The 144179-nt window shown below is 43.0% G+C and overlaps 2 long non-coding RNA genes across 22 annotated transcripts; one reads left to right on the forward strand and one right to left on the reverse strand.

The window, feature by feature from the left end:
- Positions 1-266: 266 nt before the first annotated feature.
- Positions 267-114628, forward strand: LOC140643050 (uncharacterized). 21 transcript variants are annotated; one of them, XR_012039449.1, is made up of 12 exons: positions 2367-2524; positions 43962-44142; positions 44705-44936; positions 47353-47464; positions 49478-49779; positions 49960-50253; positions 52005-52830; positions 53921-54044; positions 84840-84953; positions 99744-99863; positions 107365-107539; positions 108621-114628. It is a non-coding gene; the product is annotated as an uncharacterized lncRNA (long non-coding RNA). The 21 variants fall into 21 exon arrangements; XR_012039455.1 differs by having other exon boundaries at positions 52005-52509; XR_012039444.1 differs by lacking the exons at positions 2367-2524; positions 84840-84953 and adding exons at positions 8511-8869; positions 42377-42489.
- A 24616-nt stretch (positions 114629-139244) lies between these two features.
- LOC140643054 (uncharacterized) lies at positions 139245-142895 on the reverse strand. The gene is made up of 2 exons (XR_012039463.1): positions 142231-142895; positions 139245-139726 (listed from the first exon to the last, which is right to left on the reverse strand). It is a non-coding gene; the product is annotated as an uncharacterized lncRNA (long non-coding RNA).
- Positions 142896-144179: the final 1284 nt, after the last annotated feature.

A 144179-nucleotide genomic window follows, 5' to 3' on the forward strand; every position in this document is an offset into this window, starting at 1 on the left:
GGAGAGGAAGGAGGGGAGAGGAGAGGAGAGGAGAGGGAGGGAGGGAGGGAGGAGGAGGGAGGAGGAGGGAGAGGGAGGGGGGGGGTTAGGACCAGGAGGAAAATGAAGAGAGGAGAGAGAGGGAAAAAAAAAAAAAAAGAAAAGAAAAGAAAGCATGAAAAATAGCCACCTACCCACTTCACCTAGTGCTGCGTCGCGTGGCCGCCCGCCCCGCCCCTCCCCCACCCGAGGTTTGTAGCGCGCGCGGCGCGGATGCACCCTTCACGCTGATACCTAGAGGCAGACGGATCCCCAGTGGTTTCAAAGTTTCCCCTTTCCTTCACCAGCCGGCCCCCGTCTCTGCCTCGGCGGGGGTGGAAAGGGAGAGCTCGCATCGCCCAGGGCTCGGGTCGCGGCCGCGCTCCCTGGAAATCCGCCACCGCAACTTTCCGCAGCCGCCGCGCGCCGGCGGCGGCCCCCTTTGTTTAAGTTCTCGGATGCCATCATCTGGGGAACCTGCAGCCCAGGACCAGCGCGGTGCCCGCGCGTGCGAGACGGACCGCTCGCCGCCGCGGCTCGCTCGCTCCCCACCCCCCTGCCTCCGCGCTCTCCCTCCCTCCTTCTCTCCCCCCTCCTCTGGGATTCGAGCGAGTAGCGAGCGTGTCCTTGTGTGTTTGGAGGGTGCCGGCCAGCGGAGCCCTGCGATGTATTTGAAAAGCAATCAGCTCGACCTTTCCCCATAGATCCATCGTAAGTGTATTCCGCCCCAACGGCTCCAGGAATTCCCATTGCAGCGGGAGCCGGCCTAGAGGACCAGGATCCACTAGCCTAGCCGCGCCCTCCATCGTTTATATTGTGCGTGTGTGTGCATATGTGTGTGTGTATGTATATATATATATATATATATTTTTTTTTTCTCCTCTGTGGTTATTAGTGGGGTTTTGCTTGCTCGCTATTCTTAGACACAGCGGTGCTTTTCCTTTCTTTTCTGTTTTCAGATGGCTTTGCGTAGTGGATGGGCTGGCGGCGACAAACGCATTCTCAGCCCCAGCCCGGCTGAAAGAGTTAAGGGGGACGGGAGGGGGCGCGCGCAGGGTAGGCGGGAGAAGCGGGGGTGGGGGGACGCGGCCAAGCGGAAACGCTGCACAGAGGAACCTCAGCGAACCAAGAAAAAAGAGAAAGTGGCAACGAAAACAAGGGCAAATTGAACCCTCCTCGGGGATTTCCAATGAACTAACCCAACTCGGACATTCAATAAACGCAAGGTTCCTAATGAGTGTGCGTGGGCGTGCAGCCCGCACCCCGGCCGCGGGTGCGCCCGCCCCGCGCCCGCCCCGCGCCCGCCCCAGCCCGCCGCCCCAGCCCGCTCCTGCAGCCGGCAGTCCTGAGCTCCAGCGGCCCCGGAGGTAGATGCGGAGCCGCCGGGGTGCTCCGGGTAGCCCGCGGACCCGGCCGCCCGCTCCCGATGAATAATGCCTCCGGCTGGACGCAGTTAGGTGAACTCCATTTAAGCCAGAGCCCAGCCGCAAGCTACGCCTTTGCGTGATCTCAAGATTAACGGTAGACGCGTAGGATTTATGTAGGATCTGGTCCAGCTCCTGCTTGCCGGCTGAGAGATACCGCCGTAGGTAGGTAGGTTTTTAGCAAAGCCATTATTGCTAAGGTGCAGCTCTCTGAGAGGCAGCGGTAACCAAACCCCAAACAGAACGGATTTTTTTCCCTCGACGTCCCCCTAAGGTTCCTTTTTATATTTATGTATGTGTATATGTATATAGAAAAGATGGAACACAGATTTCATTGAATAAATCTGAGATCTCCAGGTGCAGACGTTTGAATAGTCGGTGCCAGCACCCCGTGTTTTCCTTTCCTGCCGATTTTGCTTGGATCCGGCTCAAAAACCGAGAGAGTCTCGTGGTTTTGTTTACACTGAATGGGGAGGATAGGAACAGAGCCATGGGGCCGCCTTTCATTAATATACAGTGAGGATTTTGTCTAAATTACTGCTATGAATTTCACAGTACACGCTTTCAAAAGCAGTCTCAGGTGGCCTGATGAAACGTGATAGCGCCTCTGCAAACAGATCCACTTTCTTTCTTTTCAAGGAGGGTGTGTGCGCGCGTATGGGAAGCCCCCCAAAACGCTGTGCTCCTCGATAACAGAAATACAGTTCTGTTCCGAGGTCTGTCCTCCCCCCTCTCCGCGTACTTAGTTCTCGAGTAGCTCCCCAGCCTCCCCCCACCCAGCCCCACCCCATCCGCCCCCTCCCTTTGCCTAGTGTGATTGTTTTGTCTGGAAAAAAAAAATCCAAAGTATATAACAAGGGGAGAACAGTTAGTGCTGATTTTCATTTGCATACATTTTCATATATTTTGGTGAAAATAATAGACTGGTGGAGAGCTGGGTTTAGAGGAGTCAGTGTAAAGGGAAGACTAAGGATGCATCGGTTCTGGGGAGTTGAGAATATGCCTTCCCCCCCCCAGGCACCTTTAAAAAAATAATAAAACATCTTCTTTTATTTTAAAATCTAAGCCGGGAAGTTTGCTCGGTAAGTCCTTTTTCATTTTCTTTACCTGCTTTCTCCCTTTTCCCCCCTCCTTTCCGGTTTATTTATGCTCTTGTAGGTTTGGGAGCTTATTTTCATTGCTTGGGACAAGAGAGGGTTCACAGAGCAACTGTTTTGAAGGAAGGAAGGGAAAGTGTGCTGGGGGAGAGTAAAAAAACCCAACCCTGCTAAAATATTACATAAAAAGATGGACTCACTCCAAAGCTCCCCACAGTGAGGCATTTCACTTTTTTTGGGGTGGGGGAGGAGAGTGCTATTAATTTTAATTGTTGATTGTGAGGTGGGGGGAAGCCCTAGAAAAATGATTATAAAGCACGCAGTATTATACATATTTCTTTTTTTTTTTCCTAGAGAATCATAACTAGAGGGGAAGACACCCCCTTTCTGTAGCCAGAACTGATGTGGTGACCCGTGTGTGCTTGTCTGGGATTGCAGTGTGAGGGGGGGGGGGGATTCCTGCTGGGAGCAGGGGGGTGGGGTGGGCTTGGCAAAGGAAGGGCTGAGCGACTGCAGTGGAAGGAAGCAGGGGAGGAAGAGGAGGCAGGAAGTCAGTGCACCCCTGGTTAATGCGGAGTCTGGGGAGCAGCCTTAGTTCCTGCCTCCCAGCTCGGGAGTGAAAGTCCATCAGAAAAGAGGGTGATCAATCAAAACTAACCAGGACATCCTACACTTTATTCCCAAAGGACGTTGGAGCTTTATTATCGAAAACTAGATTTTTACTTTGTTGTCCATTTTGACAGCGGTTCTTGCCCCCCCCCACCCTACCCCCCACCGCCACTGTCCCTGGGTTTTGTAAAAATTGAGGGGGAAGTTACTTGCTAGGTGCAGTTAATTAGATAAATCTGGCTGGAGGAAATAGCTAGGCCAAGGCCAAGCCTGTGTGGGCACCTTACCTTCGTGAAATAGGCTGGAGAGGATTGTAAAAGCGTCTTGGTTTTGTTCTTTTTAAAGGAAGCCGCGTCTGGTGTGATGAGGGGTAGAATCGAATGAATGGCCAGAATTTTATTGCACTTTCGCATCCGGAACACCTTGCAATTTAAAATTTGTAATTTCTTTGGAAACAGTTGATGCCAAATCAGTGAAATGGTTTGTAAGGAGGGAGGAAGAGGTTTCAGTTGGGGAGGGGGGTAAGAATCGCCAGTTTTCCACTCCTTGTTTACGTGCTTGGCAGCCTTGCTTTTGACTGGGGTTAACTCTCTGTGCTCCATTGGACCAGATGCCATATAGAGCTGCTCCCTGAAGATCATTTGTTTCCTTGATGGGGAACATTTCTGAGCAGAGCATATTGGTTGCCATAGAGAAAGAAATAAAAGGAAGAACACTAGTCACATTAAGCTATATGTTTGTGCACTGGGCTTTAGATAAAAGGACCTTGGTTCAGCCAAAGAGAAGAAGCCAAACTAGAGATTTCTAGCGCCACTAAAACTAGCTTTATTTTGTTTTGGACTTTTACAGTTGAAACATATAAGCTAATTTTATTGGTTGTTGTTAATTTTATATGACACGGTTTACTGAACAAAATAAACTTTGGAAGTGCTCAGGAGTCCCACTATTGACTTGTCAGCAGGGGGCGCACTGACTCATCTTAGCAGGTACTGAGTAAAATGTAGCTGTTTCAAAAGCAAATCTGCTCCTCCAAACTTGCCAAAGGAACAAACACCCCTACCTTTCTATTCATATTCACAATGAGGAGCGAATTCATTACACAACGCGGGGTTTTAAATATGAGGACCGTGACCTCTCCGTCTCCCACCCATCCCGGTCTGTGAAATGGCCCTGAAGGAAATACAGTTAAAAAAAAAAAAAAAAAAAAAAAAAGAAAGAAAGAAAGAAAGAAAAGAAAAAAAGAAATTGTCCATTCCTCTCAGTGGTGTGTATGTAGGGCTGGAAAGCAGAAATTGGGCTGTGAAAGCAAAAACATTAAACAAATTATCAAGGGTACAGAATAAGTTGCTTAAGAAGCCACGTTTCGGGTTGTATTTTTGGGGGAAGCAGGCAAGAGAGCAAAAATGCGTTCTAAGGCATTATCTGTTAAATAATAAACGTTCTTCAACTTGATACATGCCTTGACTTCTAAGTAAAACCCAAGCTCTTGGAGATTTAGTCAAGGCTACCAGGATCTCTTTTAGTCCATTTGACACTTAATGGCTACTTCAATTCTTGGGACTTCCTACAGTTGTAGAAAGATTTTTGGATTTATCCTGGAAAGCCCTGTTAGGAAAAAGAAAATATAAAATAGCCAGAGGTGAGAGGTAACTGTGGGCTTGAAACTTTTTTTAGGACAATATTAACACAGTTGAAGAGAAGTTTTAACAGAGCACCAGCTTTCTGCCTCAGAGAGTTTTCGATACTGCCAATGAAGACTGGACTTTATTGTGGCAAAGGATGAAAAAGATGTGCGGAAAACTTCCTAAAATGGTGAAGGGCAAATCCTGACCGGTTCCGAGGAATTAGTTTGTCACTAACAATTTTCCCAAGGAGATTTAGAGACCATGACTAAGGAAGGGAAGCCATGAGTGACTGGAAGTGAGAAGCTGGCTTCCACGGTTCAGTGGTTCAGCACACCTGTGAATGTGTCACAGAGCCTGTTAGGAAGGGGACACGTCTCGTGAGAGCTCTAATGTCCCTCTGGAAGAGGGGAAAGGACACCGTATTCTTTCAGACTCAACTCCAAGTCAACCAGGTTTCAGCCCCGAGAAGTTTTTCTTTGAAACTAACTTGAAAGAGTCGAGGTTTGCATGTACAAATGGCATTTAATTCCAGGAGAGCTGAGAGATTATGGGAATCATATAAGCAAAGCATACTCTGAACAACATTTCTAGTTCCACGATTTTCGACCGAGAGCTCTCACATCTAGAGTCAGGAAATGTACTGTCAGGTTTGTGCTAATAAAACAAGGTGGAAATTTGAGGAAACTGTGTAATCTGAGTCCAAACATTGCTTTTTCTTCAGCTCTCTGGACTTTTCAGACAAAAGACTTCTGGGGGAGATTCACGTGAACTGGACGATTGCCTCAAAGCTCTAGTTTACTCTGTGTGCCCAGGGTCGCTAAATGCATTTAAAAATTATTAAGGAGAAAGGAAACTTTTTCTCTTTAGCCAGAGAGTTTGAGGGGGAAAAAAAAACACTAGTTAAGCAATAATTGTACATATTTAGAGCTTGATTTTTTTTTTTTTTTTTTTTTTTTTGGTGTCAGGAGATCTGTGATTGTAACTATCTTGGCTGCTACTTACTTTCCTTTCTTGCAAAGGTACTTAAAGACACACACACACACACACACACACACACACCCAATGAAAGAGAATGCTTGCTCCTCATGAAATCTATAGTCTTAGGTTACCTAAAGTAAAAGAAACAAAATAATAATTCTGGGTAAAGCAACAAGTTAAATTGAAAACTGACATATAGAATCGTGTTAGGATTCTATAATGATTTGGAGGTGGAAACGATCAAACTGAGTATGAATTAAGATCCCAAGTGCTGGGCAAAGCTACAGACTTTTAATTGTTGGGGATGGTGAAATTGCTTTTGCCAAAAGAGAATGAAGAACATTACCTGGGTCAAACGTACAAAACACAAAATGGGTATTTACTCATTTGCTTCCGTTTGAGAATGGTAAGGTGCTTTGATACCTTAGCGGTGTAGAATCACATTTGCCATTACTATTTACAAATTAAAATGTTAAACATACAGCCCACACTGTGTGCCATATACAAAGGAAAGGGCTCTTCAACAGCAGCTTTTGGGTGGAAATGAGCGTTTGTCGTCTTGGCAGTGGATGAGTTATTTCTTGGTCTTGCGAAGTTTTTTTGAAGCCTGCGGATACCCCCCTACCCAGCCCAGTTCTTTGTACCACTTTGATAACTGATTTATCTGATCTGTAGGAAAGGAGCAAACACTTAGCTTTTTTTTTTTTTTTTAAGATGGGTTTGGAGGAGCAATTATAAATTCAGACAATAAATTCTCACCCTAAATAGTAAGAAGCTTCACTTCTGATGCTCGTAGGACTGCTTTAAACTACAGGCCATTTCGGATCGTGGAATCTAAATGAAAAAGGCACGATAAGTTGGTTATCGAGAGTATGCTTTTAAAACAACCCATTTCCAAGTGTTTGCCCACTCTAGCTGCGTGTATGCACCTGACAAGTCTGGTAATGAAAACTACCAATCGCTAGGGAAGCCGTAGCTGACACAATGTGATGGACTATTCTTGCCTGCCCCCCTCACCTCCCCACCCCAGCCCCCAACACAATGGTCTTCTTCGAATTTAAATTCACAGGGCTAGGTAACATAGAACCCAGCTGATTGACCGGAGTGATGATGATGATTTATTAACCAAAACATGTGGGTATGTCCTAGCTAGAAAAAATATTCCAAGGTCAACTTGGTGTGTGTGTGTGTGTGTGTGTGTGTGTATGTGCGCGCGCGCACACATGCACGCGTGCGCGTATGTATTTGTGTCTGTGTTTTAAAAAACAAAACCCAGAAATATTAACTCAGCCCTGCCAGAGGGCTGGTTGGATTTTTGATGCTTGTGGTTCTAACAGAATTGAACTCCCTTCTCCTTTGGAGACACACTATCCAAACCGTTCCCCATACGTTATACAAGCGTCTCCTTTCTGGCTTGGAACTGGGTAGTTTTGTAATGGATAAGAGTCATTGTGGCACACCAGAAAACAATTCTTGCACTTTAGTGTCTCTGTTTTTTATTATTAGCTCTTTTCTTTTCTCTTTTCTTTTCTTTCTTTTTTTTTTTTCTTTTGGCATTTGAACTCCGCTATTGTCTGGGTGCAGGCTGCAGCTTACCAGGCTGAAGGCTGCTCTTTCGGACATGTCCTCCAAATGGTGCTTCTATGAGGTGTCTCTTCTGTGAATGCTAAGTTTCTCACTCCTTGTCTGGCTCCCTCCTTAGGCCCACCCTGGACCCGTCAGCCACGGAGAGTCTTCAAGAAAGTGTGGCTATTTCGCTCACCTTTAAAATACATTACCAATTTTTATTGATATTTGATACTTCAACCACTACATGGTTTGCAGCAATATAATTTCAGCCCTCTATCTGGCAAAGAGACTTTGATAGGAGAACTAAGTGACCCTGCTCACCATAGCTTCTTGTCCTGGGGTTAGTCCCAAGTTGAAAGTTACATATCCCCTATTGCTTTGAAGGCTCCCCTTCTCTCAAATTTTCTGTAGGGAGACTGCTTACTCAATAAAGCCCAAGGGGAGGATCCCAGGCTTACAGTGATGCTTGGCAGACCTCACATCCTAATTTAGTATTATATCAGGGTGCAAAAATCCCCATAAGTCCTGGCACATATTGTCCAAATGGCCTAGGCTGTTCTCTTTATTTTTCCGCTCACATTGCAAAACAAACAAGTGAAACTTCACTTGGACAAACACTGATGATTGAAGTATCATAAGTTCAAAAACACTGCGACTTCACTGCAGAGGGCTGATAGGCGATTCCTTGCCAGGGTTATAAAGTCCGACTGGAACTTTCCCTAGAAAGTGGGTTTGCCTTGGGGCACACCAAACGCTCAAGGGCTCAATTCCACAGCCATGAGGTCTCGCACCCCCTGACCCCCCCATTTGTGGCTGTCAGAAACGACTTCTCCCGAATAGGTGGCGACTTGTGGGGGTCCCAGGGCCAAGATCCGCTTTCTTAGGCTGCATTTTATTTTATTTAGATCACAGTTTGCGTAATAAAATTAAGAGGATCCCATTACTCCTTTTCTCCCTAAGCACTGCCCTGGAAGGTCTTTCAAACTGTCGTTTGAACGCCCACAGCGGCTTTCAGAAGTCAAATTAGCATTGCTTTTCTATGGAAAAGAGAAATGGAAAGAGGTTTTTTTTTTTAAAAAAAAAGGCAAAAGGGGAAGGAGAAAAGGTAAAAAGAGTCAGGTGGAGAGAAAGGCAGGGAGACTGGGGACGGAAGGGGACAAGAGGGAGAGAGGGGTGCGGGACAACGAAGAGGTGAACGCTGAGTCACCCTAGAAGGTCACTGGGTACACAAGAGCAAGTGGGAGCAGCCCAGGAAAGACAGGGTGCAAATCGCTCCCCACCTTCCAGGCCTCCTTCCCGCTCCGCCGCAGGAGCGAAGACTCGGAGCTCGGCGCGCCCGCCCGCCTTTGTCACCGGCTCGGTGCGCGGCCGCGGGCTCCCGCGGTGGGCTTTGTTCCGGCGGAGCAGGGCAGGACCCCTTCGCACCGCCGCATCCCCGCCCTCCCCGAGCTGGGGACGGTGGGGGTGGGGACGGGGCGTCAGGGAAGGGGACCGAAGGAGCAGCAGCGGGCGCCTCCGAGCCTGGGACTTCTTTCCTTCGCTTCTTTCCGTAATTGAGCTGTTGTTCTCCCTTCGGGAGGGGGCCAGGGCTGCGCGGGAGGAGGGAGAGCGGGAAAGGGGGCGCCTGTTCTCAACCCGAAGCCGGGGCGAGGTGCAGCTCTCCGTGCCTGCGTCCGCAGATTTGTCTGGTATGCATGGATGCATGGATGCATGGAAGCATGCATGTGTGCATGAGGAGAACCACTGAATTTGGTCCCACCTTCTAGGTTTCTAGCCGAGGTTTTGGCAGCTGCAGGGCACCTCAGGTCGGCGCCTGCTTATCTCCTAAGATCTGCTCTCGAGGTGCTTTGGGGCCGCGGGTGGGCGCTGTGGACGCGCCCTGGGTCCGGGGACTGCCCACGCAGAGCGCGCAGATCCCTGTGGCGGAGGCCTGTGGCGGGGGACAAAGAGGCAGACACTGGGAGCGAGGAGAGGGCAGGCGCGCACATGCACCCACGCGCGCACCCCACCGGGAGGCCCTCCCCATGAGCCCCCGCGCCTCGATGCCCAGGGCTTTGCGTCTGGAAAGTTCGCTCCTTGCAGAGCCCGCTCCCTTCTCTCACCATTGCATTTAGCAAACGGCATTTGAACGTGTGTCACCCTCTCCCCAGCCACCCCCAAAGGTGTGGGCAGATTGCAAGAGTTACTGCTCTGTTATTGTTTGTCAAACAGGCCCTTTCTCTTGGGAGAGGGGCGAGGGGCATGTGGCGGATCCCGGGCCAGGATTACATTAATCAAAGCATTATTTCCCTAGAGAAGTGGAGCACAAATGAGAGTAAATCCTAATAAAATTGGATCGCGAAGAAATGGTACGCTTTAAGTAATCTGTACTGCCTGATAAAAAAAAAAAATCTCACATTTATAAGATGTGGGTCTTTAAAATAAAAAAATTCGCACACCTCTGGCCCTGGCTTGCCTGCTGGGTCCCCATCAGGACGGGGGACAGTCACTACCCAAAGCTCAGATGAAGTTCTGGAATGAGAAAGGGACGTAGATACCCTCAGAGTTCGAGGTTTCACCAAGTCAAGTTTACTCCAAAGGTACTTTTGATCCTGGGCGCCCCCGTGAGGTGTGTGTGGAGGCCCTGGGACGGATCAAACCCCCGTCGGTGGCCTGTGAGGACTCGAACTCTATACCTGGGGAGCGTGGCCCCTACTCTCCTCCCGCGATGCTGCAAGGTGGGCATGTCCCCGGGGGGCGGGGGCGCAGAGCCCCGCCGGGCGGGAAAGAGGGCATGGCCCGCGAGCTGGGGCGGGGGCAGGGGCAGGGGCAGGGGCAGGGGCAGGGGCAGGGGCAGGGGTGGGCGCGGCGCCGGCGGCAGGTTCCCGGGTCTCCGGGTCCCCCAGCGCTGGACCCGCCGCATCCGCGCTCGGCCAGGGGAAGGGGCGTGCATTTGAGGGTGGCTGCTGGGGAAGCCCAGGGCGCAGCTCGCCGGCCAGACTTCTGGCACTTTCGGGGCGGCCCAGCCAGGAAGCGAGGCTCGAACTTGATCCGCCTCCGTGCCCCGAGTAGCAGGAAACTTTGCGCCGCTTGGCGCGGCTGTGCGAGGAGAGAAAAGAAAGGCGCCCCCTCCCTACCCCAGAGCAAGGACTAAGTCGCGCCAAGCAAAGGGCCAGGTGGCGAGCTCCCCCTGCCAGCTCGTGGCCTCCCGCGGCCGCGGCGAGCGGAGGGCGGACAGAAGCCCCGCGGCCTCTCGCTGGTGATCGGCGCGCAAACCCCGGCCCCGGCCGGCGGCAGGTGAGCCCCGGCCCCGGGACTCCGCCCGACCGTTCCCGCCAGGCGCGGGGGAAGCCCGCTTCCGTCGGGGTGCTCCGGCCGGCCCCTCCTCTGCGCCGGGAGGCTCGCAGCGCCCCTCCGCCCCCAGCCCCGGGTGCCGAAGGCGCGGCGCCCCCTGCAGGCCAGCGCCGGGGCAGCCGGCGCGTCGCTCGCGGGGGCGCCCGGGCCGCGTGGGTTCTCCGCGCTGCCCACGGCCACGCCCACCCGCGCGCGCACCCGCGGCGCCAGCGCCTCCCCGGAGCGCCCGCTCCCTGCGGCGGAGGAGCGGCGCGGCGCGGCGCGGCGGGGCGGGAGGGGGGCGAGGGCGCGCAGGAGGCGCGGGGAGGAGGCGGCCGGCGTCACCCCTCCGCGGCCTGCTCCCGCCCGCTCTCCGGTCCGCGCCCGGCCGCGCCTCGTAGGGGCCCCGTGGGCGCGGGAGCCCCGAGAACCGCGCGGTGCGCCGGCGGCGGCAGTGCCCGGCTGGGCCGCCTCACCCCCGGCGAGCGCGCCTGGAGGGGCGCCACCTGGGCGGCCCGGCGAGCGCAGCGGCTCGGAGCCGTGTGCGTGTGCGAGGGGGTGCGTGTGCGAGGGCGTGCGTGTGAGTGCGGGGTGCGCGCCGGGCAGGGCAGGGCAGGGCAGGGGCGGTGCGGGAGGCTCCGGTGCAAGCGTGACCTCTTGAGCCTTGAGATCTACATCAGCAAGCCTGGAATTCACCCGCAACTCCCCCGCCCCGACACACACCCCGCCTTTACACGTGCGTCTCCTCCTCTTGCCTTGGTCCCGTCTGACTCCCCGAGAGACCCCTCCTGGGGTCCGGGGATACTCGAGGACGCCCGGACTCACGTGAGCGCGGGTCCGGAAAGGGACAGCGTTGGCTGAGCAGGGCCGCCAGAGCCCTTGCATCCATCCTCCAGCCTGCTCCCAACCCTGGAGTTCACTCACCGGGAAGCCACGTTTCACAGGGTTCTGTGTATCTGCTTCCTCTCTGTCTCGGCCTTAAAAACTGCTTGGAGGTGGTTTTTATTTTTGGACGTTTAGGAAGGAGGTAGCAATCAATTGAAAAGCGCGTTCTGGCTGTCTCCTTGGCGGACTTGTTGTGCTCCTGTTATGTGCCACTGTCCTCAGCCCCTTTGCAGTTTACTGGCTCCTTTCCAGTGATGGGCAATTTTTGGGGGGGAAGTTGAAGACACCCACACCTTTTCAGTTCTGAAATAATGGCTCTCCTTTCCTGCAGCCTGTGATTTCCATAATTTCATACAAAACAGGGCTGTCAGTTATCTCTCATTAGAGAAGAGAAGAGCAGACTAGCAGAAGAAAACTTGGGCCAGATGCACTCCCTCCTTCTGAAAACAACCAGTCCCATCCAGATTGTTCAGCTCTCAAAGGGAAGACAGGGCAGAGAGGATCCAGAAAAAGGCTAAATATTCTCTCCATTACTGAGAATATGAACCCAGTCGCCATACTGTATTTTAATAGCGTGAGATTCAGAGGACCCTAAAGAGAAACTTTGTAAATACTTTTGATTGTCCTCTTTTTGCCCTCATGTTTGCATCTGAGGATTTTCAGGATTTTGGAGATACCAGTTATATATATAATATATATATGTAATATATATGTAAAATAATTTCTTGTAATTATTAATATTAGATGTTTTTACTATTAACCACGGTTCTAATTATAAGACCTTCTGTCCTGGAGAAGGGCTGTAAGTAAAATTTACAGATGCTCAACTCAATAGACCTAACCGGCTAGTGTCTTGATAGAATTTCCATCGCTCCTTATCACAGGATAATTTATAGACAGCTAAATTTTAATCAAGAACGTTCATGGTGAGATGTTAATGTTTAATGAGATGAGTTTTTGTTTTTGGAAAAATCAGAATTTAGCTCTTCTTTGAATTTTTTATCGAGCTGTTTGCCCATAGGCTTTTCTAAGAGAAGGGGAAGGTGCAGGGGAGGGTATCACTAATTTATTTAAAGCTCATGTTGACATACGATTATCCAACTAGCCTTTTGGAAAACAGTAAATATCTAAACCATGTCTATAAACACCCACCTTTGGGACTGTGAAAAAAAGGAAAACCTAATTACTTCCATAGAAAACAGCACTCAGTTAACAGTTAACTAAAATATTGTTTGGCAATCCTTAGAAGCTCCTCCTCCTCCTTCAGTATAGTACCCTTTGGTAATATACACATATTTATACATGATGTAAATATACATATGCACATGGGTAGATGTTTATGTACATAACATAACAACATATATACATACCCCAACTGAATACATTTGCATATAACATGTCCATGTGTAATATAGCAAACTTCTACGATTAACAATACATTCTACAACAGATAGTCTTAAAATAGCTGGGAGAGTGGGTAAACCGTATTCCCATTGAAAAAAAAGTTCAGAATTTATTTTGAAATCTGAATTGTGCTAACTGTAGATGACACCACGGAAATCAGTAAATAATACATGCATGGTATTAATATTTTAAGCACACTCCATTTAAAAGTACTGTGAACTTAAATAACTTGTTTTATGTAAAATAAAGAGGCATCGTACTTTAGAATGCATATTTCAAATATAAATATTCTATCTAAATTCAGGTATTTTTTTCCCTGCAAATTAAATACTGTTGTTTTAGAACAAAAATTACATTCTGGATGCAATGAAAAAGAGCATTCGTTTATTTTTCCATCCTACTGTAAGGAAAACATTTTTTAAGTATTTTAATTTTATGGGCCTTTTTATTATCAAAAGCCTTTCAGTAGTCTAGTGATAACTCAGAGTGTAAACAGGAAATTTGAAGCATATATTTATACTTGAAATGATTTGTATAACATGGGATGACATGTTACCTATTTGCTTCTTGCTTGATAATATTCTGAACCTTGGCATTTTCAAAAGTTTTTTTGGAGGTGTGTGTGTTTTTCTGCTTAAAATAAGAATTACAGTTAAAATGACTACATTGGCAAGAATCCAAATACACTTTTGTGCGGAGCAAATGTAAAGAAATGTGATGCCCGAATGTTATGCTTTAAAAGCTATTTGTCCTAGTTAATAAAGGAATCAAAATGGTAAAGTTTTGAAACTTTCTTGCAGACCACGATAGGAGGAGCTTTCTCACATAATGAGAGTTGCTTTTACTGATATTATAAAATATTATTTTGGTTTTTCTATGTTTATTTAAATGTGTATTTCTTTACTGAAAAACATTGATGGTGGTGTTCCCATGTGTAATTTGTTATTACGTATTTATTTCAGAGAGAGTATTTCAAAGACTGGTAACTCATCAGTGGTATCTAAATATTAGTGGTGAGCTTGTGAAAACAAAAAATCAGTTTAGCAAGCTGCTTTGCCAGGTTTGTTTCTTAATCTCTTTATTAAAAAGTTTCCAGTTAAAATGATGGAAATACCACAAGTGAAAATTTTTAAAAAGGAATATTGGTTGGGAAGAGGCAAAAACATTTTACTCTAGATGGGGTTTTGAATCAACTGCAAAAATAAGTTAGTCTTTTATTTTAGAAAGTTTTCTGTGTGATGGTGTGGCGTGATATAAGTAGACACAGGCTACGTAGTGATTTTAAAATGCGCAACATTCATTCAAAAATTTGGACCAAGAGTCATTCACTACCAAAATGTAAAAGAATCTTTTCTGTCGACTTAATTAATGAAGTGGGTAAAGGACTATTTTAGTAGGCTCAAGTTACACATATAGAAAGATTTGTAAGAATAAATACTTTGGCATTCTGTGGCCTAACAGCAGACAGAACTATAATATAGCAAATAAAACTCCCCAGAATGTAGGCATCCAAGATTCAATTTTATTAAAAAATTTGGCAGTTAAAGAAAAGAAGGAAAAATGCTTATTACATCGGGGCAACTATAAAATGTTGACAGATCTCAAGTTTCATATCCAACGAGGCTCTTAGGAAACAGCCAGGATGTTGGTGGACTACAAGTTGTTCAGTCGAACCATTTTCCCCAGCAAATCACCTTTTCAGTGCCCTCAAATTTAAACTCTACTTCACAGACTAATCATTTTCTCTCTCTCCGTCCCCCTTTCCCTCTCTCTTTCCCCTTCTCAAGCCTGCAAGCCTTTGGGTGAAGCTAATTCAGTAAAGGTTCAGAGAGACACCCGAGAGGAATTTCAGGTAGTCAGCCTCAGTGTTTAGACGTTACCAGTGACACACAGCGAGGGGAGATGTATATTCCTGCTCCCTCAAAACATTTATTTATTTTTTTCCTCCTCCAACTACCAGCGTCTTTTCAAGAGAGAACCAGGCGAGGTCTACCGAAGGCAAAATAAATCAGAGAGTTGAATTAATTATCTAGAGAATTCAGGCTACCCTCCCTTCTGCCTAGCTAGTAAGAAAAAAAAGAGAAGACATAGCGAAATTTCAGCAATCTAGATTGGCTATCTGTAGTGATTAAATTTGTGAGATCGCAGCTAATGCTGTGAGATACTGCTTGCTGCTTCATCCTACCAATGTAACGAGAGATGCAGTGCACACCTGAACGGATCTCTGGTTGAGATACTTACCGGATTTAAATAAAAATTGTTGGGGGGGCGGACTTGCCAGGTTTGGCTGAGTACATTGATTGGATAATTGTTCACCTTTCTACTTAGCCCCATGAGAGGAACCACACACACATATTATAAGATACTTTAAATTAATGTTAAATAGTCCAACTGGGATCGCTAAAGTTATTTACATCTAGCAATGGATTAAAATGTTAGCATTATACATGTAATGAACTAGAATCTTAGTCTCCTCGTCTGCTCTGACTTGGAAACATTTGCTGAACGCATTTGCAAAGGTCTTGAAGGGAGGGCAATTTTCTCGGTGTCATTTGAAAGGTGGTCCCCTTTTACTTTCTTACTTTTTCGAGGGGAGATGGGGGACAAAAATCGAAAAAATACGACAGGGCAATGTTATGTATTGGTAATGTAGGTGGTAATTAGGTCCACAGACTATTTTAAAGTAGTCTTTGGTCGAGTAGGTTAAGATGGAGATGGATTTGGGTTTAATCTAAAGAACATTAATAAACATTAATTACTGGTAATTTAAGAAAAGATATCTGGTTGCAAATATGATTTTAAAAATAGCACCTAAGAATCTCTATTAATTAGCTTTGCTGTCTCAAAAATTTCTGGAAAATTATGTCACTACATTTTGCATTCATGTAATTAAACACACTGAAGTATTGTTCTAACACATGAGGCATGAATACTCCAAGAACAAATAAAAAATGTAGGCTAGAAAATAATAAAATGTTGCTGATTTCATATTTGGTATATGAAAGGGAGTGGGAGGGAGGGAGTGGCCAGGTAAATATTATGGGCTAATAATGCTTTATATTTATTCTTAAAGTTTTATTACCCTGACTGAAATGATACTCTTTGTTTTACTCTTAGAAAAGTGAGATCATCTTTTGAAATTTTTTAATGATTCCTATTTCTAATTCACATAAAAAGAGGGAAACAATAGCTTTCATGTTTGCTTGCACGGAAATTAAGCATATAGAAAGATTTAGCAAGTAAATGAATGATGTTTAATAGCTGGGCAGTTAGACCTAAGATTGTACTTTTGTTGTTTACAGCTATTAATCATCCTACCCTATTTTGTTCCCTTGAGCCTCCAAGAACTTACATAATGTGAAATTATTACAGAATCACTAATTATTCCTCACCTCAGACCCTTTTCAATAAAATGATGCTATCCGCTAAAGACTTATGGCAAAACAGGATGATGAACTTATTATTAGGGAGCTCTCCTGTCATAAGAATTTACAAGATTTTTTTAGAAATAATACCTGTAGGGACATGTATTTTGCTTCTTTCCTTTCTCATTTAAGAGTTAGGGCCCAATGCTCCATGTTGGCCGTTGATCACGGTGGAGGCTGTTGCGAGGTAGGCATGTAATTTCTTTATCTTTCACCTGCAAATTACACACATTATTTTGCAGCTCAAAATAAGCATTCCCAATGAGTTGCATTCAGTAAATGTCTTTCACGGCATTAGTACAGAACTGAGGTACAAAAGAATATTAATCTAATACATTCCAAAATTCAAATACTTGTGATTAATAAGCATTATTATCTATAAATAAGGCCCTAATGATACTTTGGCAGTGTTGTAAACACAAGAATCAGAGGCAATTATTGTCATTATTGTTCAGCAAGTACTTCCCATGAATACCAAATGGGTTTTGCTGTCCAGCTACTTGGCAAGAAAGGTTCCTATAAAGAAACAGATGTTGGCCAATCAGGACTGGCTACTATTAACGGCCCTTAGACCAAAATGCAGAGTCCTTAAAGAAAGGAGAAAAAAACCCCCAAAACCTCATGACATCAAAACTGTTTTGTCATGGTTTTATAAAAAATACACTTCTATAATAAATATAAAAGCATCTTGAAAAATAATGCTGTTTTCCAAAACTGACTTTGGTGAATTGGATACATTAGCAGCCATTGTGCTAGCCGGAAGTAGAGGTCTCATTTGGGAGGCCCTAGACCCAGGGTGATGAGGCGCCCTTGAAGTAAAATCAGTGGACAACAAAAAATAAATTGCAACAACATGAATAACCCTTCAAAGAGCACAGGCAAGGCCATGTTTCTCTTATTCCCCTTCCTCAGGTTACACTGAGCCCATTCTCTCACTCTTCTGTTAAACAGGACCAGCTCAGCAGGCCTAGCTCCAACAGCTTGTGTGTGTGTGTGTGTGTGTGTGTGTGTGTGTGTGTGTGTGTGTTGGGTGGGGTGGGGAGGCTGCCTTGGTACGGCACATTTCTCATGCTCACAGAGAAGTCCACACAAGCCCCTTGCCATCCATTCTCTCTGCACTCTGGGTCTTATAAGCCAACACAGGACAGCCTTGGCTCTGCCAAGGAGTTGATTTTAGCTTGCAGTCAATGGCACCCGGTAACAGCTAGATTCGTTTTTGTGGAGATGAAAAGAGGATTCTATGTACGTTTTCCCAAGGTACCTTAAACATTAGGCAATATTGATTTATTGTCTATTTTAAAGTTTTCCTGTGCCAAGCCTTACGTGGTAGAGATGTGATAGGTCTGTGTGGCGGGCGTTGAGAAAGCATTGACTTGGCTCCCCTGCGACGCTGGAGAAACTTTGAGAAGGGTGGGATGGCGAAGGGGTAGGTGATTTTGCAACGTGTTTGTCAACCATCCTCTTCAGCTCTTAGTTTGAGTGTGAGCTTATTGTTTGTGGAGAATACGTGATGGGATGGGATGCTAACCCACTGGAGGGGAGAGAGAGTGTTTTGTACGGACCCTCTTCTTCCCCAAGCCCCCAACAGATGCCTCTTTATCATCACTTCTAGTTTGATGGGATCTTCCCTTTTTTGCCCTCAGGAAACTGAAACAAGGGATTCCACTGTCCTCACAATGAACTGGATGGGGAACCAGGGAAGGTGTCAACCTGAGATTTTCCTCTGGCTCCTACAGAGAATGTTCTTGCCACCCTAAGTCCCCTTAGCCTGGACCTTTGTCGTGAGAACAAGGTCGCCATGTCCAGGGATGCAAGTGGCTGGACTCCAGAGCCGTTGCTGACAGGAGGCCCTGGGCACTGAGTCCTCTCTTCTATTTTCAACTCCTCTAAATGGGCTGGAGGGAGAATGATCCACCAGAATTCAGCAGCCTGTGCTCACTCTTTGAATGAGCAGCAATAATAATAATGACCCAATTTTACTAAGGACTTAACACAAGCCCAATGTGTGTTGTCCTACTTACGCGTCTAAGTGCCTGTTTGTATTCAGGTTTGACAGAGGAGCTGAGGGGGGCATGGAGGGGGGCTAGATCACCTGCCCAAGGTCACGTGCTGATAGTACCCGGTTTGGGTCCTCTTAGAGACAGAGTGTTTTTAACAGCAGTGCTTTACTGCTTTCCAAATTCTGGGGGACCTTGCTGCTTTGTCCCCTTTTTGGAGCTCCCCAGATGTCCCTGCTGGCAGAGCGTTCCTGTGACATTTTTGAGTGCAACTTACCACCCCCACTCCTGCCCCGCAGGCTCATATCAAAACAAGGCTGGTGAAGGCTCTTAAGGTTTCCTAACACAGCATGGGACACTCAACCACATCTCCCAGTCCTGTGTCGTATGGGAACAGAGTAAGGCTCAGCCTGTTAACCTGGGATGATGATCCCAATGTGGTTTGGATTGTCCATTTACACCGAAGTATAGCTAGTTATGATGAGGGTCTCAGAAAGTGCGTGTGTGTCTGCTATAAATTCCTGCGCTGGATATACATGGAGTGGTGTATCAGCTTCTCTGTGTATGAACACCCTAGGGAAGAAAACCTGCTGATGGGAGGCCTGTACCCAAACACGATGCTGCCTATGACTCTGGAGACTGTCTCTGCTTCCAGGCTGATGGAAGAGCCCATTGGGCTGTTTTGGCTTGTCTGTTCCTCACTGTGCACAGCTTACCAACACCTTCGTGGGGACAGGGTGGATGCCTCGCTGCCCCAGGCAGAGCCCCTGCCTTAAGCCTCCTCACTGGTCTTGGCATCGTTTGGGAGACAGTGGAACTGTTGCAGATGAGCCCAGGATAAATTGGGGCTGGGCGGGGGAGCGGTGCTGGACTGTGTGCCCCTCAAGGCAGTGCTGTGAATCTGGGCATTGATCCTCATAACACTGACCAGGGAGCAGGGTGTGCAGATGCTGGTTCCTGGCAGGAGGGAAATGCATGCTTTGGTACGGGGTCGAAGAGGAAGACCCGTCAGCTGTGGAACTTTGAGAAGCACCCGTGCTCTCCTCACAGCAACAGTGACATAAAAGGTTGAAAAAAAAAAACCCTCTATAATGATTTCGTCCTAAATGAAATCCTCATTGCTGCCACTGGCCCCCAAAGGGCAAAATGCTATCTCTAAAGGTCAGAGTGAAAAGGTTACTTGGCTGTTGGAAAATGACTTTCACCAATTAATTAATTATCTATTAGTTAGTTAATATTCTGCCTCATTCTCAGAAAGAGTTTGACGCAATTTGTAAAAATACAGGGCAGGTGGAAACTAAGGTCAGAAAAGTGAGCTGGGACAAAGTCCGCACAAACTAACGTATACCCTCTAATTCTGTGCTCCGCTTAGAGATGCTTGAAAGTCACATAAAATGACACGAGCTAGAGGTAGGGCTTGCTTTCTCCATAGCAAAAAAAGAAAAAATAAATAAAGAAAAAAAGAAAAAGCGCATTTTACAATAAGCTATCAATCTATGTTAACTTTTATTTGAAAAGATACTGCTTTCAAGATCAACTATCAATTACATATGACTAGAATATATTTCCTAAACATCTTTGCTGTGTTTAACCTCAAAGACAGTGTTTTGGGAGGAATTTACGACGATCGCTTTTGTGTTCAAAAACAAAAAAGCGAATCTTGAGTCCATTCGAAATTTATATTGGAGAAATAGCATTATGATACTCCTCTGGCAACTTCTGATGTTAGCAATTGGCATCTTCTTTCCTGTATTTACTTCCCATAAGATAATGTGACAGTTTGCAAAATACAGATCATGTCTGCTTCTTCCCAGTGAATTCCAGGGAATCAATGAATGAGATATGTTTTACTGTTTCTTCTGGTTTTTTGTTTTGTTTTAGTTTGTTTTATTTATTTATTTATTTTTGTTTAGGTGGTCAAGAGGCAGATAGTAAAAAGAGCTCAGCGAAGTTCCTTAGATTTTGGAGTATCTAAATTCATGTACTAAGCCACAACTAGTTTAGCGATTTGGTTGCCTCACGTAACTCCTTTGCTCTCTGATTTCTCATCTGTTAAACCAGGGTAAGGGATTTAGTTGGTCTTTACTCGCCTTCTCTAGTCATAAAATTCTGTTGTTTTGAATTTTCTGTCATCTAGAGAATCTATTAATGTAAGCGTGATTTTTAAATATCTAGTTATATTTCAATTGCTATAGAACTTGCATGTAAAGAAGAATACAGGGCATTCTATTATGTGGTGTAAATCAATAAAATGAAAATGTATCCATTGACAACGTTTGTATTTTCACCTATTACAGAGCTGTGCCATCTCTTTGAATACAATACACTTTTATGCCCCATTAAAGCATGCTTGACATAGCTTTCAACTACTTGCAAATGCTGAGAAGTTGAAAAACATAACATTTACAAAAGATACATCTGGTGCATATTTATATGACTTGGAATAAGGAATCATTTAAATACTGCTGAGCCATCTCCATATTAGGAGAAAAGATATTCCATGTCCATATGTGAAATCGGTAGTAAAATACATGTAGGTTTAAATTTCTCTTACGCTTTTTTTTTTTTTTTTTTTTTACTTGACACGTGTTAAAAATAGGGCTTAATTCATCTATTTGAGTTGCTGGAATTGCTTTTCCCTTGAATTTACAGATCACATCATTGAATCTAGTTTATATTCCAGAGAAGATGAGTTTTGAAAGGGGTTAAAAGTAGCACTTTCTACTTAGAAAAGTTGCTTCTTCAGGGGCAGAAATTCTTAATTTGGGAACCATGGACAAGTTCAACATCCAGAGATAAGCTTCAGGGCTCTCTCAACCTCCTGAATTTATTTGCAAATATTTGTGTGTGTGTGTAGATGCATATGATTTTTTTTTTTCCTGGTAAAAGTCTAATTCAAAATAGTATCTTAAAGAAGTCTATGATCCTGGTGTAGGGGAAAGACTTGAACTCATAAGGAATACTTGAGGTTACCTCTTACTAGTTGTTTAACCTACCGTCTGTAGCCACCTGTCTTCTGTAGGTCTTATCTGTAAAATAAAAGAGTTGCACTAGATAATCTCGGATGCCCTTTTTGGCACTCAGCACCCACATTCTGTAGTTCTAAGTGGGAGAGTTACCTCCATCCACCTAAATACTTAAGCTCTAATGCCATCAGCATTTCTTCTACCCTGTGCACTTATTTTTAGATTGTTACTGTGGAGTTTCTGGGTGGAGTAAAGGTGAGTTATGCTGAATAGTATGCAGGGCCGCATACATATCAAGTTGGGAAAAAAGAACACCTAGATTGTACAGCTTTTCTGGAATGCCATGTGGTACAGCATATGAAATATAACTTGTACCCTCCAGCTCACACACACTTTAATTAATGTTATGGGCTGTGCTTTAAACGGAGAGAAGAGCGAAAATCAAGGTTAAGGACGCTCTGTTCTTTACTATGTAGAAGGAAAAAAGAGACAGCTATGTAAATTAAGGATTGCATATCTCCTTGTCAATTTCTTATCTGTTGTCAGTTTGAATGATTTCTAAATCAGAAGAATGCTGAAGATCTATTTTCCCATCAATTTTGAGCCTAAGGAATTTGGAGCTGGAGTTCTGAGCCAGGAAACAGTCCTGTTTTGAATTCAGAGGCTCTACTGCTAAGCACAGATGCCAGGCTGATGATAAATTCCAAAAGGTTCAGCTTGATATTTCAACCCCAGAGGTCAGAGAGGATTCTTGGAGTGGGCAAAGGGAGAATAGCAAATGTGGAAGGGAATCTGTAGTTGTAGCCCTTGGGAGAATATCACCTCAGCCAGCTTTGGGGATGTGGCTGGTGAGGAGAGACCCACCTTTCCTAAGTGCAAGGCTGTAGTGGGCCACTGCTGGCCTCAGGCTAGAAGGCATCTCTACATTTTTATATATTTGACTTGGTGCATCTCCAACATCTAGAAAGCTTTCAAAATTTTTCACTTTACAGTTAGTTATTATGGTGTTACATAGACCAAACCTCCAAAGCTGATGTGGTCTATTGTGCAAAATTTCTTAATTTGAGAGGTATTGATTGGACAAATCCTCTCACATTATTATTTTGTTGAGCCCTTAAGATCAGGCGTGTCAGCGTGGCAGCTGTGTGTGTAGACTAACTCCACAGGCACACCATGAACCGGATTCTAATCTCAGAGGCAAGCACTCACTCCAGCCTTTTTTTCCTCGTCTCTTTCCTCAGATATTTTTCTCTATCGCCGATCTATTAAAACTCTTTCAGTATAACAAGGAGCAATATAACTTTTCCTGAGTTCAAAGCCTTACGGGAACTGTTTTTTCTGGGAGGAAGGCCTGAAAGGGCCTGGGAGAACCGAGATGTCTGCTGTCATGAACTTCATATGAAGTATGATTTAGGTCATATACATTATGATGTATCCTGATGACACTAGGAAACCGGACATTTAGTTATTATTAATTTGTAGTTCTCCTGGTTGACAGAACTTTTCACGACCAGTTGAAATGACAAAAAAAAAGATGTGATGAAGGATTGAAATATCACAGACCAAATTTTGTCGGGGAAGGAAACAAAAATATGTTGTTTTTCTAACGGACCATAACTCTAATGCTCCAAGCATTGTCAAAACCAGAAATACATCCTGCACTGAATGTTTCCTTAAGCAATTAAGTTATTGATCTGCCTCTTATGGTTATTTACCTTGGTGGAAAGATGCATTGACTCAACCTGAGTACCAGGCAACCCTGCAAGGTGGGAGGGAGGTCAGAGTAAATTTGGCTAATGATGTTGTGTTTTCATCTTTGGAAGGAAGGGAAATAAAAGAGTGATGCTTACTACTGATGCCAGTTTGTCTCCACTGGAAGAGATCTGAATGACTGAAGCTGTCTTGACCAAAAGCTCTGTATTCTCTCCTCTCTGCTTGTCCCCAGCCCTGTCCCCAGCCTGGTACAGCAACTCTGTGTTTTGGTAAATGACACTTGAGCTCTCAACCTAGGACTCTTATCCCGGGAGCCTCTTTGAGCATATCGGTAAAGCAACCACAATAAAATCGAATGACATGCTTTTGATAATATTAGCTGGTTTAGGTTTAACTATAACTCATTCAATCAGTATAATACCTGTTTATTCGTGTGCATAGACACAGGGTAAATAGTATTTTACTTCAGTGTCATAAGGACCTTGGGAGATGAAGTGTGTCCACAGCACCTTACGAAAAGCTGCTTTACAGGTCAAAAGTATCCTTACCTTCACAGTGACTCGGTGTCACTGTGCAGTGGGAGGTCATAAGACATCCCATGAAATGGAAAGTGACAGAGAAGCAAACAGAAAGAAAGATCTCTGGCACTCTTTTGCCACAAACTTTTTCAAGTCCGTTCCCTGTATGTGTGTATGTAATTAACATACATTATTTTGATTTGGAAACACCATTGGTTTATCACGATTTTTTTTATTGGATAGTATTATTCAGGGGGATGTAATTCCATCTTGGAGAGGTTATGATTTGCAAAGGTGAGACTTGAAATCCTTCGACTCGGATTTCATAGATTGGTGTCCACCTAGGGAATATTTTCTTATGTCTCTTGAACTTTATATTCATTTAATTAATTGATGACATGGCTCACAGGGCAGTTTTTTTCCTCATCTCCCCCTCCAGTTTTATTGGGAAGTAATTGACACGCATCTGTGTCTAAGTTTAAGGCATACAGCATGACGCTTTGATTTACGTACATGGTAAAATGACTATCACAATCGCTTCAGCTAACATCCATTTTCTCATATAGATACAATAAAAAGGAAAAAAGAAGGAAAAAGGGAAAACGTGTTTTTTCTCTTCGTGCTGAGAACTCTTAGGATCTACTCTCTTACCTTTCTTACACATCATACAGCAGTGTTAGCTGTAGTCACCTTGTTGTGCATTCCATCCTTAGTACTTATTTGTCTTATAACTGGAAGTCTGCCTTTGACCACCTCATCTGATCCCTGCGCCCCCCCACCAGCCTCCAGTAACCACCAGTAGGATCTTTTTTTCTATGAGTGCTTTTCTTCCCCCTTTTAGATTCCACAGGTAAGGGAGATTGTAGAGTATTTGTCATTCTCTGCCTGACGTCCTTCACTTAGCATAATGCCCTCAGGATCCATTCACGTTGTCACAAGTGGTAGGATTTCCTCAATTTTTTTTAAGTCTGAATAATATTTCATTGTGTCTATATCCCAGAATTTCTTTATGCATTGTTGTTTCCATGTCTGAACTATTGTACATAATGCTGCTATGAGCATGGTGTGTGTGGGGGTGCAGATATCTTTTTGAGTTAGCATTCTTGTTTCCTTTGGGTGTATTCTCAGAAGTAGAATTGCTGGATCATATGGTAGTTCTGTTTTTAATTTTCTGAGGATGCTCCATACTGTTTCCCAGAGTGGCTGCACCAATTTACAATCATACCAGCAGTGTACAGAGGTTCCCTTTGTTCCACATCAATGCTAGCATTTGTTATCTTTTGTCTTTTAGATGATGGCCATTCTAATAAGCATGAGGTGATATCTCCTTGTGGTTTTAATTTGCATTTCCCTAATGACAATTAGGGAAATGCTCAAAATATTGAGCATTTTTTGTGCACTTGTTGGCCTTTTATATTTCTTTGGAGAAATGTCTATTCAGATCCTCTGCCCATTAAAAAAATTTTTTTTTGTTTGCTTGGTTTTGTTGAGTTGTATGAGTTCTTTATATATTGTGGATATTAACCCTTTATCAGATATATGGTTTATCAATGTTTTTTCCCCCACTCCATAGGTTGTCGTTTCACTTTGTTATGGCCTCTTTTGCTGTGCAGAAGCTTTTTAATTTGATGTAGTCCCGCTTGTTTATTTTTGATTTTGTTGCTTGTGCTTTTGGTGTCATATGCCAAAAACCCTTGCCAAGACCCATGTCAAGGAGCTTTGTTCCTATGTTTTCTGTTAGGAACCTCATGGTTTCAGATCTTACATTTTATGTTTTTAACTTATTTTGAATAAATTTTTGTGGGTGACATAAAATATGGGTCCAGTTTCAGGACATGTGAATATCCACTCTCTGGCACCATTTATTGAAGAGACTGCCTTTTTCCAATGGACTATTCTTGGCCCTTTTGTCAAATTTTAGTTGACTGTATATGTTTGGGTTTATTTCTGGGCTCTCTAATCTATTCTACTGGTCTACTTCGTTTTTGTGATAGTACCCTACTGTTTTGATGACTATAGTTCTAAAGTATAGCTTGAAATTAGGTAGTATTATCCCCCCTACTTTGTTCTTCTTTCTCAGAATTTTGTTGTTGTTGCTACCTGGGATCTTTCATGGTTCCATACAAATTTAATTTAATTTAATTTAATTTAATTAATTTTTTAAAGATTTTATTTATTTATTCATGATAGACATAGAAAGAGAGAGAGAGAGGGGTAGAGACACAGGCAGAGGGAGAAGCAGGCTCCATGCAGGGAGCCCAATATGGGACTCGATCCCGGGTCTCCAGGATCATGCCCTGGGCCAAAGGCAGGCACTGAACCACTGAGCTACCCAGGGATCCCCCTCCATACAAATTTTAGGAGTGTTTTTTTCTACTTATGTAAAAGATGCCTTTGTAATCTTGATAGAGATCACATTGGATCTATAGATAGCTTTTGGTAGTATTGACGTTGTAACAATATTAATTCTTCCAATCTGTGAATACAGGATACCTTTTTATTTATTCGTGTCTTTGATTTCTTTCATCAATGTCTGACAGTTTTCAGAGTAGAGATATTTTACCTCCCCAGTGAAACTTACTGTGGAATATATTATTGTTTTCAATGTTATTGTTAATGGAATTGATTTCCTTATTTCTCTCCCGGAAAATTCATTGCCAGTGTATAGAAATGCTACAGATTTTTGTATGTTAATTTTATATCCTGTAACTTTACTGAATTCACTGACTAGATCTAACAGTTTTTTGGTTGACTCAAGATTTTCTATATATAAAATTATGTCATCTGTAAATACAGACACTTTTGCTCCTTTGATACCTTTTATTTCTTTTTCTTGCCAAAGTGCTCTAGGCACTTGAACACGAGTAGAGGGAGTGGGTACTCTTGTATTGTTTCACATCTTAGAGGAAAAGCTCTCAACATTTTACTGTTGTGTATGATGTTAGCTGTGGGCTTGTCATATGTGGCCTTTAGTATAATGAGAGATATTTCTATTATACCTAATTAAGAGTTTTTATCATGAATGGATGTTGAATTTTGTCAAATGCTTTTTTTTTTGCATCTATTCAGATGATCATATGATTCTTTTCTTTCATTTTATAAATGTGATGAGTTGCATTAATTGATTTGTGTATGTTGAACCATCCTGCATCCTAGAGGTAAATCCTACTTGACCATGGTGAAGGTGCTGCTAAATTCGGTTTCCTAGTATTTTACTGAGAATTTTGCATTTATATTCACCAGGGATATTGGCCTGTCATTTTCTTTTGTAGTTGTATCCTTTTCTGGTTTTGGAATTATGATCATACTGGCCTCATAAAATGAGTTTGGGAGTGTTCTCTCCTTTTTGAAATTTTTGGAAAAGGCTGACAAATATTGATGTTAATTCTTCTTTAAATGCTTGGTATAAATCACCAGTGAAGCCATCTAGTCCTGGACTTTTTGTTGAGAGATTTTTTATTACTGATTCACTCTCATTACTAGTAATTGATCCGTTCAGATTTCCTATTTCTTCTGATTCAGTCTTGGTAAGTTGTATGTTCCTAAGAGTTTTTCTATTTCTTTTAGGTTGTTTGGTTTGCTGGCATATAGTTGTTCATAGCAGCCTCTTATGATCCTTTGAATTTCTGAGCTATCATTTATAATGCCTCCTTTTTCATTTATGATTTTGTTGATTTGGGTCTTTTCTCTCTTCTTCTTGGTTAGTCTAGCTAAGGACTTGCCAATTTTGTTTATCTTTTCAAAGAACAGAGTCTTAGTTCATTAATCTTTTGTACTGTTTTTCGGTTCTCTATTTTATTTATTCCTGCTATAATCGTTATTATTTCCTGTCTTTTGCTAACTTTGGGCTGAGTTTGTTTTTCTTTTTCTAGTTTCTTAAGACAGAGAGTTAGGTTAATTTGGGATCTTTTTATTTTTATTTTTAAAGATTTTATGTGTTTATTAATGAGAGACACACACAGAGAGAGAAAGGCAGAGACACAGGCAGAGGGAGAAGCAGGCTCCATGCAGGGAGCCCGATGAAGGACTCAAATCTGGGAATCTGGGATCACACCTGAGCCAAAGGCAGGCGCTCAACCACTGAGCCACTCAGGCGTCCCTATTTGGGATCTTTCTTGTTTCTTAGTGTAGGTGTTTATTGCTATGAACTTCCCTCTTAGAACTGCTTTTGCTATATCCCACAAGTTCTGACATGTGCTTCCATTTTCATTTGCCTCAAGAAACTTTTTTTATTTCCCCTTTAATTCTTTTTTGGCCCATTGGTTGATCAGGAGAGTGTTGTTTAGTGTTCATGTGCTCATGAATTTTTTAGTTCTCTTCTTGTTCTTGGTTTCTAGTTTTATGCCATTGTGGTCAGAGGAGATGCTTCATATGATTTCAGTCTTCTTGCTTTTGCTAAGATTTGTTTTTTGGCCTAACGCATGGTCTGTCATAGAAAATGTTCCATATAAGGTTGAGAAGAATGTGTATTGTGCTATTGTTGAATAAAATGTTCTATATATGTCCATTCGGTCCATTTGTTTTGTATTATTATTCAAATCCTCTGTTTTATTATTGATTCTCGGTCTCGATGATCTATTATTCAGAGTGGGCTATTAAAGTTTCTAAATGTTACTGTATTACTATTTATTTCTACTTTTAATTCTGTTACTTTTTGCCTTATATATTTAGATGCTTCTAAATATATGTTGGGTGCATATATATTTATACTTTTTATATCCTCTTTGATATTGACTCCCTTATTATGTAATAACCTTCTTTATCTCTTTTTGCCATTTGTAGTTTAAAGTATATTTTGTTTTCTATAAGTATAGCTGCCCTGCTTTTATTTTGGGGGGGGTGTCATTATTTGAAATGACTTTTTCTATCCCTTCACTCTCAATCTCACTCTAGCTTAAGGCTAAAGTGAGTCTCTTGTAGGCAGCATATTGTTGGATCTTGTTTCTCTTTATGCTCTAAGCCATTCTATGCATTTTATTTCATATATTTATATTTAGAGTAATTACAGCTTGAACAATGTAGGGGTTGGGGCACTGGCCCTCTGAGCAGTTGAAGGTTAGTGAATAATTTTAGAATCCCCTAAACTTTACTAACAGCCCACTATTACCTAGAAATCTTGCTGATAATGTAAGCATTTGATGAACACATACTTCATATGTTATATGTATTACATAGTGTATTCTTACTATACAGTAAGCTAGAGAAAAGAATATGCTGTTAAGAAAATCATAAGGAAGAGAAAATACACTTACAGTATTGTATTTATTGAAAAAAAATTATGTATAAGTGGATCCTTGAAGTTCAACCTGTGTTGGTCAAGGACCAATTGTATTGATAAATAAAGACTTACTATTGCCATTTTGTTAAATATTTTCTGGATGTTTTTTAGATCTGTTGTTCTTTGTATTTATCCTGCTGTCTTTTTTTTTTTTAATATTTTATTTATTTATTCATGAGAGACATAGGGAGAGGGAGAGAGAGAGAGAGAGAGAGAGAGAGGCAGAGACACAGGTAGAGGGAGAAACAGGCTCCCTGCAGGGAGACCGACGTGGGACTCAATCCCCGGTCTCCAGGATCACACCCTGGATGGAAGGTGGCGCTAAACCGCTGAGCCACCAGGGCTGCCTCTATCCTGCTGTCTTTTATTTTTTAATTTAATTTATTTTATTTTATTTTATTTTATTTTATTTTAGCAAGAGTCCCTGCTGTCTTTTAAAAAAATATTTACTTTATTAGACAGAATGAGTGAAGAGAGAGTACAGCAGGGAGAGAGGGAGAGGGAGAAGCAGACTCCCTGCTGAGTAGGAAGCCTGACACAAGGCTCAATCCCAGGACTCCAGGATCATGTCCTGAGCTGAAGGCAGGCCCTGAATGAACTGAGCCACCCAGGTGCCCCTATCCTGCAGTCTTATTTGTGTTTTGATGTCTTTTAGATCATGCTTTGACTTTTTTACTGTGTTCCTTTGTGTAGTTATGTCAGGATTTTTCCTAGTGGTTACGTGATGCTTACATGTAATATATTACACTTATATAACACCTTATTTTAAACTTATAACAGCTTAGGGGTGCCTGGGTGGCTGAGCTGGTTAAATGTTCCATTCTTGGTTTCAGCTCAGGTCATGATCTCAGGGTCATGAGATTGAGCTCCATGTTGAGCTCTGTGCTCAGTGCAGAGTCTGCTTGAGATTCTCTCTCTCCCTTTCCCTCTGACCCTCCCCCTGCTCATGCTCTCTCTCTCTCTCTCAAATAAGTAAGTAAATATATAAAAAATAAACTCATAACAACTTAACTTTAATGGAATTGATAAACTTCATAGTTTTATTTTCCTCTCCCTTACATATTGCTGTCCTAATTTATGTGTTTTTTTTTCATATTGTATAACTAATAACATACTGTAGTTATGGTCACTTTTACTATATTCTTTTTTAAAAAACTTTTAACCTACATTTTTTGTGGGGAGGGTTAGGGAGAGAAGGAGTAGAAGATCTTAAGCACGCTAGGCATGGAACACTATTGTAGGGCTTGATCTCACAACCCTGAGATCATGACCTGAGCCAAAATGAAGAGTTGGATACTTAACCAACTGAACCACCCAGGTGTCCCTAACCTACAGTTGTAAGTAAATAATGCACCACTATTACCATATTGCAGAATCTAACTATGACTATATGTTTACAATTACCAGTGATATTTACAATACCTTTTTATGTTTTTATGTTGTTAGTGTTCTTTCACTTCCACTCAAAGAACTCCCTTTAGTATTTATTGTAAGGCAGGTTTGGTGGTGATGAATTCCTTCAGCTTTTTTGTTTTTTTCTGTTTCTTTATTTTTTATTTTTATTTATTGGAGTTCAATTTGCCAACATATAGCATAACACCCAGTGCTCATCCTGCCAAATGCCCCCCTCAGTGCCCATCACCCAATCACCCCAACCCCCTCCCACTTCCCCTTCCACTACCCCTTGTTCATTTCCCAGAGTTAGATGTCTCTCATTGTTTTGTCACCCTCACTGATATTTTCACTCATTTTCTCTCCTTTCCCTTTATTCCCTTTCACTAATTTTTATATTCTCCAAATGAATGAGACCATATAATGTTTGTCCTTTTCCAATTGACTTATTTCACTCAGCACAATACCCTCCAGGTCCCTCCACATCAAAGAAAATGGTGGGTATTTGTCGTTTTTAATGGCTGAGTAATATTCCATTGTATACATATACCACATCTTCTTTATCCATTCATCTTTCAATGGACACCGAGGCTCCTTCCACAGTTTGGCTATTGTGGACATTGCTGCTATAAACATTGGAAAGCATTTGACTGCAGCTTTTGTTTGTTTAGAAAAGTCTTTATCTCTCTTTTGTTTCTGAAGAACAGCTTTATTTGGCATAGAATTCTTGGTTGACAGTTATTTTTTTTCAGTATTTTGAATGTCATTCTGTTCTGTCCTGGTGTGAAAAGTTTCTGTTGAGAAATCTACTGATAGTCTAATGGGGGTTTCCTTGTATGTAACCTCTCTCTCTTCTTTATTGCTCTTAAAATTCTTTTTTTTTGTGTGTGTGTGTTTGAATTTTAACACTTTACTTATAACATGTCTTGGGGTAGCCCTATTTAGGTTCAACCTACTTGGGATCCTTTGGGCCTTATGGATCTGGATGTCCTTTTCTCCACCCAGGTTTGGGAAGTTTTTAGACATCATTGCTTTAATTACACTTTCTGTCCCTTTCTCCTTCACTAATCCTTCAGAATTCCCATAATGGGAATGGTTTCTTTTCATTGTGTTCCATAATTCATGTAGACATTCCTCATTCTTTTTTATTCTTTTATCTTTTTCTCCTCTGATGGGTAATAGCCAGTGTCTTATCCTCCAGGTCACTGATTCTTCTGCAAGGTCAAGTCTGCTTTTGAAACTCTCTATTAAATTCTTTAGTTGTTATTGTTTTTTCAACTCTAGAGTCTCCCTCTCTCTTTTGATAGTTGCAATTTCCTATTGGACTACTTTTTTTCTTCATGCTTTGTGTTCCTAATTTTGTTTAGTTGTCTGCCTGTAATTTCTTGTAGTTCACTAAACTTCCTTAAGAGGGTTATTCTGAATTCTTTGTGAGACAGTTCATAGATTTCTATTTCTTTAGGGTCAGTTATTGGAACTTGATCTAGGTTTTTTTTTTTTTTTTTTTTTTGGTGAGATTATTTACTCAATTCTTCATGATCCTTGGTTCCTTAGGTTGGGATCATCACATTAAGTGATTGTGCTATTATTCCAGACTTTTGAGTAATTCTGCTCTTGTTTCAGATTTTACAGGTTTGCTTTGGTAGACATAGTTCTCCACTAGTTAGCTCAGTTTGGGTTTCTGGATGTGTTTACTGGTAATGTCCTTGGAAGTGTGGGGCATGCTATTATGATCTATTTTTGGGTGACACAACTGTGCAAGCTCTTAGGAAATGGATGAGGTTGTATGCCCCTGGCTAAGAACAGTTGTCTAGGTCTGTTATCTCCATTTCCTACTCAAGTGAGGCTGTAGGATGGGCTTCATGGTTGTTAGGATTCTCAGGTCAGGTTTACTAGATGGTCAAGACTGTATTCAGTAACAGATGAGACTATGAATTAGCTTCCCTGCACTGGCAGGGAAGCAGAACTGAACCTAGAGCCTGTATCATTCATTATTTGGGTGCCCAAAGCAGGTTAGAATGTACGGTGAACTCCGTGAGAATGTGGGGCCACCAGTTTTGCTCTGCTGAGAGGGGAAGCCAAGACTCTGCCTTCTGTACAAGTGCCACCCTAGGTTGGGCTGCTGAATGGACCCTGCTGCTTCCTGTTTGCTTTGGTTAGGTTCCTCAGTCGAAAAGATTGAAGGCTGTTTTCAGCGATGAGTGGGGCTATGAGTGGGGCTATGAGCTAGATTCCCTACCCCGGTGCAGCAGGAGCAGCAGCTCTAAAGCTGGTAAAGCTCTTTGTTTGTTGTCTCAACTCAAGCCATTCGGCACCCCAAGTTCCCTGACCGAACAAGGTCACTGGCTTTTTTCTGCAAGAGATTGGCTCTGTCAGGGCAGTTCTGCTAAGTAAATATGAAACAGGCATCTGGATGAAAACAAAACAAAACACTGATAGATGTTCAGTCACCTGCAGTGAAAGCACTGAAACCAGAAATCTAAATGATTCTTCTATAGACATTATGTAGAAAACATGACCATGACATTGCAAAAATGACCCAGGACAGTTTTGTAAGCTGTAAAGTGTTACCATTTAAAATATTGAAACTTTTTTTTTTTTTTTTACTATTTGTTCTAAGAATACTATACACTGTCAGAAATTTCCTCTTTTCCTCATATTATCAACCAGGAAGATTTTTTTTTTTCATGGAGAGGATTACAAAGAGATCAGGAAATGTGCTTTTTCAAGGTATAATTCTCCATAAGAAAAAGCATAGACTACTAAATTATCCAAATAAAGTGGCATGGGCTATTAAATTAGCCCTTCAGTGTTGGGAATTTAGGGGTGAACATTCACTATACAATACTGAATGTTCATACTGAAGATCCAGAATTTTTTAAAAAACCATTTTGCCACTAATATGCTGTGAGGAAGCAGTGCAAATTCATTAAAATTGAGGAAAGTATGTAATGTATTTATATCCTTAAATGGCTGGCCTGTTTGGACTGAAATGAGTGGTAATTTAGATACAAATTCCAGTTAAGTTGGTGAACCAGTTAACACAGTAAGTAAATTAAGTGGGCTAAATTTTAAAAAATAGATTGAATGATTAAAGTAGATAGATCAAAATCAAGGAATACTATAAAGGAATATGCACATATCCTCCAAAATGCGATATTTCTTGTGTTGCCACTTCTAAAGAAGGAAGAGACGACAAACGTATTCTGTGATTATTTGAGATGAATGTGTAGCTTTTTGAGTATGTAAAGTAGGGAAATAGAGAAAAACACTTGAATAAAAATCTAGAGGTTTACAACAAAAAATATATTTTAAAAACCTGCGTATATTTTGAATATTAAAAGGTTTCCTTTCTCTTATTTTGGTTTTGCCTTTTTAAATAACTAATGGATTTATTAGTATTCTTCACCTGAGTCAGATGACTTGGCTCCTTGGTGATTTTTCTAGTGCCTCTGATACCTATTTCCACTTGTTTTCTAAGGAGACAGTGTGTATTTAGATTTTGCAGAAATAATTTGGAGCTTTTCAAACTCCTGGGGTTAGTATTTTACATTTTGTTCCTGGGATTTTCTTCCCCTTTGCCTTTTATCCTCCCTCTTAAAGTTTAAAATTAATCTCCCATTCCCACTTTTTTTTCTTCTTGTTTTCCTCTGTGGTTCACTTCTTTCTGAGTGATATTGCTGGAATTTCTCTGCTCCACTATCGAGTTTCTTTTTCAATTATCTTTTTATACATCTATTGACTATCTTTTATCACATAGAATCCTTATCTGTCCCTGTTCTTTTTACTTTTATGGACATAACATGTTATCATCTTTCTATGGGGATCCCTCCAGCTACTGGAAATTTTGAACCAATATAAGCTGACGGACAACTGATTTTTCATACAGTATTGAATTTCTAATTGGTCTTCCTCTGTAACTTCTTGTCCACAGTTGCACCGGCTTGTTCTATCTCTTCCTAATGGATGCCAGCCCTGCCTTCTTCACTTGCGTGTTGGAATCCTCCTTTGTCTGGCAGGCTTTGGTCATATCTGAGAACCTTTAGGTGGAAAGTTCTGCTTAGCCAACTTAACATGGGCATTTTACTTTATTGTTATTTTTGTAGATCATTCTTTTAAAAAAAAAAAAAAGTTTGGGCAGCCTGGTGGCTCAGTGGTTTAGTGCCGCCTTCAACCTAGGGCCTGATCCTAGAGACCCGGGATGGGGTCCCACGTCAGGCTCCCTGCATGGAGCCTGCTTCTCCCTCTGTCTGTGTCTCTGCCTCTCTCTCTCTCTCTCTGCCTCTCATGAATAAATACATAAAAATCTTAAAAAATAAAAATAAAGAAGTTTATATTTTAATTCCTGTTAGTTAACATATGTTATATTAGTTTCAGATGTACAGTAAACAGGCATTTTAGTACCTTTTTCTCATCAGCTAAATACATGCTACATCCACACCCAACCTTTTTTTGGAACAGACCTGGCTGGTAGCAAGAGGAGCCCTTGGATGAAAGGTGGCACAGCATTCATGTGAGTCAATGGCCAGACAGACAGGGTTCTGACCGGGGCCCTCCCCTTACACTGTGTGTATGTCACCCTGGGTAAGCCACTGGATTCCCTGCACCCCTCTGCATTCTTGGAGATAAGGGTTTTTGTGTGAATTTCGTGCTTGGCACATTTCCAGTAAGTTTTAATTCTCTCTGTACTCACCTGTGGTTGAGACCTCAGAAAACTCCAGGCAATACAAGTTACACACAGTAGGCACGTTAGATGTTCCAGAAGCTAGGCGTGGTGGAAATAATACCATTACCATAGCACTCTCAGTGTGTCAACGCGGTATTATTGTCCATTTCCTTTTATCTTTACAATGACCCTGAAGTCTGGTGAAGCTCCCTGGCCCCTCAGCAGGGAACTGGGCATCTCTTTGGGCCACAGCTGCCGTGTGATTAATTTGCGAGGGAAGAAAGGCCCACTAAAAAGCCACGTGGAAATTATGAAGGTAATGGCTAGTAAGAGATCATCCTGAGTGTGGAAAATTGGAGCCATTCAGCCTGTAGAAAAGAGGAGTTTTATGTTTCATTCCCAAGTTCAGAGAAAAGAAAACCTTTCCTTTTCTTTTCCTCCTTGTTGTTGTTGGCAAGACTCTGTAAGACTGCAACTCACATATAAGACACACTGGGCCAACTTTTCAAAGAGCCTCTATACTTTGCATGTGTTAGATTTTTCATGCATAGCTACAGCTCTGGGTGGTGGTAGAGCTTGTGGGGTGGAGGGGAGGGTGGGCACAGATGGGTTTTTCACATTTGCCACCTCACTTTGAATGTGTAAATGTACTAATTTTGTGAGATTTGGTTTTCTTAAAAGTAGAGTTCCTTAAGCAGGCTTGTATCTAGAGCAGTGTAGTCTTTAAATGAACAGTTCTGAAAATGATAGGGGATCTGTGCCTGTCTGCCTGGACAGTGGTAAGAAGGTGGTGGTGTATTGTTTGAAATTGAACCAAGACAAATGAGAGACACAATTTGTGTGGGCTGGACTAGTGACTTGCAGTTGCGTACAGGGCATGCCATGCCTTTTTAAAACCTAGGCACTTTTTGTCTCAAGTGGACCTTCACTAGGGAATGATTAAATGGCTCAGAGTTAGTGATTTGATAACAGAAAGCCTGGAAAGTTCGGTTTATTCTCAGAAAGATTGCTTAGATTCCTTCTTTCTGATGTGACACCCCCTCCCCCCAACCCGGTAACTTTAAACTCCCTCCTTTTGTCTGTTTGCTGTTGACGACTGTTAGGATAGAGAAGGTTATGTTATGGTAGAAAATACCCATCAAAACCTCAGTGGCTTAAAACTACAGAAGTTTGTTTCTTTTTCTGTTTTTGTTGGTTCTGTGTCTTTGGTATATTATTTATTTATTTTACCTTTAATTCCAGCGTAATTTCTAAAATTTTAATTGCACTGTAGTTAACGTGCAGTGTTACATTAGTTTCAGGTGTACGATACAGTGATTCGACACTTCTCTCCGTCGCCCCATGCTCGTGACGACAAGTGCACTCCTTAATCCTTGTCATCTATCCCCCCACCCCCAGAAGTTTAGTTCTTGATCCCATTGCATGTCCATCGTGGGACAGAAGGGGAGCCTGCCAGCTGCAGACAATTAGGGACTCCGAATGATGGAAGCTCCTCTCTGCACCTGTTTCCACACACACTGTAGCAGGAGGAAGGGGACACGGTGAGGTTTGTCCTAGCTAAGGCTTCTGCTCAGAGGTGACACCTGCCACTTCTCACATTTCATTGGTCAAAAAGTTGTACACGATCATGTTTAACTTCAAAGCAGTGGAAGGGACATTCAATCCTACGCTGAGCCTAGGAGGAGAAGAGAAATTAATAACCTGCCTATGACTACCTCATCAGCCATTAGACATCATCACACAGGGAAGGGATTTGTCTTGAGTTTATGGTAATTAGCACTGCCAATGCTAATTTCTCTGCCCCGGACATTTCTGAGCGTTGGTTAAAAAAGTGTTGTCACATATTTCCACAGTAGTCCCATGAAATGAATGTTCTGCATCCTTGGAACCTTATAATACAGCAGCTTCAAGGACTATTGATACTTTGAAATGCTTTCGGTGACAATGATTATGATGAAAATAATAGTGAAGAGTAAAAACTTGCCCACAGAGAGAAATCTACCCCTTAAATAGTGCTTTAACTCAGTTCTTTCTTTTGAAAGTACCTTTCAAGTCTTAATCAAAGGACAACATCTTCATAACCAAACTAATCAACATTTGATGGATAAGGAAGTTAAGGATCAGAGAAGATAGAGTAGACTTCTCAGGTCTCTAAGATAGAAGTTTGAAGTGTTGAATTCATGTTGGGGGATTTTACTGTAATCACCAAAACCACCTACAATGCCACGCTCACTACAGACCACCCCCCCCACGCCGACACCACCACCGTCCCCACCACCACCATCACCACCACCTCACCACTACCGCTACTATCACCATTTAATGTTAGAACACAAACCGTATGATCCAAATCATGTTTCTTTTCAGGCCCATCAGGGGAACCATAAAATTAGGTAAGATTTTTAGCAATTATGTTTTTTTCCCTATACATTTCATAATCCAGGAATTAAAAAGGTCATGGAAGAGGATTAGCAACTCAGAACTACCTTGGGGGCTGGGTTTGGACTAAACTTATCTTTCTCCCTCTTGAATTTGTCCTTTTCTTTTTTCTTTATAATTTTCTTCCTGGAGTACTTTTTCTCCCTCCTTTAAACCTGGAAGAGAACCAGCGCTAAAAAAAATGCCACACTTGGGTCCCAGAAAGGGGTGGTGTATTACGGTAGCACTTACTTTAGCTCCTTTATCACATACACCACTTAAATATAGCCCTTTGAGGAGCACAGATGTGGCCAGGATCATCAAAGTTGGGGCTATTTTTTTTTTTCCTGCCAAACTCTGCTTAGAAACCAGCATGAGGAAACTGGAAGGAGCTGTCCCAAGTGACATGGCACGACTGCCCAGTGCATCGGAGGGGTTTGGCAGAGTCATTGCAATCAGCAGGTCTCACTTCATGAATTCACCTGTTTGCACTGATTTGAATGTGATGCTTCAGGCCTCTGCAATAGAGTTCAGAGTGGGCTTTCTTTGGAGGTGGTTTTCATTGGCCACTGAACTATGGAGATAAAGGTTCTGTCTTAGCCTGTTGGCTAGTGTGGGGAAGGATGGCATCTTGGACTCTTGCCCATAGTGTGTGTAGTGTTACCAACCTTCTGCAAGGCCTAAGGCATTTGTGTCTTTAAATACCCTTGCCAGCAGAGGTAATGATGGAGGGTAGAGAGGTTCTGGCCCAAAGATAACACCCTAGAGCTTTACTAAACCCTTACCCCCACCCCCAAATATTAACAAAACAAGGACGTTATCACATTACCAATCTGGGCCGCAGTTGACTATTTGCCAAGAATTCCACGTTTCCACCTCACATAATACATTTTATTTTTCTTTTGGGGATTTGTTTTCTGAGTCAGTTTACTTCTTCGTGGTCCAATAATCACCAAATGGAATTCTCTCCATCTTTCATCCTTCATCATTAGGGGAAAAATACAGTATCATTTTCTGGCAAGAAATAAATATCTCAAAATGAAAGACAATATTTAGTGACCAAAAAAAAAAAAAATCCCTCAAGAGCACTACTTTTCTGATGAATCAGAGCTGGAAGTGATTAAGGGCTCAGTGCATTAAAACAATGAGTACTCACGTCCATTCCTTCATTTTCATAAGAAAATCAAACATCCTCTTTTAAGGAAGTGGGGGGTTGTTTAACAAATCTTTCAAGTGAGCCCTAGATAAGTGCATTGGCATGGTTTGAGGAAACGCATAGAGGAAATTAAAAATATTTATTTTATTGAACTAATATTCCCAGCTGGAGATTAAAGTAGCAAATGGAGCCCACAACTGTAAGGTGGATGCTATCCGCCCATTTAGTTTCTATTTGTTTTGTTCCTAACTGTCAACCTGAACTTGAGTAGAAGTTTTAAATTGTAATTTACTAAGTGCTTATAAGAGTGTTCCTTGTATATAAAATGGGGTAGTCTGAGATTGTATTTTTGGATAAAAATATGTGTAGTTTGATTGCACTTGAATTGGTGAATTTTTTTTTTATATGTTCAGAATGTGAAATTCCTGGTTTTCTTTAGGTTGACTACAATTTTGCTGTGTTGTAGAGAATTATGATTTCATGATTGTGCAAGTTTGGAATGTTTCTCATGCCATTTTATTATGGATTTCAAAAAACATTTTTAAAAGCTATATTTAGGGGGCCTGTCAGTGGCATGGTTGGTTAGGTGTAAGATTGGTGGCTTAAGCTCAGGTCATGACCTCAGGGTCCTGGGGTCAAGCCCTGTGTCAATTCCACAATCAGCTTGGAGTCTGCTTGAGATTCTCTCTCCTTCCTCTGCTCCTCCCTCTTGTGCGTGCTCTGTCTCTCTAAAATAAATAAAATAAATCTTTATATATATATATATATATATATATATATATATATATAAGTAGTAGTTACTCTCTCTATATATATGGCATTATTTAGGAATCAGGGCTAGCTATTTTCATTTCAGAGTGTTAACTCTTAGCTATTGGATCTGAACATCCTATTTAAGCCTGGCTGTGGTCAGGTCTTCTTCTTGGATGGACAACTGTAAGGACTTTTTATTTTAGATTTATAAGGGAAGAGATATGTGGAAAGTAGGCATGTCACATGCATGTTTGCTTGAGTGGCACATAGTAGCTACAATAGTTAAGCTTCCATCAGTAGTTACTATGTTCCAGGCAATAGACCAAAGAATTTATGTCCCTTATTTCTTGTGGAGACAGTTACTGTTTTGCAGTAACTATAATTATCATTATTTTCCAGGTGAGGAAATTGACCTCTCAGAGAGGATACCTCACTTTCTCAGGAGCTCCTAGCGGGCAAGTGCCAGAGGTAGGGTGCTCCTGGTACGTGCCCTGTTGACTCCCCACCAGGTGTTGTGGGGCTTCTCTTACAATGGCAGAGACCCAGGTGTTTAAAGATGGTCTTTTTCAAGCTCTTGGGGCAAAAACTGATAAATGCAAAAGCAGGGCTGCATTCCCATCCCTTTCCAGTTCGTAGACATTCTCTTGCAGAACAAGCATGCATTTGCAGGCCAGCTTTTCCATGGAAAAGCTAGAGTGGGCACACGTTCAATTCAATTCCCACTGTGCTTTCTCACAGAGGTTCTTCCACAAGATTACAAAGACTGGGAACCTAGCCTATTATTATTAATAATTTTTAAAAGTTATTCTGGTTTCTTTTAGGGCCATATCAGTTTCAAAGATCGCTGTCAGGGTGGGAGCAACTGAAGTTGAAATGGCCTGAATGCTAAATGTAGCCTGAGAGCGGAAACTTTGTTCTTCAGAGTTGAAAAGTCGGTGGAATATTCATAGAAATGTAATACGAGCACAGGATACCGAGTCAGTGTCAAAACTTTGTTCCAAACCATATTTGCTGTTTGTAAAACTGGCTCCTCAGAGCCCGGCTGGGGGATGAGAGGGCAAATGGATTACAGCATGCCCTGAGACAGGGCTGCGGGTCCGGGGCTCCCTTTCCCACAGAGGGTAGGTCTTTTCTCCACAGGAATCAGGGTTCTGGGCAGGGGCAGGGAGTGGAGGCAAAGGGACTGGGGTCCCTTCCAAGAGGACCATCTCTGCCTCAGTTATGGAAACCTTTCCTTCTTATTCCTACCCAAGGTTTGTTCCTGAAGTTTGAAATAGAAACTCTGGAGGGATCTATGTAGTGTTCTGCACATGCAGAAGTGACACCATTTGCTTTTTCCTTGAAGTTCTCCTGATCATGGTATTGATAAAAAAATGATAGTGGCATAGATCCCAATGAATATCATCTTCAGATGCTGGAATTGGATCTTAAAACTAACCAGAGGAATCATCTACTGATGACCCAAATTTCCTTTCAAGAATTAACAAATTCTCTCTCATTTTTCCCCCCATGGAACTCTACTCATCTGTAGTTAATCTAAGAATTAACATTTAGCAAATTACTGCCTTAAATGAGGTATGTGCCTGGTGGCTCAGTTGATTAGAACCCTGTGCTAATGAGATCACGAGTTCAGTCCTCAGGAGGGCTGGTTCCCTTCACCGTGGTCCCTCTCTGAACCTCAGCCAGGCCTCCAAATGAACACTGCTCACAAGTGGCCTTTTGGGGGAAGAATCAACACAAATTCTTCATCATTTGTGGGGGGAAAAAAAAACCAACCCAAAGCAGATGCCCTGCGTTAACTTAGAGTATGACAGTGATCCCGTGGGGGTAACGAAATGGTACCCACGAGGCTGCAAAGACTTCTTGCAGACTGTGGAAGTGCCACACTTCCTGGGGATGGCTTCCGGGCTGGGAAAACAGATATGATGTGTGTACAAGGCTCCAGTCTTGCACAGTGAAAGGGGGAGTGTCATCTAGGAACAGTAGGAGGCTGGATGTTTCTCTGTAGGGCAGACTCAAAGGGAGTCTCGTGCAGGGAGTTTTGTTCAACTTTCACTAATCACTTATTTAAAAGACAGATCATTCTGGGCCTTCTCTTTATAAATGTCAGCAGTCATGCAACCCATGGGACCATTTCTTCCCCAGCCAGGCCACTCCAGCCATTTTTCTCAGGCTGGCAGGAGACACAGTAGCTGAGAGCTTGAAGAGCAGGAGAGGTTCTCACTCTCTTGCTTTCTCTCCATTTTCCACTCTCAGAAACCACTTTTTTTTCAGAGCCAGGTCCAGTTCTGAGGCTCAGTCTCACCCAAGCATGACCGGATGCATTAATATCCTCTGAGGCCATTTCTTGGGTTTCGGGAAGAATAATGCCTAATGAGCTCCAGCTGTGCCCGGTGGCATTCCCTGTTGCAACCAGCAACCCCCACTGGCTTTCTTCCATTTTCCAAGAATACCTTCTTCAGGGCAGCAGCCACCTCTCTCTCTCTCTCTCTCTCTCTTTAAAAAAACTTTAACCACTGCATCCTTATCACCTAGCAGATTGCTTTGTGTATAGAAGTTCAATAAATATTTGCTGAATATTCAATTGTGGAACTGGTTCCGTTTAGACAAAGGCAATTTTTTAAATGTTATCACCTTATTTTTCTCTTTACAGAATTATATGTGCTTACTGGAAAAAAATTAGAAAATAGAGAATAAATATCACCCATAATGTCATCACTTGGAGATAGCCTTTCTTGACATTTTGGGGTGCATGATATTTACATCTGTATGCATATCTATCATTTGTACGGGACTCCGACAATTCATATTATTATGCAATCATTTTTTATTTACATAAAAATCTTCGCATGGTATTATATATTGATATTATATATTCTTCTACCTTAGTATCTTTAATTTTTTTTCAGAGCATTTTATTGCATGACTGGGCTTCAGCTTAATCAGTCACATATTAAAACCGCCTCGTAGCTTAAACTTTCTGCATAGTTTTGTTTATTTCCTTGGGACAAATTCCGGCAGGAAGAATTGCATGGTCCCACGGTTTTCTAATTCACTATGTGTTGGCAAGTTATGGGTCAGAGAGGTGCCACCGATCTGAACTCCTGCCTGCAACCATGTCCTCCCTTGCTGGACGGTATTAATCATTCTTTTGTATATTTGCTAACTCCTAGGCCAGACGATATCAGCGTGCATTTCCTGTAACAGTAGTGAAGCTGAATATTTTGTGTGTGGCTATATTGATACTTGCTTTGCAAGGTGCCTGCTAACTTCTTTGAAGACCCAGGTATTCTGAGGACCAGTAGATTCATTCCTCTCTGTTTCATAGGGTTATTGTAAGAATTAGTTGATGCAACCTATTTGAATAAGTTTGCAAGCTACAAAGCAATACACCAATGTGTTGATCGAATTTGTGATCTGGTAGGGCGAGGGTCAGGAGGAATCGTCACCTGAGGGCAAATGGGCTGAGTAAATGGGTTCCAAGCAAAGACCTGGGTGAGCTTTCCTGGAGGAGGTATGCGGAGGGACACCTGTGAAGAAAGGGAAAGAGGACGTGCCCTGAAGATCTGTTACTTTGAGAAGGTCACTGGAAAAGAGACAAGGTCAGAGATAGCACAGGGGCTGGCAGCTCCAGACAGGAGCTGAGTAGGCACAGAGGGGAGCAAGATGGGCCAAGGAGTGATAGGAAACAAATGGGATCGTGCTGAGGGTGGTCTGTGATCTCCCTGGGGGGTGAGGTGAAGGCGTCTTCTCACATGTCTCTAAACCAGCCACGGAAAAGAGAAAACACCAGCAGAGCCCGCTTCTCTGAAGACTGGTCTGAAGCCCAGTGTGACCAAGGCAGGTGTGTTTAAGAGCAGACAGGGAGATTGGTGCCACTGCACACAAGTGTGGTCACCTGGCTGGAGCACACCTGTGCTTTCCTGTCAATCCTGGGAATAACCACACCCGGGAGGGGAAAAGAAATGCATAAAGCAGTGGTAATTAAATAAAATCCCACACTAAAATTGTCCCAGCAAGTATGGGATCCCAGGTATATAGAAGTATAAATAAATATATGTACTATGTAATAAACGTGATGCGTATTTACTATATATAGCGTGTGTCTCTCTCCATTACTATATACATAAAATACATGGATATAGGCATATGCATGCTTGCCCGTGGTCATCTCCAGGGAGAGGGAATTACCTTTGCTTGTCCTCACTTGTTTCAGTGTCATTTCACTTATTACAAGAAATATGTATTCTCTAATTTGTAAATGATTGGGTAAAGAAAAAAATGGTTAAGGCTAGGAAGAGGTGTGCTGTGAGGGTGGCCTGCCACTGTCCCTGTGACAGCGTGGGCGGGGATTGGTTAGGGCAGCAGAAGCTGAGGTCCCAGGGCTGTCACCAGAGCCCCTGCTAACTCGGACAGAGGAACCCCTGGAAGCACCTGAGAGTCACACCTGGGCCCCTCAGGGCACTGGGCTCATTGGCATGTCACACTGAGATGACAGGAGAAGCCGTGCCTTCTTGGCAGGCAGGACTCTAGCCAACAGGTAAGACGTTTCCAGGCTGGGAGTCAACATAGGCCGCCTGTTTCCAGATTGGGCAAGCATTGCCACCTGGCAGGGAGGAGGCCTGGGTTCATTGCAGGGAAGAGAACTTGAGCTTGGTGCAGGAGGAAACGTGAGAGCTTTTCTCCTTCAGTTCAAGGGCTGTCACCCCAGCCATGAAACAGAGTATCTGACTGGGACTTTTTGTGATTTTACATCAGGTGCAGCTGCTTTAAGGCAACACAGTTTCTCATGTCCTTTATGTCTGGCTGTCCCATGGTCTGGAGACAGAGTCGGGGGAACAAGCCTGAGCTGGTCTCTGACTTCCTGGAGTTACACTCGATTTGGGGAGATGGATGGATGGATGGCACACAAGGGACCGACCAGAGAGCGTCACACATGGTAAGATTGCTCTGAAGGAAACCAAAAGAAGTGGGAAGATCAGGGCTGGGCTACTTTGGATCCAAAGGCAATGGAAGGTCTTTTGGAGGAGAGGATGTTTAAACTGAGTCAGGAACAAAGAGAAGGGGGCAGCAGGTGAGTAGCCAGCCGGTAGAAGGGGGACCCAGGAGGCAGGACTCCAGCTCAGCCTGTTGGCCCTGTGTCTGGAGAGCAGCGAGTGCAGGATGCTGCTCAGGAGGAGGCTTGAGAGGCCAGCAGGCATCAGATCACATCACACCTGGCCCTGTAGGTGGGTCCTATCTGGATGTTTGATTTTACCCTCAGTGCAAAGGCAAGGTAAAATCTGACGTGATGATGCAACATCTAAGCTTCAACTCAGCGTATGTAAAGATTGTTGAATGAGTATAAACTAAATCAACGGATTGATATTCCGGGGTCAGAAAATGTCCCGTGTGTCTTTTATTTTATTTTCTATCATTATTTATGTTATATATTTTATTGTATTTTATTTTTAAGCTATGGTTTTGACTTCTACATTACATGAAAAATCACTCCCATTTAGATTTATTTTCACAAAAAGACCAAGCTACAGTGATGCGAATAAAGTTTGATGCTGCAGAGTGTGCCTGAAATCGAAGGCAAGGTGAATGAGACACTGTGTCCAGAGTGTGGGGTGTACGAAGCTCTTCCACACTCGGATGCCCTCCGTCTTTGTCATCCTCCAGCATGCTGGGCTGCGCAGGTGCTCCTGCTGTCTCCGTGGTATCTCCAGATGAGGAGACCAGCTCAGAGAGGTGAGAAAAGACCGGGCAGGGCTGTATCCCTCTAAAACCAGCAGGCACCTGGAGTTAGTGTGAGGTAGAGACCAGACATGGACTTTGAGGTTGGGTAGATCTGGTTTCCCTCTCTGCACTCAACCGTTGTGGGACTTTGGAATAGACACCCTACTGTCCGATCTCCGTGTGGCTCATTTTCCATTTTTAAAATGGGGATAATACAATTTACCTCCTAATATATTGGTGTGGATTAAAAGAGAAGAATTAGAACATCTGGCACACAAGAGACGCTCAAGGAATATTAGTTTCTTTGTTCCTTTACCTGCAAAAAATCCACGAATCCGTCCAAAAAAATAGACCATCCTTTAGAATAGAACCTTACCCATTTCTTTTTTGTTTTTGTTATTGACGGGACGTCCGAAAGGATGTTAGTTTTCTTGTTGTTGTAGTTGGGTTTGTGGTAAGCTGACTTTGCACTTTAAAAGGGAAAAGAAGGAAATCTGTAGTACCTCAAACAATGAGCCTTTTTAAAACCTGCATTGGACTCCAATTTCAAAGAATATTCTTATTAACATACTTTCTTATAAATGGGACGCTACTCATCAAATATTTATAAGTAGTAGCCCGAGAAGCCAGCGCAGTGCTTGGCAAGCCTGGGGACATTTCCCACGTGCGCTGTGGGATGGCGTAGGCAGGGGAGACCCTTTAATTTTGTGACATGGTTTGGGGGCTCCAGTGTGAGCTAGTCTTGGCATGGTTTCTCCCTGCTCTGGGCCTGTTCTGGAGTCTTTCAGGACTCCCACGTAGACTGTCCTTGCAGGCAACTCCCTTTGAAGTCCCCGGGAGCTCTTTGAATGGAAAACATACACAACGGGGTGTTGATGCAAATAAGCATCAGACCTGATGTACGTGGGGGAATAAAGGTGCTTCTCACACCAAATATTAGCTCTTTAGCCCAGAAACTATGGTTTGATCATTAAATAGAAAAATCAGCTCCCCCCCCCAAAAAAAACCCAGAATCTATCACCAAAGCTCCACCATATCCATTCTCTCAGGAAATGATAAACCTGCTAATTACCCGAGAGTTTTAATTAAGTAACAGATATAGACAGTGCCGGGCTCTGTTTTTACTTTAAACATATCAATAAAATAAAATTCTCAATTTCAGGGCAACTTGCTAAATGAAAAAAAAATTACTATCTTTTGAAATATCACTCATCGAGTGCGATAATTTAGAAAAATATCTCTATTAGAGATAGTTAGAGATATTTTTTGGTTGGAAATGCAGTCACCGATGTAGCACAAAGCTGCAATTTGTAGACAGGTTAAGTAAATTAAATCACTCACTGTCTTTTTTTTCAATGGCTTTAAAAGTTAAAGGTAATTTGCAAAGAAAACGCTCAGTTTGAATTGGTTTGTAATATCTGTTAATGATCTTTAAAAAAATCCACTTATTCACAATCCTGTCCCTGAGGGAATTCCAGCATGCTATCAGAAAAATTTCTTAAGTCTGAAATGTCATTAGCTAGTGATTCCTTTGAAGTAAAAAGCCCTGAAAAAATAAATTATATAAGGTATACAAGTGCGCAGGACAATCACTTTGATGAATAATATCTGTGTTTTTCGTACCTAAAAACGCAACAATTGCAATCCAAGCTGTTAAATTATAGAGCTGTCTTCGGAATTACCTTGGTGTAGGTACGCGTGCTCTGTTTATTTCACACGTATATTGAGTTCTTCCATATATTTATAGATTGTTGATGTAAAAACAGTAGTGTTGAAACAATTTTGATTATATTCATTGTGTTTACCTTTTGGAAACACAAGGTGTTGCCTAAATACAGCTCTACAGGTGTTGCCATCCAGAACTAAAACAATAGCCTGTTTCAGGGCCACATCCTGGATCCCTGAGCCGGGCGCCCTGAACAGGGGTGCGAATACTGCGCAGCCCCTCGAATTGTCCAATATTAGATAACAAGAGCTGTGCAATACTACACCAAAGGGGCAATTTTCTTCCTGACCCTGGCTGGCTATCAGTTTTTGCCTGGAAGCAGGGGAGTCTTTGTAATACGATATTAGTCAGTGAAACTACAGATGCTGGTTTGGCTGCTATAAATAGCTAATCTATCTTTCTTTCTTTCTTTCTTTCTTTCTTTCTTTCTTTCTTTCTTTCTTTTTTTTTTAGTTGGATTTTAGTAAACCATTGGCTACAGGTTAATTACACATTTCGTAAGAAAGCATTTCCTTGTAGCCAGCCTAAATTTGTTACCCTTTAATCCCGCTGTATAGAAGGCTAGCAGTGTATGAGCCTCCAGGAGGACCTTCAGTGTGTCTTTATTTTACATACTGGGGCTTTAACTTTTTGTTCTCCTCACACACTACTTACCTTTTAGCGAAACTGCCAAGGACCTGGTTTTATTCATTTTTCCTCCAGGGGAAGGCATTCTGTTCTTCTTGATCCAGCTGATTTGTGACTGTAGGTGTGGTTCATTGGTTCGTCCTGTTTTCTGCTCTGTAGCTGACATCCGGAGAGCACACTGACATAGGTGAGAATAAGCCACTGATGGATTTTGATCAAAATATTCTACAATATTTAGTGCTTTCATTTACTGCATCTGAAAATGGAAATCAACACTTGAAATTTTGGGCGGGAAGCTTTATTGGAGTTCCATCTATCGAAGATTACAAAGAGCAGAGCATGGGACTCAGTGTGTTATCCTGGAGTGTGTTCTCCTGGAGAGAACACATCCTGTAACCACCTCCTGGGACAAGAAAGAGAATATAGCCAACATTCCTGCCTGCCCCTAGGCTGAGACTCTCCTTTTCTCCTCAAAAATAACCACTCTGCTGACTGTTTTTTATTTTTTTGTTTTTGTTTTTGTCTCCGCTTCATATGAATGGACTCCTTTGGTAAGTGTTCTTTTGCATCTGGTTTCATCCTTTCAACATAGTGTCTGTGAGCTGTGTCTGTGTTGCTGCGGTGCAATTATATTCTCCTTGTTTTATCTCATTCCACTGTATCAATAATATACCACAGTTAACCATTTTGCCCCTGATGCACATCGGGGTTGTTGTTGATTTTTGGCTATTTCGGAGAACTGCCAAATGCTTGCTCATGCACATCTTGGTGGGTGTGCATGCATATCTGTTGCGTATGTAGACTAAGAGGGAAGTTACTGAGGTGTAGGGCATGACCATGCTGGGCTTTAATGACGTCACTTTTCCAAAGAGGTTGTATTAGTTTCTAGTCCCACCAGCGGTGGGTGAGAGAGAACGCTTGTTAACATTTGGTATTCTTCATCTTTTTAATTTTGGTCATTCTGGTGATATGGTGAATCTCATTATGGTTTTGATTCCCCAGATTATTAAGAAGTTGAGCATCTTTTCATGTACATTGGCCATTTGGATATTTTGTGAATGGACTTTTCAAGGGTCTTGCTAATGTTTCCAATGCACTGATCTTCTTTTCTTATTGTCTTGTAGGAAATATTTATATATTTTGGATATGATCCTTTTTTTTAAGAGAGAAAGAGCGAGAATGTGTATGTAGGGGCAAGGGGGTAAGGATAAGAGGGAGAGAGAGAATCCAAAGCAGGCTCCATGCCCAGAGCGGAGCCCAATGCAGGGCTCTATTTCACGATCCTGAGATCATGACCTGAGCCAAAACCAAGAGCTGGATGCTTACCTGACTGAGCAACCCAGATGCCCGAAGGATAGGATCCTTTTTTGATTTATATATTGAAAATATCATATACCACTCTGAATTTGACTTTTTACTCCCTTTATGGTATCTTTGGATGGATAGAACATTTTTATTTTTATGTAGCCTAATTTTGCAATATTTTCCTTTGTAGCTAGTGCTTTCTGTGTCTTATTTAAGAGAGCTTTGCTTATCCCAAGGCCATGAAAAATATCCTTTCATATTGTTTTCTGGAAGCTTTATTGTTTTACCTTTCATATTCAGAGTTATAATCCATATGTCATTGATTTTTTGCATATGGTGTGAAGTTGGGATCAAATTTGTTTTTTTTCTCCACAATATCTACTTACCCTATACCATGAATGAAAAAGATTTCTTTCTCCAGGCCTCTGAAAGGATAGATTTGTCATAAACTAGGTACTTATTTATAGAATGATCCTGTAGACACCCCCCCACACACACTTTATTCTGCTAGTACGGTGAGTTATTTAATAGGTTTTTTAATGTTAAACCAATCTTCCATTTCTGGACTAAACCCAACCTGGTTATGATATATTATTTATTTGAAGTATTGCAGCGTGTTTTGATAGTTTTTACAACAAGGCACAAGCATGAGACTCACCTGTAGCTTTCTTTTAGTGTAATATCCTTGTCAGGTGAGTTATCAAGGCTTAGCTGGCTCATAAAATGAGTTGGAGAAGTGTCCTCTGTATCTTATTTAATACATTAAAACATAAATAAGTCTAATGTAATATAGTTATTTAAAATATATGTAGGTTGCCTTAAGTATATTATTAGTCAAGGTTCTCCAGAGAAGCAGAACCAAGTGTAAGCATGTGTGTGTATTTATTCATTATAGGAACTGACTAGCACAATTATGGAGGCCAAGAAGTTCCACAGTCTGCTCTCTGCAAGCTGGAGACCCAGGAAAGCTGGTCACATAACTCACTTCAAGTCTGAAGACCTCAGAATCACAGAGCGTTTGTGGGGAGCAATTGTGTAAATTCTAGGTGGATTCTGAAGGCCCAAGAACCAGAAGCTCTGAAGCCTGAGGGCAGGAGAAGATAGATGTCTCAGCTGAGGCATAGAGAAAACTCACCCTTCGTCTGACTTTATGTTCTATTCAGGCCCTCAATGGATTGGATGATGCCCACTGCTTTGGTGAGGGTGGTCTTCCTTAGTCATCTACTGGTTCAAAATCTAATCCCTTCCTGAAACACTTTCACAGACACTTCCAGAAATGATGTTTTACCAGTGATCTGGGTGTCCCTTGGCCCAATCAAGCTGACACATAAAAGTAACCAGCACTGTAAGTATTCATTACAATTTCTTTCATTCCAGGCTTCTGGAATGAATTTTAATGGAGACTTGTGGCAGGAGACTGGTTTCTGTGTTTGCCTGGGGAAGAGAAGGGAAGTTACACTACCTTCCGGGACTCACAATCTGCTTGTGTGCCCAAGGCTGACATTTGTTACTGCATCTCAATCCTGGAACCATGATCAGGGCTCATCCTGGATTTAAAGGAGGACCTGTAAGATGAGAAGCTTTCTGGACATACATGACAAGCACTCAGATAAAACACCTGCTCCCCACTAAGAAACTTCAAAGCCAACTTCATCCACTTTGACCCTTCAGGTACTGTTCCATAGAGTGTTTTTTTTTTTTTTTTTTTTTTTTAACTCAAATCCCCTTCAGTACTATCTCCATCTCTCCATAGTACAAGGCCTTACCACCTCTTGCTTGGGCTATGGCATTTGTGGGACACTTAGTGTCCATTTCATCCCCTTCCCAGCCATCCAAGTGCTCACTCTAGAATGGGCAGCTGGCCATGATAGTCTCTGTTGAAAACTGCTTGGTGGCTCTCCATTGTTCTATGAGAGGCAGTCCAGGCTCTTAAACATAGAACACGAATTCTCCCACCACCTGGCTCTCGCTTACCTTTCCGGCAGCTCTCTTGCTCCTCTTGGGTCTTTGCTGCACACTCTAGCAACTCTATCTGCTTGCAGTCCCCAGTGTTTACTCTGGGGTTCTTTATGTCTCAGCTTTTTGTATGCTGATCTTTCCCCTGGGAAGGGACTCTCCATGTCTTTCTCCTGGGCAATCCATTCTTTAACAATCAACTGAGGTCAGAGACCCTCCATCCCACCCAGCTGGGGTGGCATGGTCTCCTTTGCATCCATGCCTCTGTGTCTGATGATTAGATTCTGGACTTCTTGAAGGCTGGTTCAGATCTTGGTCATACCTACATCTATAACTTGCTGCATACTCAAAGGTAACAGGTGTTCAATAAAACATGTACAGACTTAAACGGAAGGAGCAACACTTAAGAATTGACTAGTTTGGGTTTCATTTCATCTTTTTTTTGGAAGCCTGAGAGGGAGTGACACAGCCCTAATGCTGTGACCAGAAGGGAGGAAGGAAGGCAAAGACTACGGAAAATCTGCAGATAGCAATCTCTTCCTGAATGACAGTTCGGTTCAAATGATTAAAACCCTTACGGTGGGATTCACTTTCTGTAGAATGGATTAGTAACAAGGATTTTCTATAAAGATAGATTTTTTTTTCCAGAGAAACAAATTTGGACACCTTGCTCCAAGAATTTAAATGAGAAAAATAATCCTCCTTAAAAGGCAAATTGACCAATATCCTTCCCCTTTTCTCTTATTAATAAAAGAGTTTACACAGAAACCCTATAAGAAGTTGTGTAAGAGATTCACAAGGATCATTAAAGTCTCTACTAGACATTCACTTTCACTTTGTAAAATTGGCTGTACCCTCAAAATGGTATCACATAAAAATAGACTTTCTGGGGCTCTTATATATGAATGGGTTTTAGTTGCACAGTGGTGCCATTCATTTTATTTGGCCCATTTATTGCAAGTACATTCTAAATTTGGCCTTAATTATTTTTCCTTTCACAAAAATATTTTGTGGGATCTTTTTGAACCCCGACTACTTCCTTCTTGCCCCCTTAAGACAGAATCCAGGAGTGTTACTTTTGTTCTCTTCTAATTAAAATAATTGCTTGGTTCCTTTTAACTAGATTCATGCAGTTATTAGCCTAATACATGGATGGGTGCCATGGGGTGCTTGAGAAACAAAATGAAAAGTGATCATGTAGCTTCACATGAAAAAGATTCTGTGGTGCCAAGGAGCATTATTCCTTTCAGCCGGCATTTTATAAGGGCCTTTAGTAAACCTGGCCTCCCCTCCCACCCCTACCCCCATACCCTTACTAAAAGACTATTAAGTGAAAGAATGGTTCTATTTTCTCCATTAGGTAGACAGTGAACTCAGTACAATTTGAAGAGGGGCACTTGATATGCTGGGTATGGCACAAAGACCGGGGGGCTGGTTTTAATCTCTGCCCTTGCTTTGTCTTCCAGAATAACTGCAGTCGAAGGATAAATGCTCCATGTCCTCTCTGCCAGTCGGTGTTTATCAGAGGACATTGGAAGAAGAGGGACAAAGGTGCCTGGATGTATGTGTTCATCAAGAGTCATCAGGACCCTGGTTCTGAAAGGAAGTTTTAAAATAATGTTTTTGACATCAAGATGTTTCTGGAAGTTGATGCGGTTCAAGAGTTTGGCAAACACAGGCCTGCAGGCTAAGTCCGATCTATTGCCTGTTTTTGTAAATAAAGATTTATTGGAACACAGCCACACCCATTTGTGGATGGGTTGTCTGCTGCTGCTTTTGCGTTGCAGTGTGGAGCAGTAGCGACAGAGACCATATGCCTACAAAATCTGAAAGATTTACCAACTAGTTTTTTAACAGAGAAAGTGTGCTGACTCTTGATAGAGCCTATCCCATTCACGGAGTATCTATGTATCTATACATTTCCCTGCTGAGAAATGTATTTATGGGAATTTCGATGACAGTCCACATTTGGTGAGATGCTGAGGGCTTTTGGTAATGTACTTACGTAATGGGTGTTCAGGACTGGTGTATAGACAGCAGGAGGTGAGGCAGATCAGGTGCAGGAGATCATGGTGTGAGAAAGAGGCTCTGCCATTACTGTCTCAGTGGAAGTCACTGGTTGTGGCTCGGGTCTTCTTTTGTCAACTGTACAGAGGAGAAGGTGCCAAGACTTCTGACTTGGAGCGCACCTCGATTTACTACCTTAAGACCTTATGGTCAACATTGTGGACGTCTGCTTCCATGCCAAAAGATGGGCATCCTTTGTCACCAGTTGGTAGTTGGATGGATCAAGTAAGAAGAGAACATGAGTCCCAAGTGTTTTCTAAACCATCAGATGCTATATTTGTGACATATGAAAACATCAGGATAAGTGTTCTCTTTGGCACGTGAAGAAATGAGACAGCTTACCCAAGATCAAGTAGTCAGCCAGCAGAAGAGCTGGAGGCTAGCTCTCCTGCTTTAAGCCACCATTCTTTTCCAGTATACCATATGCTTCTTTACATCACGCTTCTTCCACGGTTTCAGAAATGCTCAGTTCTTTAGTTCATTTTTTGTTCACTCATTCATTACTGAACGTTATTTAAGAGCCTGCTATGAATGTAAAAGGAGCAGAATGTCTCAGGGAGAGTGAGGGCTGTGTGAAGAAGAGTTGGAAAATAGAGTAATTTTGTTTTTGGACCCCTGTGGCTGGAATCCTCCAGAACAACATAGATTCTGGATCTATATCAACGATATTGATTTCCCCCATCCTGCCCAAGGAGTTAGCCCTTATTTGTGATATGGAGAACAAGAGAATAGATGGGATGGGAAAGAGAGAGCAATCCTGTCACCCAACAGTGTTGCCTGCCATGTTGTTTTATGTAGTGTGTGTGTGTGTGTGTGTGTGTGTGTACTGTTTATGTGTGTGTACATACCATGAGAGCAAAGAGAAAGAGGGATGCTGAAGTGTTGATGGCAGATTGTACCAGCAGCTAAAGGATGGAGACAATCTAGGTCTGGATTGCAAGGATTTGCAAGTTAGGATTTTGTATATAAATAAAGTCCAAGGGAATCCATATCAGAGGAATTTTCAAATATGGATTGTCCAATTAAATGGCATAAATTAAACATACCAGATGTGGACTTATTTTATTTACCACACTGTTAAATACAGCCTTCATTCAGATTGTATTCGTTCAATGATGTGTCCTGTAAGTTTTGAAATGATGATTATCAAATGTGCCTGGAGGAAGCAGCTTCCACCAAAATATTAAATTTGCCTTGTCATGGTAGGAGAAGTGAAAAACTTGAAAGTTTTTGTGTTTGACACTTGTTATTTTAACAGGGAAGTTTGCCAATATTTTCTTCATATTCAGTGTTGTTGGCTACTTTTTTTTTCCAGGTTTATCTGTGAGTGCAAGTCTATGATTCTCTGAAGCAAAGGTGCCAGTGAAGTTGCCTCATAAACAAGCAGACCTTCCAGAATCTTCCATCGGAGAATTATCACCTGCAAAGACCTCTGAGAGGTACAGTAGAAAATTCTGCCTTAAGCTCCTCTGCCTCCCTTACAACAAGTCAGTCAGGTGAATTTGGAGGTGCTGCTGTCTGATTGTGCAATTCATTAATAAAGCCATGTTACTTCTCGGATATTCCCAGGACCCAGGACGCTGCTGTTTTAAGAAACATAATTTGGTTTAGCACCGAGAAAGCCTATTCACAGCAGGTCTTAGCGGTGATACAGATAACACTTTTCATCTGTAAGAAATTTGTAAGCATTAACTAATTTATTTAACTTCCCTGTAATTGAGCGAATCTTCTTCTGTTTGCTGTGGGAAAACCCTTCCTTTTCTAATTCTAATCTTTTAGCAGGTATTCTCCTGAAGCCTTGTCACCGTGCTGGAAATGTTTTGTAGAGGGGAAATAAATCTTTCAACACAGTGTAAAATTTCACCGAAATAGATGACCTCCATTTCCTCAGTGGAGAGCCTATTTTTAAGTGATTAGACAATGCTCTGGGAAAAAAAAAAAGTGAAATCTCCTTGAAAACTCTGGGAACTTATTGCATTATTCCAGCCACTGTTACTGCCACTACTGTGGGCAGTGTTCTCGATGGCTTACAGGTATTACTTTGGGTTTCCTAGAAAGGAGAACTGTAGGAAAAGCTCAGGCGCTGTCTCTTTTGCGGAGTTCAGTCCCAGAGTAGGGAGTTGGGGAGAATGATGGTCAGGCTGAGGCCAAAGGAGCAAATAACAATGGTGCGTTATCGATGTGGCCCCAACTTGGCGTGAGTCGTAAGCGACTGCTCTGTCCTTGGGATGGTGGTAGGCTAGACACCAGCCCTCCAAAAAATCGTCTGCATCTTAATTCCTAGAACCTGAGTATGCAAGCTTCTGTGCCAAAGTCTTTGCAGATGTGATTAAGGATCTTGGGATGGAGAGATGGCCTGGGATTATCTGGGTAGGTTCGAAATCCAGTTGCAGATGTCTTTAGAAGATGGAGGCATGGATGGAGGTGGAGTGACACAAGAGAGGGCAGGGGGACAATGGAGGTAGGATTTGGAGTCATGTGGTCACAAGCTAAGGAATGTGGGCTGTCACTGGAAGCTGGAAGAGGTGAGGATGGGAGCCTTCCCTGGCACCTCCACCATGCTGCCTGCAGACTTCTGCAGTAATACATCTCTGTTGTTTTCAGTCACCAAGTTTGTGGTGATTTGTGATAGCAGCCATGGGAAACGAATACAGAGACTGTCCTCCCAGAGCAGAATTGGTTAGATTTCAGGATAGATTAATAGAGAAAGGATGGCAATAAGCAAATATAGAATTTGTTTGCCACTTCTGATTGGTGAATAGTTTTTCTCATGATATTAACGTCGCTCTACTTTCCCCTCTTACCTCTGGGTTGATCACAGTTGGGTATGGAGTTTCACTGGAGTGTCTCATGTTTCAGGGGTAATGGGGAAGCTCCAGGAAGGGAGGGCAGGGCCAGCTTCCTTCCAGCTAAGTGGGCATGAGAGGGGCTCCATTGGGTTGTGCATAATAAAGTCTATAGCCTGGAAGCTTGGGGGAAGCAAGCTGCTGACAGGCCAGAGCCTGTCACCACCTGAGTCACCACCTGAGAGGTGGCATATAGGGGGGTTGGAAATAATGATCTTGATTCTCACCATAGCCCCCACGAGGCAGGTCTGGTGTGATCTCCTCAGCAAGCACTCATCCTCCAGTCTTAAAGACCGTTAGCTTCTGAAGCTCACTGTCCACTCAGGGTTGCCCGTCTCATCTTCAAATGCAGTGACTGAAATCCTTTCCTTCAGTTGAGTCAAAGCACGCCTTCATGGACTACTCCACGAGGGGCTCTCGTTTTACTTCTTGAGGCACATACAATAAAGCTCATTCTTGCCCATGAAAGCTCTCTCCAAATATCTGAAGACAGTTTTTACCTTTTCCCCTCTGCCAAGCAGAGCACGTCCTGTTTCCTCGACTCTGGCTTTCTCTCTGTGGCTGGTGGCCACACCCAGCCCTCCTCTGGTTATGGGTCTTTCCTCCTTGGTTCTTATGTTACTTAACATAGCCAGAGATTGATTTTATTTTATTTTATTTTATTTTATTTTATTTTATTTTATTTTATTTTATATTTTATTATTTTATTTTATTTTATTTTTTGCCAAGCATATCATTTTTAGTTGTACCAAACAGCGTTGATTATAGCACTTCTTACACTTGTGTATGGATGACTGGGTGGAAGCACGTGTTAGTCCTAAGGGGGCCCAAGAGCTCCAAAGAATTAATCAGTTTGCAAGTGGTGTTACTGTGTTAGAGATCACATGGCACCTGAGTATCCACAGTTTTATGCAGAATTGAGGTCAGGTGAGAATTCCTACAGGTCCATACCACTTGGCCATGCGAGAATGGAGGGTGTTGTTAGCCAACCTGCCTCACACCATCCTTCTTCCTCAACAGCCAACCCACCAAACCCAATTCTGGAGCACCTCCTGGCCTGGAGGAGATCTGCCCCGGGTGGGCAGGTAGAGTTCTGCTCCTGGTGCAATCCAAGACTCCAGCATCTTCTGCAAGAAGAGCTATTACCATGGGTTAAGAAGGCCAGCGGACAGGGGCTTTACATCCATTACCTGCCATCTTCACAGTAACCCTACAGTCTTTGTTTTACTGATAGACGGTGAAGATTTGGTTCAAAAGAACTTTCCTGAAGTTGTAGTGTAGCAGACCTAAGGTTGAGACTCAGGAGGGTCAGCTGTTCTGTGTAGTGGTTAAAATGATTTTGAAGCTGTACTCGAGAGGGAGGGGGGTCCTTCGGCCTCTACAGGTGCACTGAGCCCTGAACTGACCCTTCCAGACCACCGGAAGGAGCTGGGTAGCAGCTGGCGTTAAATAGCTCAGCCTCTGTGGTTCTCCCTCAGCGACTGGGTCTTGTATCCTACGTCTTAGGAATCACCCCTGCCACATTCTGACCCAGCCTTCCCAGTTCACAGACTTGAGCCTTTCTTTACCCAATATCCATTCACCAAGTGCCTTCTGTGTCTCTTGCACCAGGCCAGGGTGGGGTTGGAGGCACAGTGGCTGTGGCTGACATCATGCAGCCTGGGAGTGCAGGGGTTTGAATGAAGGTCTCAGATGTCTAGGTCACCAAATCGGTCCTGCAGGGGAGCCGGTAGCATTGAACTTCCTCTGGGCATCTACCCAGACCCAAGTACTCTTTAACCAATGAGGTGGGAAATAGCTTCTAAAGCATTAGCAACCTTTGGCCACTAGTATTTTTCTTTTCACTTTTACATCATCCAAGCAATGAGGCCAGTGCCTACTTGTTTCGGCAGGAGGGAAGCGACAGTGAAAAAACGAGTCTTCCCTGGTCGTGGTGGATTCTTTGGGCTGACACCCTCAAGCTCCTCCTAACTGGCTTCTCCTGTAATGGAGGACACCAAAAGCTCACCTTCCCACCATGCTGCAGATTGGAATGGGCAGATGCCTCCCTTGCTCAGTGTGAAACACGGGCCACAGTCTATTGTAGCCACTTCTTTCCTGGAGGACTTTGTCCTGCTCACCCGGCGTGTGATGCCCAGGGGACAGCTGCCATTGTGAAACAAGGGCCCAGCTGGAGGCTAGCAAGAGCCTGCCCCCATTCCTTGACTGCACCTTTGAGCCCAATTGTTTTGTTGTGTCTGACAATAAATTTCTATTTGGCCATGCCTCTGTTGTTGGGTTTCTGTGAAGTCCTTCTAGATGTAAGGCTTACCCTGCATATTGTTTTGTTTTGCTACAGCCTTGGGGGAGCAGAAACCTATAAGGCCCAGCTAAAGAGTGGAGAGAACAAGTCTTGGGGGACATTTAGCACCCATGATGGTGGGGGAAGGGGCATGGAGGAGAAGATCTGTCCTTGGTCTCTTGGACACCTGAAAGGCGCTGGGAGGGTGGAACACAAGGGTGTCCAGAACAGCTTGGGCCAAAGATGTGTGAGGATGAGGAAGGGGGACTGACTGACATATCAGAGAATCAGAGGCTGCCTGCATAGACGCCTGCCATCAGACACTGCCAGCCTCTCCCCTACCACATCTTAGAACTGAGAATCCCCAGAATGTGGCCATGGTTTAGGTGAAGGGGACATCCCATCACTCAGTTTCTGCCACTTTGGAAGAATGAGGCCTCCAAATAGACATGATATTAAGTTATTAAAAACTTATCTTTTTAATGCCTGAGTTGTGGATGGAGATTAGCACCAGCCCTGTGATAAGGTGTAGCAACCCTCTGCAAGGTTGAAATGGATGAGTCACACTGGGTGAGCCCTGGGGTCAGCCTGCCTCCGCTCCTCCAGGGGGGCCCAGGATAGGGTGACACAAGGCTGAGTGGTGGGGTTCAGAGTTCCCGGCATCTCGAGCTGACGTCTGTGATGGGCCCCTGGTTATCTCGCACAGTCTCTGAAGTGCTTCTTAGTGCTGGGTCCGGTTCCACCTGGCAGGTGGATTCAGCCTGGAGGTTCAGGCAGGGGCTACAGAGAGACTGTGTTGTCGTCTCTCTGTCCTCATGGAAGTGTTGCCGAGCACGGCTTGTGAGGTGGAGGGGGAGAATTCAGCAAATCGGTTTTGATTTTGGAGATGATTATAATTAAGCCAAATCGTTTCCTGCCTCCTTTCAAGGCTGCCACTTTTCCAACTTTCCATTCAATTAAATGCAGCTCATTTGAGCAGCAGCAGCACTGCAGTTACTCGGTTCGCTCAGAGCTGGCTGGCTGGTTGAGCGCTTCTCCAGCACCTAGTAACCATGTGACCTTGGGCAAGTCACTTCAGGTATCCCTGCATCATCTGTAAAACTCAGTGGGTGACAGGACCTGCTCACAGGGTTGGGTGAGGGGTGAAGCCCTGGGAACCGGGCTGGTGCATAGCACACAGTCAGTGAGTCCCTGAGCATCAGCTTGCTGGGCTGCCATCTGCCCTGCCCTGGGCTCGGGCTTCCTCACCTGAAGCCCCCTCGTTCCCTCAGCATCCCTAGGGAAGAGCCACATCATCAGATGTAAATCTAATGCTTTCCTTCCGACAAGAGCAGAGAGCAGCAAGTTCACGTTTATAGCTCTGCCTACGTGGCTACTGAATAGAATGCTCTGCCTTCTGTTTGAGAGGAGGACGTTTGCTTCAGTTCACTCCCTTGTACTTCCTGGAACGGTGATTCTCTTTTCTTCTTCTTTCTTCCTCCTCCTCCTCCTCCTCCTCCTCCTCCTCCTCCTCCTCCTCCTTCTTCTTCTTCTTTCTTCCTTCTTCCTCCTCCTCTTCTTCTTTTTCTTCTTCATGCATGCAGCAGGAGCAGAGGGGGAGAGAGAACCCCAAACAGATTCCCTGCTGAGCACAGAGCCCAACGTGGGGCTCAGTCTCCAGACCCTGAGATCATGACTTGCGCCAAAATCAGGAGTCAGATAGATGCTCAACTGCCTGAGGCTCCCGGGTGCCCCAAGAAAGGTAGCAGAGAACTTTCTGTTCTACTCCTGTAGGGGCTTCCAGAGATTGCCGAGTTCTATCGCAGGCTTGAACTCCCCATTGGAAAGTCAAGTAGAGTTGGAATAAACCTTTAAAAATGAAATTCCTAATTGCATCATTTATGGTTACACCGTATTTCCTTTGCTCAAGTCTAACAGTTTCCCTGCTTTGGCTGATGATGATGCCTTGCTCCTCATCCCAGCAAACCCCCCCTAGTGCCCCCCTGGGAATGATGTTCTCCATGATATTTGGTTTCACTCTGTTGCTCAGAAGGACTGTATTCCAATGAGCTCCTTCCCTTCATTCATTATGCCGAAATCATATTTCTAGAGGACAGAGATAAATGCTGTGTACTTATCTGATTAAACTGCCTGTTGTTTTAAATCTATTTTCACAGGCTTTTTTCCTCTGATAGACATTCAATGACACAACACATTAAAAATTATATCTGTATCAGTGGTTTACTCTATTGTATTTATGTAGCGCGTGCACATGTGTGTTCACAGGTGTGAGCAGTGTGAACCCAGTGGTCTCCTGTTATGATCGGTGTGTATTCCACAATTACCAAACAGTTGCAGCTTTGAAAAGAGCAAGGTTGGATCATCTGTTTTATTGATTGGTTAGAAAAATCGCACCGTTGTGGGAACATCAAACATAAATTACATGAAAATGGAAATGTGCAAGGAAAGGCTATTTGCTGAAGGCTTTTTACCAGAGTGTCAGAGTCTCCATTGTTATGGGCAACTCGGCAGGTCTCTCTTCTAGGCCATTTTCTGAATATTTTTGCTGGTCAGCCGGGCCTGGGGATCGGGACTTCGTGTGTTTTAGTCTGCTGGTGTCATCAGAGCCTCCATTCATCTCAGAGTTCTTTGCCCCTGCTTTACCAAAAGAATAATGCCTCCCCCAGAATTATGCAAAAATCAATGGCAAAGTTAATTGAAATCTGGATCTCTTAATGTTTTTCTCTTTCTTAAGTGATGTCTTGGTTTCTGAAAAGTGAGGTTTAACTCAAAGGGCGGCTTTAACTGAGGGTGAGTGAATTGGTAGGAGAGGGAACGTAGAGGTAGAACGTTTTCCAGGAGACGGAGAGATAGTGTTTGCATTTAGGATTTCATTTCCTTTCAAGTTTTACACTGGGGCTTAAGGAATGTTACCAGATGAGAAGAATGACCAGGGCCACTGCTCTGTTGTCTCCTTAGAGGGCTGGAAATGCTTTGATGGAGGCCCGCCTCTTCCCTTTCCTCCCACGGGGCCAGAGAGAGCAAGAGGGGCGCGAGAGAGCGGTGGAGGCCTTCCTGCCACCAGAAGGCGGTCCGCTTCTTTATTTGAAAGATTCTCCACCTTACTGATGATTGAGATATTCACATTATAGAGATTCAGGCCCGTAATTTGGATTAATGCTAGCAATACTTGTTATGTTTAAAACAGCTTATAATCGGCAGAGTAAACTCTTTTGCTGGATTCTCATGGCAATTTGCAGAGGCAAAGGTGATTGCTATTTTAACCTCTGCTTTGTGGAGGAAGACACCAGGACTCCCACGGATTGGAATTTGTCCACCGTGACCCAACCGGTCATCCCCTTACCTTGATGGAGCTCCTGACAATGACGGGGTGGACAAGTCCCCCCTTCAGCCAGTGGGGACACACACGGCATCCCTGTAGTGTGCTCGCTTAGTACCAGTTGAGCCACTGGGGCTTTGTGATCCAGAATACTGGTTCCGACTCACATCAGTATCTTCCAAAATACTCAGACAAAGGCCTCCTCCAAGAGGCATCTGGTCAAGCTTTGCGAGGGGAGAAAACTTATCCTCTGATTCCCGAAGCCCTGAAGTCAGGGATTTGATTATGCTTATCATGATCTCAGCTTCCACCGCTCCAAATGTGATTAGTTTTGTAATTAGTTAATGTCATTACCTGTCATCAAATCCAGACAATGTTGGTCTCTAAAGCCTCCCGTGGCAAAGAAACCCACAACCTGACATCTTTTCACTGTTTAACACTGAGTTTCTTTAAGAATTCTGGCAACTGTCCCCTCTTTCCTAGACCACAGGTCTGAAAGTTAGGGGAAAGATGTATTTCTTGTGTTTCTTTAAGGCAATTTAAAATTCTTCGGTCCGCTTCCCAAAACTTTTCTTCACTCCAAGCAAAGCATAAATATAATCTTTTCAGCAAATCTTATACCCCACCATATTTTCCTTCTTATGTATGTTGGCTATATTTTGCTTTGGGCAGAATGGCCAAAATAAGAACCAGTTTACCGTAGGGAAACACCCCGTTAAGAACTATTTTTACCTTATATAAAATGCTGCTTGTCTTATTACTTACTTGCTGTTAAATACTGGGCAGATGGTTTTTCTTCTTTGCTTCTATTCAGCCATTCAACAAATACTCTCTGAGTGCCTGAGTTGTGTGCAGGTACTTGGGAGAGGACAGACCGGCTAAAATCCCTGCCCTCTGGGAGCTTACATTCTAGTGGGGGGAGGTCGAAGGTAGGAAATGAGTATTTAAAAATAAAGTAGCTAGTATGTGGGTTAGACTTTTCCCATCTGCCCTCTAGACCCCCTCTCTCCCCTTTCCCACCCTGCTCTGTGGAGAGTCCTGGGAAAGTAGGTCACTGAAGGTGGCATCAGTGGCTTCTTTGCCCCCACAGTCTGGCGGGTTCAGGAGCTGGAAACTGAGGCACAGGAGAGTGAGGTCAGGGTACTGATGGCCACTCAGGCCCCCTCCTGGCCCGAGAATGACACAATCATTTTTTCTGTCTGGTGGGAGTCACCCCTCCTCAGTGCTGCTTCAAGCCCAGGGGTGATATCTGCTCACCAAGGTTTGGTTTTCTTGACCCAAATGCCACCTCTGTAAACAGACCCTTCAGTAGCCTCTCCAGAGGCCCCCATTTGAATGAGCCCTCTGTTTCTCTCCGGGACCCTGACTGCCAGGGTAGGTTAGAAGACAATGCCGTGGAACAATGCCATTCATCAGCTATATTGCTTGCTGTCACCTGCACACTTTTGGACTAAATGTCCTCAGACTTCGGGTTGTGTTGCTCCCCTATGACTCAGCACCGCCTGTAGTGTGAGGGGGCCACAGGGACCCGCTCACTCTTAGACCAGTTCAGCAAGCCCCTGAGAACCTACAGGAAAGTATAGGTCCCTGCGATGGGGTCCTTGAATCCCCGACAGCCCTACCCTTTGCTCTGTGCCCTTGCCTACCACGTACTTTTATTCCTCTGTGATAAAGAGCTCCTTCGGGAGTCCTCTTAGAAGGCCTTGCTGGTTTCATCATTTTGAGGAAGGAAATACATATATAAATATATATAATACATATATATTTAAAGCTTGTAATTTAATGAAATTTCCTAATTAGGGAAAAAGCTCACGCTGACCCTAGAGAAGACAAAACCGAGAAGTTAGGAAAATTCACCTTAGTCTTATATGGAGGTATAACAAACATTTTGGATGCACTCAGGGACGCTTCAACTTTAGCTTTGAGGGGAACACATTTACACACTGCCAGGCCACCTCTGTTGACCAATGCCTTTTTGTTTTCTAAAGAACTTTTATAGATTTTTGGACTCTTTGGCCAGCCCAGTTCACACTGGTCTGAACTGTCCACTTCAGCCAAACCAAGTATTTTCCTTGTCTGCATTTAAGCTTATTGCTCAGGTTTGGGGAGTGAGTCTGGGCTCCGTGTTTCACAGTTCATGGCACCTCGTCTTCTTGAAAACAGGGTCCAGGGCTTCAGATGGCCTGGAGTGTGCCCCACATTTGTGGGTGGTTTATATACTTATCACGGTCCTGCTGGAAAACCCTGAAGGATGCTGTCCGGTCAGGGAGCTTTGCTCCTTCGTAACTTCTCCCCCTAGAGACTTCAGTGCGTGTTAAGGCCACATTAGGTTTCCTTGTACAAAAAGCCCTTGAAATAAGAAGTTCCCTGCTTCTCTTGATAAACGTGATGCAGAAAGAAAAGCATAACAGCTTTGTTACCTGATGGTACTTATTAGTTAGCTTCCCTCAGAAACAGTACTGAGAGATTTCATGTGGATTTAAGTTATACTCTGGGGGAATTCGTCAACAAAAGCCACTGATTGAATGCCATTCATATGTTCCCTTTTTTTAAAAGTCTAAAATAGATGAAATAAGGATAATATTCTTCATCTGATAATGTACTCAAGAATCATTCAATATAAGTTTTAGTTTAAAATTCCCAGTTTCTAGCAGCCTATTTAAAACATGCGTGTGCGCGCGCGTGCACACACACACACACACACACACACACACACCAGTCTGGCTAAAAAATATCCTCAGGAAACCAGCCTGGAAGAACAGAGGGTGAAACATGAATGAGCTATTTAGCTTTTCTTGGAAAATGGCATAATTCTCAGAGGAATGAAAGGCCAAGCATTCCCCAGATTTTTGTCAGGCACATGTGCCAGTCCACAAAATGCTGGAACCCCAAACAGAATCTGGATGGATTTCAATTTCAGTAATTCAGGTGTTTGTGGCAGAGAATAAACACCACCCAGAAGGCAGCATCCTGAGTTACCAGAAGTTTCAGGGTGCAATAAAATTTTCGGCAACACTTTCAGCTTCTTCCACACAAGGATACTAAGTTAGTCATTCAGTTCACAGAAGCAGAACGTTTTACTATTTGAAAAAGAAATCCCGAATCAACTAACATTTGGGACTAATATGCTGAATTAATTTATTTTTCTAAGGTCATGTAGATCTAGCGTCAATCTGCTGGTATCTTTATTTCGGCAACCCAGTGGAGCGTTTGTTGAGTGTTTGTGTGACTGGTGTTATGTGATCCCCTCATTGTGTTAGATGTCATGAGCTGCGGGAACTTACATTGGGATCTACCGCTTTCAGGGAGCTTGCAATCCAGCCAGCGAGACTGGACAAATACTGATGAAACAATCAGTGGATAGCACAAGGCATTAAATAAAAAATGTGAATAAGCGTGGGACAGGAATTGAGAGAGAACGAGAGACAAAGTGTACTGGACTGTTAAGGCTGTGGGCCCGAGGTATCCGTTGAGGAAGAGAGATAGTTTATCAGGCTGAGATTTAGCAAGAGAAAAGCCAATGAATGAAGGACAAATAAACACCCGGGTGCCAGATATTTCTTAAGAAGAACTAAAATCTTTACATTCATGAGCTAATTCTAACAATAACCACATGACAAGGTATTATAGCTCCCCTTTTGGACATGAGCAAAATGAGTCTTACGGATATTAAATGATTTACTCAAAATTACATTGAAGGAAGCTGCCACACTAGAATTGTCCCAGGGACACCAAAGAGGTCTGCCTATTTTATTTCCCTTGCTTCCTGTTAGAGCAGCAGGTACTCTGGTCAATTGCATTTTGCATCTTCTGGCACAGGGAGTGAGGAAATGGATGGGAAATTTTTGTTTTTGAAAACAAAAACCCATCTGGATGTTCGCTGAGTTTCGGAGTCAAAGAAGAAGGGAAGGATTGAGCATGTTGGCATCTCAGTGCTCAAGGTGGCTGCAACGCCTGCCACCCCCTCCACCAGCTCCCTCGTGGCAGTGGGGGTCCTGGGGGATGGGGCTGAGCTCTCCTTCCTCCAATCAAAGGCAGGCTACCCACAGGTTCTGCTACCCGGGGATAGGCCCCAGAAAGTTTTCTACTCAGAAAAGAGTCGAAGAACATGTGGCAGATGGCTCTTTTCCCTAAATCTGTTCTTTTCTCCCTGGACATGGAAGTCATTCAGCTAGAGTCTCTACTTCTCAACCTTCCTTTCTGGTCTTTTTTTTTTTTTTATCATTTTCTTTTTATTTTATTTATTTATGATAGTCACAGAGAGAGAGAGAGAGAGAGAGAGAGAGAGGCAGAGACACAGGCAGAGGGAGAAGCAGGCTCCATGCACCGGGAGCCCGATGTGGGATTCGATCCTGGGTCTCCAGGATCGCGCCCTAGGCCAAAGGCAGGCGCCAAACCGCTGCGCCACCCAGGGATCCCCCTTTCTGGTCTTAAGACTAACTTATTGCCTATGAAATGTGAGCAGAAGCGATGTGCACAACTTGTTTCACATCTTCATTGCAACTGGCTCTTCTTGGGCTTCCTCTCTCTCTCCCTTCCCATGGGCTGGAACCTGGATGTGCTGGCAACCCCGTTAAACCAAGCAGATGCTCAGGGCCCTGTGGGATTGGGACAAAAAAAGGGAAAAATCTGGATCTCTTCGTCACTGTGTGAAACAGAACATCCTGTCAGCCTGGACTGTCCAACTCCAGAACGTGAAAGAGAATACAGTTCGATCCTAGGAGCCATTGTATTCAGGGGTCTGTTTAACAGAAGAACTAAGGTTTTTCACCCTGAATAATATAGAACATTTTGGGGCTAGAGTGCAGGGAAATGATTTCAAGTCAATATCTTGTCTTTCCTCCTTTTTTCCTTCTTTCCTTCCTCTCACAAATATTACTGAGCACCAATTCTCTACCAGCAATGCTCAAGTAGCAAAAGAGTCGTGTTCCTGTCATGTGGGAGCCTCCATTCTAGCAGGGAAGAGAGACAAAGCACATAGACGGGTGTAAAATGAAAACACCTACAGATGGAATATTTGTTGTGAAGGACATACACTTGGGTTTGGAATACAGGTGAGTGGGCAAGAGAAAGCCACCCCAGACAGCATGGTCTGGGGAAGCCACCACGTGGAGGGAGTGTTTCGGTGGAGCCCAAAAGGAAGACAGGAAGCTGGGCATGCAGAAAGTGGGGGGCGCAGCCTTCTGAGTGGATGGGAGCATGTGCAAAGGCCCCAGATAAGGAAGAACTTTATAAGCACAAGGAACGGGAGACAAGAATGAGAGTGGACGACAGACAGACACAATTCCTATCGGCAGCATGGCTGGAGGCTGGGGTACCACTGCCTATTGAAAAGTTTTAATGAGAGGTGTCTGTGTGTGTGGGAGGAGGGGGAGTGCACCCGATTGCTGTTTAAGATCATCTTTTAGTGCTTTATAGACAAAAGACTGTGAAAAGGTAAGAATTCCTACAGCTGGCACAGCCTATAATGGTCCTAGCAGTGGGGATGGAGACTGGTTATAAAAGAAAAAATTGCATTCACATTGATGAAAAATGCAGCACAGAGGATATTTAAAAAAAAATCACAAAAGAATTTCTTTAATCATATAATATTTGAAATCAGGAAAAATAATAAGTACAGGGGCGCCTGCCTGGCTCAGCCAGTAGAGCATGTGACTCTTGATGTTGAGGTTGTGAGTTCGGGCTCCATGTTGATTGCAGAGACTCCTTAAAAAAAATAAGTACAAGCCAGTAGTTTTAAGCATTAAGTTGGAAGAGGATTTCGTAAGCAATATGCTGTCAATTCCAAACAGGCTGGGAAATGCTGGTTTTGAGTTTAGAGGCACTGTCATCCTCTCAATATTTGTAGTTTGGGGGTGTGGGTAAGGTTGTTGAAAAGGGAGTCTCCCCAGAGATACTGAACTTTGCCGTTTCTGGGGGGTGTAGGAGTTGTTATCATGGTGGGACTTTTGAGAGCTTCTGTATCCTGGCCTTTGGAATTTCTACTCCTGGTTTAGAGACAGTGAAGAAGGAAACCGGCACATTTTAATTTATAAAACTTTGTAGACCATTAAAGCTACCTGTTTTTTCTCAAGCCAGTGAAGGCTGGATTTAAGATCCATCATTTCCTTCAAATATTAATTTTTCTGAGTGAGATTTTGCCTCTTAAAGAGCAATATCCTGACTCCTTTTGAAATAACTATTCACAAGCAGGTTCTTTCAGGAAGGAAATGATATAGTTCCCAGACTTGCAGATGTCAATGCAGTTATTACTGGGTGTTCTTTCTCAGGTTTTATTTTTCCCCAGCCTCATGGAGATATAACTGGCTTATAACATTGTGTAAGTTCAGGTGTACAGTGTGTGGATTTGACACACTTACATACTGCACATTTCTGAGTTTAACAATTGTCTTCAGAAATAGGACATCATTGTTTATCCTGTTTTTGAAGGGGGAGGAGGACAGACAAGTGATATTGGAATCTGAAAGAGACCAAATTAAGCATATTGTGAGGCCCTCTTTTGTTGGGTGAGGTTTTTTTATTTTGTGTGTGCGTATCTAAGAAATCTAACAAGAAAAGAAGTGCAAGTTTCAGCTTCTGCACATCAGGAAATGGTTAGTGTGTCCCAGGCTCGCCTTACAGACCTGCTGGGGAGGAAAACCTTCCTTTCTCTTCCCTGCCCCCCATCCCTTCCCATCTCTTACCCCAAAGGATTCTCCGAGGGAACCGGGGTACGCTTGAATGCCCCTGGAGAATGGCTGCTGTCTGTACAGCTGCTCCCAGAATCGGCCTTGGAACCGGGCTCTCCTGGGGGGCAGGAGGAGGGAAGAGGGATGCAGGGTCAGACATGGCTGGATTTCCTATGGCAAGGCTTCCTTGCGGGTGCTTTCTTACTCTGCTCCAAAAAAAAAGGGGGGGGGCCTGGAAGAGGCCTGGGGAGTCAGATCAAATGTACTGGCTCAGAGCCAAAGCTTGACTTGTCCCAGCCTGAGTCTCAGACCAGGGACTCTACGTTCTCAAGTCTTCATTTCTGTCCTGTTGAAACTGATAGGGAAGGTTAATGAGATTAACGTGGCCAAACACTGCGGGCTTCTGAGAAAAGGAGCCAGATCCATGCGGCCACTGTGAAAATCGCGGTGGGGCTGTTCCCGTTGGGGACATTTTCTTGAGCTCTCCTCCAGTAAAACTTGATTGTTTTGCATCAATTGCAAACACAATCAATTGCACTGACAATTCAGTGGGGCTGGTCGCACCAGTGGCTGCCCAGTAAATGCCTGCTGGGTCCGTGAATGAGCGGACGTCTTATTTTATTTTATTTCGCTTCTGACCTTTCCACCAACTTGGCCCAACCCTTGCCACCTTTGCAAACGTACAGTGATTAATATTTTCCGGGATGGGTCCTTTTATTCCGAACAGCAGTTGGGTCTGTGATGAAATGTGGCCAAATGAAGACCTAGTTGAGAACGAAACCCCCGCGCCGTATGGGGCCCGGAAAGAGGAACTGTCCCTTTGGTTGGAGATTTTCTGAATAAAAGTGTCCCTGAGAAAGGTGGAGAGGATGGAAATGTTTGTGGTGTGTGTGTGCGTGTGTGTATGTGTGTGTGTTTATGAGTATTTTTAAAAGTGAAATAGAAGCAAAAGGAGGAGAAAGAGGAAGAAATTTTGGTAAATCTGTAAAGTCGCCACAATTTATGAGAGTTTAAAAGGCAATTTCTTTTTTAAGGGGCAAATTCCTAATTTCCCACATAAAAGTATGGGAATTGAATGGTAAATCCTTCTGTGCCGACAAGACCCCTGAAAAGAGGTATGAAAAAGAGTTACTGTTCCTCTTCCATTCATGTGTCTTGAAAGCCCGTGGATGTGAAACTGCCCTGGAACACACAGCCCTGGGTTTCAAAGCTGCCCGGATGACTTTTCAGAAATGATCTATTGTGGCGCTTTGTTTTGTCCGGGTCGCCCTCGTTTTGTTCTGCTCGGGCTGTATCACTCTTCTGCCGCTGCCATTAATCCACCCTGTCTACTCCTCCCCATTCAGAGGCACATCTTACCCCCGCCCCGCACGGGAGCCCCGGGACGCCGGCCTGAAAGGCTCAGCGTTGCCGCCGCTGCTGCTGCTGCTGCTGCGGAGCGACCCAGGCGGAAAGGCAAAGGGGGTGGGGGGTGGAAGGGGCAGGTGGGGAGCTGGGTGCACAGGCTCACCTGGGTGGTGAGGCTGTCGGGGAAGAAAAGAACAGGGAGCGGGAGAGAGAGGGGGGCATGTAACGTGAACGGGCTTTATCCATCTGCTGGGAGCCTGCACACACTGGAGAGACCTTTTGCTTTGCACTTGCTGAGCTGCTGGGTGAGGCACTGGGAGAAGGAGCCCCTGTGAACCAAACCGCCCTCCAGATTCAGTTTTGCTCTGGGTAACTTGCTGGCAGTTAAGTAAATAAGCTCCTTGCAGCTCGAGGGTGGTCAGATTGGGATAAAATGGCAAAGGACGCAATGCTTTGTAAAAGACAATCGAATCTGGAAATCTGTTTTCTGGGTAGTAACTCAAATTTGATGCCCATCCTTGTATCCTCCTGGAAATATCACTATATTTAATTACATTCTAAGCAGAGAAGACACCTTTTTTTTTTTTTTTGTCTGCTTCTCTGTCCTCCCCATGGCTCACTTTGAGTGCAAGGGGGCTGCTCCGCAGTCCCGAAGGGTCCTGTGATATGCTGGGTTATAAAGTAGTAACAAACATCCCCCAAGTATCAGCAGCTTGACACATTAGTTTGTTGCTCTCACTATACATCCAGTGGGGGTCAGCAGGGAGCTCTGCTCATCAGAGTTGTTCAGGGACGTGGGGCGGTGGAGACTCAGCATCTATACGTCCATCCGTGATCTCCATGGACAGAAGTAGGTACCTCTCAAGGCTCTCACACTGGCAATTAAATTTCTGGCTCAGACAGTGCTCCTCCTAATAACTAAGTCCAATGGCTGTACGCTACGGTTGGGGCCACGAGGCTCCCTCTCTGGTGTCCAGGAGAAGGAGGAGAACCAGTCATCCGCTAGGACAGATCCTGCCCACATTCTCAGGAATCAGTGGAGGGCTACATAAGAGAACAAAGAACAGGGCAGCAAGCCATTTGCAAAATTTCCCTGAATGATAAAAGTCAGAAATTAAATGTGTCGAACACAAGATGATCCACTCTAGCCTCCATTGTCATTTGAGCTGTGCAACCTTAGGCAACTTACCTAACTCTCATCATTGGTAGGGTGAATTGGTGGGCTCGATCAGTGGTTCTCAAACCCTAGCGGGCTTTAGACCACCAGGATCTTATTAAAGCATTTATGACAGGACCTCACCCCCACGGTCTCTGATCCAGCAGGCCTGGGGTTGGGCCCAAGACTTTGCATTACTGACAAGTTGTCAGATGCTGCTGCGGCTGGTCCAGAGGACACATTCTGAGATGGTCTCCACCTGAACTGTAGAGTCCAACACCATGAGGACATGTAATCTCTCCTATAGGGAGTGAAGTAGAATTAGCCTATGAGTTGACTAATAACTACAGTAAAGTTTTCACGGTGAAATTTGACTGGAAAATGATTCACCGGAGCCTCACCAACCCTTGACCTTTCGCGAGAGCACATTTGCATGTTGGGTTGACACATATAGTTTAAAGACACATCTCAATTACAAGATGTGGTCCAGACAGCTGCCCTTGTGGGGACAGAGGCGGCCACTCAACTCTGAGCAATTACTTAAAATTAGACTTGTCAAATTTGTTTAGGGTGACCAGGCAAGTACATACATTGACCTAATGTCACTCTTCCTGGAGGGACGTTGTAATGATTTTGTATATCAGTCAAACTATTCAAATACTAACGCTGCCTTCATGCCGTAATCAACATTCTGGTCAGATGTCATCTTTAGAAGCCCTTGGGGATTTGCATCCCTTAATTATTCTTCAATACCCAAACCAAGCATTCTTTAATTGGTGTAAATTGAACGGTGTTCCAGTGCAAACAAGGAGAGGGCACGCTGATCAATGATTCCGTGCATGTCTATTGGAAAGCCATTGCCATTAGATCAAGTCACAAATCCTCAACTCCATTTGCTTCAATGGAAACACCAGCTCGTGAAGCCAGCAAATACTATTTCTACTTAAGTCATCATGATTGGCAGGCATGCAGTTAAGTTGTGATTACAAAAATCTCGTCTTTCAGGGAGAGGGTTAAAAAAAATCCATCCTAAAATACTTTTCTGTTCTGATGTCAGAAACTGCATTCCAGAGCCTTTTATTGAGAATTCAACTAGAAAAGGAGTATTTCTATCCTCCTGCGATTTGGTGTCTGTCTCTCTGTTTCTAAATTGGAAACAATATAAAATTTTTGTTAACTTGTCAAGCCGTTCTCTCCCATGATATATACATTTTTTCTTCCTGATAGTGCATGAGCCACCTAATCATACTTCCGAACTGTGGTCGGGTAACATGAAGCAGGTGTTCCCTTCTACTTTTAATATGATTGAAAAAACTCCAGGCACTATACTTAAGAAGCCCAGGAAAAATCCTTCTGGTAAATGTGTCATGCCCACTTTTCACTCTTGTCTCTTTGTATCAGCTCTCTCAAATCGATTATTTATCACTGGGATGGGAAGAAAAAGAAGCAACAGGCCCATCACATGCCCCTGGCTCAGATCTGCCAGTCTTCCGCTCCCTCAGCTCAGAAAGCTGTGTTCTGATACTCGAGGGGTGGTGGCTATGTGTGTTCATTTTTCATCTATCTGGTTTTTGACAAAATGTTCTGGTTCTTGGGCAGGGGGGTGTCTTTCAAGTTGATTTAAGTTTGAGTTTTAGAGTGGCCCAGGGCCGGATGCTTCCAGTGAGTGGAGAGGAGGAGTAGAGAGCTGTCAGCTTCCTTGATGATCTTTGTTCAGCTGCTTAGATGTCACAGGGGCTTCCGGTGGGTAAGCTTGCTTGGGTAGCACACCTCCGTGTAGGGCGTGGTCATTTACACACATCCTAACAGAGAGCATATTGCTTGTTTCATGCAATCTAGCCAAAGGTGATGAGGACCTTGGTGCAGGTATTGTGAGGGTGTCTGAGACTCGGGGGGTTCACCTATTGAGCCCTGCTGGAAAAACACAGATGGGGTAATACCTGATGGCCATCTTCTTGTGCCTCGGTAGGTGTCATGGACCAGAGCATCACCTTAAAATAAAAAAGCGCATTCATGCTGGGAAGCCAAAGGAGGTCAGTGTTCCTTTATTTGGATCAAAAGCAGACTTGAAAATGGGCTACAGAAATGATCTGCCTCCTAACAGTTTTTGAGAAACCCCTCAGAATCTGCCATGGTGTGGCTCCCTGCCATCCTGTTTTGTTTTTGCCCCTTTCCTCCTACAGACACTGTTGCCTGACTTGCTTTCTTTAGCCCTGTGACAGGCGCATGGCACCTGAGAGTAGAATCCTCAGTTCAGGTCCTGGCTCTTTCCTTAGAAGTCATGTGACCTCTTTGGGTTCCGAGTTCATTGCTTACCAAAGGAGGAGATCTTTTGAAGTGGACTCTAACATCCCTTGGAGCTGGAGAGCTCTTCTCTCCAGTACCGACTCCCATGGAAGCCAAGGGAAGGGAGCTCACACTGCATTTCTTGAAGTCCATGGCCTGGCTCCCATTCCTGGCAATGGCCATCATATCGCCTGGAATCACATTTAAAATAGAGACTAGTTCAGTAGGTTGAGGGGATAGTGGTGTTGCGACCTCGCTTTTCTGACAGCTCTCAGGTGATGCAGCGACTTGGAACGGTAAGGCCTCAAACAGTAGGCTAAGTGAGGCTCAGGGACTGGTCTGGTTTGCTCAGCACTGGGTGCCCAGCACAGCCTGGCTCAGGGTGCACGGTTCTGCAGTGTTTGAATAAATGAATGCTGGGTGGTGGTGGTGGTGGGGCCTTCAGAGAGCAGGGTAAGCCTCGGATTGCTGACCCTGGGCTCAGATCTCATCCTTCCCATCTCGCATTTTACTTTCACCTAAACAGGCTGGATGCCTCAGTGGGTGCTGTGCTGTGTGGGGGAGCAGGAGGAAGGCAGACACTTAGGGGAGGCCCGGGTGGGGAGGGGCCGGTCCCTCTGCTTCCTGTCTGTCTGTCTCCTGATCATCACCCAGAGGCCACCGCTCTCAAGCATCTACTCTTAGGTGCTTTCTTTCCCCCCTGTTGGTTTCTCTTTGATGCCCATTTCAACCCCACAAATTATTTAGAAGGAGTGCAGGGTTCCATGCAGTGGACTCTGGCTCCAAGAATCACCGTTTATGGAAAGAGCACTGGTGTGGGAGGCAAAATTAAATGGGTATCATTCTGGGTGCCCCACTAACCAGGGCAGCGAATGATAGTCCGTCGGGTGCTCTGAGCTCTGGAGTAGGAGGAGCCTTTCCAGCCTAACTGTTCACAGGAGATAATGCTTGTGAAGACTGTAAGGAATCCACAGTGTGTAGGGTAATGTGAGTTTGAGTTTTCAGGCTGCTGTACCAGGGAGAGTCCTCTGTGGGGGTCGGAGATCATGCCTCAGACTTCCTTTGCTACCCCAGGCTCTCTCAGGTGTGAACGTAGAGAAGGAGGTTCTCTCTCCCTCCCTTCTCCCCCTCTCCTCTATTCTTAGTGCAGGATTCCCCAAATTTTACTGCTAAACTCCTTCATTGCCAGGGAGCTTCCCTGAATCAGCAGGTCTGGGGTGGGTGGTGGGAATCCATCCTTCCATCCTATTCTCTTTTTTTCTGTTTTTAAAAAGGGTTCCAACAGATTCTTATTTTCAGAGATGTTTTGGAAACTGTTTAGTGCAGGGTACCTGGCATGGCTGCCTTTCGGATCACCTGGGAAGCTTTCAAAAGCCCCTGAGTCCAGGGGCTTTTGAAAGATCAGAAAGTCGGGGGATGGGACCAGGCATCTGTGATGTCTACTATCCCCCAGGGGATTCACAAGTGAAGTCTGGTAGGTTTCTGACTTGGTCGCATAGCGCAAGGGAGATGTCAGGGGAGCCCATCACCTTGTCTGTAGGCCAGTGATTCCCTAACGTGACCACATGTCCAGGCACCTTTTCAAAATCCTGATGCATTTCATATCAATTAAGTCAGAATTTTGGGGGGTAGGAGTCTGGCATCAGGAGTTTTTTAAAAGATGCCAGGTGATCCCTACGTGCAGCAGAGCTTGGAATCTGTGTGGATAGGAGTTTCAGGGATGAACCTTACAACCCGTCCCTCAACCCTGCTGCTGCTGGGGATGTGTTGCCTTTCATCCTTGTGTCTTTAATCACCCCCACATCTTCTAGGGAGTCCTCTCTCATCTCACAGGCACTTCTCAGCAGTGGACCCCCTTAGCACCAAGTAGGAGGAGCATCTGCCTGTTTCTCGCGTTTTCCCCTTGCTGTACATACCCGCATGCTGCCTGGGAGAGGGGCTTTTCTTAGTGTATAGTGTTTTGTTTATTGGTGAAATTTACATAACATGAAATTAACCATTTTAAAGTGTAAGACTCAGTGGCGTTTACTCCAATTCACAGTGATATACAACCACTACCTGTCTCTAATTTCAAAACCTTTTTTATTACCCCAGAAAAACACACCATACCTATCAATTACTCCCCAGTTCCCTCTCCCTCTCTAGTGCCTGGCAACAGCTAATCTGATTTCTGTCCACATGGATACTTATTCTGAATATTTCATATCGATGGAATCATAAAATATGTGACCTTTTGTGTCTGGCTTCTTTCATTTCACATTATTTTTAGGGCTCTTCTATGCAGTAGCAGGTTTTAATAGTTCATTCCTTTTGATGATTGAGTAATATTCCACTGTATCTCTGCCTGTTTTTGGAATGGAGTTTTCACAGGCACAGTCCCATCCCTTTACTTACAGACTATCTGTGGCTGCTTTTGCACTTTCACACCAGAGTCGAGTAATCATGACAGACCGTACGGCCTGCAAAGACTAAAATTTTCACTCTATGACCCTTTGCAGAAAAAAAAAATTGCTGATTCCTGTTCTAAATAATATTTTGGGGGAAACTTTGTTATTAGTCCTGCATATGGAAATTCTGAAGTTTCAACATAGTTTATTTTTTCTCATGACATAATTCACAAGTTCAGCTGGATGAACAAATAGAAAGGCTATGACTATTGTGGAAAAGGTGGGTTGTGGGGGAAGACTTGCCCTACAACATAGTACATATGTCCTGGAGCTATATTAGCCATAAGATGTAGTGCTAGTGCAGAAATAAGCAGGTCATGGAAAAGCCTGGAAGCTAAGAAAGGGACATAAACATATGATTAAGGTAGCTTTTCAGGTCAGCTGGGAGGAGATGAATTAGCCCATAGAGGGTGTTGAGCATGTCTTATTGAGACCAACCATGTAGAAATCATGAAACTGAATCCCCTTCTACTTCTCTGAAATAAATTCCAGAGGAATAAAATATTTAAATGAATAAAAATATATAAAAGTATCAGAAAAAAACATTGGTAACTACCTTAGTAAGTTTGTAGCACAAAGTCCCTTTTAAGCTTTGAAAAGGGACACTGAAGGTAAAAAATTGATTAACTTAGCTAAAATTTGATAACTTTGGCTAAAATGTATGACTTCTGTGTTAGAAAAGTAATGTAAGTAAAGCTTGAAAGATAGAACAAAATTAACCTTGGAAATTTTTTTTTTTTATTATAGACAAATGGTTCATGTCTCTAAGAGTAGAAAAAAATGAATGAGAATCTGAACAGAACAAAATAAATAAGGGGGAAATATACAAACTAGTAATAATGCAGTGAATGCAAATGGGCAGTAAACATGATACTATGAGTGTTCAACTCTGCAAATGATTAACGTCAGTGCAACATTGGTGTAAATAAGATGTCATTTTTGTTGGTATTTATCTGACTGACAAAGATAAGGGTGAGGGGAAAAAGGCTTTGTGATACCTTCTTGGGGTCAGTATTTTTGGAGGAAAACCTGGTGGAATAGATCACATTTGTAAATGTAAATACCTTTTGTAAATAATGCCAGTAACCTGACATCCTGGACATTTAGAATATAGAAGAACAACATAAAGAAGTTCTTTGTGGATCCCACGAGTCAAAATTAGCATGTAAACAACAGAAATAGAAAAAATAAAAGATGGTCTTTGCTGCAGTGAAAACTTGGAGACCATCTTAGTTTTCAGCAGCAGGTTATTTTATTTTATTATTTTATTTTATTTTATTTTATTTTATTTTATTTTATTTTATTTTATTTTATTTTATTATTTTATTTTATTTTTAAATTTATATGATTTAAACAATTTAAAGGTTTTTATTTAAATTCCAGTTAGTTAACATACAGTATATTAGTTTCAGGTGTACAATAAAGTGATTCAACATTACCATACACCACCCTGTGTTCATTAAGCAGGCTTTTTTAAGCCCACTTTATGGAAGCTGACATATAAAATCTTTGCATATTTGGTTTATACAGCTTGATGAGTTTGAGGACAAGTATACTCATGAAGCCATTACCAACATTAGGATCGTGGCCACAGCCACAACCTATAGTTTCCTCCCAAACCCTTTATTATTATTGTTATTATTTTATTTTTTTGTGGTGAGATCACTTAAAGTAATATCTACCCTCTTAATAAGCTTTAAGTGTGCAATAGAGAATTGTTAGCTGTAGGCATTGTGCTGTATGGTAGATCTCCAGAATTTATTTTGCAAAACTGAAACTTTGTACCCTTGCCCATCAGCTCCCTAGTTCCTCCACCCAGTAGGATTTGATAAAATAAGGTGTGATATATCCATATGATGTTTTTTCAAGGAGCCACTGCAGGTAAGGTAGCATTTTCGACATTGCTATAGATTCTAAGTATTCTTTTTAAAATCAAGCCTGTATTTATGGTTGTCTTCATCTTTTCTTAAGAAACCAATCTTCTTAACCCATCCATTACGGTGTAAAACAATGCACCCCATTGCCAACCTTGTAAACGTGATGGCTATTACATACCTTTAAACATGTTATGTATTTATTTCTACCAGAGACGTTACAATTAACATGTAAGACTTGAAATATACAAATCCATGTTTTAGGACTGTGGGCTTATGTGTGTGTGTGTGTGTGTGCACTCCTGTATGCATGTATACATGCATCTGTTTGTGCCTGTGAGTGTGCAGTACAAAGAGCCTAGCATCTAGCTGAGGATGGTCCCATGCCCCAGCTACCTAGAGGGGTTCTGTTCCCTTTTAAGACAGATTCAGGGAATTAATAAACCAAGTGAAGACAGAAACCATCCCTCTGAGGATAAAACCTTTCTACCTGTAGGACTCTTTTATCTTCCAACTGGAGCAGCATGGCTGTGGATGCCAGGGGCAACTGCAGAGACATCTGATAAAACTTGCGGTTTGGCATCAAGCTTGATAATCATTACTCAACACTTTGGAAATTCTCATCTTCCTTTTTGAGTTCTTCTTGGGCCTTGTCCACCTCTTATGGTCCTTTGGAATTAGTGTCACTTGGTAACTACGTCCCTACCTGCCCACTCTTCACATTTTTTCCCCACTCCTTCTGTCCAGTTGGTCTGATACAAAAGGCAGTGGTATGCCCAGATGCATGGGCTCTACGTCCTACTTATACAGGAGGGGTTGCCTAAGAGCAGTGACCAGTGAGCTTTTTAATTGCTTATCCTTATCATGAAAATATTTTGAGTTTAGGCTTCCAATACATACCTGTCTATCTATCTATCTAGCCGCCATCTACTTACCTACCTATCTGTTGTGTGCCTCTGTGATTATACTAATAGATGATATACTTTATAAAATTTACATAAATGTGAAAATTCAAAATGATGGCATTAAAAAATAGAAGTGCCAATATTTGCCTGTCATGTCCCATGACTGGTAGACCAGAGGGGAAAAGTCTAACTTTGAGGGGCCTCAGGGGCACTGCAAACACGTGTTCCAGGCAAGGTTTCCTTCCCTAGTGCTCTGTCGGGTCCAAGCTGCCCACTGGGCTGCTGTGAGCCCAGGAAACAAGGTGCTGCTGCAAGTGACTTGAACGAGTTTGTCTCTTAGAGTTTCTTTCACACCCTCCCCTTACTTCTAAGTCTTCCCCCTGCTCTTGAAGCTATACTTGTGTTCTCTCTCAAGTGCTGTTTCTCAATTAGAACTCATACTTGGCCAACCAATTCCTAAGCCACGTGGGCAGATCCAGCTCCTCTCCTCTGCTTTGTGGGAACAGCCCCGGTTTGGAAGTACCCTGCTTCCTTACCCATCTTGGACTTGGACTTGTTACATCTGGACAAACGCTGGAGTGGGCAGATGGATGGATCCATGGATGGATGGTCTTATAGGATTGGTCCAACGTCTCAAGGAGTTGGAAAAGCAAGGATGCAGAGACACACAACTCGAGCTGGATCTGTGTGATGATGCACAGAGCACAACTGATGGGTGCCTCTGAGATGCAAGTCTCTTGGGCGCAGTTATCCTGACACTGTTCTATCTCTTCTGTCCTCAGCTTCTAGAATAGTGCCCAGCACAGAGGAAAGACTTGAGTGAATGAATGACACAAATGTTATCTTGGAGTAGTATCAATCAGGAGAACTCTTCCATTGCTTGCTTTGGTTTGGGATCTAAAGAAACATCTCAATTCATATGCAGGTTGTTTCTCTTCCTAACTGGGAGAAGTGATGAGGGGAGCCAGGGTTCTGCTTTGGCGGATAATCTCACTGACTTGTTCAAATAGGCAACTGAGACTATTGGGTAAGAAAAGTTTTAATGTCATGTCCAGCAGTTTCTCTAGTCAGCTCAGCTAGTCCCCACTGGGGGTCATAGCTTGCTCTGAGACTTAATTTCATCAATATGCTTTTTTTTCTGTATCTCTGGAAACATTTTTTTTTTCCTGCTGACTTTCCTCCCTCTGTCTCAAAAATCTCTTAGTTCCCCATTTATCCTGTCCCCCATGTATCCTCACAAATGAACTTTTGTTTTGGGCTTTCTTTCTACTGCACTTCCTCTCCTCTTTCTAAAGGAATTAAAAATTAAGCACATTTTTTTATTATGGTAGAAAACATAATATAAGATTTACCCTCAACCATTTTTAATCAGATAATTCAGTAGCGTTAAGTATATTCACATTATTGTGAAACAGATCTCCAGAACTTGCAAATCTGAAATTCTATACCCATTAAGCGATAACTCCATTTCCCCCCCTTTGCCAGTCCCCTAGTAACTGCCATTTTAATATCTGTTTCTATGAATTTGATTACTTTAGGTCCCTCGTATAAGTGGAGTCATACAGTATTTGTCTTTTTGTGACTGGCTTATTTCACCTGGTGTCATGTCCTCAAGGTTTACCTATGTTGTAGCATGTGATAGGATTTCCTCCTTTTATAAGGTTGAATAATAATATTTCATTGTATGTACATATCATATTTTCTTTATCTATTCATCTTTTGATAGACACGTGGGTTTCTTCCACTTCTTGGCTATTGTGAATAATGTTGCCATGAACATGGGTGCGCAAATATCTCTTTGAGATCCTGCTTTGCAGTCTTTTGAATTTATACCTGGAAGTGGGATAGCTAGATTATATAATTTTTTGAGGAACTGCCGTATTGTTTTCCGTTATGTCTGGACCATTTTATAGTCTCATCAAGAGTGCACAGGAGTTCTTTGCCAACACTTATTAATTTCTCTTTTCTTGATAGTAGCCCACTTAATGGGTGTGAGGTGATATCTCATCGTAGTGTTAATTTTTTGAGGCACCTCCATACTCTTTTCCATAGTGATCGGTCTGTTCTACAATCCCATTACTAATACACAAGGATCCCAATTTCTCCACATCTTCACCAATCCTTGCTATTTTCTGTATTTTTTGTTTGATTTTGCTTTGTTTTGATAGTGGCCATCCTATGGGGCATGAGACAATATCCCATTGCAGTTTTGATTCACATTTCTCTGAAGATGCATAGTGTTAAACATTTTTTCGTATGCTTGGTTGGCCATTTGCAAGTCTTCTTCAAAGAAATGTTTATTTAAGTCCTTGTTAATTTTTTATTTGGGTTATTTTTTAAAGATTTATTTATTTGAGAGAGAGAGAGAGAGAGCATGAGCACGCACTCGTGCAAGTTGGGGGAAGAACAGAGGGAGAGAAATAGACTCCATCCACTGAGCACAGAGCCTGATGTGGGGCTCCATCTCACAACCCTGAGATCATGGGCTGAGCCAAAATCACAAGTCTGACAATCAACTGAGCCATCCAAGCAAATCCAGTTAGTTAACTAATACACAGTGTAATATTAATTTCGGGTGTGCAATATAATTGTTGTTGAGTTCCTTATGTATTCTAGCTATTAACTCCTTATCAGATATTTATGATTTATAAATATTTTTCCCATCTTTAGTCTTACTTTTCACTCTGTTGATTGTTTCCTTTAATGTGGAGAAGTTTTAAAGTTTGATGTAGTCCCAATGCTAAATGTAGTCCCATTTGTCTATTTTTGTTTTTGTTATCTATGTTTTTGGTGTCATATCCAAAGAAGCATTGCGAAATCCAATGTCATAAAGCTTTTCCTCTATGTTTTATTCTGGTAGTCTTATAGTTTGAGCTCTTAGATTTAGGTCTTTAATCCATCTTGGGCTAATTTTTGTATATGTTGTAAAACAAGGGTCCAGCTTCCTAATTTTGCATTTGGATATCCAGTTTTCCCATCACCATTTGTTGAAGAAACTTATTTCTACAATGAGTGCTCTAGGCACCCTTGTTAAAGATCATTTGACCATGTACACAGAGTTTATTTCTGGGCTTTTTATTCTATTCCATTTTTCTATATGTCGGTCTTTTTGCCAGTACCGCACTATTACTATAGCTTTGTAATAGTCTTGAAATCAGGAAATGAGAATCCACCAACTTTGTTGGTTTAGGCTATTTGAGATCCATTGAATTTCCATCTGGATTTTAGGATTTCTAAAAATTTAAGTAATGCTTTTGGGATTTGGTAGGAATTGGGTTGAATTGGTAGATTGTTTTGGATAGTATTGACCTCTTACCAATATCATCTTCCAATTCATGAATGTGGGATATCTTTTCATTTATTTGTGTTTTTAATTTCTTTCAACAGTATTTTATAATTTTCAGTGTACAAGTCTTTAACCTCCTTGATTGGGCTTATTCCTAAGTATTTAATTCTTTTTGATTCTATTATAGATGAGATTGTCTTCTTAATTTCTTTTTTGGGTAGTTCATTGTTAGTGTATAGAAACACAACTGATTTTTGTGTGTTGATTTTGTATCCCACCACTTTGCTGAATTTGTTTATTGGTCCTAATAGTCTGAGTGTGTGTGTGTGTGTGTGTGTGTGTGTGTGTGTAGTCTTTAAGGTTTTCTTTTTTGAAAATATTTTATTTATTTATTCATGAAAGACACAGAGAGATAGGCAGAGACATAGGCAGAGGGAGAAGCAGGCTCCTTCAGGGAATCTAATGTGGGACTTGATCTCTGGACCCCAAATTGCGTCGTGAGCCAAAGGCAGATGCTCAACTGCTGAACCACCCAGGTGTCCCATCTTTAAAGTGTTTTACATGTAAGATCATGTCATCTGTGAACAGAGATAATTTTACTTTTCTTTTCTAATTTATATGCTTTTATTTTTTTTTTCTTGCCTGATTGCTCTGGGTAGCACTTCCAGTACTATGTTGAATAGAAATTGTGAGACAGGGTATCCTTCTCTTTTTCCTAATGTTAGATGAAATGTTTTCAGTCTTTAACCATTGAGCTGTGAGCTTTTCATATATGGACTTTATTATGTTGGGGTAGTTTCTTTCTTTGCTAATTTAATTTTTTCATCAGGAAAGTATGCTGATTTTTTTTTCAAATGCTTCTCTGTATCAATTGAGAAAATCATTAATTTTTGTCCTGTATTTTGTTAATGTGGTATATTTATGCCCATCTTTATATAGTTCCTGGATCTTGTTAAATATTTCTTCCCAATCTTCAGCTCTCTGACAAAAACGAGTCTTCAGCAAAACTGTGGGTGAAGACTTTAGTCAATATGTTATATATTGTGATATAGTAATATTTAAAACATATTGGATCCTCTAGCACTCATTATTCTGAGTTTTGTTTAAGAGAACATGACTCTATTCTTATGTGTTCACCTAGCTCTCTATTTATAGAACTTCTCTCTGATTTTCCTTTGGATTCTTCCCTATTTTTTTAATCTCTTCTCAAATCCCTAAGTAACCTCCTGTGCATTCCCCAAAAACCTCATTCTGAAATCTTTTTCTTTTCTGTTAAACTGCTCAGTATGGCGACTTACCACTGAGACAATATTAAAACAACAGTAACTGGAACTAGACATTCCCCTGGATGCCGATATTACCTTCTCATTTTGGGTATTTTCTGAGTCCATGGACTTAGATGCAGGTGTTAAGCATATCCATAGTTACTGGGGCGAAAGAAAAAATCAAACAATAAGACAAAACAGGATTATAACAGGCCTAGCAGAAATTTGGTAAGATAGGAATTTTATTTTTAAAGTCAAGCATACTTTAAAACTTAAGGTCATTTTTATCAATGCTTTATTTATAGATGTAATCAATTCCATTCCTAATATGACATGCCTAGAGACATGCCTAAAGAGCTAGTCATAAATGAACGAAAAACAACATGGAACATAATGTACAAATATAAAGCATGAGAATTATCTTGTACTCTCTGGTATTTGTGATCCCCATTTTTTTTTTTTTTGAGAAGCTACAAGTAGGTAGACATGAGAATAAAAGGGTGTAGCACAGGCTCAATCACAAAATGCTGTCTTATAATTATTTTATATTTTTTAAAAGGTTTTATTTATTTGAGAGAGACAGAAAGAGAGAGAGAGAGAGAGAGAGAGAGAGAGAAGGAGATGGAGAGCACACAAGCAGGGGGGTGGCAGAGGGAGAGGGAGAGGGAAAAACAGACTTCCTGCTGAGCGGGGAGCTGAATGTAGGACTCGATCCCAGGACTCCGGGATCACTACCTGAGCCAAAGGCAGATGCTCAACCAACTGAGCCAGCCACCCAGGTGCCCCTCGAAATTATTTTCTAAATGCTGCTATAATTACACTTATTTTTATTAGTTATATATCACAGTGATGTTAATGAAAATGTCATGTCTAAAAGGGACAGTTTACATAAAGCTTTATATTTTAGGCCCATAAAAGCCAGCTTAAAAAAATTTCAGTACTGCAGTTTGGATATTTTTTAATTAGGTAATTGGTAATTGGATTTTAGATTTTATTTCACCTTTTTGAGAGCTTTTTTTTTTTTTTAAGGATCAAAAGCTTTTGCACCCTCATTAATGTCAAAGAAACCAATGTCTGTCTATAACTGTTGTTTTATGGGTAAAATAGTTCAATTGTTGTACCAGTATTATAAAATTCTGGTTTTAATAATTCAGTTATAGGACCTACATAGAATTTCTTGTGAAAAACATATATAGATAGCCAGTATCTTACAAAATGATTTATATTTCATTCATGCTTTAATTTGATTTTATATTTCATTCATGCTTTAATTTGATTTTTAGTAAAACTAGATCATTAGCAGACACCAGTGGTACCATTAAGCCTCAGTCAGTATGTAATACATGATTTATCATTACCTACAGCCCTAGAAACTCTTCATCCCTTGAAAATTGGGCTGAGAAAGTGAAATATGCAAGGCACCCCAAAATCATGTCTTTTGTGAAATCACCAAGTGAGGGGGAATTGTCTGAGTTCTCTGAAGTGTGATGTTTAACTCATTCTAATCTCCTGTGTGAACTCAGGTTTTGTGCCCTGCAGATGGAGTCGCTGCCAGCACGACATTCTTTGTCATGAGCTTACTGTACTCCTTGTTTCATGCAGCCAAGCTGTAGGAGTATCACATTTACCTTCAAAATCTTGGCTTTGTAACTTCCCCAAACCCCAAGCAGGAATTCTGGAATAGCTCCTTCAGTACTCTTTACTTGGCTGGTTCGGCTCCCAGGGGCTAGTTTGTGACAGGATGATCTCTCATAAGGTATTAGGTCCTGTCTTCTTCCCTGTTACGTCCAAGCTCTTTTCTAGCAACAGATTATGTGTGGCTACAGCCACCACGATCACGTCCAAGGAATGGACGGGGTTTAAGGGTAGTAGATAGAAGAACAAACTAAAGTCCTAAATATACTCCTACTACAAATGCCAGTATCTGAAGAATTATAATAAGTAAAATGAATTTAAAAAGATATGCTGATAATAAATAACACAAGCACATGGGGCCCCATTGTTACTGAAAACCATGGGGCTGTGTTGCTTGGAAAGAGAAGTGGGAGAGTCAGGCCCAAGCCAAAGGGCTTGTCAGGCTCTTGCTCAATATTTGTTTGCTCAGCATCATCCTTTCGGGATTTCTGTTGACTTAGGGAAGTGGGGGTAATTAGCTCCCCGCTGCTTCAGGAACTCTCCATGCACATGTTCTCTGACCATCGCAATTTGGAACAGAGTATAAATCTGAGCCAAAAGGTTTGGTCGATCATTGGTCAATTAACCCAATTCAGGCCCTGGTTAAGTGGCCTGGCAGGGTGGCAAGTGGCTTGCAGGGCTCTCCCGCAGTGGGTGCGACCTTCTCTCTCCTCTCCCTTCCTTGACAGCTGGGTTTCCAGAATGCAGTTGCTGGGCCACCTCCCTGACATACAGTGGTAATTTTGGCTGGAAGGAGAACATCTGGGGAGGCTTCCTGTAGCAATCTCTGGAGGCTGAACGAGATAATCAGGCTTAGCAAATTGGGTTGACTAGACAATGAAATATTTATTGTGATTCCTTTTTTTTTCTTTTTTTGAAGTTCAAAAATCCTTGTCATCCCTGGGCTGAAGTCTGTACATGACAGGAATTCACAATTAGATTAGAAGTGGCCTGCTACCACTTACTGATGACCTCAACCTGCAGCACACAGAAGGCAAGTGATTGTGTCTGCATACGGGCTCCATTTAATGGGGTTTCCCCTAATAAACCAGAAAAGTCCATGAAACAAAAGAAAGCAATCCATAAAACCAGCCTGTGTGATGGTCTTTCATTAGTTTTCAGTGGATGAAATATTTTTTCACATGGGCGAAAAGAGAGGCAAATAACTTTGATGGTGTTTTAAAACAGACTTTTATACATGAATAATGTTTAGTCTAAGTGGAACTTATTTTTAAATCTACCTTGACTTGAATGTGTACCAAAAGGACAAAGAGCATTGTCATTTAGACCAAAATGCTGGTTTCCCTTTAAATGTTTAGATAATGGCAGAAAAATCTAGCTACATCTGCCTTGTGTGGTTCATGACCAAGTACTCTTTTCGAATGAGTTGATTAGGTCTTGGCTGTATCCTAAGCCAAGTCACATATCAATGGAGAAGCATTACAGATTCATCATCAAAGAGGGCTCAGTTTTCTGCCCAAAGTGGACAACTGTGTTTCTTGCATGCTCACCCTAATTAGTAATTTGGTATCTCAAAGTTCCAATCAATCAGCAATCAACACTGATTACAGAGAAAGATGAAGGCTCTTCCTCTGGGTATAAGATGATGTCTGCTTAGGGCTTCCTACCTGTCTCGCCCCAGTTCCTGACATTCCCCAGGGGATCCTATGCTTCAGGGAAACTCCTGTATTCCCACACCTGCCCAGATCACTTCTTCCTACATGACTTTACACCTGCTGTGTGCTCCTGACTTTGCTTGTTGGGCAACCTCCTGAATATCTTCTCTTGGAGACCCCCCTGCTTCCATGCTCACCTCCTCTTTGATACCTTTCTGATCAATCTACTTTCTACCATGCTTTATGCTGAGAAGGCATCTCTCCTTCGGCCTCCCATGTCATCCTCTTCATGGCTCTACAGTATCACATTTTTTCTTTTAATATGCCCAGATATTTACTGAGGGTCTCCCCTGAAGTAAGCACTGCTCATATGGTGAGAATATAGATCTGGTCCTTGCCCTCACAGAGCCCACATTCTAGTTGAGGAGAAAGAGAATAAACAGGAATATAAAATGACACTAGGTAGTCTGATGACAAAATATACAGAGGTTTTTTTTTTTTTTTTCCTGTCTGACTTTCCCAGCTCACTGTGAACCAGAGCAGGTGCTGGTGAATCTAGCATGGAGTGGAGTATTCACATACATGAGGTGTCAGGAAATATCGAATAAATGAACAAAGGAAAGGAGCATTCAGTGGACCTATACCTATGTTCCCAATCTTCCCAGCACTGCAGGATGTAAGATAAATGAAAGCAAATTTTACTCGTGTTTACAGGTGAAAAGTTTTCTCTTCTTAAAGAATATCTTTGTGACCTTTTCAGAGATAATAAGAAATTTTCCCCGCTTACCAGAAAACAGCAGCTGGTCCATATAGAGAGGTAGATTGCTAGAAACGTCTCCTGCCTGTCATTGATTCATCATTCAGATAGATTACATACAAGACACGTAAAAAATGATGGTCTGTACCACAGGTTTTTATTTCTATTAAATTCTACGGCATATGATCTTGAACAAACATTTGTAGTCAATATTTGATAAAAAGTCCGATTCAATCAAGTAAATAAAGCATTAGAAAAAATAATTTCATTCCTTTGCTAAACTAAATCCATTAAGACTCCAACACAAGTAGGACGGAGGACAAAGAATATTTAAAACAAAACAAAACAAAACAGTGAGACCCATTGCGCATTTGCATTTTAAAATTAATTGCTGCCCTAATTATTTGTCAGTAGAAGCATAAATTAAGTAAATATAACTTACAGTAAGCTTTTAGACACCCACAGGATTCTCCCCTCAAGAGTAAATTGTCATAATGGTTCAGTGTGACGGTTTATTATTGAGGAAAGAGTGAAGATGGGAAATGGAGCCATGTGGAAATGAAACAGGGACTCCAGATGAAGATATTGACACAAGTAGGTACTTTTAATTTTCCTCTGTAAGGTGTGAGGAGGTAACAACCAATAAAGAGTGTTGGGGTCAAGGGAAACCTTGGGAAACTCTACAAAGTTGTACCTCCATTAATATTAAGTACAACTCCATGACCCCAACATGGAACCGAAAGGTGAAAAACACAGTTAAGCGTGGTGTTGTTATTCATCGTGCCTTGCATAAATAGGATTGATTGGCTTGGGTATTTGCTCCATCTGCTTTCCCTTACACCATGTCAGTGGAGCGATAGGCATCTAGCACAGCTGGAATATTTTTTCTAGCACACAATCAGGCATACATTGTTGGTGATCTCTCTGAAAAGCTTACGAAACAACACAATGATGCTGAATAACAAACAGCTCCAAATCTCAAGGACTTAGATTCACCACCATTTATGCTCATGCTTCCTGGGCTGCAGGTCAGCTGTGGCCTGGTTGATTGATCCAGGCTGGGGTCAGGTAGGCGACTCTTCCTGTGGGTGTGCTCTGCAGGTGCCTGGAGTCGCTGGAACAACTATTTCACCTGCCTCTCATTCTATAAGGGTTATCTGACAGTTATCTCATGATCTTTGCAAAGTAGAAGTGGAGGCTCTCAGTGGAGTGAGTGTAAATGTTCAGTGCCTTACAACCTAGCTTCTAAATAGGCCTAGGGTCATGTCTGCCCACCTTTCATTGGCCAAAGGAAGTCCCATTGTCAAGCTCAATACCAGTGGGATAAGGCAGTAAATTCTTCCCATGGAGGTCAGTGTGTGCGTATTGGAGGGCAGGGAAGTGAAAATTTGCTGAGAAAAAAAATTTAATCTACTATGACTATCTGTATTTAAAGGAAGACCTTCATTTTCTGATTTGGGTCTTTACACATGAATTACGTAAAGCTTGCCTTTTTACCCCCCTCTGAATTTGTTAATTATAAATATGTTAGATTAGCCAGAAAGATCTTTCAGTAAGATAAATATAAGGACGATTTAGAAGGATATGTGAGTGAACCTCCAGCAACAATGGCCTAATGTGGCCCAACAGAGTCTTACCCTGCTGTTTGAAGATGGGGCCGCTTGGATGTAGGTCTGCAAGGTCCTATTTGGCTTCGAGGCCATGGATTGAGCTGCCTGCTATAGACCAGACAGGCAGAAATTTTGCCTCAGCAGATGTGTGCATGACTTCACTGCTCTGATTACAGCATCACCTCTCCCCTGTCACCAACTGGCAACCCACAGCAAAGGATGTTTTTCTGATCATTTTGCACTCATTAAATGCAGCTGTCACAACAGTGGATGCGAGGATGCATGCAAAACTTTTCTGCCACGTCAAAATAAAGCTGAAAAGCTTTTTAAAAAAGAGCTGAAACCTTTGAAGCCTATTCTCAAGGAATATTGGAAATATTGCCTTTTGTCATTGACAATTGAAAGTGTTCCATCTCAACACAAATTAAATGTTGGCTCAGGCTATGGAAGCAACATCCATCAAAATTTTGCAGCAGAAAGCGTTTGGCCAACCCCTGGGGTTCACTTCCTGGGTCTGAATGACCTAAAGGCTCCATACTTGTTTTAGTGGTTGATCCTTGCTCATGGTTTTAATGGATTCTTGAAAATGTGTTGCAAGAATGAAATCATCAGACGCCTACTACATACCCCATCAGAGGAGTGAGACAAACAACTGGGGTCTGGATCCATAACACAGACCTGCTGATTAGACACTCAGGGTGGAGGTGAGGGCCTTCTTTGGTCTTGGCTCACTTGTCAGAATCCGTTTGACCAATCCACAGACCTGTAAAAAGGACCATATGCTCAGAATGTGCTTCCTGGTGTAGCATCTCCTGAATTTTCCTGTTGTTTTCCAAGCACTGGTTATTCTCCACTGGCTCAAAAGGTGACTCTGACTTTTGCTCTTCCTAGAAGCCTTCCACCTGCCTCCTCCATGGGGCTGGTCATGGGGCCATTGGCCGTGTTCCCTCCATACCCTCTGCCACCTTTATTTTGATCGTAGTAGTGACCACTCTGTCCCTGTTGTGGTGCCGTCTGCTTGTGGATTCCCAATAGACCGAGATTTCGAGAGTCAGGACTGGGTTTGTCATCATATGTGTGGCCCTACTGGTGTAATGTAGGGCTGCCCTCCCCCACCCCCAAATGATGAAGGGCAGAGGGAAGAAAGGTAGGGGAAGGCAGCCAATGGATGGGACAATTTCAAGGGGTGGGTGGGTACATCTTGTAGCCAGACGTTGCCTGTGGACATCAGGTAACAGAGAACAGATGTTTTCGCCTCTCCTCCTCCACCTCTGGGCACACATTACAGGTACCTCTGGGCACATGGGCAGTAATTCTTGGTGAAGTAATAGGAGAGTGGGGTGAGTCTATAAGTCAAGGTCTGGTAGGAAAAACCTACCCCACAAGGTATTTCTTATCTCGGAATCTCCACCTAAGGTCATCTTTAGACAGAGAGAGCCTAAGGGGAGAAGGAGAATGTGTCCCAGACCCAGGACCATGAAACAGGGAGAGAAGAGTGGGGCTTGGTGATGGCACTGTGAGAGCCAAGTGGCCGAGTGTCTGCAAGAGTCCAGTTCACTCTGGCATCCCGAGGTGGGACACACTTAAGTGATCCAGAACCTGCCGCGCCTACTGTGGGGTACGATGACCATGTCCGCCTCTCTCCCCTTCTGCTAGTAGATGTCACAGGTGACGTCCCAGGAACAAAATGTAAGGAATTAACACGCCGTCCTATGTGTGATGTCACACCGGTGAGAAAACCCAAAGACCAGAGAGAAATGACGCGATTAAAGTAATTGTGGATCAGAAACTAGAATTCTCTGGTGTATTGGTCATTGTGCCAGTGCTGCCCAGGGGCCTGGAATAGGAAGTATAGGACAAGGCAGAGGGTAGGCAAGCGTGGAGTCTGGAGTGTATTTTGCTGGCTTAGGGGAGCCCGTGAGTGAAAAGGAGCCCCTTGGCTGTACTGCGCTCTACCTCCTTCTGGAGAGTGAAGAACTCACACTCTGGTTGCTTTGTCTCTCCAAAAGTATATTTTGACTAGATTTTCTTTTTAAAGATTTTTGTTTTATTTATTCATGAGACACACAGAGAGAGGCAGAGACACAGGCAGAGGGAGAAGTAGGCTCCCTGCGGGGAGCCCAATGTGGGACTCGATCCCAGGACCCCGGGATCACGACCTGAACCAAAGGCCAGACGCCCAACCACTGAGCCACCCAGGTGCCCCTTGACTAGATGTTCTTCGAATTTGAATTTATTAGGTCTGATTTATACACATTGGCCAACAAATCGCGAAGCCTGGCTGCACAGCCTCCTCTGCCCTTCCTTCCGCGGCTTACCTCCAACGTCCCCTCCACAGAAGCCGTCCTTAAACACCCACTCCGAAGTTGCTCTTCTCCGTCATTTGCGATCTTAGGCCCTTCCTGGTTATTTTCCCTGCCTAACGCTAATTATAATTTACGATTAGTTCATTTACCTGTTTACTTATTTGTTTGCCTCCTCTAGAAGGGCAAAGTCAGCGTGTATATCCCGGCGCTAGCGCAGTCCTGGGCGTGTCATAGAAGTAGGTGCGCATAGAACGAGCAAAACCAAATAAATATGCAGAATGCGTAGTTGAAAATTAAATAAGATCCACTCCTTTTTTTCTCAAAGACTTCATAACATCGGGAGGAGACGTATATTCTGGGAAGTAACAAAAACGAGGCATTGCAAGACCATCCCCTTTTAGAGAGACGTGGCGATGAATTCTGGTAGGAAGTGCGGCCGGTGATCTTGCGCGAGGTGTGAGTTGCGTTGTTCTGCAGCTGAGAAGGGTAAGAGGAGAAGCAGGGGGGGCTTGTGGCCCGGGGCTCGTGGTAGAAACGGGGCCAGCATCCCCGACTCCTGAACAATGCACTTCTCACTCACTGTGGTTTCTGGTCAGTGTGTGTGTGTGTGTGTGTGGCCTCAGCCTGAACCATCAGGTGATTTTGGTGTCGTGGAGGGTCCAGCCTGTTGGGGGGAAGTTGTCCTAGATATCTATCTTCTGGTCTGTCTCGTTGTGTTTCTGTCTCATCTCCCTAAAGTCAGGCTGGTTGTGCTATGTCCCTCCTCTCTGGTGGTCCATGTGTCTCTGTCGTCCTCGGGGAGTGACAGTAGCTCACACTCATTCCGTGGGCAGCAGACAGTATTTAATTGTATTATTCATGCCTCTTGCCTCTCTTAAACAGTGCTTTCTACACACCTTTCATTTTGATAAGAAAGCACTCACAACTCAGTACCAATAGCAACATTTTGGAGTATTTCCTGAAAACTCTTGAGGACAATTCTGAGGCCTCTGGGGTGAGTCAAAGCCAAGCCTGGAGCTCCGAGGGTTAACAGTGCTTGCCTGGAAGGGGACCTTGGACACTGCAGCTTACTCCAAGGAACTGGCCCAGCCCTGAGAATTCGGGTGGGCAGCCACCTAGGGTGGGGGGGGGGACCACCCGGAACTCGGGAGGCTTTAGAATTTATATTTTCATTAATGAATGCTTCAGAAAGTGTACTGTCCCTAATTCCCTTCCTTGAAAGATGGAAACTTTAATGTGCAGTTAATTAAATGTTGTGTTGATTTGCAAGCCCTGAGCTCTCAGAGGCCTCGGGGAGGTGGAGGCAAGTTTAGAAATCAAACAACGGGAGGACTGGCTGTCCCTGATCTGACCACAGAGCAAGTGGCACTGTTTGCTCCAGACGCCCGGGAGGCGGTGGAGGCGCCCCTGTGGCCAGGACCCGCGTCCTGGGGCCGGTAGTTCCCGCACGGTCTGTTTACCGTGGAGGGGAGCAGACCAGGGCCGGGCTGCTCAGTGCTTTCAGGGGCATTATTATTATTTTATTTTATTTGTCTCTCTGGTGCTCCAGCACTTCTTTGTACTGAGAGGAGCTGTGTCATGCTGGAATGCTTTTCACAACAAACTAAAGCACCCAGCTGTGGCTCTGGATGCAGCCCTGGAAGCTGCGGGCTTCTGCGTGCATTCATTTATGGAGCAGGTTCAGCTGCTCAGGTGGGCTCCGTGTAAAATACAGTGCCAGCCTGGCTGGGGGGCAGGTGGCTGGGGCTCGGCCTTCTGACCAAACCAAGGGCCTGATGGATATTGAGGTTCTGAGGATCAAAGGCTGACCGGGCCGCAGAGCTCACCTTCCTTCACTGCGGTTGATAGACGGGAGTGAGTAAGAAATGTGAGCAGGAAATTCAGTGGCTGGATTGCACAAGCAGAAGTATGGTTTGCTCCAAATAGCTAGCACCTGTTAACAGTGACAACCTTATCATCCATTTGGCCCTGGCTAAAGGCACAACTTACGTAATTACCAAATGACATCTTGCAGGGTTATCTGCCACCAGAGCACGCTTTCCTTGACTCCATGCCTGGCAAGAACAAAGCGCCCATACCTGATTAAGATACACTTGCGTATCATCTTGGCATCGGAATTCCTGACTTGTGACTCTTCCGGGCGGTCATCTCGTTTAGGATGCCCTGAAAAGCTGGCAGAGTTGCCAGGACTGACTTTGGAAAGTGTTGGTGGTGCTACTATATTCTTATTATGAATAAAAATTTGAAACCCAAGCTGATAAACATATTTTTTTTCACACTGAATTCATCAGGAATACATTAACATTTTCTAAAAGGTAAAGACAGGGGGGAAAAAAACCGAAAGAATTAAAAGGAGAACATTAGGATGTATTTGGCCATTAGGATCCCTGTTTCCATCGGCTCCTGTTTATGAGCCAGAACCTCACCCCACAGAACTAACACTCGGGGAATTAGCCTATGGAATAATTATCACTCCTGATGAACGGAATAAGAGCCTGTTTCCGTGTGTGTGCAGAGCCATTCATTCTAGGGAAGAAATCTGGAGTGAAAGCTCACAGCATATTTTGCATAGGTCCTGTAAAAGGATCCAGGCAAAACAGGCTTTGCAACATTAGTTATGATCATATATGGAAAAAGCAGTTACTTTCTGTGGTGACATATGGCTGAGTTGGTACGATGCCCAGGAATCTCAGTGGCCCCCCGCCCCAAGAAGGGTGAGCCCCGGCTTCATCCTCTGCCCTGTTGTCATCGGGACCAAGAGCATAAGCAGCTCGTGGAGACATCACCAGTGAAGTAAAATCGCATCCACGTGTGCCAAGACCAAAGCTGCTGTTGGGCTCTGGCAGTTGGCAGGTGTACTGTCCCCGTCTGTGAAAACGATTTTTCCTAAATCAGGGACATTATGAATGGAGCCCAGACCCATCTGCTTAAAATTCAGGCACGGTGGCATTCCACAGGAAACAACAATGGCCAACAACAATGATGAAAACGCACTCTGCTATTGTAACGGTGATCCTGTCCTTAAATGATGGGCGTCTAGACTCGTTCTGATGATGTTCCATAACCAGTAAACTCACTGCCAAAATTTCTAACGTGGCCAGGCACATAAATTGAATTTTGTTATGGGAGAGACAGAGAAATGTGACCACGTGCAAGCAAGACATTCATAAATCCACTCATTCATTGATCTGACCATTGCTTGATTCAGTTAAGCCTCCGAGAGTCCCCAGCTCTTGCTCAGCACTGGGGACGCAAAATGATCTTTATCTTCAGGACATCCAGTCTTGTGAGAAGGACAGCTACTCCTAAGAAAGCCTCAGGTGTGAGGATGCCTTGATGAGCCCCTTCCCCTTGGTTCTGGGGGCCTGGGAGGGACTTAGACCTTCTGAGTGACCCCACCTGCTGAGGACAGGTGAGGAGGGCAGTGCCCCTGGGACCTGCCCATCGGGTAGAGACCCCTGCTCTGCTACTTCCTAGCTGTCTACACATGAGAGAGACGTCCAAATCTTGGCTTTCTCACTCATGAGACAGCTATGGCAGGGCCCCCTGCCTGCCGATGTGCTGAGGCTTCGCTGGGGAGTTTTATGGAAGGAGCTTCGTGAGACCCTGGTGGTTGTGAGCGCTCGGACAGTGGTAGGGCCCTGTAATGGGGTGGGGGGGTGGAAGCCGGGCCTGGAGAGGCGGCCCTGGGGGCGGTGGGACTCTCTATGGCTGAGTTCACAGCAGGGGGAAAATGCTCTTGGGTTTGTTCTCAGAAGGAACACTTTGGAGACATTTTGGTACATGAGTTAGGAGGAGGAGAGGTGGAGGGGGCTGAGCTGTGATCAGAAGACCCGTATGGAGGGTGCAAGGCAGCTGGACAAGGTGTTGTGAAGGCCTGTCCTGGTGGGTGGGGTTGGACCCAAATAGGGACACACTTGGAAAGTGAAATAGGAGGGACCAGGGAGAGAGACAGAGAGGGGGAGAGGGGAGGGAGAGGCAGGAGAAAATGAGAGACACAGAGACAGATGCACACAGAGAGACACAGAGATATAGAGAGGTAGAGAAATGGAGGGAGAGAGACAGAGCGAGAGACAAGGAGAGAGGGAGGGAGAGGGGATGATGGGAGGAGGTGGATAGGGGCGGGGGGTACCAAGAGAGAGACAGAGACAGAGACAGAGACAGAGAGAGATAAACAGAAAGAGAGATGTGTGGAAAGAGAGACAGGGGGGGCTTGGGGGAGATTCTGGTGATGAGGCTGAGGGCCAGGACCCCAAGATTGAGACTACAGCAGGGAGGACATGGAGTGGAGAGGGCGTGGGGAGGAGGCCACCCCCTCATCCAGAACAGGAGCCGCCCCCTAATGGTGCACAAGTATGTGTGAGCACTTGGCTTACCCCCAGTCCAGAAAGTCCCTGGTCAGGCAGTTCCCGACTGCCTGTTCCAGCACATTCCCAGCTTCCCAAGGCTGACGAGCTCTCAACAACCACTCGCTCCCGCACGGGGCACCCAGATGGGTGCGAACAGGGAGCAATCTGCAGGGCAGAGAATGGGCACTGCGTGGTTTGGGGCTGAACTGAGGCAGGGGATGGAGGGCTCAGCAGCAGGTGCTCCATTCAGACTGCGGGGCTCGCCCTCAGCCCCATGCGGCGCCCCCACTGCACCTGCTGCTTGCCTCGGTGCCCGGGGCTCGCAGGTGCCACCAGCCTGGTTCTTCTGGGCCACACACATTCCTCTGCGCCCTGGGGGCGCCTCCGGGTGCCGGGCTCTGCGTCGGGCACAGGACAGCGCGATGCTCCAAGCGGCGGGGTCTGTCCCCTCTGGGCTCTGGTCAGGACGGGAGCGTGGTGTTCTCGTCCTGTCCTCCTCCGACCACCGCGGCCTGAGGGGTTTACTCTCTAGCGAGAGAATTCCAGGCAGGCAGCAGGTTGTGATTTGAGAACCAGGGGCTCATCCTCCCACTTTGAAGCCACAGCTGCTCTGCCTTCTGGTAGCGCTTCCCTCGGCCTTGGCTTCAGAGGCCCCAAGGAGCTGTTTTCAGGGGAGCAGCTCCAGGTTCTCCCACAAAAAACATGTTCCTGGGGAAATGCAAAGAGTGTGGCCTCAAAGAAGAGATGAGGATATTGCCTGCTCTTCCACAGACCGGGGCCGACTCTTTAGGGGTCTAACCTGCTGATTTCCGAGATGAGCGCTGTGGCTTCAGTAGATGCGCCTCCAGGAGCACCTCATGTGGGGGCAGGGCCTGGGCCCGGGGGTCAAGTGCGTCCTCACCTCATGTAAGCCCCGCCACGAAGTCCTATGAGGGCAGGGAGTCCAGCGGACCCTTGACTAACACAAAATTGAACTGACGTGTGGATTGCTTTCAATAAATGTATTGGAAGTTTTTTGGAGATTTCCAGCAGTTTGAAAAAAGTCATAGACAACTACATAGCCTAGAAATACAGAAAAAAAAAATTAAGGAAGAGGTATTATTGTAAGACCGCAGTATATAATATGTATGATACACAAAATATGTGTCAGTCCACCGTGTAGGTAATCAGGAAGGCTTCCCGTCAGCAGTAGGCCGTCAGTAGCTAAGATTTTGGGGAGTCAAAGGTTACGCATGGATTTTCCACTGCTGGGAGGCAGGTTCCCCCATGCCTGCCTGGGTTTGAGAGTCTCTGTGGTCTAGGCAGGGGCAACTGGAATTCAGAGAGGTTAAATAACTGGTTCCCAGTTACATCACACAGCTAGTCATGGCTGGAAAGTTTTTTTTTTTTTTTTTTTTTTTTTTAGAGAGGGCGAGAGAGCGTTAGCGAGCAAGCGAGCAAGCGTGAGTGCTCAGAGCAAGGGTGGGGGCAGGGGCAGAGGGAGAAAGAGCGAGAGAATCTTAAGCAGATTCCAGGCCAAGCACAGAGCCCAAAGTGGGGCTCCATCTCGTTACCTAGAGATCATGACCTGAGGCGAAATCAAGTGTCAGGCTCTTAACCGACTGAGCCACCCAGATGCCCTGGGAGATGGTTTTTGAACTCTGATCTTGGGATTCTGAGAACAGAATTCATTATATTACAGTCCATTGCCTCTTCCATATTTCTTGATTTTCAATGATTTTATCTTCCGCTCTTGTTGGGCACTTCAGCAGAGGAATAGGAGTTTGGGAGAAGCTCAAGGAAGGAGTACTGGGTAGAGGGAGCGGCTAGTGCTAACTTCCTGGGCTATTTGTAAATCAAATGAACCCTCTTCTTGCATTCAAGTGGGCATACTCCATGCACCTGGAATATCTTTTCTCTAAGACAGTGACGAGCCCACACAGTCCTCAAGCTTTAGCAAGACAACTCTTCGTCTAATAATTTCAGGTTGAATCCTTTGGAACACACACTCCTTCGGAGGTGAGCTGGCCTTCCAGCTGGGGCTGACCCTGGCAGCCTGGGGCCCAGGATGAGCTCTAGAAGAAGCTCACCCTAGAGCTGTGACATCTGAGGCCATGTGCATGCAGCTAGTGCCCCAGGAATGAGTCAGAGGCACAGACTTCTCTCCTGTTCTTACACATCCTTAAGGAAGGGTCAAGCAAGATGTTCCCTTTTCACTATTTGATAGGTAGTTAGTGGAGGAGGAAATCCTGCTTAGAAATTATGTTGCTAGTCCTCCTTCGCTGTGGTGTCATACTCCTTGGGATGCCCTTAAATCCTCAGCCAAGTGATAAATCCCCTCCACATCCTCCCCTTCTCTAGAAACTAGAAGCCCACCATGGATCTCTGCTTTGAGTTCCTGCTCTGGGGTTGGACTTTGGTGCTTACCCATCTCTGCTTTGTTTATTCCTTGATACTTACTGAGTGAGAGATCGTTCTTCTCTAAAATCCTCCTGTCTGCCCTCCCCCTTCACCAGTTCTTAGTGCACAAAAATGTCTTTAAAACACGAAAATGTTTAGATTCTGCATTTCTTACTACTTTTAGCCAAGGTTTCTCTCCCTTTGCCTGCCATCCCTTCCCCCAGCAGAGCAGTCACCAAGTCCTTCATGAATAGGGCAACAGTAAAGGAGTGTTTGAAGCTTGGACATATTCATAGATTCCAAAAAGTATTCTATATATGTGTGTTTATATTTGTAATCCATAAAAATATGCAGACCATACATGCGTCTGCATTGTATTTCATGCAAAAAGCTCAGGAATAAAAAGAGCTACCTATGAAGAAAGGTCACTTCAAATGGCCACCAGGTTTTGTGGAAGTTGGTAGGTTGTGGATTCTAGAAACCAAAGCCTGTACATGGTATAGGAAGTATTGCGAGGGCTGCTTCCTCCACCCAGCATGGAGGTGTGTCTTGTGCCTCCTGTCAATGGGAAAAGGTTCTTTGTCATCTCAGGGTCCTGGGCCTCATGGGACCGGAAGACTCTAGTGGTGGGGACCATGATGGTCAATTGAAGCGACCCAGACCAGCTTCTTCCTGGGTTCCATCCCCAGAAGGGCAGCAACAGGTTTCTGCACCCTCTCTCCTCTGTATCTCTTCTAGATACAATCTTAGCTCTAAGATTATATACGGAAAATATTGTTAGAGAACAAACCCCTGCCACCTTCTACCATTTCTGACAACTGTAGGTTAATAATCTGGACCTGATGTTATCAAGTCAAATTCAAAGGAAAGCCACAGATGACGAGAGACAGCCAGATCTTGTTCTCACTGTGTGTGGCATTCAGTTTACTGAGAGGTGACTGGGAAGGAATCTGAAAAGCGTTTAAAAGGGGAATTGGTGGTGATGTTCACTTGTGAGGTCCAGGTTGCTGGATTAGCCTTATCTGAATTTAGATTTTGAGAGGCTGTTGCATTGGAATTTGCCACGTAAGCCAGGAGATCACTCTGTCCCACCTTTTCTGGGCTTGAAGACCATGATGAGTCTGTTGGGCTTTCTCCCTGAGGAAATGCTACTGCGCAATTCCAGCCACATGGCTGGTCAAGTGAAGCTCATTGATGTGGTTGGGGTGAATGACACTTGGGGTCTTTGGGCCTCTGTATAACAGAATGACAGACACCGAGTCTGTAGCTAACTGAGGATCACTGCTCAAATGGATGCCATGGCCTTTCTTAATAAGAGTTGGGCTGAAGGAAATTGTCATGACTCATGGTCACTCACGATGGGCTTGTGTGCTGCTCTGGCCTTTCCACTGCTTATTTGTCCAATTTAATGCATTTCCTATATGAAGTAAAAGCTGCAATTGAGACACAAAGACCTGGAAACTTTATTATTAGCGCCTCCACAGGATCTTGACCTTCAGTCTCTGTGTTTCATGTAGCATCTAGTGAGGGCCAACATTCGTAGGAAGCTCCACCCTGAGAGGCATCTTCACACTTACTTTTACCTTTACTGTAAGCCTAGGAGGGAGGGATGGCAATTGTCATGTTTATTGGGTGACTGAAACGTTGACACAGTGTGAGTAAGTGACTCTCCTAATATCCCACAACAGGCAAGTGGCTGAGCTGGCTTTTAGCCTTTGAGGACAGTCTCTCTAACATCCCTCTCATGAGGACATTGAGGTGGTCCTGGGGAAGATGCGTGGGATGAGGGATCTTGGGGGATTGTCTTATTGCTTTCCTCTTAAGCTGACTCCTTTGGGAGGATGGCAAGCCTAAGCCCGCCCACAGAGATGAGAAGCTACAGAAATGGTAAAGCCCTCCAGGGAAGGATGGTACAGCCCTCTTTGGCAAACCACCCCTAATGTCCTAACAATCCTCATTGTCAGGACCTCCTTTCTGCCTTTGAACTAAAATTCTTCTCACTCACGTTCAAGCCACTAGTTCCTCACTCCCTACTAGATGGGGATGAGGAGCAGCTGGTTACAATCTTCTGTGTGTAAATCCACAGTTCTTGGAGAAATGAACATACACACACACACATGCACACCCCAGAAAGCTCAGAGTTCTACCTTTAGGATTACATTCTCCCCTCTGGAAAATATTTCCCAGATTAAATATAAAATAACTTTCAATTTCTCAAAAATAATATGTCCTAGCTGATACCATTTCCATACATATGTTGTATAGGAAAATAGGGAATTCTTAAGTTATGGAGTTTTAGAAGTCTTGCCAATAAACTTTGAAAATATGAACTAGGGGTCTTCCCATGGAAAGACATGTCATAAATAATAAATTCTTGGAATGAAAATGTCCATGAACTTAAGGGTTTGTGTGATATTGTCTCCCTGAAACTTACGGCATCAGGAACTAGGTTTTTAAATTTGGAAAAATGTATGTGCCACAGCAGCTTGTTCTGTGTAAGAGGAGAAGCCTCAGTGCTTGGCTCTGCTCTATTTTTATTTCCATTATGGGTTACTTTAGGTATTTTGATGAGATTCTATTGATAGAGGAGCCAGGAACAGCCAGGTAGCCGGTTGGCTTCCAGTTGGACCACACTAGAAGCAAGGTGGGGGGGGGGAGTGAAGAGAGGGCACTGGGACAACGGTGGGAGACACGGGGACAAAACAAGACCTTCTTGCCTCTTCTTGGCTCTCCTTTCCACTCTTGACACTGCCCTTTACTATCGCAGCCACCAGCAACACACAGAAACGAGAGGAACCCCGGAAGATGTTTGGAGAGGCCCACAATGTGGGTGCAAATTTCTTGGGGGACAGGGGACCGCTTCTGCTTTTGCTGTAAAGGACAGAAGGTAAGAATGATAAAAAGAAAGAGAGAAAGGGGGAGTGCGGTGGAGGGAGGGAGGAGGAGAAGAGGGGGAGGGAAGGTGCCAGGGGAAGGGGAGGGAGAGGCAAGGAAACAGCTGTCGGTGTCTGGGAAGAGAAGCCGCAAGTAACCGTGACACCTCAAGGCGCAGCAGCCTCAGGACTGCTCAAAACTTGCTCCTCGGATTTGGCCCCCCAACCATCTGGCAGCTCAGCACCCCTGCCTCTCTGCCACCCACCCCTAGGCCCCAGGGGTGGTAATAGGGTCACATTGGGAAGGCTGTACTTAATGTGTCCTTGACAACTTCCCTGTTCTCTCTCCACTCCCATCCAACAACTAGTTCAGGGCCTCCCCAGGCTTCCCACTGTCTGGCTGCACCCCCATCCTAGAGCCGGGGCAGCTCCCCTGGCTCACAGCAGCACCCCAGACAGCCATGCTCTGGCTTCTAGTTTGCACCTGCCTTGCCAGCTGCCTCTCCCACCCCCAACCTTGGACCTGGTGCTTCTGCCACCCAGAAGGATTGGTGGCTCCCCCAGGCCAGCCACGCTCTTCCTCACAGCCTTGCACATGCTGTGCCTTCAATCTGGAATCAGAACCACCACCCCTGGGGGAGCTCACGTGAGCGCAGGCGTGAGCTAGCCTTTCACCCTTTGAGAGAGGCACCGGGATCGTCTCCACTGTTCCAGAGGAGTAAACTGAGGCCTAGAGGGCTTCATGGGCCGAGGGGCATCTTGCCTCTGTGGGAACACCTATTAGACAAGGAAAGAGAGAGACGAAAAAAAGAACTAGCATACATTTAGCGCCTACTGTGTACCAGGGCTGTGCCAGCGTGGATGTGTCTTTCCAATCTAAGATGCTGCAACACAAATGCCAAGCTGTCACATTTTTCTAGAATAGAGATTTTTTGATCAGTGTTTAGTTAGAGGAGAGACATTCTGTCTTCTGCAGACTTTGTTAGTTTGTTTTTTATCTGGTGTGATAAGGTAAAGGAGTTTCTCTGTCTGCCTCTTCCCTCATTGTCAATCTTTTTTGTTCTTTTGCTTGCAGCTGTTGTCTGTCTTTGAGTCTCCTGAACCACTTGCAGGAAGAGCTCTAGAGAATTTGGGGAGAAGGGGGGTGGGGAGGAGAGACAAAAGGTGCGTTGTTTTTCAAGAAGCAGGAAGACATAGGGAAAATAAAGGTGTTCTCAAGTGTGTCGCCTGCAGCCTTGTCAGGGAACATTTCTTTAGATGGCTTCTTCTTCCCCTCCCTCGTGCCTAGCTGGTTCTTCATCATTTTTTAACATCTCTTTGGGGACAAGACATGAAAGTGAACAGCAGGTCAGAGTCAGGAATTCAGGGTTCTGGGGTGGTCTGGTCTGATAGCCTCCCTTCGTCTGTGGCTGTGCCCTTAGTGGGGGCAGGTGAGGCTGGTTCACAATTCCGGTCACATTACCCTCCCCTGGATGACAGCATCACACCTTCATCCATCCATTTACATTTCAAACCGCCTCCTGCCTGCTCTTGATTAATTATTTAGTAACATTGGTCACTTGTGAGCATTTCTGAGCTCATATTTCACGTAAAAGGTCCATTCCTTTTTTATCCAAATCTTCTTACCCTGAATCCTTGTGTAGTTTTCGAAATGAAATAGTACGTATTCCTTTTGAGCCCCTGGTGCTGATGTATGGGCCCCGCTTCTTTGCAGCGGTACACCTGGATATTCGGTTAATCGGGGGAAATCTCCTGTCGGGCTCCCCCTCTCTGCCTACCTCTGACCTTGGCCAACTCCCCCTCATGGGAGCTTTATTTTTTTAATAAGTAAATAAAGGAGTTTGGAATGCTGAGTCTCAAGGTCTCCTCTATCTTGAATTATGGATGGGATCTATGAGAAGTCATGGAGAGACATGGGTTTTAGAAGTCAAGAGAATCTGAGATGTCTCCACTGGTTTTGGCACTATCTGCTTATTTTTGTGAGACGTTGAATAAGTTAGGTCATCTGTCCATGTCTTACTTTCTTTACCTCTACAATGGGGATAGAAATATATTGGTGTCAGGGGAGTTAATGGGAATGCATGAAGCGACACCAACCACATGTATGAAGTGTGGACTATGAGGAAGATAGTGTATTAAGGAATTAACCCTGACCGTCTCAAACAATGCAAATAAAATGGTTGGCATAGAATCAACCATCAAGAATAAACAGTTTATTATGGGGTTACCTTTACCCTAAGCAAAATTCTTACCCATACCAATGTGGGGTAGTCAGAGCACACATGTCAAAACAACCTCAGTTCTCTGAGTTCAAAACCTGAAGTTTGTCCTCTGGATTTTTGAATTCTGGTTCTAATACTTATTAGTTGCGTGATGTTGGAAAAATTATTTCATTTTCCCCAACCTTAGTTTCATCATTTGCAGGGTGGTTCCAAAGCAACCTACCTCGGAGGGGATATTGTGAAAAAGAATTAAATGCCAAAGGTATGCAAACACCTGGCACATGGTAGGCATTCAACTGATGATTTTTAACTTCATGAGAAATTAAGGCCTGTTCGTAAATGAGTTCTGATCAATTCTCAAGAAAAAGAAGGAAAGTCCAGATTTTTCTATTTTGCCACCAAAAGTATTATTAGGCTTTAGAGAAAACAGAGCACAGAACTTCATCACATAATAAAACAGAGTCTACTATTTTTCTGGCAAGGAAAAAAAAGCATAAATACAACTGACATCAATTCTCTGTGCATATTGCATCTCATCTCCCTGTTTTACAGTTTTCGGAAACCAAAAGTCCATCTGTCTCTAAGACCTTTCTAGTTTCTAGAAAAGAAAACACTGTCTAGATATAGTGGTGCTGTTTCATTTGGCTGCCTCGGAGCCCCCTTGCACGCTTCCCTTCTGCGGGGAGTGTGTGAAGCCAGGATGCTGATTTCCGGTGGCCTCTGCCCCGGCAGGTTAACCCCCGTCACAGGTCACTCTGCTGTGTTAGTTCCATCACAGCCTACCCCCAGCTCTTTGGTGGTGAAAGCACAACAGAAAGCATGCAGCTCGATGAGCACATTGCTCATTTACGTCCGTGTGTAAAGAACAACTAGGATGCCCCGGGTGTCCAGGCCCTTCCTTCCACGGTGTTCAGACAGTCCCCCAATCAATCCGAGAGCTGCCCATCCATCTATTAAGCCCATTAACCCGCACAGCACATCGTATTGCTTGATGGAAAGGCTTGTGCTCGAGAGCATTAAAATCTTGACTTATTTTTCAAGCCAGGCCCCCCCCTTTACTCATTAGTTCTCAACGACACACTTTGTATTTCAGTTCAGATGTCCCCTTACTCTGTAAAAGGCAGACAGAGCAGCCTCCTGCGCTTTGGGCAGTATTTGGCATTTAGCATTCGGACTGTAGTAAAAGACCAACAACCACAAAATGCATCTGTTTCCCATCTCTAATGAAAAAGTGGTCAAACTGTGGAAGTAAGAAAGATACCACTTGATTCTCGAGTCATTTCTGGGCTCACACAGGGGCTGATGTGTCAGGCCCAGGGATTTCTGTCTTGTATAAGGTTGAGTGGTTGCCTGCTGGGAACTCCTATCCTGCTAGGGAGAGACTCTGAGTAGGGTGGGAGGGTCACCAGTGACCTAGGTGGTAGGCGGGTGGGGGAGGCAGAGTGGAGGGAGGAGCCTGGGGAAGTCTTCCTCTGGCCTCCTCCCTGTATGTATTCATGGCAGTCTTCTGAGCCCACCCTCCTAGATCCCCAGCGCCCCCTCTTCCCCGCCCTGGGCCAGTCTCAGCCCGAATCTCCCTACTACTTGGCAGGTGCTTCAGTCATAGAGGTGTGGTTGGCAGCTCTCAGGACCTCATTTCCTCAATTTGAGCTACCAAGAACAAGACTGCCCATACCTACTTTGCACAATTTGTTAAGAAGATGAAATGGAATAATACCTGATGGTGTTCATAAAAGGATAAAACAGCATAAATACACAGGTGTTAAAAAGGAATCCCTGCCAACTGAATAACAGATGAGTTGGAACCCCATGGCCAAACTCTGTGTGGCCACTGGTGGTAGTCATAGGAGGTGGGGTGGTGGCTTGACCCTGTCAGGTGACCTGTCATCAGTCGTGGAGGATACTGGCGTGCGGAACGGCCAGGGTGCCAGGTGCCACCTGGCTGGAGCTGCTTCTCACTGCCATTCTCCCCTTCTGGCTCCTGTCGGTAGCACGAGCCACTGTGCCAGCAGACGGTTATCTCCAAGACTTGGCGTCTGGGGTGGAGGAGCCATCTGAATGTGCGGGGCGGGTGCTGCCTGCATTCAGCAATCACTCTGAAGGAATACCATTTTACACTGGGTGAGTCTTAGACGATGCGGAGTTCACATATGGGATGACTCTTCTGCATAGAAGCAGCCCAGGAGCCTTTTTTGAGTAATCATTACCTTTCATATATCTTCCCATGGCTGCAGAAGATGTTTCTTGGACCAGCGCTAGGCAAATATTGCAAAGCTTTGAAGCTTTGTTGTTGTTCCATTGTTTGTTTGTTTTTTAAATTAAATCTATGAAAACTGTTACAATGTCCAGGCATGATGGACAATAGTCAGACTGACATTCCATCCTCATCTTGAAGCGCTTTTAAATGGGAGTGAGATGATAATACTGTTAAAATAAGATTAATGGCGTCGTAAATGCTAACAGCCCTGACGATGGAAAGAAATATAATGAATAGCCTAGGCTGGTTACGTGGAAATGTCATCGGTAGCCACATAGGTGGAGAAAGTTACTACCATCGCATAAAATGGGATCCAGAGTAACTGTAGCCTCAGCAAGATAGAGTTTATTTTTCTTTTGCATGAAAATCTGGACCTGGATGGTCAAGACTCTGCTAGTCTTACCCTCCACTCTTTTGTGTCTCTCCTCTGGGGTGATGATGGCTTTGCTTGTCTAGACACTAGGCTCCAGGATGCCTATCCTCCATCTCTTGCTGCTTCTTTCTTGTGCTTACATGTGGGCTTCCATTCCCAAGGACATCTCTTGGTCCAAGGTAACGCTCCAGAGCTGTCTAACACATCTGCATCTGAGTAGGGTGGGAGGGTCACCAGTGACCTAGGTGGTAGGCGGGTGGGGGAGGCAGAGTGGAGGGAGCAAGAAAGAGGGATGGGGAGGATGTGGAAAAGGACAGATGCCTGCTGTCATCATATGGAAGGTTCCCAGAAGCTCCTACACAGTACCTTCATCTACACAGTACCTTCATCTACACATCCCTGCCCAGGCCATAGTCATGCGGCCACCCCTAGCTAGCTCTGTCCTTTTGCCAGTGCCCTGCAAAGACGAAGTGCTATGGAAGAAGTGGAGAACACACTGGCATGGGGTGGGGGGAATGCTTGTGATCTCTGCCAATCATGTGATTTCAGGGCTTCTGGAATGTGCCCTGTGCCTTCCCTTCCACTTAGCTGATGCCTAAGTTTTCTCAACAGCACTGAGTCTTTCATGAAGACAAAGTGGACCTTCTTATGCTGTGGCCTTTCCCAGGTCACTTGTAGGGTTTCTGGTGCTAGTTCTTTCCCTGTCAGCAATCCTCCAGCCCAGCTGAGCTGGTATCATGGTCATACCATGTCTTTCTGCTTCCATATAAGTAGAGGGCAAGTTGCTATTATAGCAGCTGGCACTTACAACACATCAGCTCTTAAACTCACAGCTTTAGGGTTTTTTTTTTCTCATTTTTCCCAGCAAAGCCCCAGGAGATAAGTTCTCTTCATAGAGATGCGGCCTTAAAGCCAGGATAGACACTAGCACTGTGTACTGCCTAGCCCAGTGCTCATAATTATGCCACATGGCCTCTCCTCTATCCTGTCTGATCTCCAGGTCGGGCCAGGGACTCTATTGGTTCTAGAGGAGGAGGCACATTTTTCTGGGTCCTGGTTCTCAGTGTGCAAACATGAAGAGTGGAAGTGAGGTGAAAGAAGCTATTCTAAATACCCAAGTGAATGGAAGGCAGTTTGATAAGTTCCCTAAGAGGTGAATGCAGGTGTATTTTTGCTGTAGGTGTTCAAGAGACATATTGTTAAGGCACTAGACGGACACTAAATAAAAAGAAGAGGTAATTGCTTCCTTCCAGCTGCCTCTCCTTTCCTACGGTGTAGCTGGAGGCCTTTACCAGCCCATATTCCCGCACAGGAGAACCTTAAGGTCACATCCCTGTTGGAACCAGCTGTCAGTGGGGCTCTCACCCTTTGGGGTTTGGTCAGAATGGACTAGAATCCTTATTCTTTGTCTTTTTCTTAGTACTTGCTCCCTTAAGTCTTTGCTTCAATACCCAGACGCTACTTTTCCTACATCATTGTTTTTCTTTTTTTTTTAATTTTTTAAAAATTTTTATTTATTTATTTTTTTCAAATTTATTTTTTATTGGTGTTCAATTTAAATACATCATTGTTTTTCATCAAAGGTCACTCTTACCCATTTTTTTTTTTTCTGAGTTTAGTAGATTTATCGGAGACTAGAAGGATTTCCAGGAAAATATTATTCTGGGGTGAAGCCTTCTCTCGCACCACCCTCCTGCCTTTTTTTCTCCCACCTCTGGAGTCACTTCAATTTTATCTGCCGAACACACGATTCCCCAGCATTTGTGAATTTATATCCAACCACTGATTAAAGTGTTTTCCTCACAAAAACTGATTCCTTATGTTATAAGAGATTCTGGAGAATGAAAGGTTCCTTCTCTTGTTACTCTTGATGTTTTGGTGGCTGGATCCATACAGCAGGAATTAATCTATATCTTCAGGTAAGAAAGAGATGACACGACGCTCGTGGATGTTGGTGATGAAAGAGCCTTGGCTCATCATGTGGGCTTGAAGGCAGGGTCTCGGGATTATACTGAGTTTGTTGTCCCTGATGCAGGGGGACTTGTTGCAGTCTTTGGATGTGGCAGTTGCTAACAATTTTGCAGATGGTTGCCATGAAAACATCTGCTCCCTGGTGTATGAGTTTGGCCATTGGTGGAAGTGGTAGAGATGACTAGTGCTTTCCTTATCTGATCTCCCTTCATTCCTAACACATGGAAAGGCTAGAATTGCCCCATGGCCTTTGAGTGAAGAGACATGACATTTTTGGTCTGAGGCAGTTAAGAGTTTTCCATACTCTTCCCTGTGAGCCATGTGTTGAAATAATAGCATAGAAAGGTAAGAGGAGCCTGGATCCCTGAGACAGTAGATGGATGAGCGCTGCTCACCTGCTTTGGACTGGGCATGCACAACATAGAAACTTCTTGCAAGTGATAGGTATTGAGAGAAACACCAACAGACAGAAGAGCTCCTGCTATTTTGGCCTTGGTTACCATAGCATGACATAATATGTGTCAAATACAGATAATGTGGAATTTATAGAGATTGTGCTCAGCTCTACCAGTGACCTATTCCTGGACGTCTAACAGATTCCAAAGTTTTGATGGTCAAGGGATGTTTTGGGATTAGAAGAAGGAAGGATTTTCAGCATCCTTTATTATTTCTGGGTTTTTTTCCTCCTTAAGTGGCCATAATTTCAAAGACGCCGGGTGATAAGGTGGCAGCTACTAAATAGCAACAGCAACAAAGAATTGGAGAGAAGCACTTGGCAGGATAGTTCCCGAAAACCCCCTCAAGCCTCTGCTTACCTAATTGATATGCTGTCCTGGAACAATTCTGTCTGACATGGTGCTCCTGCAGGTTAGTAAAAAGGAGAATGTGGTGCTCAATCCATATGCTGCCATTGCACCTTACACAGCAGCCAAGAATCCAGGCTCTGCTTCCATTAGTAATTACCAAACATAACAATTAAACGCGTATCACACCAGACTAGAAAACCCCAGGAGGATACTCTGCGTCCATTCTGTTCAAGTCTAAAATCTGTTGCTAATACTGGCAAAGTGGCATAAGTGGTTAGAGAGGTGGGAGAGGGGACGGCAACCCTAAAGATGATTAAGGTAGCAGAGAATTCACACGTTCTGCTCCTGGAAGCCCAAAGAGTGCCAAATATAGTGCCTAATACGGCACAAAGTGAATATTTATTTATTCAATGGTGACTCTCAGTTAAGAATAAATGGGTTAATTAGTAGTAGAAATTGTTTAAAAATGCATTCTGTTGTGCAGAAATAGTATGTGAATCCCTGTCCATATTATCTTCTCCAGCACAGAGAAAGGCAAGGGCTGGGACAGCTCAACCTACATACGGTGTGCATGCCTCCCTATGATGAGCCAAGTTTAACTCTCTGTCCTATATTCTCTGATGCTATTCCTGGGGATGGGGACACTCTAGCCACATATAATCAAAGCTGGCAACATCTGCAATCCTTCCTTCTAGTGATGACACCAAACTGTTGGCGAGAGGATTGCACATGAGCGATCCCACTTATGTGTATTATCTGTGCAGCTTCTAGAAAACCCTTTTTTACAGAAAGAGGTACTGAACTAACACAAGGATATAAGAGGATATACTTCCTTAAAGAGGAAATCTCCTTCTAACTCCCAGACAGAGCCAGAGGTTCCGTCTAACTGAACACTTCCTTTCTAACTTTTGCAGTTTCACCTTAGAATATGGAAAAGGGTCTCTTGAGTTTAATACCTCTCAGAGAGAGAAAGGTTTGTCTTGACTCAACAAGGCACTTTGGGTTCTGTCCCTCTGTTCAGTGACCCTGTATCTGATGGTGAATTCTCAAGTTCTCCAGGTGGATGGGTTGCCAACGTTTACTTGTCTTATTGAGAAAAGAGAGACTGAGCAAGTGAAACTTTTCTATTTTTTTCTTTCCAGGATGCTTTCCAGGAGGATTCCTGTGAACCTGACTCAGAAGAACAACAGTCTGTGCATGAACCTGTTGTCCTCGAGAATTTGATCTTCTTTTTGTAGTATCTTGTGATGGTCATGTCTTCCCCTTCTCTTTCTATCAGCTTTTCAAATGGTTGATTTAGAAACCAAATCAGTTTTCTAGTTATTCAAGCATTGATTGTGTGGTCTCAGGTTCTCATAACTAGTTTTCCTCAAGATGAATATTGGGAAAAGTTTGGTAGCAAGCTTCATCGTGAGGGAGGAGCCCTGAAATAGGAGTCCAGAGCTGTTGTAAACTGGGGCAGGTTACTTCACCTCACTGAAACTTGGTTTCATCAACTCTAGATTAGAGGGTGGATTAAAATGCTTCTAATTATTAAAGCCTATAAGACCTAAAAAATGTGCTCCAGAGGAGAAAACACCACCAAATAAATACACCAACAAACGTGTATTTATTCACTCTTCCGCCATGCTTCTGTAGACTGGTTTGAGAGAGCTCTTAATCACCTAGTATTAGCATTATCTTAATTTCATATTGAAGGTAATTCTGGTAACATAACCATAAGACTTGTACACTGGCTGACATCCATCCTTTTCCTAACAAAGTGGATTAATTAATCCAGTCAATTACTGTCAAGCAGAGGAGCAAGGTTGGGCATTCTCTGAGAAATGTGGTAGTTGTACAGCTGATATGGTTAATTTACAAGACCTCAAATGGAACATTTAAATTAATTATTTCAGTTGCTATTATGTTTAGATAGTGCTGGTTGGGTAGAAATCTATTAAAACTATGCAGTTTGGGTCAATTTACCAATGAAAAGGATAAGCATCATTCTACCTTTTCTTTTTTCTTTCTAGAATTATAGCAATTGAAGAAATTATATTGTGATATTGGGCAAATAAATTAGTCAATCCCCGCGCAAAAGTAGTTGAAAAGCAAACCATTAGAACCCTCTTCCAGTCAAACAGAGGCCTCTTGGGAAGCAATGTATAACTAGAGCAAAGCTTATAAAATGAAATAGGCAGGATATAAAATTTTCATATACACACAACCCCTCAACAAGGACTTCTCTTACAAATGTCTCCATTACCTTGATAGGATTGGGAGTTGGCCAGTGGCTTTATAAATTTAAAGCAAATAGTGACAATTAGGTCCTTAGGGTACATCCTCATGCCTCCTTTATTCACTTTAGGTTCATTATTTTGGATTTTTCATTTATATTTTTATGTTTACAGTCCCTGGAGGAGGCTGAGTACTATGTTTTGACAGTGGAATCTGAAAGAGCTACAATTCTAGATTCTGTAAATGCTGCTTGATCATAAAAAGTCTTAGCTTTAACTTTGATTGCTGTCTCATTGGTTAAGCCCTTTGGGTGGGATATACATTCTATTGAAAGGTCAGTCCCTCAAATTCTGGTATTGAGGTCTGCTCTTCAGAGGTTCAAACTGTGGGTGGTTTAGTTCATATCCTTTACCCCAAAATGAAAATTCTGGGATTCTCATTAGCCTTCTCCCAAAGCAAACCTTTAAAGCTTCCCCAACACATGTAAAAACCAAACTTTACGAGGATCCAGGACCAGCCAGGAAATTTTAACAAAGACTAAATTTTAGAACAGCAGATCTCTCGTTGTGCAAAGGACATTGCTAAACTTCTGGGTTGGAAGGTATCCTGATCTACCTAATTCTATTTATGAAACTGCATATGTGCTTTGAAACTCCATTTAGATCCAACTCTTTCAGCTAGAGATGGAAACCATATGTGTGTCTAAGGCCCATATGTTAGGGCTTGGAGAGTCTTAGATTTTGTTTTGATTTCCAACTCAGCATCATTTTCAGATTTGGAGGCATCTGGGTATGTCCTTGACCCTCCGTGTCATGTGGCAATATTTTTGTTATCCATTCTTCTTCTTCTTAGATGATTCCCTTTTCCATATGCTTGGAAAGGTGTTGTGGCCTTTCGTTCTCAAAAGATTGTTCTAAGGAAAACAGAATTGAAGTAAATATATGGAAAAAATCAAGTTCATAGTCTTATACCTGGATGAAATAGTATTCTGTTTATTGTTTATGTACATTCATTAGGGCTTCTTTTTTCCTTCACTCACTGTTTCTTTTGTGTCATGTGGACTTCCATTTCCACTGGACACATACCCAAGGATTGTGGGCATATCCCAGTGTGAAGATGGTTGGCTGACCCCCAAATCTATTTCCCCATTCTTTTGAAGTAATGATCTAGTTGTAGCTGGGCATGTAGCCTCTCAGCTAGGGACTGTCTTCCAAACCTCACTGGTAGGCATGTGTTGAAATTCTTACCGATGAAATGTGAGCAATAGGGATAGGAGACATTTTAAGGCCTATGTCCAAACACATTGCCTTTCCCTTTGGTTGACACTGAAATACAGAATAGTCTAAGACCAGCTTCAAATGCAGATGATAGCAATATCCTGGGGCGTTGATGGACACATGCAATGGAAAGAACTGAACTCTTCTAATTTCTGCAAGGAGCGGAGCCACCTGCTGACTTACCCTACTGCTGGATTGGCAGGAAAAAAGCTTCTTTGTCCTTAAAAGTAGCTTTTACCCTAAAATCATGTGTAGACCTTAGGGCTTATGTATCATAATTAAAGGAAAAGATATCCTTTTCTGCATAGAACCAAGAGAGATTCTTAGGCTGTGGGGACATGGATTCAACAGGAAATCAGTTCTCTGAACAAAACATTTATAGATCCATTTGGGAAAAAATCGCCAGTCTGGTTATTTGGCCTGATAGTACTGAGATCAGAAGGGTTGTTTATCCAACACAGGAATTCATTTTTCTTTGTTGGTTGGTCACTCAAAACTTTACCTATAAAATTTTCAACAATTGAGTTAATGTTGTTACCAATTACTAAAACACCTCTTTAGTGAAAGGGTGCAGACATAAGAATAGCTCAGTTGCCCAAGCCTCTGCCTTCAGGTCATGATGGAGCCCCATGTCAGGCTCTCTGCTCTGCAGAGAGTCTGCTTCTCTTTCTCCTTCTGTGCTCTCTTACTCTCAAATAAATAAATAAATAAATAAATAAGCAAACAAACAAACAAATAAATAAATAAAATCTTTATCAACAAGAATGAAAAGCAAAGTGCGTAAGATTTTCCTGAGGGAAGAAAATGGGAAAACCTCTCTTGGTAGCTCACCTTTCCAGGGTCAGGCTTTGGTGGGCAGCTCTTGGGCTCTGGCAGGTGAAATCTAGTGGCACCTCAGTCTATGATTTTACCTGACTTATCCTCAAGTCCCTAAACTATAACATGGCAATGATGATGCCAATCTCATTTATTTTTACAGTTGGTAGATCATCTTCAGTAATATTTCTATGGTATCTGACACATATCCTGTGTTTAATAAACGATGTTTGGAGGTTCAGGGCAGCTTCTCACAGGTTCCCTTTGCTGATGGTGGTTACCTGGTATAGGATGTGAAGGCAAGGACAAAGATCCGTGTTTTCATGAGATTAAGGAGGGGATGGACTCTAGATTGGCTTCCTTATGATTTATTCAAGATTTTAAGAACCAAAATGTGCCAAGCCTTTTAAAGATCTCAAAAAATTAAGATGTTTTTAAACATAAAAATTATGCTGTGTAGGGCCACCTGGGTAGCTTAGATGGTTAAGTGACTGACTCTTGGTTTTTGCTCAGATCGAGATCTTGTGAGTTTTGAGATAGAGCCCACCTCATCTGGCTCTGCACTCAGCAGGGAGTCTGCTTGAGGATTCTCTCCTTCTGCCTCTCCCCCTACTCATGTACTCTTCCCTAAACTAAATAAATAAATCTTTGAAAATGCGTTATATAGTTTTCATTTTTCATAGCATTTCAGGATTTGCATTTGACTTGTTACATCATACTTGAGTGACAGGGTGGAGTCCAAGGGAATGTTTGAATACACAAACACATCGTTCAATGGGACTGTCATTAGTGCTTGTGTGATGTTTATAATGGTATTGTGTATATAAAAAAAGCACTGTCTGGGTGTTTTGTAGACAGGTGTCACGTGGCTTTTTTTTTTTTTTGCATTGTATTGTTTAATCAGATGGTACAGTGGAGGCTTTATGAAAATGTAGTAAGTGGTAAGAATCAACAGTGTAAGCTCTGATGTAAAGACACTGAGGGCTATGATGCAATTTCTTTTTTATTTTATTTAAAATCAGTTAATTAACATGCAGTCTATTATCAGTTTCAGAGGTAGATTTCAGTGTCAACAGTTGCATATACCACTCAGTGCTCATTATTTCACATGCCCTCCTTAATGCCCATCACCCAGTTTCCCTATCCCCCAACCCAATCCCTCCAGTGACCCTGTTTGTTTCCTAAAGTCAAGGGTCTCTCATGATTTGTATCCTTCTCTGATTTCATCTTATTTTATTTTTCCCTCCCTTCCCCTGTGTTCATCTGTTTTGTTTTTTAAATCCCACATATGAGTGAAATCATATGATAATTGTTTCTCTGATTGACTTATTTCGCTTGGCATAATACCCTCTAGTTCCACTCACATTATTGTAAGTGGTAATATTTCATTTTTTGATGGCTGAGTAATATTTCATTGTCTATATATACCCCATCTTCTTTATCCATTCATCGGTCAATGGGCTCCCGTGCTCTTTCATATTTTAGCTATCGTGGACATTGCTGCTATAAACATTGGGGTATATGTTCTCCTTCAAATCACTACATTTGTATGTTTTGGATAAATACCTAGTAGTACAATTGCTGGGTCATAGAATAGCTCTATTTTTAACTTTTTAAGGAACCCTAATACTATTTTCCAACGCAGCTGTACCAGTTTGTATTCCCGCCAACAGTATAAGAGGGTTTCTCTTTCTCCACATCCTTGCCAACATCTGTTGTTTCATGACTTGTTGATTTTAGCCATTCTGACCGGTGTGAGATGGTATGTGATGCAGTTCTATTCAGTCATCCATGAACTTTGGTTTTGAAGACAAATCATCATGACCAGGCTTATGTCTATCTTAAAGCTGCATTAAGAGTGGTTTTCAATCACAGTCTCTCACTCATCTAAGAATTCGAGAATCACACGTTTGGCCTGGAATGATGTCAGGTACTGTTTTAGAAAATCAGTTGATCGAAAAGATTTGGTTATAGTTGCAATGAGCATTCTCAGAACATAGTGAGTTCAACAATTGATTTTGGCAGTGCAGTGATCAAGGAAGAAAAGTTCATGATTGATTTACTACAGTGATCAGAGTCAATTAAAAAGTTGAACAAAATGAATGGACACCAGCGCCCAGTTTGTTGGTCATATGTAGATGCTTTTACCTCTGTGGCTGGTTGTTTTCATGAATTTATATAGTTGTGTTTGTATATAAAATGTAAGTGGTTGAAGCAATTATTCATAGAATCCAAACTGCCCCTGTTTACCAATCAATTGAATAATATATATTAAATGTTTAGAATATTAAATAAAAATTGAGTGCTGAAAAGTTTGAGTACAGGAACAAATACACATGGGTTTACAAATCTACAAGGAGGTACTGTACAATCAGTGACTGATTTGTTCATTTTATAAGATTAAGGCAAATGTTGTTGATTTGTCAACCATGGAGCAATTGGTTTCTTTGGCCTTGTGGCCTACTGTCTGCATCCAAAACCTGACCAACCATGTTGCCCATGTCTGTCATTAGGCTGTAAGGATGAACAGGCATGAGAGAGAGGTGTGGATTGCTGGATTGCTGTTATCATTCCAGGTAAGGCAACTCGATATAACGCTTGTGATGAAGAGGTACGAACTTCAGTTATAAAATCGATAATCACAGAGATGGAAAGTCCATAGGGAATATAGGCAATAATATTATAATAACGTTGTATGGTGACAGATAGTGCCTGCACTTATTATGGTGAACACTGAGTCATGTTGAGAATTGTCGAATCACTATGTTGTATGCCCGAAACTAATATATTACTGTATGTCAGCTCTACTTCAATAAAAAAAGAATGCCATGGACCTATTTGAAGGCTACATCTCCTATTTTCCTCCTACATCTTGGGCTGCCCCTTCTGGGACTCTTTGTCTCTCTCTCTCTTTTTTTTTAATATTGTATTTATTTATTTATTTAAAATTTATTTTTTATTGGTGTTCAATTTGCCAACATACAGAATAACCCCCAGTGCCCGTCCCATTCACTCCCACCCCCCGCCCTACTCCCCTTCTACCACCCCTAGTTTGTTTCCCAGAGTTAGGAGTCTTTATGTTCTGTCTCCCTTTCTGATATTTCCCACACATTTCTTCTCCCTTCCCTTATATTCCCTTTCACTATTATTTATATTCCCCAAATGAATGAGAACATATAATGTTTGTCCTTCTCCAATTGACTTACTTCACTCAGCATAATACCCTCCAGTTCCATCCACGTTGAAGCAAATGGTGGGTATTTGTCATTTCTAATGGCTGAGTAATATTCCATTGTATACATAAACCACATCTTCTTTATCCATTCATCTTTCCATGGACACCAAGGCTCCTTCCACAGTTTGGCTATTGTGGCCATTGCTGCTATAAACATCGGGGTGCAGGTGTCCCGGCGTTTCATTGCATCTGTATCTTTGGGGTAAATCCCCAAATTAATAAAATCATGAATGAGAAAGGAGAGATCACTACCAACACCAAGGAAATACAAGCGATTTTAAAAACATATTATGAACAGATATGCGCCAATAAATTAGGCAATCTAGAAGAAATGGACGCATTCCTGGAAAGCCACAAACTACCAAAACTGGAACAGGAAGAAATAGAAAACCTGAACAGGCCAATAACCAGGGAGGAAATTGAAGCAGTCATCAAAAACCTCCCAAGACACAAAAGTCCAGGGCCAGATGGCTTCCCAGGGGAATTCTATCAAACGTTTCGAGAAGAAACCATACCTATTCTCCTAAAGCTGTTTGGAAAGATAGAAAGAGATGGAGTACTTCCCAATTCGTTCTATGAGGCCAGCATCACCTTAATTCCAAAACCAGACAAAGACCCCACCAAAAAGGAGAATTACAGACCAATATCCCTGATGAACATGGATGCAAAAATTCTCAACAAGATACTTGCCAATAGGATCCAATAGTACATTAAGAAAATTATTCACCATGACCAAGTAAGATTTATCCCCGGGACACAAGGCTGGTTCAACACCGTAAAACAATCAATGTGATTCATCATATCAGCAAGAGAAAAACCAAGAACCATATGATCCTCTCATTAGATGCAGAGAAAGCATTTGACAAAATACAGCATCCATTTCTGATCAAAACTCTTCAGAGTGTAGGGATAGAGGGAACATTCCTCAGCATCTTAAAAGCCATCTATGAAAAGCCCACAGCAAATATCATTCTCAATGGGGAAGCACTGGGAGCCTTTCCCCTAAGATCAGGAATAAGACAGGGATGTCCACTCTCACCACTGCTATTCAACATAGTACTGGAAGTCCTAGCCTCAGCAATCAGACAACAAAAAGACATTAAAGGCATTCAAATTGGCAAAGAAGAAGTCAAACTCCCTCTTTGTCTCTTAAATGAGGATTTCTTCATGACACCTTACAGGCCATCACAATTTTTTTCACTCGACTCTGGTCCTGGGACATCTCATCCATCGCTGGTTTTAGTTTCCTTTCTACTCCATACCTGCACCCTTCAGAGCAGAGTTTTCTACCAAACTTCAGATGCATCTTCAGCCTCACGTACTTATCAACATGCCCATCTGTCTCACCACCCCTCAAATTCAAAATATCTAAATCTCACTTTATCACTTCATCTTCATACTTCCTTCTAAATCTCTGTCTCCACTGGTGCTCCCTCTTTATCTAGTTGCCCAGGATGCCCTTTCCCTCAACTCCAACCCACCATCCATCAATCCATCAATCCATCGGGGATCAAATTGGTATGTTCCCAGGCATTCCCTTATTTCAGGTCCCCATCATTTCTCACCTGGCATTTCTTTCAGACTTCTGGTTTCTTCCTGCTGGAGGATCCATGCCATTCCCCTGCCCATGCTTTTCCTTCACAGCACTTATCTTGGTTTGCAATCATAAATGTGTGTGACTATGTGATGCTTCTCTCTGTCTATAAGTGTGAGCTCCAAGAGAACATGGACTGGGCCCATTTTGGTTTGCCTTGTCTGGTTACCTAGTAGATGGTAGAAGTTTAGTTCATATTTGATATTTGTTGAATGAATAATTGAATTAATCTGGCTTCTTGCTATAGCCTTATCATACTCTCTCTCTTTGGTCTTGATCTTAGATATTTTCCTTACCATCTTGCAAAACATTTTAAAGCACATCTAATTATGTCATGCCCCTCCATATCATCCTTCAATGAATGATAAAGTCTGAGCCTCTCCATATGCCTTAAACTTTAATGATTCATCCCCACCAATATCTCAAGTCCCATTTCATTTACTATTATTATTATTATTTAAAGATTTAATTATTTGAGAGAGAGAGAGAGAGATAGTGAGAGAGTAAGAGAGAGTACTTGAGTAGGGAGAGGGGCAGAAGGAGAGAGATTCCCCAAGAAGACTCTCTACTGAGTATGGAGCCTGATGTGGGGCTCAATCCCAGGACCCCCAGATCATGACCTGAGCAGAAATCAGGAGTTGGATGCCCAACCAACCAAGCCACTCAGACACCCTGCATTTCTTCTATTTTTGCTGCTTGCCTCCTTCCTGTCTCCCATCCCCATTTTCTTCTACTCCCTAATCCTCCTAGTTTTGCTAACTCCTCCTCATCCTCCAGGTCTTGACTTAGATGTCACTTGACAGGAATTTTTTTGTGACCCTCCAAGATGGTTCATGAACCTTCTTAGTGCCTTTGCAGTAATTTGCATATATCACCACACCCTGAATGATAACACTGATCTGTTATGTCTCTTTCTCTCTACTGTACCCTTGAGGATAGAGTCCAGCACCTGGGAAAAAGTAGATGATCAATACATGTTACTAAGTGAATGACAGATGGATGTGTAGCTCAAAGCACCAGGAGCATGGTGGTTTCACAGCCCAGGTCTGTCTCAGAATGATGGTGAGCTAAGACTAGTGTAGACACATGGCCACTTTGTGTCACTGAGCCCTGTAAAGGGCTTCTTCTCAATCTAACTGGATCCTCCTAATCCTCTCTTCCCAGGACCCTCACTTCAATAATTAATAAGAGAGAGGGTGAGGGAGTGAGAGAGAATGGTAAGTGCACAATGAAGAAGGAGGAGTGGAGGTGGAGAATGGATAAAAAATATACAGCAATCACACAAAGACAGTGATGAAGAGCTTAGCGATGTTATCGCTCGTTACAGTCTGAGTGATTTGTGATCTAAATTGTTCTGTAGTGACAACATTACTGTGTGATGGAGTTCCCTGACTTTGTTTTACTGGGATGTTTACTTTGTTGCTCTATGGAAATGGTAAAATTCTTTGGCACTTTGGGTGAATATAAATCTTAATTTTGATGATCATTCTAATTCTTAACTTCTAATTCTGGCCAACCACAGAACTGCCTGTTGTCTTGGTCCCCCTCCCCCCCTTTTAAAAAAATTTCATACTAGTTAATTAGAATTGGATTTTCAGTGATAATTTTCTCTTTTTGGTACCCAGGGTAATTTTTAGAGCAGCTTGAGCCGGGTTAATATTTAAATTTAAAGTAATATGCAGCAGAACTCTTATTTTCATTTATTGGTAACTTTCAAAAAATTGTGCCACTTAATTAAAATTTCCATGCTTAGTCACAACCCAAACTAAAACAGTTTTTTTAGGAAATCAACAGCTAACACATTTCAGGTACTTTTCAGGTAAGTTGACGATAGATAGTATTTGTGCTTTGTGAGTAACATATCAGAATTTTTCTAGTTATTAATGAATCAAAATACCTAAATCTAAAAGTCCAGAGATATATAAACCCAAAGGTCAGAGAATTTAAAAACACTTAATTTAAAAAGAAGCTGGGCACCTGGGTGGCTCAGTTAGTTGAGCATTGGACTCTTGATTTCTGCTCAGGTCATGATCTAAGGATTGTGGGATAGAGCTGGGTGTCAAGCTCTATGCTTAGCCTGGAGTCTGCTTGTCCCTCTCCCTCTGCTCCTCCCCCAGATTGTACATGTGTTTTCTCTCATAAATAAATAAATAAATAAATAAATAAATAAATAAATAAATCTTTTTTTAAAAAGCAAGTATTGTTAACCTACCACTTGGTCATTGCTGATTTTCTGTATACTGGAGACCTATCTTCTTCTTTTTTTTTTTTTCAAGATTTTATTTATTTATTCACAAGAGACACACACACAGAGAGAGGCAGAGACATAGGCAGAGGGAGAAGCAGGCTCCATGCAGGAAGCCTGACGTGGGACTCGATTCCAGGACTCCAGGATCATGCCTTGAGCTGAAGGCAGATGCTCAACCACTGAGCCACCCAGGCATCCCATGGATACCTATCTTTACCCCCAGTTAAGGCTATGTCTGTATTTAAAGTGAGGTATGCAGTGAAAGCAATAAAAATAATTTGTACCATTATGTTCACTTGAGTTCAATTCAGCAGACATTTCTTTTTAAATATATGTTTATATTTCTTAAAGATTGTGTATATTTAAGATGTATGATGTGACGATCTGATATACGTAATATAGTGTAAAGATTACCAGAGTCAAGCTAATTAACATATTTTTTTCATATGGATAAACCTTTTTTTCCCAAAGATTTATTTATTGAGAGAGAGAGAGAAAGTGTGTGAATGGGAGGCGTAGAGGTAGAGAGAGAATCTCAAGTAGACTCCCCACTAAGTGCAGAGCCCTAATGGGAACTCAGTCTCACCTATCTGAGATCATGACCTGAGCTGAAACCAAGAGTTGGAGTCCTAACCAACTGGCCACCCATCACCTCTAACATATTATCTTCTTACATGGTGATCATTTTGCGTGTTTGCGTGTGATGAGACCACCTGAAATCCACTCCCTTAGCAAATTTTCAGTATTCAATAAGGTATTAGTCATCACCCTCTCTATTAGATCTCTGGACTTGTGCATCCTACATAACTGCGACTTTGCACTTTTTGGACAACATCTCCCCATTTCCCCCACCTCCCTGCCCCTGGTAACCATTGTTCTAGTCTCTGCCTCCATATATTTGACTGTTTTAGGTTCCATCTATAAATGAGATTGTGCACTTTTTTTCTTTCTGTGTCTGCCTTATTTTAATTAGTGTTATGGCTTCCAGGTTCATCAATGTTTTTGTAAATGGCAAGATCTCCTAATGGAATTATATATACATGTTATATATATATATATGTATATATATATATATATCATAATATATATGATAATATAATTGTGATAGGTATATATATATATATCACAATTTATTCATTCATCTGTCAATGTCAACATACATAGACTTAGGTAATTTCCATATCTTGGCTATTGTGAATAATCGTACAATAGACATGGGGGTGCAGATATCTCTTTGAGGTACTTATTTCATTTACCTTGGGTATGTACCCCAAAGAGGGATTGCCAGAGTATATAACAGTTCTATTTTTAATTTTTTGAGGAACCTCCATACTGTTTTCCATAACGGCTGTACCAGTTTACGTTCCTGCCAACAATGCACCAGGGTTCCCTTTTCTTGACAACCTCAACAGCTTGTAACTTTTATTTCTTTGATAATAGCCATCCTAACAGGCATGAGGTGATGACTTGTTGTGGTTTCCAGTAAACCTTTCTGAAGTTCTCAGTCTTTGCCAGATACTGAGAGAGTAGCAGGGATTAAAAAAATGGCCATAGCTTATCTTTGCTTTTGAGAAAGCAGCCTCCTGTGTGAGAGACATGGGTTTTCTATGTTTTCTATGGCTGCTGTAACAAATGACCACAAACTTGGTGGTTTACTGAAAACAACACACATTTGTTATCTAACAGTTTTGACAGAAGGGGGTCTGAAATGGGTCTCATAGGGCTAAAAGCAAGGAGCCAGAAAGCCGTGTTTCTTCTGAAGTTTCTAGGGGAAGAATCCACTCATTGTCTTCTCCAGCTTCTAGAGGCTCTCGCATTCTTGCTTCATGGCTTCATCACTGTGATCTCCCCTTTTGTCCTTTCACCTCCCTTTTGACTCTGACCCTGCCATCCTCCTGGAAGGACTCTTTTTGTGGTTACATTGAACCCACCTGGATTAGCAAGGATAATCTCCCTATCTCAAGATCCTTAACTTAGACACATCTGCAATGTTTCCTTTTCCCTGTGAGGGAATATATCCGTAGGTTCCAGGGATTAAGATGTGCACATCTTCGGTGCCATTATTTAGTCTATTGCCACGTGTAAGTCACTAAACTATCATATGCCTATTTACATGTACATAGTCATGCCTTCGCCTTTTGCTAAATAGTGGAGGCAGCTCATATGGTCCTACAGACCATGCCCAAACCACACAAACTAAAGCACAAGATGATGAGCAATGTAAGATAAGCCCTGCCAAGCATTGCTATGGAGAAAACACTGGAAGCAAAAACTTTGAATTGTGGGTCATATAGAAACTTGACCTTGAAGTATAAGTTGATAGAGGACTGCAGGTACAAAGTCATGGAGACATGAGCTGCTTGGTGTTTCTGGAGGATGGCAAGCAGTTGGGTTTGGTGGAAATTAATGTGTGTGTGTGTGTGTGTGTGTGTGTGTGTGTGAGAGAGAGAGAGAGAGAAAGGGAGTGGGGACCAGGTCTGGGAGTCATGGATGACTAGAGACCTCATATTGAGCAAGAGAGAATGGTACCTTGGCTAGATTCTCAGGGCAGACTAACACTTGGGGGATGGCCAGAGAAAGTGTAGGGAGCAAAAGAAACCAGGAATATAAGGAGGAGGACACGCTGGTTTCATAGAACCAAGGAGGAAGTTGCCAATCAGCATACACATTTGCCACTGTATTTCTTTATTCTCTGAGATGAGAATGATGCTTTGCTTTTTTTCTTTTTGTTCTGTAAGAATTTTCCTTATAAGAAACTTTCAAAAGGAATTCAATGAAGAAAAAAATAGCTAGTTTATTCTTGGATCCCAAAACTTGGTTTAGACCAACCAATAGCCATAGCAGGAGCCTAGCGCTCTCCACGAAGGCCCACTTGCTCCAAATACTTTCTCCTCCTCTTCAAATGGTGCTTTGTCCAGGCTAGGTGCAAACCCTAGCCTTCTATCATCATTCTAACAGCTTTATCATTGTCAAACAGAAGGTGATAAAGGATCAGGGATGAAAAAGGCAGCTTCTTGAGAGTCAGAGAAAAGAGGAGCATTGAGGCAATGGCTTGAATACTTCAAGCCAAAAAGAAGTAATTTTTCTTAATTACCTGAACATTTTTAGATGAATGGACAACTTTAGACTCGGATTATTCAGAAAATTGATTCGGGATTTCCGGGTCTATGGGTAAGGGTTTCCAGAAATAAGGGTTTCCAGAAATTAAGTCAGTTCCTCCAAATTGTCCTGTCTCCTGTGATTAACTAATCGTAGCAGTGAAGGGGGATAGCTTTGGAGTCCGCTTGCTTGGGCTCACATCCCTGCTCAGCTCTGCTCACTCACTGTGCGATCTTGGTCAAGCTGCAAATGTTCCTTCACCTGCAAAATGGGAATAATGATAGACGGTCCTAGCCTGGATGTTCTTAGAGGCCGAGTGTGAACGAGAGGATCTGTCTGAGGTGTTTATATGAGAATGGGATCCCGGATAGCAAGGAGGACAGGGGGAGTGATCTACGGGGACAGAGGAGGACCAATCGGAGGATGTACTTGTTGGGACAGCCACCACCGTGGGTGGCAGGTTGCTCCAATGTTGGGGACTCCATCTGTCTAGGAAAGACACCACCAGTGGCATGGCAACTGTTGTTGGTGAATTTGCAGCAGTCCCTGGGCACAGGCCAAGTCCAACTGGTTTTTGCAGGACCCAGAAATGTGGATTGAGTGAGGAGATGGTGGGAACCACCACCTGGCCGTCTTTCATCTTGGACAGTGGTGCTGATTTTGCACTTCCTTCTGGAAGCAGGATTGTTTCTGGTTCTCCTAGATCGTGAGTGTGTATGTTGGGGGGGTAGTGTCAGAGGTGTCCTCTGCTCTTCTTACCACAGTGGCCTTTATTCCACAGGAAATAACTAAGGTCTGTCTGTTGTAAAGACTTTATATCCTCATGATATCTTTGCAGCATGCACAAGTGACCACAGGGCCTGTGCTGTGCGCTCCTGGTGTGGGATGGGTTTGAGCCAGATGGTGGTGGTATGAGGAAGACACCTTGGATGAGATCTTTGCAGATCTACGGGGAAGACGAAGGCTGCCGTCCTCTGGCAAGGAGAAGGACATTGCTCCTGGCAGTGTAGAAGTTTCTCAGGCCCAGAGGCCAAACCCCGAGCCCCCTTCCCGGACTTGGACGCAGGAGACCTGCCCTGGCTGTGCACTCGCATCTCCTCTGGGTTCCCACAACCCTTAATTTGACTGTGAGTCTGATTCTCAGAGGTCTGCTTGCAGCTTTTCCTCCTAATCTGCTGCCATAAAAAGTCACTTGCTTTTAGGCCCATCTTGAGGTAAGAGCTGACCTTCAGAATCTGTTGTTTTATTATTTGATTTGGGACTTTCTCATACCCATTTTTTAAAAAAATTAACACTTCATTTTTTTAGGGCCATTTTAGGTTTATGGATAAATGGAACGGGGACTATAGAGAGTTCCCCTGTACCCCCTCTATCCACAGCAACATCTGCCCCCTCTGTCAGCAACATTTTCATTAGTGTGGCACATCGTTCCCACGAGATGGGCCGGTGTTGATTGGCTCACAACATGCATACTCTCAACAATACCAATAAAATTATATAATTACAGTCCATGGTTTACATCAGGCTTCACTCTTTGTGTTGTACATTCTATCGGTTTTGCCAAATGCACAATGACATATGTTTTCTTTTTTTAAGATTTCCAAAGCAATGAAAAAAACTCCCTCTGCAATAATTACAGCCACCATTGGTCTGCCCCATTGAAGTGCCACACTACTGCTAACCTCTGCTTCACCACCTCCTGCGTCCCTCCTCCCAGTCAGTCTCAGGCAATGGTCCCTGGGACTGTCATCAGCTCACCTCAGTCACCCCCCAGCGATGGCATCCTTCTTGCCATCTGATGGCCAGTGGTCCTGTTCCCATACCTTATTTGGAGCAACTGCTTACTAGAACCATCCTGGTACCAAGCATCCCAGCTCAATGGCCTTAAAGTGGAGGCCAAAGACAAGGCCCAGGTGTGAGCAGTTTATGGGAACAGAAATAGGGAGCTGGGGGAGAGAGGTCTGGAGGCAGGGAGAGCCTGTACTGACGGGTCCCTGAGGAGGCCGTGGTGGTGGCTGACTGCTCGGTCCTGGGGGCTTGGAAGATGCACCTCAGATCCACGCACCTTTGGGGCCAGATGAGCCAGCAGCCTTGCACTTCTGGGTGCGTGTGTGGGAGTGCTGAGCCTGGTTCTGTGGGCCCACCTGCGGCATCAGAGGAGCCCGGGACCCGGGGTTATGGGGTGCAGGGAGCAGAAGCCATGCCCTGTGGCACCTGAACTTGGAGCCCCCATGGGAGCGATCCTGCGGCTGTGCTGGGTTGGGAGTGGGTGGGGGTGGGAGCATCTGAGGTTGTAGCGCTCACAGGGTGGTGTGAAGGCACCACGAAGTTATGTCAAGTACCCAGAATGTTGCTGGTGTATGGCGAGCTCTAAAGAAAAGTTGGCTCTGGAGGTGACGACAATGACGATGACGATGATGGCCTGGTGATGGTGGTGACGGTACCATCATCAACATCAACATCATGATCACATGGAGAAAAAAAGAACCAGTGTACGCCCCGAGCGTGCTCCTCTCTCTCCCGGGAAGCTGCCATATACCCTAGAAGGGTCCCTGATGTTCCCGGACGTCAACAGTTCTGGGCAGTCTGAATCCAGTTTCCTGCACGATTCAGATGTTTAAAGTACATGCCTTTGAACGGCGCCAGGGAGGAGTCGCCCCGTGTTACCCAGCCACGGTGCCCCGTGCTCCAGTCCCTCTGCTCTCCCCGGGGTCACCCTGGAAGGCGACATCCTCTAGTCAGTCCTGACGTTGGTGTGCTCCGAGTCGTTGCTGGTAGTGTAGACATTAAGAGCTTCCATTGTCCGGGTTTGCCACCGTTGTATTCTGAGTATGGCCAGGGGCACCGCGGGTGGGGACAATCTTCCTCGTGGCACTGAATCCGAAGGGGGGGTGCAGGACACGTGGGTGGGGGCATGGATAGCTGCGAGGCAGAGGGGTGGCACGGGTCCCCTAAGGGACAAGCTGTTCCTAAACTTTGCTCCAGGGGGAGCCATTCACACCACACTCCATGGGACCCGGGGCCCTGGAAGGTGAAGACCTGCCTGCTGGGGTGGCCGGTGGCTCTTCTCCTCCTGGGCCAGGGCACAAGGGAGATTTGAAATTTCCTGGGTACGTCTGGTCTTGCCCACAGGCCTCAGCAGTCTGCCTCCGTTACCTGCTTTTGTGTTTTCAAGCTGCTCACTTTGAAGGGTGAGGGGCTCCCCAGACCCCCAGGGATACCCAGGATTTTGTTCCCTTGGGGTGTGTAAGTTCTGGCCTCCCCGGTGGGGGCTCGCTTCCACCAGCTGAAGACCAAGTTTAGAAGTCTACATTGTCACAAATAAGGAGCACAACTCTCATTGAGCCTTTTTATCTTGGTTTCATGACATATAAAAGGCAGTTCATTGGTTAAAGAAATGTTTTTAAGGATGTTTACAAATACTCCAAGCCTTTTCAAGTATTTCAAATACTTTCTCATATCCCTATTATGAACTTATACCAGTTGATATAGCTTTTTTTTTTTTTTTTTTTTTGGTTAAGTTTCCAGAGAAATGAAAAGACATCATGGTTAAACACCAAATACATTATGACTAGGTGGAAAACAAATTACAGGAATTTAAAGCTTAAAGATAAATGACAGGGATTTAAGATGTATGTGCTCACAAAATGGTCTTAAATACAAGACAGTTTGATTCTAGATCACATTAAGCCTAGATCAATTCAACAGAAATCCTTTTGCAATAAGTGAATGTTATAAGAGTTGCCAGGATAATAAATATCTTCTACCTATTTCACCAAAATATTGTTTTTTTGTTGTTATTGCTAACGGAAAGAAAAATACGTTTGTCAGCCATAATGAGTTTTAAAGAGGTTCTATAAACGCGGGTGTGCCTCGAATTAAGAAAGTCAGACATTTAAATAGTTGACCTTACAGAGCACATAAATTAGAGGGTAATTACTTAAATGTTCTTCAGTTTGTGAAAGGATTTACAACAGGGTTCCTCTAAATAGCTAACTCTCTAGTGAATTTAAATTGCTGGTGTGTGTATGTCTTAAAATTGATTCCTTTTTTTTTTTAATTTAAAGAAACACACCTGTTGCATAAACCAAGCTGTGTCCAAATTAAGAAGAGCTGAATGGTTTTTCTCCATGTTAAGCTCATTTTTAAGATTGCATTATAACTCATATGTACCAGGTTGCCTCCGTTTGGGAGGAGGGATCTTTCAGAAACAAACCTCCAAGTCACTACTGAACTCAGACGTTCAAGCCTCTGGGAATTGGGTGGTCTGGGGCTTCCAGGTTCGTCCTGGTGGTAGAAACTTCCATGGCATTCAATTCAGGCTTCGCTCTGAGGGAAAGGTAGATATTTTGTGGAGCTCCAGAGATGTCCTGGGCTGAGCCTTCCTTTCTTGGAGGTGGTGGGAATGGGTAGAGGTGATCCCAGAAAGTGAAGAGTAGTGAAGAACAGGAGGAGAAACTATTGCCCTTGATTGGAACCTAGTTCTGTGACCCTGAGTAAAGGTTTAGCCACCTCTTAGCCATAGTGGCACCACCCCTTAAAAGGACATGGGGATTCAGCTAATGATGAGAAACTCTTCCCTTTAAGACTGCTATTCTTAGTGTCTATACCTATAATAGATCTAAGTTCCATTTAAAGACCGAATATTATTCCTCAGGAGGTTGATCTTTTGAAGTCATAGACAAATTTCTGCCTCTTGAGACCTTGTATCTACAAGGTCTTGTTTTTCTGCCTGTGCCACTTGTCTCCAACTAGGGGCCCTATGATTCCATGATTTGGTGCATAGTGTGTGCATTGGACTGGGCCCATTCTGTCCTTTTGGGCAGAAAGAATAATTTTAGAATTGAGGCCCAAGGTCGTTGTTCCCAAGCTTTGGTCTGCTGCCAATCACCAATCCAAGGTAAAGTGTCTGTCATTCATTTATTCAAGGAAAGTTTCTCTCTCCTACTTGATGTTACCCACTGTTGTCAACACTGGTTATACAGCAGTCAAATGAGACACGAAATACCTGTCCTCATTGGGGCCATAGTGCATAGGCCATAGTGCATAAAGCAAACAAAAATAGAATTCTTGTTGGCAGAATAAGAAAAAATAAGGAGAATGTAGGGGATGCCTGGGTGGCTTAGTGATCAAGCATCTGCCTTTGGCTCAGTCATGATCCTGGGGTCGTGATATTGAGTCCTGCAATGGGATCCCTGCAGGAAGCCTGATTCTCCCTCTGCCTATATGTCTCTGCCTCTCTGTGTGTCTCTCATGAAAAAAAAATCTTAAAAAATATAAGGAGAGGGAATCCTTGGGTGGCTCGGTGGTTTGGCACCTGCCTTTGGCCCAGGGCGTGATCCTGGGGTCCCAGGATCGAGTCCCATGTCGGGGTCCTGTCATGGAGCCTGCTTCTCCCTCTGCCTGTGTCTCTGCCTGCCTCTCTCTCTCTCTCTCTCTCTCTCTGTGTGTCTATCATAAATAAAGAAATAAATCTTTAAAAAAATATAAGGAGAATGTAGTATGTTTGTCATACGGTCATATGAATTTAAGTTAAAATATTGCCTATGTACCAATATTATGTATCCTTAGAATTTTAGAATTAAAATTTCATTTATATTTATGAAATAATTGTGACATCAGATAGTAATTAAAAAATAGTGAAGTGAAAAGTTGGTGTGCTAGTCAGGCTCCTAAGATTGCCTCCCACGATCCCTATGTAGCCATACTCACACACTTGCAGAAGACTGGTGTCAAGGTTGTTCTATGTGAACAACAGAATACAGCAGAAGTGACATCAGTCAGTTCTGAAATTAGTTTCTAAACGACACTGTGCTTTCAATTTTGGTTGTTTATTTTTCTTGGATTGTGGATCTGGGGGAAATCAGCTGCCATATTGCGAACAGTCCGATAAAGAAGGCTGGGTGTTAAGAACAGACAAGAAAGAAATACAGTCTACCACCAACAGCCACAGGTGGGCATGGAAGAAGGTCCTTCATCCCCAGTCAAGCCTTCAGATGACTGTAGCCCCAGCTGATGGAGCAACTGCACTTCATGGGACCGCCTGGACCAGAACCTGCCCCTTCCCCCTCCCCACACCACACACTAAATCAACCCTGGCTTTCTGACACTTAGAAACTGTGAGATGATGTTTGTGTTTTGGGGAAGTTTGTTATGGAGCAATAGCTAACTGATAGAATTAAAACCCCTTGCTGAATTGTTTTCAAATAATGACAACTCAGAAGTATAGCCATTACTATTCTCTAAGAAAACAGGTTTTTTTTTGTAAAGCACTATGGGCAAAATTATACTCCTTTGTATGATACTATTGATCATTTTGTGTGTACAAATATCCTTAGCACTTGTTAGGGTTACTACTGTTTCAACATGTCATACGTAATTATACATCAACTATTACTTCAGCTTGATTGTGTATCTGGCTGATATATCATCCTCTCTGCTTTTCTTTAGCCAAACCCTACCTCTTTTCAAGGTCACAAATAATGCATTTAATAGCAGTTATTAGAGGAAAAAGTAATACAGTTTTTTTTTAAAATCTAGTTTTCACAGGGCATCTGAGAAGTAGAAGGAAGATGATTTTCCACCTGTAATTGCAGTATATTTATTAATGACACTCCTCTTCACTGTTAGAAATGTCCATGTTTGGACAAGTCATATAGCCATGCTAGCTAAAAGCAAAAAACTCATCAATTTATCTTAGTCTTCTCCTTTTGCAGATTTTTTTTTTTTTTGGCAGGGACTTGAGCTCACTTTCGATGGAATGACTGAATATGCCATTATCTCTTCTGTGCAATAATATTTTCCCTCCTGATGCCTGTGTGGTGAGAGACAAGGCTCCCCTGGATTTGCAGAATTTCTAAGCAGACACCATTAGTTTTCAGAGTGGTGGCCGAGGGTCCAGCACCTGCTATAACAGTATTCACCATAGTGATGATAATTAATGAGTTTCTTTCCTTCCTTAAGGGCCCTGGGGAAATCCGGTAAGAGTGATTCTTCCAGGGCAGAAAGGAGGTGTCTCTGAAGGCTGGTGTAGGGCTATTGTGACCCCAACTTCCCCAGCGTGCCCTCAGGGAACAGGCCTAGAAACCAATCAGCTCCCTCATCCGCACATGTGCTGCCTACAAGTTTTGCCTTCAGACAACCTGGATGGTGAGCAGGGTTCCACCATGTGGGCAGAACTGGGCCATTCTAGGAATTAGGATGGATCTGATTTCACCTCTCAGCTGAAAGGGATTCCTCCTGCATGTGGATTTTATGGCATGGGAAGTTAGGCTGCTGTTGGTGAGGCAGTAGGGAGAGGGGGAAAGAGCACAGGATTTGGAGCCAGACCAATCTGGATTTTGGTTATAATGGTAGCCTTTTTGGTTATTGACCTTGTCCAACCTGCTTATGATCTCTGAGCTTCAGTGTCTTCGTCTCTTAATCATGCTAACTTGCTAGGGTCATACAGAGGATTAATTTGGATAAATGTAAGATAGAACCCAAGGACAGGCATCATTACAGCACCCTGGCTGGTTTTTGTATAATGCATGCGGATGACAAATGGTTTGAAGAAACTTTTCAAAGTCGTTCGCTCTCAGCGTGTGCTCCTCTTAGGGTTGCTGCCCCCTTCTACCTGGGACATCTTTCATCTTCTCTTTGCCCATCTCCATCTTATCTATCTTTCCCTTCCCTCCAATCTCTATTGATTTCTCAATCTCTTTCCCTATCTCTTCATCTCTATCTTTGTTCATGCCTACCTTAAGCTCTGCTAGCCTAGAATGTAATGATTATATACACTGATTGAATTTATCTCTTCCTCCTCTCCATGCTGCTAGAGTGCTTTTGAGTATCAGGATCTTGTCTTGGATGTGGTAGGACTTAGGCTATGTGAAAAATAAATACTGGTTGGTTTTTAAAAAGGGAGCTCTGACTGTAAAGGAAATACTTTTATTTCACGCAGCACCCAAATTCCTATGGGCAGTATGTGGAGAGTTGCACTAGTGAATTTCCTGATACATCCCAGCAGTTGAGTGTTGATTTTTAAAAACCCAAAAGCACAGTCGATGACATTGCTCTTTTCTCCATCTCATAAAAATTTGTGAAGCAATGACTAGAGACATCAGGCTCAGGAAGTTTTTAATACCTGAACATGGCAATCGGGCAAAGGAAGGCTTATTTATAGTGGTCCTCTATCCATCAAACACATCCGCGGATTTCAGCGTCTCTTGGCTCAGCTCCAGGCATGGCAGGAAGTCGAGAATGTGTGCCATGGAATACAACAGGGGAGGTGTCAATCACTTGAAGGGAACTTACTCAGGCCAAGGCACGACAACCTGGCAATGATGTGCTGCCGACTGCACCAGCATTTGCTCTGTGCCAAGGAAGCCAGCGTTTGACGTTAGATAAGGTGGCAGCTAGTGTGTTAGAAATAAAATCCATAATTCTAAAAAGAAAGAATAAAGATCTGGAAAATATTTTAAAGTTCTTATGTGACAACCTGCCTAAAATAGCAGAAGGAAGTGATCGAAGACACTTGTCATACATTAGAGTTGAACTGTGACCAACTTCTGATGTCACTAGCTGCTCCCTCATGATGTGTGGAAGGAGCAAGAAAGGGTGACAGTCAAGAGGGAGCACCAGTGTAACAAGGACCAACTTTTGAAATTAATCATCAAGTCCAGTCCCTCCTACTCATTCGAAACTTCTGAAGGGCAGGCTTGTGTCTTTTTCATCTTGGTCTTCTTAGCATTCAATAAACAGCTATGAGGTAAATGATGACCAAAATGTGCACTAGGACTTTATTCTGATCATTTAAATGATAAAAAATGCATATATTACTCCTTAATGGGAAATCTACCAAAATATACAAAGCACTTTAGAGTCTTTTCTACTATTCCTTATTCCTTCCCCTTTTCCCCAACTACATAAACAAACAAACAAACAAACCAACCAATAAGCATCTATGGGAAGTTGAATACTAAGCTACATGTATCCTGGGATTGTGTTTTCTTTGAGACACATATATTCACTCTAAATTCTAGGAGATTTTTCTTCTCTATTGAAAGGTAGACTATCATCCTGAAATTTCTGGGATGATTTTTTTTTTATTCCAGAAATATTTTAATACAATCATAGTACAGTTATGAAGTCACATTCAATCCACTGAATATATTCAAGGTATTAATTAAAATAGTATACATCTTTGCTAATTGTATATACTGTATATACAGTAACTGTATACTTAATATAATTAAAGTATTTGGTTCTTATAGATGAGACTACTGTATTCATTCATATTTGCACTGCTAATCAAACAGTATGTAAGTAAATCCATGGATTATGGTAGTGGGGCTTTTAGTCCATTTTGACCTGAAGTCTAAGTATCAAAATTGGATCTATTTTTTAAAATACCACAATACTTGAATCCTAGAAAGAATAGTTCACCAATTTAAGGCAAGATATTGAAACTTCTATACAACTTTAATTTGAAAAGATAAAAGAATATTTTATCAAAGATCACACATGCCTTAACAGTTAGCTACCTATAGATTTTTATAAAGGCAGTAAAAAAATGTCAGTGCAAGTTCTACATTGGGTTCCTTAGTAGAGAAAATAATAGGTTCTTGGAATAAACCATTATTTCCAAATTCTGGGATGATTTTGATTATGTAGATTGCTCATGTTCATTTATCAATCATATAATTTATTAGAGATTGGGGTTAATGTCAACATTTCCCAGTTGGAAAAGATATTTTTGCTCTCTTGTCCATTTATTTTCTTCAGATCATTCCCTTAGGAGAGAGTTCTGTGACGCAGAGCACAGATATTCAAGGGGTACTTGACATGTTACCAAAATGCACTTCTACTGCTTGACCAGTTTCTGACCAAACAACCAAAACCTACCTAGCTAGTTTAAACAAAAAGGAATTTATTACCAGTTATTTGGTGCTTAGAATCATTGGAGGCCTGGAGGATCCATTCCTAGATTGAGCCTATAGGGAGACAACTAAGCCTTGGAATCTTGTTACCTGTGCCGTGATTAAGAAAGCAGCCCATGCTGTGGTGGGAAGTTGCTGAATTAGGAGGCTGCTGGACATAAGTCCTAACTGCCTCCACTAACATCTATGCTGTCGAAAGGATGTCTCATCATGTTAACCGACAATGGTCAACAGGTGTCCTTGGAGTTGTGGAGAGGCAGCCCACAGATGCAGGCCCAGGAAACAGATAATTATGAGGGTGTGATTTTGTTTTGTTTTGTTTTTAATTTGAGTATAGTTGACCTAGGATGTTACATCTGTCCCAGGTGTACATCTGACAACAACTCTATGTGTCATGCCATGCTCACCACAAGTGTTGCTACCATCTGTCACCATGCAACACTATTATAGGTCCTTGACTATATTCCCTATCCTGTTGAAGGTGCATTATTAAGTGGAAAAGTGAAAAACGTGAGCCTTACTCCCTTCCCTTGCATGCTGGACTGACATTTCCCAGCAAGAAAGAAACAGCACTGCGTGTTGGTTGCTGGTTCAGAGCATGTACTGTAACTGTATACAAACAAGGTCATTGTTTCTCAGTTGATGCCACAACCCAGGCTTTGGTGGGCTATTCTGGTGTTCTTTAAGGCCAGCTGCTTCTGGGAATATAAGACATGGTAAACTTGGTGAATCCTTTGAGTGCCATCCTATCTTCTCACTTTCTTTGCTATAAAATCAGTTCCTTAGTCAGAAGCGATGAATTGGATACTATGTCAATATTGCCTTCAATAATTCCTGGGAGTAGTTGGTAGAAGGAAGGTGAGAAGCAAAGAAAACCTTCATTTCCAGATGTTTCCATGCCAGAGAGGCCACCGAGGCACCTGCCATTTGGAAAGGGGTTCAGTTATAACTAATCTGCTACCTGGTGGCTGGCTGCACTTTGACTTATGAGACTTACCAGCTAGACCAGAAATCCATGATGGCACCCATTTTTGCTACCCTAGATACTTAATTCATGAGTCCATTAAGAAAGCATTTGGGTAATTGGAGAATGAGGCTGACAGATGTCCAGAGAATCCTGTCTTGTTCCTCTGATTGTTGAGAACTTATTCCACAAAAAGACCTTTTGGTGAGCATTCACATCCCACCTTGAGACCATTCTAGCATATTCATTCATATACCTGTCCTCCAAACCATCTTGTTACTAATCCTTTGCTTTTGGTTTTTCTGAACTTTTTGCCATACAGCTAAACCATTACCTATGTCCTGTGATTAGTGCAGATCTGTACCTCTGCTTCTCTTTTTATACAAAGGAAAAAACAAGACAAAATAAGACAGAAACAAACCAACCAGATGCACCACTTGAGGTTCTGCTGAAAAAGGGGGGTTTCTTTTTTCCATTGACTTTCAGGGAGTGCTGATGTGATGTGTTTAAAGTCTACTCATGACTGTTACCAGTATTATCATGTAAGACAGTCCATAAATCAGGCTCCATTTTTTTTATTTTTAAAGCAACTTTCCATAAAGAACTCCCCATGGGACTTGAACTTGACATGCTTGAGTGCTGGGTACATCCAACTTCATGGCTTGGTGACTCAGATAACACCCAGTTCTGATGGTCAGCTAAGGACACATGGTTACTCATTGTCCCATAGTCAAGGATTCAGTCTACCAGGATCCAGCAGTAACCCAAGGTCTGTTTCTCAGAAGGGGAATAATTATATTGTTGGGAACATAACTTTGCTTCAGAGTCTTATGAGTTTGGATTATTATTGTCTTAATTTGGGTCGGTACAGTATCCGACCCTGCCACAGATGCTTTGAACACAACTGGATCTTCTGCATCTCAAGGTCTGAATGTTTGCAGTTACCAGGGCCCTCTGGAAAGCCTTCTCTAGTCCTGGGCCTCCCTAAAGTGTGGTTCCCCTTTGGTTTTTTGATAAATGGATGGAAGCAACACCAGCGAATGTAGTATATATTACCTCCAAAGTTCAAAGAAGTCACTTTCTCAGTTGTAGTGGTTTATGATGTAGTATATTACTTGCACTTTGAAGAGGATTTCCTAGTATGTTCCAGACAACTGGAACTGCTGAACTTCTGATGTAGGGCCAAGTCTTTGAATTTTTATCTCCTATCCTGGTGTTCCTGTGTCTCACCAAGAAATCTAGGGTACCTGTTATCAACTTCTGCCTTAATCAATGCGAGATGGTTAATGTCTCTGTGGAATCAATTGTGACAGAGTCAGATAAGAGGATGCTGTGTACTTTTTCCAGGTGAAGGCAAATTATTTGTAGTGAATTTTGGTTAGTGGGACATAAAAGAAGTTCATCAGACTGATAAGTGAACTATCAGTACTGGGTACCAGGATCTGTTGATTTGTTTCAATAATGAGATTACTTTAGGAACAGCAGAGTCTTTAATATCACAATCTAACAAAGTTTTTGAAAATCCAACATTTTGCAAGACCCACTTTACTTTTACATACACTAAATGGTTGAGTTCAGTAGGCTTGGGATGTGAATGAATTGTCCTGAATCTTTTCAGGTCTTCGGTGGTGAATCTTAACTCCATGATTCCACCTGTGATATGTGGTATTGCTTTTGGTTTACTATTTTGTGTGAGGATAATGGTATGGGAATACAGTCCCAAAGATTTCCACTTGGCCTTCCTCATGCTATGGCTCAATTTCCAACCACATCTTATCTAGCTTAGGAAGGAGGTACCAACCACAGGATGGGTTCACAGATCTCAAAACTTATCTTTCTAACTTGTCACTTGACTGGTGGACCACAGTGGTGTTCTTGTTCCCCAGGAATTGACATTCACTCAGAGTCAGTGTCTAGTAATCTCCAAAAATATGGGTATTTTTCTTTCATCTCTGATTCTCAGTTTCTTCTTCTGTAACAGAGAGAGGAATACTGCAACTACTAAAACATTTCTCTTGAGGATTAATGAGAGGAAAAGCAAAACTCTCAGCGGAGCACCTGAAACAAGGTTCACACTGAAAATACTAGTACTAACCAGGATTCTTGATGATGATGATGATGATGATGATGATGATGATAACAGTGATGATGGTGATGTTGGAGATGATGATGATGGTGATGATATTTCTTTTGAAGCCATGCAATAAACTTTTGCATCTTTCTCCATTTAGGTGACAAGCAATTCTTATTACATGGATTTTTGGTATTTTACTGTTTTTGATGTTGCTATTGTCAAATGGCAAAAAAATTCTACACATGAGAAGACATAACACAGTAAAAATTTGCCAAGCTGGGTTGTGCCAACTTTTTTGGTTTGGAAAATTTGAGGTTTGACTTTTCCTGTACTATGATACCTTAAAGTAACAGGGCATGGCAATGCTGTTCACAATTCAGCTCTCTGGTCAGTGGTTCCTTCAAAGCCTGATTCGCGCACTAGACTTCAGGTTCCCTTGAGGGCCAGAGTGAAGTCTGCTTGTTCACTGCTAGATCTCTATCATGTGCCTGGCTCTAGGATGTGCTCAATAAGTATTTGTTGCTTGAACAAATAAATGGCTTTACCTGTAGATGTCTTTAAAGCATCTTATTTGCTTCTTCCTCCCCACGTTTTCAAGCTTCCAGCTGTATCAAACTTCTTCCTCTTCACTGAATACTCCAGGATATTTATTCCTCCATACCTTTCACATACTTTAAAAAATTTTTTTTATTGCTGTCATGTCTTCCTACCTTTCTGTCAACAGGAAAGTGTCATGTAGACTTCTTGCAAGAAACCTTTCCAGAAGGTTCATGGGCAGTGTGAACAGCTCTCTCACTCAGGCTCCAATAGCCTTCTGCATTTGCTCTTAGAGTAATCCTTCTTATTTTAAACCTTGTTTATATGTGCACACATCTTCCTTCCCATGCAGACTCTGCCCAGCAGTTTCTGGTACGCAGATGTTCAGTAAAGGTAGAATGAAAGCATGAGGCTCAGTTTTGCCCTTCAGTTGGGGGAGAACAGGGAAAATACATTTTCCTGGTTCAGATGGGGGTAAACATTGCCCAAATCACACTTTTCTGTTTTCTTCTAGCTGCAAAACAATCAGGATTCTTTCTGCACAAACTCCTGGACAATTGTTCCTCCCAGTTGCCAGTGGGAAGAAAGGACAACTCCTGGTTTCCAATGATAGTACTGCCTTGTTGAAAAGCCTAAGTTTCAAACAGAATGTTTTTAGACATAGTTTAAATCTTAAGTAAATAATTTCTATATTGGAAGAATGTGGACTAATTATGCAAAGGACAAAATTCTTTGAAAGGAAAGGGTGGATGGATGGAGGAGCCAAAAAAACTTGAGGTGGCACTGAAGGGTTGTTCTGGTAATCTGCTTTGTCACTTTCATCTGGTAGAGTCAGAAGATAAGCATCATGATACACTATATATAGTTTTATTTTAATTAAAGTTATGAAAATAAGGATGGTATTTCATTTCCTGAAACACATCAATGTAGTTTACAGGGCTCATTAAATATAACCTCAGTTTTTTGACAAGGTTTTCAAGAGCAAGACAACCTAATGTGTAATTTTGTTAATTTTGAAACATCCCCTTTCCCAATAGAAGTGAAGAAATGGGTTAATGAAGTCTATGGAAAAAATCTCAGTGACAAATATTAAGTTATTTTAGAGACATAGGAGAAAGAATAGCAGTGCTCCACCTGCTACGTTACATAGTGTAGTTGTGTATTTTGGGGTACATTGCAAAGGAGACAGTACTTTGGGGCAGGTATCTGGCACTGCTGATGGCAGCATTAGAAGAGAAGACGATGCTGAGAGGGTCTTACGTGGGCAGAATAACCAAAATAACAAAGATGGAGGGATGAAGAGCTTAAGGGAGGCAAATGAGGCCTGTGAATGGGTTAGTATTCTCAACTTTTACTCTTTTTTTTTTTTTATAAATTTTTATTTATTTATGATAGTCACAGAGAGAGAGAGAGAGAGCGGCAGAGACACAGGCAGAGGGAGAAGCAGGCTCCATGCACCAGGAGCCCGACGTGGGATTCGATCCCGGGTCTCCAGGATCGCGCCCTGGGCCAAAGGCAGGCGCCAAACCGCTGCGCCACCCAGGGATCCCTCAACTTTTACTCTTAAGATTGGATGAATAAGCCCACAAAACACATACAGGTGTGGCCTATACATATGTAGTCTCGTGCAGTGAAGACAGGAAAATAAGCTCAAAAACTTATTGCTGTTACAACTATCTGGCTGCGAGGTACCATACTGTATTGCATACATATGGAGCCTGACTGCAGGTTTCAAAGCCTGGTCCCACTTCTTCCTTGGACAGGTTACTGGATCTCTCTGTCTCTGTTTTCTTACCGGTGCAATGGGACCGTGAAATCAGGGCTATACCATGGATTAAATGAGTAATATTTCTAAAGCACTGAGCTCATGTAGCTCTTTGCTGTTCTTCTTAGGCAATGTGTAGATAGATAATGCATCATAATTTCCATTAATTTTGTGGTCTACACCAGTATACAGTTATAATTACATAAGGGCTTTTTATATATCCAAATGAATTGACACTGGGCTCCTTTTTAACTTTTCTGTGAAATTTGGTCACTTGAGATTTAAGCTTTGCTCATGGTTACATGCTGAAAATATGAATTTCATAATAAATTAACAGATGATTTTATTTAATTTTTTAAATGCCCTTACATTCATCCAGCTTTTGTTCCACACGTAAAGTTTACTGAGTGCCAATTATGTGTCAGGCAGGCACTGTTCTAGGAAGACAAAGATTCCTGTGCTCCTCAAAGATTTCTGAAAACCAAACAAAAATTTGGTGCCTCATACTTTTTATAAGCAACTTATCAGATGTTGGAACTGACACCATAAAGAAAGATTCTGGAAAAAAATTAAAAATTTAAAATGATATGAGGTAAAAATCAAAATTACATACTCCTAAATGATATGAAGATGTGTGATGAACAAAAATATGTTGTATTTTGTGTCATAAAAAATACCCAGGTTTCTGGGTTGTTACCAGATGCTAAGATTTAGGATATTTTACTATAGAGATGAAATAACAGATGATGGGGAATGAAAGCCAGGCAGACAAAAAATAATCCTGGAAGAGTAATTAAAACTAACAATTGAAAAATACAAAAGACTGAAAATTTATTGCCAATTCAAATGAAACCTTTAATGAAGTCCAGTGCTCCTGATTTCTCAGCATATAAATCAGGGATTGCAATCATCAGAAATCAGGAGAGGAGAAAAAAAATTAAGTCATATATGAGTTTATAATCTCCTAAGAACTGTCCATGATGAATCTCATTGAGTCTTTACATTCAAATCCGAGGAGAATTTTGTTTTCCTCACTTAGGAGGAGAAAACAGAAGATTTGAAAGGATGAGTAGCTTTCCCTGGATCACAGGGTTGGAAGGTGCTGGAGTGAAGCCTTGAACTATTTTCTTCCAGAGGTGAAGCGTATTTTTAACAAATGATGTTCATTTTCATGGGGCTGTTCGAAAATTATATTTAGCTCTTAAAATTATTCATTCTCAATTTATTGTAGTTTCATCTTGTTGATGCAATGTCTAGTGTAATGAACACTCTCCTGTTCTGTTCCTGGTACGGACCAGACTAGTAGTGAGCCAGCACACGCTTGTGCACCCACGCACACATCCCTCAAAGTCAGACTCAGCATCATCACATGAGATTCTTATTTCAACTTTACTGATATTAAGATAAATAAGACAGAATTCCTGTTCTTGAAGGGCTTGCGATGTGGTCTGGAGACAGTTACCTTAGCAGATAATTACGAGATAGCATAATATGTCATGTGATCATTATTAAGCTCCTTTATTCAATACCTTTAAATTAAATGCAAAAGAGACTTACGGATGCAGATGCCGGCAGATTTGACCTTTTCTTTAGAGCAAAACTGGCCGAGCCTGAGACACAGTGCAGCATTTTAGGAAAGCTCACCTAAGGAATTGGTCTATGTAGTTTTTAGCAAGAACAAAATTTCCACCTGAGTTTACCAAAGGCGGATGTGCACAAGCTGAGAGATCAAAGGGGCTATTTCCAATTAGGACAGAAGTGCAGTTTTTTTGACTAACCCAAAATTGTTAGGGCATTATAAGTCAAAGTTATGACTGAAAGTCAAAGTACCTATTGTTTGGCCATCGGTTTAGAATTTAGATGTGTCCAATACATATTTAGTGTATGCTGTTCTAAGAAGATTGTGTACAGGCACCAAACTATTTTGAAACAATACTTGGTATTGAATTGATATATCTTTATTTAATCAGGAGACCAAGTATATCCAGAACGGTTAAATTTGATAACTGCATGCATAGAATTAAGTATAGCTACTAGGAGATCATTGCTCTATTAATTGTGGGTTTTTTTTTTTTCCTGGAAGATTAGTCTTTTGCATCTATTTTGTTTTTTATTTTAATTTAGTTTTTAGTTGTATTAACCTATATATATGCATTGAAGATTATCTGTAGAATTCCAAGTCACATGTCCCCATCGGTTAATCAGAAGAAAATTTATAGGATATATCTATAGAAGATAGATTTATAAATGTCCTGATGTTTTAAGTAAAGCAATATGCACTTTCTATAGGCTGTGAAGACTTATTAAAAGAGACTTTGAAAGCACAGAAAACTCAGCTGCATCTTCATTTCTGAGATCTTAAATTCCATAGAAGTCAACTCTGACATAATTCATTCCGATCAGATTTGCTATCGACACCACCTTGTGCCCCGGGACAGTCTGTCCAGCGAAGGGGCTTCCTTCATTAGTCACCAGGCATCCAGCAAGCCAAATCCAAATCTGTGCCGGAAAAGTAATTAGATATTTTAAGCAGTGATAAGAACATCACAAATAATCAATTTCTGTGGCATTATAGCTACCTAGTCAAGGAAAAGTCTATAAACGCAAGAATTTATTACGGAATATCAGCCAGCCTATCGGCCATTGATTCTTCAGTGTGCACAGATTTGCTGGGCTTAAAGGGAGATCCGTAAAGGTGCTCACCTTTAATTTTTCCCCTCAAATAAAAAAGAGAGTAAGGTGCCTATAAAGCCCTCAGTATAAGCAAATGAGTGTCTTTATGGCTGTAAAGATGTATTGTGAGACTTTTCACCAAAATAGGAAAGCAGCAAACTGCTCAGAGGTAATTAGATACAAACTGATGCCTGCCACTTCATAAAGGGGGACGAGCTAATTACAATCACAATACACCGTGCTTAGAAACATATTTACTGCGCTTATTCCAAAGATGTTTATTTCGCCTGAAAGAAAAGGATCACAAAGGCATTTCCGTGTAATCAAAACAAAGATCATCTTTTACCGACCATATTTATTTCAATTTCTAAAGTTCATGGCAGGCAGCATTTTAATCCACTTTAACCTTTGGGCTCCTCACATGTCTGAAACTAACATTGCTCGAGAAAAAAAAACACACACATATCCACCTCAGGCTTCTCCCTTCCCCCCACTGGAGATGGAGTGAAATATAATAATTTGACACAATAATCTAACCATAGTTTCTCTCTGAGAAAGGAATTCAACACTTATATATTCATTAAAAGATGAAACATGCAGTTAATACTCAAAACTGAAATGAACCGCAGAGATCCAAAAGAACTTTCCCAGCACCATTTTGTACATGCTGCCCTCATAATGAAACGTGGAATATTCATTACCGCAATTAAAATAACACCAATTAGAACCAAAATGTAAGTTGTGACTTAAAGTAGAAAGTGAAGATGGATTAATAATATTCCTATTATTCAGGTTGACTCTGAGTTATTAAGATGGAATATAAGGCAAAAAAATCTTCCATCCTATACCCCCAGTTAATTTTCTTTTAATTCTACCTGGAACGTGACTTCTGTGTTATGTAGAAGATACCTGAAATTAAAGTTTAAGTAGAAGAAGAAGGAAATTAAAGGAGTTAAGGGTAATTGTAAGTTTGTAAGAACTCGGCGGTGATGCATTTCTTTTTGGAGAATGGCTTACCGAGGCCAAGAGCGGGTGGGAGTTGGGTGGTGTGGACACCTTTCTGTGCAGGGAAGGGGGGCGTGTGCACAGAGGTAGGCACTTGGCAGAGAGTCTGTCCCTGGTGGTGGCTGATTTGCTGATCCCCTGATGCGTGGGGTTCTTTGTACAGTTGGGGGGACAGCTCCACCACAGAGTACCAAGGGGCCCCATTTTTGACACTTCATGACCTTCACTGTGACACAGCCTCCAAACCATCAGGGGACCGTGTTAGAATCTGCAGTCCGGAGAGGGAAAATCATAGAACTTGTGTTTACCCTAAAACTGTAGCTTTCACAAAATGTAGTTATAGAATATGCTAAGATACTTCCTCACACTAGAACTTTCTCTTTGCCCCAAAGATTTGTCAAATGGGCTTAAACAGAGGTACACATCCATGTGCACCTTCTTTCCAGAGTAGGTTCATTTCAGTGTGCCCTGTACAGTGGAGGAAATGCCAGCCACGTTGAAAAGAGACGCTGACCAAAAAATTGTGAGCACATTACTACTCCAGGCTTCTTCCCATAGAAGATTTAAGTTTAGAACCCCCTGAATTAATATTTTATTTTGAGGCATGGGGAAAATACACTGCACGTTTCCTCAGTAGCTGGGATGCGATTGGATAATATGTCTCGAGTTTATCAATTACTGAATGAAAGGATAGATAGAATTGCTCCAAAGTTTACATTCTTAAAGATTTTACATGGACAGACATATTTTGGTAACAAAGAGCTTATAACCAAGCTTCAGTTGAGTTTACAGCAATGTCAAGATATGCCACAAAGATGCTTTTCAAAATACGACCAGCCTTATTAAAATATCAGCCAACATTTTTTATGTGATTCTTTGTTTTTTTCCCCCCAATATTTATATTCTCAGAATTGGGAAAATTGCGGAAGCCACGTTGATGGTATCACCGAGTGGCTTTGAGAAAAAAGGGTTTTCTATAAAGTACCAGCACCACCTCAACCTGCTGACTGTGGGTCAAAACTGAAGACTTTGCAGTAAGTCGGAATGCAGGGAGCCAGGCCACACGGCTGAAGGTACAGGCTGAGTAAGGGAGGGCGCCATCCCCACCTGGGCCACCAAGTCTACAGCGAACACATCCAGTGGAGAAGCAGACATGACCACTGACCTTGGAATCTAGTTGTGTTGCCCAAAGCCATGTAAGTGGGAGTTACTGTAATGACACACACACATGCTTTCTGCCCCTCTCTCTGTGTGTTCTCGCAGTGAAAATAGCACACGTATAATACGACAACCTTGAGAGAGCACAAACTGTAGGGAAATGTTACCTTCTGTGCTGCGGAGGATTCATGAGTTTTCACCAGCTGCCTGAATCTGCCCGGACATGTTCCAGTGCTCATCCCGTTAAGACTGGCAATTAAACAGAGTGTGATAGCTACAAGACCCCAAATTTGATTCCATCCTCTTCTCCTCTTTGCGGAGCCCAATTTGATTTTTTGCCACTAAAAAAAAAAAAAAAAAAAAATGCATACACACATATTGCTGATCCGTGTGTGTGTGTGTGTGTGTGCGCATTCCTGATGCACCTAAACAAAAGTGAGAATTTTGAAATAATCAAATATGGATTCCCTACCATGAAAGAAAATGCATTTTGCAAAAGTACAAACTCTCCACGGTTCTTTTAAACAACTGTATGTTTAAAAATACACCTATTTCGACAGCGTCTTTGAACTCTTGTCTTGTCTTGTCTACGTGTGTTGGCACAAAAGTTCCCAGTTGGTTTACCGTTGGATGTATAGAGAAAGGGAACGCAAGGTTTCAAAGGCTCAAAGGCGTAGTAATCTGGAGAGAGGATAAATACAAATAAGTAAATATGAAAGTCTTGCAAGTCCATGACATGCTACAAAGAGGAAATAAAAGAATAATCTGCAAAGTGTTATCAAAATATGAAAAGAACCCTGAAAAGGAGCGCACTGTGTGTTTATTCAAGGCAACTGTGTGTTTGCTGAAATGAAAAATGCATTTCAGCGAGGGACTGGAAGGATGTACAGATCGTCAGGGGAGCTGAAAATGGAGCAAGAATGACCAAAGTTAAGAGACCTAATGACTCGTGACATCCTCCCTTAAAAATAAAACCCCCAAATGGGAAAGGGATAATAAATTTTAAGATCACTCACTGATTGGCAACTCAGATTTTGCTTTATTAGTGAGGACAAGTGAATTTTATGTGATAGTTTGTTGTATTTAAAGACAGTGTAAAACTCTCGTTGCAAACAGTTGTTTACAGTGCGTTTTTCAGCGCCGAGCTGTTTTAAAGCTCAATTGTGCATTTTGCAGATAAAGTGGGAAAACTAACTGAAGGCTGTATTGTAAGCAGTGGTTGCCGTGGAAACCCCAGTTTCAAGAGCTGGTTCTCCATTACCACTTAATTTAGGCTTCCTAATTGCATTCCACTAAATCGGTAGCGACAATATCTGCAGAGCAAAACTGCATGCCCAGTCTAGCGCAAACCTCTTTGAAACAGGCTTTTTGAAAGCCAGGAGCTATAAAAACTCAGCATGACGTGGAGCATATGAGAAACCTGTAGTTCAAATGTACTACTGCCTGCTTTCTCATCCTTGGTAACTTCAGTGCGTTCCACACCAATCTATTAGTTCAGTCTACCTTAAAGATCATAAAGCTCTGCCATGTGGAAACTCATCTGTCCAGCAACACATTGGTGCAAAATAGATTTAATTGTACTCCCAACCCGGTATCATGTCCATCTTATTTTACTACACACCAGCAGGTAGCCATGCACACAGGCTCACTTTCCTTGAACTGCCCTTGCTCCACAATACGAGGAGAACAATACTTTCTCGGCTTAAATTATTTGCCACCGTTGGTCTGAGCGGAGAGCTAGACCGCCCATATGTGACTTGAAGAGAGGCTTGTCAGAACCACTAGACATAAAAGCATTCCAATTATCGACCACACTGCTTTAATAGAGGAGGCAACTAATATGATAGTGTCAGTGACGGTACCAGTGAGGAGCTCTTCGTCACTGTCAGATTAACACTTGAGTTAAACTCTTGTAAATCAGTCACATTATGCGGCTGGTGGAGGAGTAAACACAGCCCTATTATGCTTAGGATTCCAGAGGGCTCTCTCTGCAAAAGGACTTGCACTGGATGCTCTATTAATCTGAATTTGGTCATGTTTATTATTTCGCAATTACTAATGTGGGGGAACGTTGGGAAGATTTAAGTTGGCCTGTGATCAGATCCTGGAACGGCAG

The sequence above is a fragment of the Canis lupus genome, chromosome 11, assembly GCF_048164855.1.
Source record: "Canis lupus baileyi chromosome 11, mCanLup2.hap1, whole genome shotgun sequence".
Classification (NCBI taxonomy): Eukaryota; Metazoa; Chordata; class Mammalia; order Carnivora; family Canidae; genus Canis; species Canis lupus.